This window comes from Falco rusticolus, chromosome 8 (genome assembly GCF_015220075.1).
Source record: "Falco rusticolus isolate bFalRus1 chromosome 8, bFalRus1.pri, whole genome shotgun sequence".
Lineage (NCBI taxonomy): Eukaryota > Metazoa > Chordata > Aves > Falconiformes > Falconidae > Falco > Falco rusticolus.
The window spans coordinates 54,551,744-54,695,922 of NC_051194.1; the positions used below are offsets into that span (position 1 = coordinate 54,551,744).

A 144,179-nucleotide genomic window follows, 5' to 3' on the forward strand; every position below is an offset into this window, starting at 1 on the left:
TGCTGTCCTACTCTGATGGAGTTACAATACCAGCTGTTCTAACATCTACCTAATTCTGTGCTTGTAAAGCTAAAAAGTGGTTGCTTAAAACCAACGACACCAATGCTGAAGGCAAGGAGAATGGATACCTGTTAAGAAAGCAATGCCAAGAGAAACCATTGGGAGCTATTTTAACCTCAGTCCTAACAATTGCAAAGACACCCGAGGTGGGTCAGAATGAATTTATTTCTGTTTCAAGGTGTATGACAGGATCTATTGCAGGGCAGCCAAGAACTACTGTGCACCTGAATGCTGAGTCTGGCGGAGCATTTGTACCGGCACTGTGACTGGCTGGCTCACCACAAGGTGTGGGGCTAGCCAGCCAGCCCCAGAGAAGTGTCTTTCTGATATATATTATGTGACATCTTCTGCCTTGGCATTGACAATGTTTTTTTCCTTATTAGACTTGATTATTTGAGTTTTAGCTGTCAGAGTGGATACTTGAACTCATGGAGAGTAAGAAGGCTGATATATGGTGTATTTTAAGAGCCTGTGGTCCTGAGATCTCAGGTCAGATGTTTAATGCCACCTTTGCCAGAAGCCATGTGATTCTGTTTGAATTCAGAATCTGAGATACAAAAACTTGAACCTTTCCTGGCCTGGGGCTTTTACTTTAAGAAAGTGACAGGCTTATACACCTTTTTCCATGAGACATACAGAAGCAGAAGAGACTCTCTACTACGCATATGCAAGCAGTAAAGCAGCAGGCCTGAGGGAAAATTTAAGGATAAGTGGTCCTAAAAAAGCCAGCCTATTGCATACTTCATGTCAGCGTGTGGAAGTTAACTGTAGTTCTGGGACAAGTGACCAAGTAGTGACTTATGGCTGGGTTTGGTGTTCCAGCCATCATTAGAGGTAATAGATATTTGTAAGAAGTCCAGAGAAAGAGTGAAATGCAAAGTAATTAAGTTGTGTGGGCTAATGGCAGTATAGGTAATGATCCCATTCTCCCATTATTGCAGGCTTAAATGAGCATTTAGTTGCCTTTTATTGCTTTTTCTCAGTGGGCTATTTTAGGGACCATAACAAAATACAATGAAAACATGTTTCTAACCTATGTATAAGCTAAGTAAAGTATTAGAGAGCATGAGGGAGAGGTGGCAGTTTTAGTAGAGTGCCTAATAATTCTTCTGCCAGGTCTGCTTTGTGCTCAGTTAAACTCAGCCTGTGTCGGGAAACACCATTGTAGGTGAGCAGTGAGAAATGTGGGGACTCAGAGGTCCATATTTCCCTAGTGCATCCCTTCCATTCTGAAAGAGAGATGGAGCATCCGCGAGTGAAAGAGGGGCACGGAGACCAGATCAGAGACTCCTGTGGGGTCTCTGTAGGGGTGCTTAGCATCACTCTTTTTGAGGTAATCAAGCTTCTTTATAATTCAGGAATGGGCAGAGAGACTGCAGCTCAAAGCTCGTATCGTTTAGTGCTCATCTGAGGCCAATGTAGTTAAATGGGGATGTAAAGAGTAGTATGAGCAATAAATAGATGGCTTGTAACAGTATAGCTGGCTCAGTAAGGAGAGGATTGGGAGAGCTACAAAAACCACTAGGAGCAAGCTAAAAATATAGGTAGAAATGAGATGGAGAGAAGGAAAATTTTTGAGCACTGGCTTTAGAAACTATTTCAGATTACTGTTAAAAGGCTTTTCAAATATATTTTGAGGCAGGTGGAAAGTAACTGAGAAAATGACTGCATGAGAAGCAGAGGGATGGGTGCGGTGAAAGATCAGTCACAAGCTACTCCGCTTCTCTCCCTCTGGAGATGAAAGTGAAGGGGAGGTAAAACGGGGCCTGTTCCCTTAGAGACGAGGGGAACTTAATGAGCTTCTGCTGTAGGGGAGAGAAGGGCTGCTCATTTCCTTGGGTGCTCAGTGACTTCTACTAGGTGCCTCACCTGCCTCAGTTCCCCCATCCCCCTTTGATTTTTGTCCCAAACAAATATTTGTGGCATTGTCAACAGCCTTAAGAAGAGTTCAGGTTGTAGGAGCTGTGACTTTTCTACTATGGTACCTGTGTTGCGTTTCTGGCTTTGCTTTGTCTTTGGCTTGGATGGTAAAAGAACTAATCCAAAGCTTCTCCCTAAAGTTAGCCTGAGTGTGAATCTTTGGTGTATCCCAAGACACTGACCTGGCTTCTGATTCATTCATTATTCTTGCCCTATCTTATCTTAATTTTAGCCAGAAGCAAATGTACCAAAATAGAATTATACATATATATATTTTATATATATATATAGGGTTGGCAAAGAAAGTCTTGACTGTTAGCCACGTCCAATAGTTTTCCAGCCTGTGATGGCATAGTACTCACAAGAAGAGACATTTTTCTATCAAAGAGAAAACTCCTCTGTTGTTGCTGGTTATTTGGTCTTGACAGAATGGATGTAGCCCATTCCTTGCACCAGCTTTCTTCTGTAGAAGTCTGGTGGCTTTTGGTTTCTTCTGCACTTCTGGTATGTTGGCTGTTACTTAGCTAGCCAGATTTGTGTGCCAAGAAATGCGGCAGAGGCTGTTGTGCTGTGTGAAATCACGATGTGCCTTAGAAAAGAGATGTTTTATCATCATCTTACTGGACGGAAATGAACTGGTCTGCACTGAAATTAAGTCCCATCCGTGTCTCTGCCATACATCAGTGCCCGTCCTGGCTTCAGTATTTGGCATACTCATAGTCCTCCAGCAGCCCAGTGTTCAGAGTTCAGCTTGGCCTTGCCAAATAAACTGAGGCATTTCTTTGGAGGGAAAAAAATTGACTTCTTTGACTAATTACTCCGTGAAGCAAGTAGAAAAGAGGAAAAATTACCTGTTCACTTGCCAGTACAGGAGTTTATATCAGACCCACTGAAAAAAGCAAATTGTGCTGCAGATCTTTACTACTTTACTACTACTCCTACTACTACTACATCCTGTAGATGGGAAGGGCTGCTAAAGTAGGGAACTAGAGTGGAACTAAATTAATCTCGGTTTTTACCTTTTTTTTTTTTTTTAACTGCTACAATGCTTTGTTTACTTCATGTGTGAAGTGCTTAGTGAAGTGGGACCTAACTAGTTAACTCTTCAAGTTGCTTTGACAAAATGCACAAAATCTAGCAGTACCACAGCAGCAGCATGACTCTTTCTGATAGCTATCTCGGTCCTCAAAGCTCTTCAAGAGCCCTGCAGCCTCTCTGGAACACAAGGAACTCTGCTAAAGGTAAAGCTACTGGCATGTAGGAGGGAGAAATCAGATTGCAAATGATGTGTTTCACATTGGAGGTGTGTTTCTAAGAAGCATTTTAGCTGAGACTACAACAGATGCTTATCCAAGACTACATGGGGATGCTTCTGAGAGGAGTGGAGACAAAAGGAGCTCATGGAAGCTCTGGGGTTTTTGTTTATTTCTTGCTTATTGTTTTTTTTTGAAAGTGAAAACCTCTCCTAACTAATCCCTGATTGAGCCAACTAGCCTTCTCTATAGCCTGTAAATCATTTTTCACATTAAAAGCAAAACTGAAAGACAAGGTAGGCTGGCAGCTTAGGGATATGGCAACACCTCCGCTGGAAATGTAAGCAAGAATAATTGCTTCTAGAATGCTCAATAAACAAACCAACCACTTAATTAAGAATAATAAATCAAGTAGGGGAAGGAAACATTTTTACATCTATGCCTTGGTATAGCTGAACTTGCAGGCAGGTTATGATTGCTCAGGGACATTCTTCTGTGTTACCTGAACACTGTATAGGGGCTCTAATAGTACAACAGGGGCTTCTGTTCAACAGAAATTATTTCTGTGCTGTTCTGGTGTATAGAAGGGCAGGTGATCAGTGGTGGAGGAAGACATGCAGATTCCTGTCAGGTACTATAGTGAGGGTGAGGATCTAAAGGTCACAGTGATTACTCTGGATTTTGGCCCTCAGGAGTCAGATGGATCTTAACTTTTCTGGTCATTCCACTGTTGCGGACTTTGCTTCCTGAAGGTTTCTTCCAGGCTATGTTTGCAGTTGGGGCTGCAATTCAGGTGATTACCCCAACTTGTACCAACCGGTGGTAGGACTGTCTTGAACTGGAGTTGATATTTGGGTGGACTCAAATACATGGCCTGCTGGTGGAAGGGGATCTATCTCTTGAAACCAAAGCTGAGAGAAACCAGTTTTTACAGTCAGTCTCCCATGTCAGCAGTGTGGGCTGGGTTTTCAGCAGGCATCACAAAGGGCAGAGGTCCTGTCCAAGGCCCAGTCTGAGGCACCCAGGCGACCTCTGTGTTTTGTAATGCTTTGACTGTGTGGCAGCTATCTGTAATGAGAGGCTTAGTAAGATTAGGGAGCTGACCAAACTAATTTTTATTTGGGCTAAATTATGGTGTTTAGCCACAAAACCTGTATTTATATCTGGGGAAGGGGGGGGGGGGGGGGCGGGATTTTGGTGTTGCTGACTATCCCACCCAATGGTGTAGGAAGGTTTCAGAAATGATGGCTAAACCTTTTGAGAATGACTGGATGTTTGACATTAATGAGGAAAAAATGCAAAGCTAAAAGCATCTGAGATGCACAGAATTCAATTACTTGGCAGTGCAGTTTGATTTTTAGTGTGTTTTGCAGTACATTAGTAATTGATCTGTGCAGTATTTGTAACTGCAGAGGAGCTCTAGATGAGTGTTTGCCATGATTGTTACAAAATGTTCAATGCTGGGAATAAAATTTCTCCTTGCTGTGATTGTTCATCTGATTTATGGCTAATGGAAAGTAGCTGTCTTGCTCCTTTCTACAGCAAATCGATCTTGATTCTTCTTTGAAAAAATCCCAGTAAGAAGAATTGTTCTGTAAAAAAAAAAACCCAATATGAAGTTAAATCATGGTGAGAGCTGCTGCCTGGTGGACACACTTGGCACACCTCCTGTGGCGCAGACCATTGGGGTTCTTGCACTGGTTGTCACTCTGACTGCAGCTCTGTGCCCAGGAGGCACTAGTGTTCCAGAAGTGGAGGATTCTCAGGGCCCAAAAGGTTCATTGTTCAAACTCTTTAAAGCCCAGAAATTCATTGGCAAATCTATTTCCAGCTCTACCTACACTGTCTTCCCCTGCGTGACATTAGAGATCCTGCTGTCTAAAGGAATCTCCCAACTCATTCTGTTATTTCTGTTGTGCTTATACTCCTTTTTTTTTGATAGAAGCTGGAGTTCCCAGGTGGTTTCCCATCCAATGCCCAGATAGGCTAAGAAAGGTTTAGTTTCCAAATGAGGCAAAAGAGGGTGGGTTTAGTCTGGTGTGTTCAATAACCCAGGCCACTGAATCTCTTAATGACTTTTGTAAAAGTCACTCTCTGTGTCCCATTTTCCTCAGCTGTAAAATAGTGATGAAGCCTGTAAGGGATCCCACAGTTAGTGTGGGACACAGTTCTGCTAAACACTCTCTGAAAAAGGTGCAGTTTTATGGGAAGTTTTCCTCTAGGCTGCTTATTCCTTATCTACCTCTTCCAGGACAATTTGTGCCTACCCCTGAGGTAACTGAGACTACAAGTGTGTCTGATCCAGAAGTTCCTCTCTTCTTGAGTACTAAAGCACAATGGACTAACATTTTGAATTTTGCTGCCTGACATCAGTCCAGCTAAGCATACATTTATTTTTAGCAGCTTAGCTGTACAGTTGCAACAGAAGTTAAGCACCTATCAAAGGTCACGGCTGGATGAGAGCCAGCATAGTCAGCAGCCAGCCTTGAGCAAACATTGAGGAGAGAGGTGATCCTTTCCCTACGGAGTTATGATATTGGTTAACTGCAAGATATAATGGGTGGAAGAAATGAACCAAGTGATATAGAAGGGTGATCCCACAGTAAGAGCAGCACATGCTCTGCTTGCGGTGGGTTTTGCCAGCTGCCTTGGCCTCATTAGGAGCACAGTGTTTCCTAACTGAAGGAAGAAGAGCATCAGGAGACTAGTAAAAGGGACAGTGTCTTGGCAGCTGGGAATGGGAGAGGAGTAGGAATACTTACGACGTGAGGCATGAAAGGCAGGTGTCCCAAGTGTTACTTGTATAAACATCAAACCTTTTCCTCCTGTGTCTGAGTTTCTTCATGTGCCTTTCTCTAGGCTCAGACAGCGAACTTGGTGCTGGAAGATGGGACGAAGATGAAGGGCTATTCTTTTGGCTATCCATCCTCCACAGCAGGGGAAGTCGTGTTCAACACTGGTCTTTCTGGGTAAGGCAAAAGCAAATGAGATATAAGCACCACAACTTCTATGGGACCCTGTTAAAGTGTGAAAGCTGCTTTTTGCAAGCTTGTAGGGGCCTGATCCAAGCATGCAGTGTTCTGTATAAGAAAACACTGTGGTCCAGGGGTACACAGAGCAAGATAGTTAATGAAGAGACTTCAGGCAGTCCTCTTGTGTCATAGCATTTGTGGTGATGAGCAGCTTTAAAGGCAGATATAAGTAACCACGGTAGTGAGGTATCCATGTAGGGACCTGATCGCTTCCCAGTGAAATGCAGCCACTGCTGAGTCAGAGCAGAGGAGCTGTCTTTGTGCTCCCTTCAGTGCCCTTATAAAATATAGAGGTTTGAAACATCTGCAGCCTTCTAGGTAATGGAACTTGGTTCCAAGTGCAAAATTTTAAAATCCCAAGGTTCACCTATATGACCCATCTCTTATGACATTTGTTGGCTCTTACCACACTTAAGGATTCATTTAAACTCTGTGCCCTTTCCAGCTAAAGGGTAGGATGAGATTTGTGCCTAACCTAGCATGACTTTCTGTCCTCTTGAGTGGTGGAAGCCAGTGGCTGACATAGGATAGCAGCCAAACACTGCTGGTGCTTTTGTTGAACTGCTTGAGCAGAGGAAATCTGCCCAGAAGAATGAGGCTTTTGGTCAGGAGAGTGACGTGCCCCTGGGGAGGTGAGACAGCTCTGAGGTCATTGGTATTTGAGCTTTTCCTGCAGTCATTCATAGCTGTCTTCACCCAGCTGCCTTGAATTCCCCAAATTCTGGTCTCCTTTGGAGAAACCAGTACTCACAGGATGAGTTTTCAAATGAACTCATTGGTGAGAATGTTAAATTGCTGCAGAGGGGAATCTGTTTGCAAAGTTTTGCATTAGGAGGCGATTATTTAAGTATTTTGACAGCACTAATTACTGGCTGTGTTAATATACCTGCCAACAAGCAACTGTTTAATATAGATCAGAATGATGGAGGGCACCAGAGTTCTCTTCTCAGTGATACATTATGGGCAATAAATCTTGTCACATCACAAAAGTCAAGGAGGACCTGATGGATTAATTTTCTCTCCACATGTTACTGTGGCAGCAGAAGCTGTGTTTGCTCATTTTCTAGTGATATGGAGAGAATGCCCCTGAAAGAGATCTCTTCTGTGCTGGAGAGCATATGGGCATGGAGGGAACATTGAAAATGTAAGCTTGTATCTTCAGAGCACTCCCCAGGAACATAACCTTGATTGATTTGGAGAAGAGGAAGTTAAGAGTTTGCAGCATTGTTGCAGATCATAAAAGTGACAGATCTGCTACTAGTCCAGGGATTGTTGTCCAGTGAAAGAAACCCTGTAGCTTTGCCTAGTGCTCCTGATCACAAAGATCAAGACCTTATGTATCCATAGGAACCCAGCTACCTCTTTTGATTGATGCAGTAAGAAGCTAGGTGCCTGCATAAAGGAGGTGCCAAGATTTGGGGTCTTTTACAGACTGTCTGGGCACATGGCAGTTTGTCAGTACAGGGAGCAAGAGGCTAGTTCAGGGGTGATTTTGCTGTGGCCACTGTTAAGCCTCAGACCACTGCTTTATGTAAACTGGGTGTTTCTAGATGGTGAGCAAGGTCAGCATGGGCTCTGTACTGGGACGATTAATATGCCGTTCTGTAGAGGACTGAAGGCAGTGGGCTGATTAGCATTGATAATGTGCAGCTGTGGCCTTGCCTCAGCGGCAGTGGGTTGATTGACATGGACGATGTGCAGATGTAGCTCGTTCCCACAAAGTGGTTAAATAGCCCTGAGGATGGTGGGAGAGGGGGTTGGATGGAAGAGGAGCAGTGTGGTCTGGCCTCTGGAGGAAGGAGATAGAGCACAGACAGCAGAAGCTGACCAATGGTAAAGCCTTGTTGTAGCCTACTGGTTTGTTTGTACTTTGACACTGTTCTGCACTTCATCTCCTCATCTGGACTCCCACCTGCTGACTCATGTCATAGAACTAGGAGGCAAATCAGTTTATGTGCATACAGCTTTCAGGCTTGAAGTAGCTAAAGCTGGTTGAAGTGTTGTCATATTACCCTGGAATAGAGGGCAGAGAGCACTCTTCTAGGGATGGAATGTTGCCTTTTCATTAGAAAAGCATAAGGATGAACTTTTCAGAAACATTCACTCAAAAAAATAAAAAGAAAAAAACTTGGTGTTGCAGCCATCTGTTTCGTGTAAGAACAAAAAGGAAGATAGATTTCCAATTAAGAAAGAAGAATTACAACCCATAAAAAGTTCCCAAGTTTGAAACAACTCAGTAAATGCATTTGCCTCTGATAAGTCTGTGTGTGTTTCCCATGATATTCCAGAAAGAGAACTGATTGACAGGAATTTACTGAAATCAGGCAGGTCTTTGGGCAGGCACAGCAAGGATTAGATCTTGCAGCATCTTTGGAACTCATGTTCCCATCTGCTCCTCTGTGCTTCATAAGGCATTGTGCCTGTTTAAAGGGCATTGAGTCTCAGTGCAGAGCTGTGCCTTCATACCCCAGCCAAACCCAATGGCTCTCTGTCCTTGTTTGCTGGTTACAAATAACATGCAAAGGTTAATTACATTAGCTTTGTCATTAACAAAGAGTCTTTTGGAAGCATAAGTAATTGACTTGGAAGGAGACAGTAACGCCAAATGTGCACGTGCCATGCACTTACTGCAATTCTGTGATCACACTGCACTTTGTGTGGTTGTTTACCTGCAGCAGGAAGGATAGATTTGAACAACAGGGGAGGCTTACCTGAAAATATTTCATGGCCGTTGTTCATTTGACATGTCATTTCTCAGAGCTGGCTGGTGTGCTGCGTTGTCTGTATCTGCTTGCAACCATTCTAGGTCTATTGAAGGATTTCCCAATGCTTGACAATTAATCTTCTGGCAGTAAGTCCAATGTTCCATAAAAATGTCCCTTGTGACTTGCTGATATCTGGTAGATGGCTGGAGTTGCCAATTATGTATTGTTTAAACAATAATGACAATAATAAATTATATTTTTTATAGGGCAGATTCATCCTGAAGTGTCTTTATGCATTTGGCTAAACATTTTTGTGGATAACTTAATCTGTTTGTAAATTACAGCTGCTTTTGGGTTGAAAGACAGCAATTGTTTAATGGATTGCTGGAACAGTATAAGGGAGAAAGTGAATGACTGTGTTAATTTGAAGCTGAAGAATAGGAGCATGGACATGTAGTACAGGTTTACCCTGTCCCCCTCTTCAGGGTTGAAAGTGAGACTGGATCTGCTGGATGCAGAGCTGATACTTTGCAAAATCCTAGGTTTGACCCTCCATTGCAGAAGAATACTCCACCACACTTTTAGATCTGTCCTTGCTGAGAAGGGTATTCAGGCTGGTGCTTGAACAAAATTGCTGTTTCTGGGGCTTCTGCCTTGGGTAAAGATATAAGGACAGGCTTTGGGGACTTGTAGCCAGGGTGGACTGCTGAATCCCAAAACACTACCTTCAACTTGCCTTCATCAGAGGTACACAAGCTAAATTCCAAGAACTTAGGAGTCTTCTCAGGTGAAATGTATGGTGTCCCGTGGGTGGGAACCTGGAGATTGCCTAGAAGAGAGGCCAGGCCTCCGCTGGAAGAAGCTGCAGAAGTGGTACCATGGCAGGGTTTGTTGACAGAGCAAGTATGAGGGAAGAACCTGGCCAGAGTAGTTGTGAGGAATCACAAGGGTGATTCATAGCTGCTTCCCTGATCCCCAGACAAAAAGGTAGGCATAGATTTGTCTACCTGCTCCCCCACAGAAAGAGCAGTTACAGCCTTTAACATCTCAAGACCTGCAAGCTCCAGACTGGGGAAGGGACCAAGTCTGGGCACACAGCTCTGTTGTCTCTTCAGTTTGAGCTGTTGCCTCTGGTAGGGGCAAGTTCTCACGCTGCATGGAGGGAAGGACACAGTGATGACAAAGTAATGCCTGCATGGTGTGCCCAAAGAATGACCAAGCCCAAGCTGTTATCTGTGGGTCAAGTGATATGCCATGCACTTACTGCAGTTCTGTGGTCACTCTGCGCTTCATGTAGTTGTTTACCTTATGTGAAATCTCAAGGAATATGAGTTTGTTAATAGCTCCTGTGCTTTTCTTAAATGAAACATGAGAAGCCAAAGACTTTCCTTGTTCTCAGTGTCAAATGTTTAATCACAGATGGCAAAGTCAGGGCAGATTCACAGATGTGTTTGCTTTTATACTGAGAATGCTTTCACATGAATACCATTTCTGTCAGTCATATGGGCATTCAGACCTGACTTGTTTTCACTGGCTGTTTTGTTTCTCTTTCAACTCCAGACTAACATACTTTGCTTCTATTGCTTCATCATCTAGATATCCTGAGGCCTTGACAGATCCCAGCTACAAAGGACAGATTCTTACACTGGCTAACCCCATAGTTGGGAATGGTGGAGTACCTGACACGGCTGCTTTGGACAAAATGGGCCTCAGGAGGTTTCTGGAGTCTGATGGGATCAAGGTAACAGGGTGATGCAGAGCTGATCAAAGGGTAGTGCTAATAGCCTGAGAATGTGTGTCTGTGTGTGTTTGTGTGTGCACAAGAGTTTAATGGTACCCTCATAGAAGTTGGAAGGAATCAATAATACTCAGCCTTTCTTTTTCTTCTTCTGGATATTGTCCTTTGGAGGAATGGTGGCAAAAGATTATCCATCCTGCTTTCTGTACCAGGCCATGTGTTGTCTGAAAGTGGTGTATTTCCCATCAGTGATAGACATGCTGCATTTTTTTGTGAACTGCTGTCCTGGATGACTTTTTTCCCCACATTTCCTTCATTCCTTTCTGCCTCATATGGATCTGTGTTTGCCCAGGACTGGTTGCCACAGAGAGATCAAATGCCAGGAAGAATGAGAAGTTTCTATATGCTGAGACTTTTCTCTATATGCTTGTACTACCGCAAACAGGGAGGTGACAGTTATGTGGAGAGGGCCTTATGTACTAGTGCAGGAACCAGTATTTACACTGTGGTGACAGGGGATATTGGCTAGGAGCAGGGCTGTGTCTATGCAGTGGTGGCAGTACTGAAAAATGAAACAAAACCACATACTTGCAGAACCAGTGAAATATTTATCTGTCCTGAGGTGAAATGTCTTCTTTATAAGCTATCTAACTGCACTGGAAAATGGAGCTGACTTCTGAAATGAAATGTCACTTAAAAGGGAAAAGCTTTCTTAAACAAAAAATGAATCAAGACAAAACATTTTGTCTTGTCTTAAATTTCCATTTTCTTTCTAATGAGAAGTGCTTTTTTCAGTTCAATGCAATTTGCAGCTTTGGTTACCTGGAAGTCACATTATTTTATGAATTTCCTAAATAAAAAGGCCCTGGTACAATCATGACAGTGCATGGAGTCTTTACCCCTTTGCCAAGTACCTGTTTTGTGCACTGCCCCTGTGAAAACTCAGATTTGCTGTCTTTTTGTTATGTAAGAGCAGCCATATCATGTCTACCTAGCCTCGTGTCTTGTCCATGCAATGGTTTGCAGCAGATGAATAGTGAAAGCTTGGAAAGTGCAGGGCAAGTACAGAGTGATCTTTCAGTGCAAAATGCCATTTCTTCTCTCTGCAGGTTTCAGGTTTGCTGGTGCTGGATTACAGCAATGAGTACAGTCACCGGCAGGCTGCTAGGAGCCTGGGAGAGTGGTTGCAAGAAGAACAGGTGAGCGATCATTATGAGAACAGACCTGTATGTATGGGACAGGAGAAAGAGCTGGTGGCTTGAGCTGGTAACTTTTCTCCTCGGATGTCTTCACCAGTCTGTACTGGGCTCATTCAGTGTTCCATAGTTCTCTGATTCTTTATCCATTTCTCTTTTTCAGGGTGGAATGGTATTTCCAAGATTTCCAAGGTCCAGAAGGAATGTTAATTAAATGGGAATGTTTTGTTCTCCATAGATATGATACAGATTATATTCTATTCCCTCATCAAATGTTTCTCTAGTGCTGCTCCTAGAGGTTGCCATGGTTGTAATCTCAAGAGATGTTAGCTGCCAGAACCCTACTGATTTGAAGCTGTGGGAGTGAAGGATGTGTCAGTAGATTGCCACTGACTTGTGACAGCTGGGAAGATTGGGTGCTCATAAGTAAGGCAAAATGGGGCTCAGAAATGAGACAGATATTTGCCATGTGAGCTTTTTAATTTGTGCTTTTTAGTGCAGAAGCCAGATTTCAAGAACTAAGCTATTTATGAGTACGAATAGGGAGGAGAAGTGAAGAACTAGAAGTGAGGCAACTTTGTAGTAGTGCTGCTAAAAACCAGAGCTCCTTAAAGCAGGACATGTTCTTATCACCAAAGTGATCTGGCTGCTGTCTTCCTCTGTCTGAGCGCTTGTTCTCTAACTTTTCCTTTTCTTGTGTTTTCTTAGGTGCCTGCACTTTATGGGATTGACACTAGAGCGCTGTCCAAATTAATTCGTGACAAGGTATGATCTGCTTCCCTTGATCCAGTTGCATTAATCTTGCTGTTGCTGGGCCCTTTCTCTAACAGTGCAGCAAACTTGGGGTAGCAATGCTACTGCTGGGCTGCCTTTACATCAGATGCTGCTCAGATCCCTGTGCTTTTCCAAAGGCTCTGTGTCTTCTGTACAGCTGAGGCAATGCTCTGATCCAAGGGAGTCCCCTCTCCTTGGCTCTGCTCTGGTTCCTCTTCTACATAATTGAACCAGCACAAGCTGATGTAAATGAAAGGCCTCAGTTAGCTGTGTCAGACACAACAGGTAGTAGTGTCAACTACATGTTGCCTCAGAGAGTAACAGTCAGGCAGAGCAACAACTCTGTCAGATACTGTGGATATTAGTTCACAGGCAGCACCCCCTTTGGTCAGTCGAAGTTGTCCTGCTCCTGAGAGACAAAAGAATGCCTACAATAACCTAAACTGGATTTCTAATTCAGGCTGGTTTTCTTTGGCTGAAGCCTGTTATTATTTTTAGTAGTCATTACTTTGCTCTGCTCTCCAAGAGCTGACAATTGAAGGACATGAGTAGGTTTATTTTACCAAGTGGAGGTTAATGTTAAGGTACACTTCATGCTGGCTAAATATGTGATCAAAGCCAGTCTGAATGTAAACGTGCCTTGGAGGCTATTCCTTTGTAGTGGATTATTTGAAGCTGCTCTTTTCTTTAGGTGATCAATTTGCAGTCTGCAATCCCAGCCCATGCCCCCTTTCATTCCACAGAGCAAAATATGAACGACCCAGCTTGAATAGAAGATATTTGTAGAAATGAATTCTTATGGGAAGATAGGACATTGTCCTGTTCTTATAGATAGCAGATAACTGCAGTTTAATACAGTAGAAAATGGCAAAATGTCTTCTACTTTCTGAGATGTACTGTTTAATGGATCAGCATCCCTCTTATCCAAAGTAAATATACTTTCAATGTTTATCCTGTAACTTATCAGGGTATGGTAGTAATGCCCATTATACTGGGACTCTGAGTGGTATTGGTTTATGGCTTTTAAAATAGTGCATAATGTCACCTTTTCTCCCAGTCCTCTCAGGCTGAAACAAACAGCTTAGTATTTCACTCCATGTCTGTTTATAAATCAGGGGTGAGAACAGGGCTTCACTGTGATGAATGCAGAAATGAGCAGTGACTTGTTGAATTGTACTCAAAAAGTAAATGCAGGGACCGTTTGGCTGAATAGTCTGGGGGCAAGGTAAGACACAGGGTTCCTGTTTGAGAGCGAGGGCTTTAGAGCTTTGTCATCAGCGTTTATGGGACTTACTGCATGGTGGCACTCAGCAGTTTCTGTGGTTCCCAAGAAACTGACTTCTTTAAGATGATGCTGACCTTTCCAGCTCTGCTCCGTGCAAAGCAGCCCAGAGCAGCTTTTGGTGTAAGGTGCTACTCGAGATAGGATGTCAGCCACTGTTAAGAGCAAAATTCTGTCTTTAAAACTTACCCTTAGTAGTATGCATGGCAGTGCAAGATGCTGGCTCTTTCTTACCCCAGGAAAATGGCAAGGATACTTCAGGTATGGACAACCATGGAAGTATCTCATGGAAGCATCACTAAACCCAATGAGCTATTCTGGTGTGCATGCTAGAGTTTAACATGTTTTATTATGAAAGTGTTATGCATTAAAAGTTACAACAAAACATTTTACTTCCTCTGTTTTACGTCTGTCTTTGAAAAGTTCTGTGTTGCACACTCTGTCCCCATGCTGAGAAGAGGTTAACCCTAGCTTAATCCCACTTATTCCAGGAGTGGGCCAAAGCCAAACCAGGGATTTTTTAACCAAAAACTTTAATGAGTAGAAGGTGGAGAAGGATATGCTGCTGGCAGAGCAAGAGTGTCCTAGCTTCTGCAATGTGGTAACAGCAATAAAGAGTAGAGCTTTCTGGAGGTGATTTTTTTTTTTTTTTTTTTAACAGCTTATTCAGAAAACAGCTGTACTGACCTGCCTCCTACACAGCTTTGCCTTGCACCAGCTCTGCTGCCTTGTGGCTATCCACAGGAGGTGGCTGAAGACCTCACAGTGGGTTTCCAAAACCAAGAAGCTTCCCACTGCTTTGTGGATTACTCCCACATCTATGTAACAGTTATTCTGGGATCTGAATTCTGATCCTCTTGGAAGGCAACCCATTTTACTGTCACTAGACACCTTGCCAAAAAACTGCCTATTGACAAATTTTATTGCTGACAATGCCTCTCCCTTGAATGAAGGATTTTAAACAGATTTTTGATACCAAGGAAAGCTCATAAACTTCTGAAGATGCTAGAAATGGTTATAACTCACCAAGAAACTATCCGTAAACATCTGTTCCAGTTGCTGTGCCTGTCAGCACCTTGTCCCAGTGTTCACAGCTTCTCCTTTGCTCATGGTTTTTGTTTACTGGTGTATTTCCACAGGGCACAGTACTTGGGAAGATTGAATTTGAAGGTCAACCCATGGAGTTTACAGACCCAAATAAGCAAAACTTAATTGCAGAAGTTTCAACAAAGGTGAGAAGTTCTTCTGTAGTCCCAGGGCTGTATACTCCAGGTTGTAACTGCTCCCCGTTTGCTTTGGGGATCATCCAGTCTTTCTAAACAAACAATCTGGGGACTTTTCCATACTTTTGCAGGACTGTCCTCTCAACATCATCCTTGTAGAGTCCCCATGGCTTCTCAGGTGCAGTGCTGAAGATGTAAAATGAGCTGTGTTGAACTGAATGTGGCCTGAACAGTGCTTTGTTCAGAGGATTATGTGTTAAAAGACAGGATTGAGAAGTATTGAGAATACAGTTAGACCTATTATATGGTGGACATTTTCAAACACAAGAAGAATTAATAACAAGAATGGTTGCTTTCCTTGTATAAATTTCAGGAAAGGTCACAATAATATTTGATAATCTGTGTTCAGGCATAATTTTGTTGAGGTGATTCCAGAAGATATTTCTAAAAGAGACCAAGTTAAGAATCCCCTGAATCTAGTATTACTAGTATTAGCTGCTTTGTCTATAGACATGTACAAAACAGCAGTTAATTTTGTACTTTGTTAGCTGGGCATGCAAACTTGCTCAACCACAAGCTGAGAAAAACATTATAAATCATGAGGTTGTAGGAAACCAGACCCATACTAAGAACAGTAACTGTTCTTGTACCAACACAGGGGCTAATGTCTTAAACTGTGGACCCTATGGGGATTTAGTTGTGGGATTAAGAATGCCTTGGGTACTCAATCCCACTGGTTGAAGTGAGAACTGAGAGAATGAGTCCCTTTTACAAATTCCGTGCTTACTGTGGTGTTTGCAGCTCCAAGATCAGTGAGGCTCTGGAATAGTTCTGCAAATAGTTCTACACATAAGCTGGTGTGCTAGTGGTGTGAGTGAGAAGCAGTCCAGAACTAACTGGTCAGTGAACAGCTGGGAATTTGAAGTGCGGTCTCCATCCAGGTGTGGATTTACCTGGGATGCCATTGAAATATATAGGCTGTCTTGCAAATCTCACCTTTGGTGACCTCACCAATTCATGCCAATACCTCCACTGTATTTTGAGTCAGGGCCTTGTTGCTACACAGAAGGATGGCAATTGCTTATTGAGGTTGTGATCTATGATTGCAAGACGCAGGTGGAGCCACTTCGAGCAATAACTCAGAAATAGGTAAGGTTGCTGATGCTAAGCTCTGCAATTACTAAGACAGAATTACTGTAAAGAGGCTGAAAATAGCTTCTAAAAGGGAGATATAATAAGATTAACGGAGCTTTGGTGGTCTCATTATGTTTATAACTTCATTTTATAGGCTTAAAAAGCAACATCGCAAATAAAGCTGAAAATGAAGTAAGCTGTTCAGTGTTGGTAATTGCTGGACATGATAGTCTATCTGTTGCCAAACAGCTATTTTCATGTAAATAGAGATATAGTATGATCCGAAATCTACTTATCAATTGTACATTAGGACTGATTGATTTTTTTATTATTATTATTTTTTACCCCACATCTTTTAGATGCTAGTGGTATAGACTTCATTTGCTAACATTGCCTATACAGGGCAGGGAATATAGAAAAGTGCCAGTATTTTGCAGAAACTTTTGTTGTTTTCTTTTGATGCATGTGATGGTCAGGGTCCCCGAGCAGAGAGGTATTTCACCACTTGAAGCTAAAAGTAATTTCTAGTCGCACATACAGCCCCACGTACTCGTTTTGTTCTCAGCACTATTGCCAGCAGGAGTTTGACTCTTCCTGACTGCTGGCTCACAGCCTTTCCACATCATCCTTTCAGACCGGGACAGTTTCTTATAGGCTGTGCAGTGAACAGATAAGGGAAATCCTCTGACTTTAGAAGCAATATATTTTAACAGTTCCCTGATCCAGTTCCCAGTTTGGTTTCTGTCTAGACATACTTTCGGCCAGATGCAAGGGTCAGTGCTCTGCAGTACAGAGGAACTGGAAGTGTGAGAAGTGGGGGAGAAGGATGTGAAGACAGCAACACCTAAAATTAGTCTCTCTGCTGAAGGACAGGTTGTAACAAATCATAGCCTAATTAACTGGACAGGGAAGAGTTTTGAGAGTGAGGTAATTAAGTTACCTCAGAGCAGTTTTGCCCCACAACTCCCTCTGACCATTAGAACAGCCAAGGAGAAAATTTGAGGGAGATGTTTGCTTCATAATGTTTTACAGCTTTTTAAGGATGGATGTTATCAAAAACTGATGGGTGTCCAAAAACCTTTTTAAAAAGGAGGGTGAATTTTTCTGAAGGGACTCTGGCACATGACACTAAGTTAGCTTCTGTGAGAACTGAACGCCTTGATTTTCTTGAGATTTTTGAAATCCATCTCCCAGAAGCCAGAAGGACAGCCAGTAGAAGACCCATACAATTCCTGTGCAGTAATACAGTTCTACCATGGACTCTGGAAGTAGAATCCACTTGCGTATTGGTGACTGTGAAGATATTGTTGTATTTGATGTCAGGCACAGATTCATATCAGAAACCTTAGGTGATCTAACAAGACCCAGTTTCAATGTGATTTCCGTTCTATTAATTATCAAAAAGGGATTGTGAGGTACTTTGCCATCTGATTATGTAGCTTGAACTACAAAGTACGTTCTGATACAAAAAATCTGCATTATACAGCAGGAGTCGCTACATCAGTGGTGACACTACTGGCTCTGTGTTATGTCCTCAGAGGTGGATTATTGGTGGTTCACATGTTGCAGCTTGAAGCCTTGTAGTGAAGGGAGGTGGCTCCTTGCACCCCATCTCTTCCATCCTTGTGCCTGACATGGCAGTAAGTCACTCCCAGTGATAATCAGAGCTGTCCTCACATAGGAAGTGCTCTTGCATCCCCAAAATCTCTTCATCACAATCTTTGGAAAGATAACATTTCAAACAAGGACAGAGTTAGGCTAACACAGAGGCAGGAGTTGTAATATTCTGCTAATAAACTTAATCTGGAGTTCCCTGTAGAGAGGATATCTTTCCTTCTGGCTGGTCATAATCTGCCTATGAAAAGATTCAGTTTGTCACCCCACACCAGGCATATTGAGCATGGATTTCAGCATATTTTCATAAAGAGGACCAGCTGTGGAATATGAATGCCAGGGAAGCTGATTAAAAGGGAGTTACTTTGTTTAAAAAACAAACAACCCAAACCAAAAAAAAAAGACCTTTTTTTCCCAGTGGTGTGTTGCACAAGAGAAAAGCCACTTTGGGTCAAGTGCACCTATCAGTATCAGCTTTCAGAAGCTGAGCATAAATGAAGGTAGGAATAGTTTGATTTTAGAAGAAAGAAGGCTGCCTTATGCACTTATTGATGAATAACATCCCAGCCTGGTGCTAACTGCGGTCATGTAACAAGCAAAAAACTATCCAGCAAGCTTCAGAAAGAAGCTGTCCACAAACAGCCTTCCATCAGTGCTACAGCTGTCTGTCAGCATGTCTGCATGTTGCAGTGTCAAGGCCCATACAGCTTATGGTGGTTTGACTTTATTCTCTTCCATGCTGGTTGTGGCCAGTGGACAAGTGGGTGCACAAAGCATAATAGTCCAGATTTGGGACTGGTGACAATTTACTTTGTGGGATGGGTGAAGGAACAGCAGCTGGAAAAAAAAAGTGTTGTCTGATATGTAAAACTGTCAGGTCCACATGAACACAGGTCATGCTCAGTGACATGCTTGGCCTGGTCTATACTGTTGTGATGCATTGGAGGTCACTCATAGGGTATCTCCAGCTGTGCTATGCTTTGGTCTTACTGTGACTGAAGGGTCAGTCATGTTAATGTGATGGATCTGTAGCTGGTGTGAAGTAGCCTTGCACCACTGGCATCAGCAGGATGACTTAACTTCAGCTGAAAATCTCTCACTGTGTATCTCATGTTTCTCTTGGACTCAATAATCTGTGAGAACTGGCTTGCTGCTTCACTGCCAGTGAGGTGAAACACAGAAAGAAAGCTTATTAGCTATGGAAACAAGTGATTTCTTAGGAATTGCTATTACTGCTGTAATCAAAAGTATATAAAAGAGCATTATAACTTCTACTTTCACAGAAAAATGAAGGAAGCGCTAATGTCTGAAGTACTTCTGGAGATTTCCATGTAAACTGATTGTTAAGTACCGGTTGCTACATGTTGGTGAAAAGTTTTTCTGCTACCCATCTTCCCTGTGTTTTGAGGACAGAATAATTTACAAGTAATTTACAGCATGGTCTGCCTTCTTATAGGAAGTCAAGGTTTATGGAAGAGGGAATCCAATTAAAGTTGTAGCTGTTGACTGTGGGTTGAAGCACAACGTTATCCGTCTGCTAGTAAAGGTAGGTCAGTGCTTTATGTCCTTCACCTCTTGTTTTGCTTTGGTAAGAGCCTCGTCTGTACTCACTAGCCTTCCCTCTGCCTGGACACATCCATTCTAGTAGCAGTTGCCCTCCTAAAATGAGGTAGAATTTTTAGGATGATTCTGTATGGACGGGGAGGTGTTTTCTGAACTTGGTACACTGTATTGAGGGGATAAGGAAGACGATCTGTGCAGCAGCAGCCTCTCAGCCATGAGAAGAATTCCTAAAAGGCAAGTTTTAAAAAGCCAAGACACAGCTTCTGTAAAGGACAATGAAGGAAGGTCAACCCAACATTGTAACAAAAAAATAAATTGGGTGGAAAATTTTGCAGTGAGGATGGTGAATGGATGAAACAGGCCCAAAGAAATTGTGGAATGTCTGCCCTGGAAGATATTAAAAATTCAACTGATCAATGCCTTCAGCAACCTGCCCTAAAGTTGAAATTACCCCTGCTTTGAGCAGGGATTAGACCAGATGACCTCCTGAGTTATTCTTTAACATTATGATTCTGTGAAAAATTTTTCCTGTTGTTAGTGCAGTGATGTAGCAGTCCTCACTTCTTTAGCCATGCAGGAGGAATGAAGGCGGTGTCCTCTCATTCTTTAGATGTACAGGGTTTCCCTGTTTCCCTTTTTTAGTTTATGTGGATGTTTGTGCCATTTTTGATGTGCAGGACTATTTCTGGCATGTTACAGAATGAAACTGTGAAGCTCTAATTTAGCAGTTAGGATGAATGCACCGTGTAAACGTGAACATATTTTACATGTGTGCATACACACTTATTTTACATTCCATTAGTAAGTTTTGATCTCCCTAGCAAATTTCAAACTTGAACAACACTGAGGTGACTCAAAGATACTAACTCTACCAGTTTTGTGAAAATAATCTGGTCAGATAGTGGAGAGAAGCCCCATTATTTTCCTGACAAAGTGATGACTGAAATCCAAACTCAATCTCTGAGACAGAGCATATGTACAGCCTCTTGACACAAATTCATTTGTTCCCCTCCTCCCCTCATTTCTTGTTCCCTTGGTTTTTTTCCTAGCGAGGTGCAGAAGTGCATTTGGTTCCATGGGATCATGATTTCACCAGCATGGAGTATGATGGTCTCATAATTTCTGGAGGTCCAGGGGATCCTATGAAGGCCCAGGAGGTGATTCAGAATGTCAGAAAGGTACAGTGTAATAGCCGTAGGCCGATTTATTTTTGTTTATTTGCCTTTTTTTTTTTTTTTTTTTTTTAAAGTGCTTGGAATCTAAACAGTTGGTTGTACTAACATGTTATGGAATAAATGTCATTCCGTCATTTCAGCTGCCTGGATATTCCTCATTTTAGCCCACTGGGAGCCCTCTCCAGACTAGTAGTTACAATGAAGCTGTACAGACCTTGGTGAATGATGCATAGTAAACATGATTACCATGATTGCCTTACCAGTGTCTTGGAAGTACCCTGTGCTCTTTCAGGACCTCTGTGACCTTACAAAAGAACTGATTTCACAGTGCTCTGATTTGAAATAGTGTTGCACGCTAAATGGCTGTGTGCAGAGTATCATTGCTTGTTCCCCTTGAGTGGACAGAGACATCAAGTGGTGCTCTAAGCCTTGCCTGTGAAGCAAAGGAGAGGAGGAAACTTCCCTTTATAGGCTGATGCTGCCCTTGTATTCAGCTTTTTTCTACATCTGTGTGGCTGCTGTGAGTGAACTAGCATGATTTATGGTGGAATTGCTGAACACCTCAGTATCTCTTGAATACCTATTCATTTTAGGTCCTGGAGAGCAATCGGCCAGAGCCCTTGTTTGGAATTAGCATGGGGAATCTAATCACTGGAATAGCAGCTGGAGCTACTTCCTACAAGATGCAGATGGCCAACAGGTGCGGTAGCTCTTCAGCTTCCCAGGGCCCATATAGACCAGCTCAGCATTGCCGAGCAGCAGTGCTTTGCTTCTGAACTGCCTTAATGGGAGCTAGCATGTCAGTAGCATTACTTCTTCATTTCAGCCATCCTTCTTGCCTTTAATTTAAATTGTCATGTCATGCATTACTTTTTTTGAGGGTGTTTTAAAAGTATTTGATGTAATTGAACCCATTCAAACTGAAAGATAGCAGAATTTCTCCTAGGATTTATCATTTTGAGGTTGGCTGCCAGGATTGAACAGCTACTATTGAACTGCTGTGTATAGTCCCCCAGTTATCAGCTCTTCCTAATTGTGGCATTTGGATGCATCTGGCGCTTCCATCCTCTGTTCTCTGATCCTTTCTCTTTCAGAGGACAGAACCAGCCTGTCCTGAATGCAGTGAATGGACAGGCTGTCATCACTGCTCAGAACCATGGTTATGCCATTGACAGCTCTACCCTCCCAGCTGGCTGGAAACCTCTCTTTGTGAATGCCAACGATCAAACAAATGAGGTGAGCTCATGCTTTCCAGCTACCTGCATGTAGCAGCTGCTAGTGAGTGAAGACTTTCTCACTTTATTTCACCTCCTTGAAGCTTGCTATCAGATTACAATTAGTTATCAGAACTAAACTTGATGATCTGACCATGTGCTTTACTTGAGGTCCTGCCTTACGGGCCAAAAAGGGGTGAGCCACTACCATGATTTCCATACTAGCCCAGAGTGTAGGATTGCAACAGTGACATGATTTCCCTTGAACAGCTGTCTGTCTTCTGTGATTTCCCTACCATTAGTGGTGCTCACTCAGTTACTGTTGTCTTAGGGCTTGTGCCACAGGTGTGCTACCCTGTGTCACTGTTTTGTTGTGTTGGTTCAGCGTTGCCCAGCACAGAAAAGGAATATTATTAATTTGGTATGTTACTGTAAATAGAATTCCAGGAACTAAAGTCATGAGGGAAAGAGTCAGTTGCCTCAGGAGAGCAACTTGCAGGATCTAGGGTAGAAGTCCAATGTCAAGTGATGTCCATGTAGGGGAAAAAAAAATCAATAATGCCTGACTTGTGAAGATTCACAGCTGAACAGGGAGAAGCGTAGGAAGGAAAACAATACCCCACAGCTCAGTTTTGACAAAGTCAGGCAAATATTGAGACAGATAGCAGGCTTTGTAATTGCCTATTTCAAATCTTGTCCATTAGGCCCAGTGTTGTGCAAGTCAGTAAAGTCTTGTTATTTATTAGAAAATCATTGAAAAAAAGGTATTTTCAAATGAAATTTACTCCACGGAAATATGCTTCTCTGTTGTTTTGTATAAATGCCCCACATCAAGTCTGGCAAATTGAATAGTCCTGTTCTGGCATATCCTGACTATACTTCACGGGATCAAGGAACAATACTTTCCAGCTAATGATTTTAGAATAAGTTTTCTTTGTCAGTTGCTGTTTTCTTTATCTTTGCACACATACCTAAAAAGAGACAAATATTACCAAAGAAAATATTAATGCAAAAAAATTACAGCTGTTTTGTTCAATTTTTGAAATGACTTTGTGTTAGCTGTGTTGACAAACAGAACCCTCTCATCCCCAGGCCTTTCATGTTTGCTTTAGCTAAAGATTGGAGGCAAGAGTGATGGTGCTTTTGCATAAAGTAGGTGATAATTCTGGACACGAGCCTTCTGGATCTAGAAGCATGACATTCTTCTATGTGAACTAAAGGATCATTTCTGTGAGGCTGAAAGCAGCATCAGTCTCCTAAACCTTCACAGGCAGAGAGACAAGGAGACATGTTGTTCTAGCATGGTACGCACAAACAGGAACAGGGCTGGATGGGCTCTTGTGCAGTCTATTGCATTCCTCTGTTTGAAAAAGAAAAAACAATTTCTTTTGGCTGACCTGAGCCATCACAGCTGGACAGAGCCAACACAGGTTTCCAAATACTGACGAGCCATGGAGTGAATATTTTTAGAAGATATATGTATGTAACTAGAAGTAACATGAGCATTCAGGGAAAATGTGACAAACTGATGACATTCTTTACTGTGAGGGGAGAAACTCATGCCATAATGGATCAACTGTGGCCAGTAGCTCATCTCTCATCCCTGTCTTATCCCAGCATCCTACGCTGGGCACTGGCAGAGATGGCACTTTTGCTCTATGTTAGCTGTTGGGACTCCTTTGTCCATTCCTAAGGGAAGCAGGTTGTATCAGAACCAGTTTTTCCTGGATTCCCTCTTGATGGAGTTCTCTACCTCCATCTGGAATTGGGGGCTGTGAGCAATGACAGCTATAGGGTAGTCTTCCATTGGACCACGCTGCTTGGTGCTATTAGGCCATGCAAATGAGAAGTCTGTTTTTCCTGGCTCCAACTGAAACTACAAGCACTGTCTCCAAACTCAGTTTAGGTCCTTCGTAGCTATTGTTTGTCCAGAGCAGTGGTCCCACTTCATCACAGCCCTGAAAACAATCCACCCAGGGCAGAGATTGTGTGCAAAGCCCTGTGTCAGTATTTGAAGCAAGTTATGGAAATCAAGAGCACAACCAAAATCCATTTTTCCTGTGACAGAACCAACCAGATCAGGATGGTAAAACTATTCATGCTGTAACAGCCTTGTCCAAGGTGATCTGTTCTTGCTATGCATGTTTTTCTTCTCTGCCTGGTCCCTCCTCGGGAGGGAGACTAGCATATCTGCTCTGTGAAGTGCTTACAACTTGGTAGTGTTTGCTGTTGTAGTGAAGGTGATATCTCCACTATGCTTCTCATCCATGCACAGCTCAGTGGGTTACACAAGCGCTGGAGCATTAGCAGAAGAGGAAGAGGCTCAGTGAGTCTTTGGATAAGACATTGTTTGAAGACTGGGAATGAAATGGATGTCAGTTTGGTTGCCCAAAGAAACGTGCCAGTTCTTTGGCCTTCAGTGCTTACAGGGATAAGGCGTGGCTTTCTATTCGCTTGCTTGCTTGCAAGGAGGTGTCTAAGAAAATAATTTTCATTCCTGCAGGGAATTATGCATGAGACCAGACCGATTTTCACAGCGCAGTTCTACCCAGAGGCAAATCCTGGGCCAAGGGACACAGAGGTATTGTATGAGAGCTGATCTGGGCTTGCTTTCAAGTGGCCTAGGGAGTGTAGATACGTACCAGCTACAGTGGCAAGTCTTTATGTTGAAGATGGTCCTACATCTTGGGTTTGGAAATGTCGGGATCCTAACAGAGGGCCCAGTCATGCGTAGGCTTGTGTCTGCTTAGCTTGATCCGCAGCTAATTACAATCAGCAGCAAGGTGTCTATTGACTTCTGTATGCTCTGGATCAATGATTCCATTCATATGATGTGTATGCTTTGAGTCCTGGTGGGATTATCTGTGTGTTGGCAGTTACTGAAGTGTGTAAGCCTTTGCAGGATCAGGCTCAAATCTCTTGTACCTGGGGTGATTGCAAAAGGAAAAGGATTTATTTTAACAGAAAAAATACTAGCCAGATGCTTTGTAATAAAATAATTAACTTTCTAATACATTTTAGTTCCACTTTCAAATTTTATAATTACTGTAGAGTTATGTAAATGAATTCACACTTTCTCACTCTGGTTCTCCTAAGTGAAATGAAATTTTAATCCCCCATCTGTGACTTCGCACAAATTCTGTAACAACTGGTTGCGTAGTCACAGAGTATGACTAAGCAGCAACAGGGGATATGGAAGGCAGAGGAGGCATGTCTGAACATAAATAAACTATTTAGCATTTCTTGAGAGAGGAAGATGGAAGAATACGTAGAAGTGTTTATTTAATCTTAATTTGGTGATGTTGATTAAACCTGCAAGTAAATCTCTTGATATCAAGAAGTTTCATAGCAATCTGATTGACTAGTGAATCTTGGAGAACTCAAAACATCCCTCAGCTGTGTCTTTTCCATGTCTGTGTACTCCCACTGCTGGGATGGGTTTGATAACGCGGTGCCTATCTTGATAGGCTTGCAGGACCTGTCCGTACTCCTTCTGTAGGTAATTTCCAGCAGCCAGCTTCAGGGGCTGTGTGGGCAGAAGCTCTGCAAGTGTGGTGTCAGGTGGGAAGCCTGTCCCGCTGCATGTATCTGCCTGCATGCCGATGATGGTCATGCTGCCTCCCCTGCCTGGCCTGGCTGGAGAACACTTTTCTCAAAGCTGCTCTGGCATTTCCACTGGAAGGATGACGCTGATTTAACACAACTCATATTTAGATATACCTGTTCATATCCCAGCTCTGTAGCAGGCTCTATTCCGGATGGTTCCCTTGAGCTAGTTAAGTGTATGCTCTTCTGTATTTTAGTATTTAATGCATCTTTATTAATTACACTGCCAGCTATACACAAGCAGAGCATACAGACATGATCGATATGTGTTTTCTTCCTGATATGACCTCACTTTCTTGAACGCAGCTTTGTCAGATATGTCAAAATTGTTAAATAAATTTCAAACAATAATAATCTCTTCCCTGAGTCTACCTTCTGAAGGCAGCAGAGCAGAGTTGATAGCTTGAGCCCACAAATTACCTGTTTTTACCTTCTTTGCTTGGTATTTATTTAGTTCCAATTTGGTGATTCAATACATGTGGTTATTTTTCCTAGTTCCTGTTTGATTCATTTATTTCACTGGTTAAGAAAGGGAAAGGTGCTACCATTTCCTCAGTCCTGCCCAAGGCTGGAGAGACAACTTGCAGAGTGCAGGTCAGTGTACAAGATACTAATTATTCATGCCTGTCAGTGAGGCTGGGATTGTGTTAACTCCTACTGAACCCATGGTTCAAAATGGCACAAAAAGCAACCATGGAAGTCAAAGGAGGCTTCCCTTTTACAAAAGGCCTGTCAGCTGCCTGTCTCAGTCATCAGGCATCTCTTGTGTTATTAACTCCCTTTTCTTTGAGAAAGTTTTAAGATCAGATGTTTCATGTATTTTTCTTTGTAGTTCTTCCAAGAAAGGTATTCTCATAGCAGTATATGAAGTGCCCTGGGATAATCTGACCATGAGATTTTGTGCCAGCAGCATAATGTTGATGCTCTGTTGCTTAGCAAATAACCGAAATTCCTAGTGTGAGCTGAATTTCATACAGTTTTGCTATCTTAGAAGGCAGCTGGGCTTTGCAGGCAGCCAAAGTGAACCATGGTTGTCTGTAAGCACATGATATAATTAGCACATTTGTTGTATGCCCTTTGCACGTCATGTGTTTCTCTAACCAGAGATACGTAGAAGTCCAGTAGAAACTTTCTTAGAAGTAAACCAGTGGTTTTGGAGGTGAATTTTCTTCTCTTTTTAGAACATATATTTTGTAATTTGAGACTTCAGTGATGCACAGTCTCTGTTCATTTCAACATCCACTACAATAGGACTGACTTTTTTTCCTGCTCTTTGACACTTCTAGGTCTCCAAAGTACTCATTCTAGGATCCGGGGGCCTGTCGATCGGTCAGGCAGGGGAATTTGATTACTCTGGATCCCAGGCTGTGAAAGCCATGAAGGTGAGAGGATACTCTGAAAATATTAACTTAATGTAATTTACTTTCCCTTCTCACAGATCCTCCAGTTGTGGTATCACTGGGGCAAGGAAGCTGGTGAGAACAGATGACTGTAAGGAAACTTAGCCATTTTCTGTTTATGAACTTGTTTGTTGGGTGATGTGAGTTAACCACTCAGAATTATCTTCCAGAGACATTCTTGAGGTTTCCATTGCAGTCTTCAAGCAGTTTGTTATTTGTGATGTGTGACAGGTCACTCCAGGCTTGTCAAACTGAATGGAAATGAAGGAGAGGAATGGTCAGCTACACCTAAATTGAAATTACTGAAACTTTTGTGGTATGCCAACATACTGCAAAGTAGATAAACAACAACAGCTGAATGGTTGGTTGCTGTCAAGACTGTTATGCAAAAGATTTTTGAACCTTTTATCAAGGCAGACTTTCTAAATGGTATTTATTTTAAATGAGATGAACTTTTTAAAGGTCACGTATGCCAAGTTTTGTTTCCAGAATAGATTCGTAGTCTTGAAAGGAATGAATGAAGTCCTTCCTTTGGATGAATTTTGTCTAGCAAACTTACTAGCTGGTTTCTGGTGTTCCCTTTCTGAAGATCGGAGAGCTGTATTATTCTGCAGCAAACAAAAATGCATGTGTACTTCTGCATATGCCTGAGAAATGCTTGCATTTGAAATGGTGCTTGTGCCTGTTTCCCTGAAGCATCCTGCATAGTCCACTCACATGGTCAGTTTTGAGATTTTATTTGCTCTGGCTGTTTTATGCTGCAAAAGTGCAAAGCATGTAGAAGGGTGCTAGGAGAAAAGCTCACGCTAGAAGATGTAGAAGGGTAGCAGTATTTGTGTGATGGGGTTATTGCTGGTACCCCTAGTTCATGTCTAACCTCATGTGAAGGAGGAGAGCTCATAGAGGTCGGTCTGACAGATTCAGAGCAGATGTAGCAGCTGCCTTCAGATGAGGTGATGAGTGATTCTGAGGCTGCTCTGACGTCAGGGCCATTCTATTCCTGTGCTAACCCTGGAGTCAAGGAAGGAAAAAAATCAATTATAGTAATCCTAAATATAGTCAGGGGCTGCTTTGGGTTGGTCTCATTTTTACAACACGTCTTGTATTGTACATGCTTTGTTTGCATCCTGTGTTGCTATTGCTGTCTACTAGTTCAAAGTGGCTGCGTCATCAAGAGAACAAGAACAAGTTAGGAGTGGAGGATCCCAGAGTTGATGAGTGCAGACCTGAATTGGAAAGGAGGCATCTCTCTCCTTTTCTTTTCTTTTTTTTTTTTTTTTTTCTTCTTCCCTTCTCTTTTGTCCTTCACTCTCAGCTCTGGTTTGTGGGAGTGGTTTTTTTTTAAATGATAAATCTCCCTAGCTTGACCTCCCACAGTGCCCTGTCCATTCCTGTAGCCACCAGCCAGCTGCTCTGATCTGCAGGCTAACCAGCCATTCCAGCGGCAGTGCTTGCACCTCCTCACCTTGCCTCTGGCAGTGATTTACAGTTGCATGTGAGAGAGAAGACAGCTGGTCAGTGGCTGCCAGGGGACAGCTGTAGAGCATGGGTGGGAGAGAACAGGAGATGAGAGATTTCTTTCCCCTTAGACTTTTCTGTTGTTGTTGTTAACCAACATTCATTCTCACTTCTGGATGTTCTGATTCATTCTGCTATGTACTGCTGTTCTTCCTAGTCTCTTGGATGTCGGATCATTTTAAGAAGGTGCTGTTAATATCCAGTCCTATACAGTTAAATGGGTGCCTCTTTTAAAGAGTAAAATTCTGTGGAGCTGGGACATCCATCCCCAGTCAGTGAACTTGTATTTGCAAGAATGTTCATCGAAGGCAGGAACATCCTCTGAAAAAAAGGCTTGGTAGCATCTGTGAAGAACAGAGACTGGCTTGTGGTCACCTGAAAAACCTTCTGGATTACTTGCTGTAGGGATTCTCCCAGCTGGTCTGAGCATATTACACATACACAAAAAGAGGAATGGAGCCCTTATGGAGTATTATTAATTCACAATTTTAATTAAGTTGTAATAAAGGTCTCTGATCAGGGTGGGTGGCCATTGTGCAGAGTACTACATGCTTACAAAAAATTAAAAAGGCAGAAGATGAAGAAAAGGGTTCCAAGGGCAAACAGCAAGTGGATTAAAATCCAGCATCCTGATCAACTGGGACAGAGGATGTGATATTAGTAAAATGTGTCTCTCTCAGCACAGTGAGCATTAATTGTCTCAATTAATTATCTTCCTCATCACTGCTAGCTGGTCCTTAAGACACCTTGCCCCAGATAAGTAGGGAAGAAAGGGCTGAGATGTACACATACTCCAGCTTGTTGGAAAGCGATATACCTCTCCCTCCTCCATTCATTACAACAGAATTATAGCCATGAATTTCTGAATACATTTATTAGAGAAGAATGTTTTGGTCAGAGATCTACCCTTTTCCCTCAGCACCACCATGAAAACTACCCAGTCTGGGGTTGTTTGTCTAAATCTGAAATATTTTCCATTAGGATTTTATCTCTTCTTTCCCTTCCCTGTTTCACATATTTCTAAGGAAAGTGTTCTTCAGTGAAAAAAATTCTAACTTTTCATGGGGGTAGAAGGTCAGCAGAAATTTACAGCCAGTCTTTAAGGCAGTATTTTAAGTTACCAAAGGAAAGAGAAGAAATGTTATCCAATACCCGAACTGAGAAGTCTGAGCTCTGATCGAGAATCCCAGCGCTCCAGGTGAGCTATGTATTTGTTCCCCAAAACCAGTGGGTCAAGCAATCACAAATTTTAAACAAACACAGGAAAACCTTATGGCATTTTCATGCTTATTGTGATCAGGGGAATAATGTCAATTTCTATACTGGTCTGTTGTGAAAGGAGTGGTTAGGTCAGGTTGCTTTGAGAATTACTACCAAAGAGTTTAAGTGACTACACAAGAATTGATGGCAAGGTTCACTCTATTACTTATTACATGGAGTAAATTCACAGAGATAAATCACGTTGAAATCAAGTCAGAACAGAACTGGAAACAGTTTTTAAAGATCAAAGGTATAAAAGGGGTAAAGGAGATTCTACTGTTGAGTCATGAGGTTCAGAGTAGACCCCCTTGCTTTCTAAACTCTCGCAGAGTTTGGTGCGACTGGTTCTATTCTGAGCCTCAGACTTGGACAATAGATTAGCTCTAAAAGGCAGAGAGAGAGAAAAAGAGAAAGTTTATTCACAGATCATAAGATTTTAACAGCAAATCAATTTGGTTTAAATCACAAAATTACATGACTCCCCCGTGTAACTCCTAAATGTGTTAAATAATTTCAACTAATTTTCTGAATCAGGTGGGAATCTCCATTCCCACAGACAGACAGAGGCCCAAAAGTAGAGAACTGGCTTTAGCTCAGCCTGGTACAAGATACCAGCAATCCCTTATGGGAGTGTACGTAAGGAACCAGGCTTTTTAAATTCTGCTGTTGGTAAATTGCTGGTTGAACCTCATCTCTCTTTGCTGCTGCTGCTGTTAGCTCTTTTCCCACATATGCCTAGTTTTGATGCAGATTTTAATTTTTCAGGAGGAAAATGTGAAAACTGTCCTCATGAATCCCAATATTGCTTCAGTGCAGACCAATGAGACCGGGTTAAAGCAGGCTGATGCTGTCTACTTCCTCCCCATCACTCCACAGTTTGTCCTAGAGGTCATCAAGGCAGAACGTCCCGATGGACTAATTCTGGGCATGGGTGGCCAGACGGCTCTCAACTGTGGTAAGTACGATACAGGTGCCTTGGCACTCCTTGCAGGCAAACCTGGTTTTTACCATGTGTTCAGCAGATTTTATTTGTGCAGACGTGCAAGACCCATGTGCCTGGTACATTGCCCAGGTTACTAAGGGATATAGGCAGAGATACAGACTGTTGGAGATTAATTGCTAAGCTGTGAACATAAGATCTAATTGCAGGGTTTAATACTTAAAAGTAATTAATATATCCTGCTTTTCAGTGTAAGTCTTAGTTACCGTAGTTGGATATTCAGACCACCTTGAGGCAAAGATCAAAAGCAAAAGTTAGTTTCATTTAGCTTCCTGCAACAGGATCCAACCGCACTGCTTTGTTTTGTATTGGAGGTGATGGCCAAGCAGTAACTTTACTAATATTTCAGTTTTCATACATTTCAGGACAGAAAGTGCCAAGTTATGGTTCTGAGTCCTAATACTGCCAAAGGATAATAAAATTAGCTGTTGATCAGGCCAGACAAGTTGTCAGATATCTTTTGAATACTTTTTTCTTCATACACCATCACCCTCAAAACTGTGGCTTTGTTTACTCTGCAGGAGTGGAACTCTTCAAGCAAGGAGTCCTGCAGGAGTATGGTGTGAAGGTCCTAGGTACATCAGTTGAATCCATCATGGCTACAGAGGATAGAAAACTTTTTTCCGATAAACTGACTGAGCTAAATGAAAAGATTGCTCCTAGCTTTGCAGTGGAATCGGTAAATCAGATAATTTTGAAGATGTGATTACTTTTACTGTTGCCCATTTGAGTTACTAAAAATATATATCTAGTTTTCTTGAGTAAAAGCTGAATACAACTGTGGATATTGTAGTTTGTACGCTTTCATCAGTGCTCCACAGTGATTGATGCTGTTTCCCCATGATTTAAAATGAGTGAAAATGCAATTAAGCACTTGGAAGGCCTAAACTAATTTACCCACTGACAAAAAAGGTAAATTAGGTTGGGGTGACTTCTGTGCTGCAGCACAAAAATATGACCTGTCAGTGGCTATTTTTTTTTTTTGTTTTAAATCATTTAGACCTTAAGATTTCAGGTCCTTAAAATCAGCAATACTGAAATCCTTCTTGAGGACAGGGGTGTGAAAACAAATAATTGGTTTAGTGGGAAGGCCTGTTTGAGTCTGGAGGAAACCAAAGAGGTCTTAAACTAGGATGTCTGTTGGAGGGGTTATTTCATGCTAAAATCAGTCAAGACAGGCCAGGTAAGGACATTGTCCGTGGGAAGTTAGCAAGGAAGTCCACACATAACTAAGGACAGAAGTCACCTCCTTGAGTCCACGTTCCAGTGTTCTGCTGTTTGGAACAACAAGGCAATGTTACAAAACCAACTTTTATTCTTTTCCTTTTATCTTCAGACAGCTTACTGTCTTACTGATGGGATTTCCAGTTAACTGTGTAACCAGAGTTGAAGACTTTGTTCATCTTAATTGTTATCATATCTCTGAAATGTATTCCGCTCTCCTTTAAGATTGAAGATGCTCTGAAGGCAGCTGAAAAGATTAGCTATCCAGTCATGATCCGTTCTGCTTATGCCCTTGGTGGTCTGGGGTCAGGCATATGTCCTGATAAGGAGACTTTGCTGGACCTTGGTACAAAGGTACGTCTGCAAAATAGCAAGCTCTGGGAATAGAGCTGAACATCTAATTTTCTTGGATATTCTTCTAATAGTCACAGACACTGGAACTGTACATACCCTACCTTCCATCTTATCTGTAAAATGTTACCCTGATTCCTTCTAATGCCCTCTTTTTATAATTCCTACTGACTTGGATAATGAAAATGGTTAGATGACAGATCTATTAAATTCATGAGGAACAAGTCATATTCTGAGCAAGTGGTTCAGCAATTTTGGTCTGAAAAGAAACATAGTGGGCTATATTCACCTACTTTTAGGAGTAAATGACACATGAAAGATGTCAAAGAGGTTGAAATATTTTAAGTGCTGACTGATAATGTAGTATAAGGGACAAAAAGCAAAAGACCTGGGAAGCTTGGGCCTCTGCTGTTTTTCTGTTTAAAGACAGTGGTTTTGCTAGGTCAAAACTCATGTAGAGATTTAATTGGATGTCACTTCATAATTCGACATCCATCAGCTGTCTCTGGCTATGAAGGGGCAGCTCTTTTTCTGTAGGAAATCTGGGATTTTTTTTTATAAATTTGCATTGAAAAGTAAACAGGTAATTGGGGAAAACAAAGCAAAAGCTTTTTCCTTGGCAAAAATGCAGAATTTTAGGAAATAAAACTCTATCAGTTGGCCTCTAAAATTCTTGATTCTGTCTTTTCCTGATCCTCTTAATCTTTCCCGTACCTCTAGAAAGAAACACTACTGATGCCAATAAGCGCTGTATGTGAAAATGGCATTTTTGTATTCCTCCACACTGCTGTCATGTAAATAGACTTTGGGTGTAGTGTGCTTAGTGCGGAACAAACGTCTGCTCAGGCAGTGCCAGCTGCAGGGAGGCTCAGTGGACAGGACTGACAGACGCAGGACGAGGCAGTGGGTGAAGTAACCCCATCTTACAGATGGATGGCTGAGGTTGGAAACACTTCACTTGCCTAAGCTCATGCATGGTCTGTGTATAGAGAAAACAGAAATTCACCCAGAAACCCTGGTAGTTCAGCTGTATGAAAGGTTTATAGGAAAACATTATTCAGTAGGAAAATCTGGCTTTCATCAGCATTTCTTGGTGTTTTTTTAAAAAAGTGGTTTTGAATATCTCAGTTTTCCTCTGAAATCAGTAAAACAGCTGCTTTTTATAAATATCATCTGTAACATTAGGAGTGGGACAGTTCATATTTTTAGTAAATTTTTCATGTTTCTGAAACTTTTATTTTTTTAATACCAAAAGTCTGATTCTGTTTTACTTTCCAAGTATAAATGTTTTCATTTTCTCAAAAATTACACTAGAAGAGCTTCAGCTTTCTGAATGAATATAGTAAAATAGAACAGACTGTTTCAGTTGGAATGGACCTACAATGATCATCCAATCCAACTGCCTAACCACTTTAGGGCCGACCAAAACATAAAGCTCAGTCTTAAGTGCATTGTCCAAATATCTCTTAAACACTGACAGGCATGGGGCATCGACCATGTCTCTAGGAAGCCTGTTCCAGCGTTTGACCACCCTCCTGAAAAAGAAATGCTTCCTAATGTCCAGTCTAAACCTCCCCTGGTGCAGCTTTGAACCATTCCCATGCATCCTATCACTGGATACCGGGGAGAAGAGATCAGCACCTCCCTCTCTGCTTTCCCTCCTCAGGAAGCTGTAGAGAGCAATGAGGTCGCCCTTCAGCCTCCTCTTCTCCAAATGAGACAAGCCCAAAGTCCTTAGCCACTCCTCACAGAATGTTCCTTCCAGCCCTTTCACCAGCTTTGTAGCCCTCCTCTGGACGCATTTAAGGACCTTCGCACTCTTCTCAAATTGAGGGTCCCAGCACTGAGCACAGTACTAAAGGTGAGGCTGCACCAACGCTGAATACAGCAGGATAATCACCTCTATTGACCGGCTGGTTATGCTCTCGTGGATCCTGGCTGCATCCAACAGGATTTGCCCTCGTGGCTGCCAGGGCACCCTGCTGACTCATGCTGAGGGTGCTGTCAACCAGCACCCCGGATCCCTTTTCACAGGGCTGCTTTCCAGGCACTACTCTCCTAGCTCTTATACTTGTGCCTGGCACTATTCCATCCTTGGTGCAGGATCCAGTATTTTGACTTGTTAAATTTCATCCCATTAATTGTAGCCCAATGGTCCAATCCGTCTATATCCCACTGCAAGGTCTCCTGTCCCACGAGAGTCAACAGTGTTTCCCAGTTTGATATCAATGTTGCAAAATTTACAGTGAAACCCAATTTGGGTCTTGTTGAATTAGCTCAGCTTTGGACACTCATTTCCACAGCCCAGCAGAAACTCCATTCTTTTCAGTGACAAAGATGATCACAGTAATTCCGTGAACTGGATTTTCAGACACTGGACTCTGAATTGTATGTAATTCAGATAAGTGAACACCTACGGAGGTTTCATAGCACAGCTAGTTCAAGCCATCTGGCCTTGGGTTCACGTCTCTTGGGTCTGCTCATTTTGAGTAAGAGAAGGCGATACAGGAGCAATGTAGGTTGTTTTACAAGTGTGGTTAGGTGTTCCTACTACATCACCACAAATTCAATGCCTCAGTGCCTGCTTAGGCCAGGTGTGAAGTATCACTCATCAAACTATATATATCTCTCTATATATTTACTATTTTTTGTGAGCGTGTGCAAGTCTGGCAACAGAGCTAAGGGCGCTATTTGAATAACAGCTTGAGCTAACTACAGAGAGAACCAGGCTGAAGACTGATTCATGGGCAGCATTAAAACAAGAAGCTTTGCTAAAGGATGCATTGATAATGTGCCCATTACTTTCTAGGATTTTAAGCTGGAATTGATGAATGTTTTTTTTATCTGCTAATATTAAGGCCATTTATTTAGTTAGATTATGCTCATTTACCAACAAACTATATTTCTCATTTTTGTCTCTTGCACTGAGGAATGCTTTCAAGATTAGTTTAAGAATAAATCATGAATCTTGCTTCAGGTTGGTGTGGCATTGATAAGCAGTGTTATTAGTACTATTAATTATGTAGTGTTTGCTGGCACCCCCACTCCCCTTCACTTAGTCATGTAGCTTTCTGCAGAGTTCTCATACATGCACAAACAAAAGCTGCCCACATACACAACCAAAAGCATGTGTCTGTTGCATGATTGAAGTTGTAGATGCTTTTATATTTCTATTTGTTATTTATATGTCATTGCAAGCTCACATGCCTTGCCTTTTTTTCCTGTCAGATCACATAAATATTTTCTGTGCCTTTCAAATGAAGCTAATGCAAATTTTTTTTTTGAAAAAAGAGAAATATAAAGTGCTTGTCATCAGTGCTATGAAATTTGCTTCATCTTTCAATTTTCGTGTTGGTCTGGGATGTCTGGAGATAAGCCACAGAAGTCTTAAATATGGGCCATGTTGTAATAAAGTTTTCTTTTTTACTATTCATTTTCCCTAACGTATTCCCAGGCATTTGCAATGACTAACCAAATCCTGGTGGAAAAGTCAGTTGTTGGCTGGAAGGAGATAGAGTATGAAGTTGTGAGAGATGCTGCTGATAACTGTATTGCTGTCTGCAATATGGAAAACATTGATGCTATGGGAGTCCACACAGGTAGGCTTGGGCACAGGGTAGCTCACTGGAAATGGCTTGTTAACTTTTTTTATGCAGTGCCCTTCTCCCTGCTGTTATTGACATAGTTTTGCTCTAGAAATACTCCTTAGGTCTTGGATACAGCCAGCTAGGGTGTGAAACAGATACTGTTACACTAAACCTACCCCTATGATCCCGTTTTCTGTAAGATTGCCTGGCCTTTCCAACTCTCAGCTTCTAGCTATCTGTTTTTTTCATCAACTGTGCACCCACAGGTTTGAATCTCTGTGGTAACTTCATTACTAGCAATGGGTTAGCAAGGAAAGTGACCTATGTGGCTAGAATTTACTGCCACTGAGCTGCTTCTCATTTTCCTTCTCTGCTACCTTGTGACAAACAGGAGATTCTGTTGTGGTGGCTCCAAGCCAGACACTCACTAATGAGGAGTTTCAGATGCTGAGGGATCGTGCGATCAAAGTTGTCCGACATTTGGGCATCGTGGGAGAGTGCAATATCCAGTTTGCTCTGCATCCAACTTCCCTGGAGTACTATGTCATTGAAGTTAATGCCAGACTCTCGAGGAGTTCAGCCTTGGCCTCCAAGGCGACAGGGTAAGAGTATTTAAAAAACTCAAAATACTAAAGAACAAACAAATGAATAAACAAAAACGGAGGGGAGAAGAACAGAAAGAGAATTACCAACAGGGACTTGGATCAGGGTATTATTTAAATACGTAAGTGACAGCTGCAAGGAAAAAGAGTTCTTGCACCTGCTTTCCATGCAGTTAAGACAAGGAAGCACAAGCTTAATTTGCAGCAAGGAAGGCTGAAATTGGCTGTTAGGGAGAACTCTGGAGCGATCAGGTCAGTAGAGGTGCAGGTTTCTGCACGGGATGCTTCTAAGAACAGTTCTTGTCAGCATCAGCTAGGATTGACCCTTGGAGAGTCTGTTCTGCTGGGAGACAGAGGAATAGGTTAGTGAGCCCTCCAGGTCCATTCCAGCCTGCTGATGCTGTTACTACAAATGAAAAATCCCCCAGGAGGTGTGTGTGTGGGAGCCTAATAGCTGTCCTTACAAAGCATATCCACTGTATCCATATGTTGGCTGCAAATCATCTCTGGGACCCAGAGGACACAGTTATTAATGAGCTGTCTGTCAGATTGATGCAAATAGTATTGCTAGCTGCCTTTGTTTTGTTGGCTAATCATAAACTAATCAAGATAAGGATGGTCAGAGCAGGCTGTTTAAAAATTGGCTTCTTAATTGCACTTTGCAGATGCTGTTGAGAGGCACAAATTAATCTCTAGCTTGCAGTTCTCAACAGCTCTTGTGGTTGTTGCAGTGCCATAGCAGACTGGAGATAAGCCATGATGTTGGACAGTGGGCGTTTGATTGTTTTCTTTTTGGATGACAGACCTGCAACAAAACGTATCTGTTTGTGATCTCACTGTGGGTGTGAGGCATACTTACAATGGCGGCTTTGCAGATCATAAAGCAAGTCTCAGATCTAGGTAGGTAGCTCTACAACGTGTAAGAGTAGGAAGCTGGATGAGTCCTGCTGTGCTTGAGCATGGTAACATTCTGTTGTGTTGAGGAGGGGAAAAATCACCTCACATCTGTTTAATTTGATCCACTCCTGGAATTTGTAAAAGCGAAGTACTTCCCACTCTACTCTTCTCTGCGTCTCCTCTATGGCAGGTATCCATTAGCATTCATTGCTGCCAAAATTGCCCTGGGGATTCCCTTGCCAGAAATCAAGAACGTGGTGACAGGAAAAACCTCTGCCTGCTTTGAGCCCAGCCTGGATTACATTGTTACCAAAATACCCCGCTGGGATTTGGACCGTTTTCAGCATACATCCAGCCGGATTGGAAGCTCCATGAAGAGTGTGGGAGAGGTGAGTGCAAGACTCTCCCCTTCCCTTCCACCACTTGGGAAAGTAATTTCTCTTTCTTGGAAGCCCTCAAAGTATCTATCTGAAGGGACCTAATGGCTTTTGAAGATATTTATTCATCTCGAATAATCTTTATCCAGTACTATAATTAATTGAAAAGAGTTAGGACTGTGCAATCTTGGATATCACAGTCTGGATCCATAAATAGCTTGACTGCTAAGTGAAAAGACCACTTTGGATCACCTGAGGCTGATTTCATTCTTAAAACTCACTATAGGATTCTCAGTTCTTTTTTGTTTAGGGTTCTGTAGTGGAGGTAATTAGAGTATAACTTCAAAAGTTGTAGTCTGTTTTCAATAGATTTTTCAGGGATGCCAATGAGCCACAGATCTCAGTTGTTCCCATATTTATTTGTCCTCTCTCTTAAAACCACCTGCCAAATCTCAGCCTACTTCTGCTCTTGAAATCCAAAGACAGCCTGTAATCTCGGTATGAAGTTTTGACTTCTCTTAGTGATTAAGTCTCTTATATCTGCAACATGACATGTGACTCTTAAACCCTGATTTTAAGGTGTCTGGGACAATAACAGCATTTTCAGACCATGTTTTAAGAGGAGATAAATGAAGCAAAATGCGTAAATTACCCACTTAATTTGTTAATTACATATCAACTACCAAAGCAAAATAATTAATTGTGTATATTTTCAGCCTTTTTTTCCTAATGCTTTTCAAGTAGCTGTTTTATTAAATTATTTTGACACATGAGGCCTTCCTAACATCAATTCTACCTTGCTCAGACAACAAACCTTCATCACAGCCAGAAGGATTAATTAGAACTTGATTTTCCAATAGCAGATTTGGCTTTTAATGGCAATGAGTTTTCTGGGTTGTGGTTTTTTTCAGTGAGTTGGTGCTTACTCATATTAACCCTCCCTGCTTAGGGGTTTTTAGACTGTTCTGTAGAGCTGGGGCTCATAAATACAGTTGCCTTGTGCACCATCAGCTGTAAACACTTCCTGGCCACACACATTTGCAGGAGGGAGTATTGAGTCCTTCCAGTGGTCATATATTACAAAAGTAGAACTGCATGAACCTTTTTAAGGCAGGATGTTGGGTAAAGGGAGGGGGGAGATATAGGAAAGGTCAGTGCTCCAATTGTGCAGGTCTGTAACTGCGGGGGGGGGTGAACTGAAACAGGGATGGAGAGGGTTAAGAGATGCAGTTTGCAGCTGGTGGATGTACTCTGGGAAAAGGTTAGTCTCCAGAACCTGTGAGTAGGAGAGGGTGTCTTTGAAGCAAAAAGCTTCTTCCATCACTGTGTCTCTATTAGTATGGCACAGTTGCCTCACTAGGCCTGAACTTCAAGCCAGATTGCAGCACCTACTGCATTTTTATTAATTGAACTGCCTGGCCTGTTTTTTCCTGATCTCTGTTGTGCTGGGCAGTGCGCCTGGAGCTGTGAGAAAAAACAATGTTATTTTTTTCTTTTGACATTTTTCAACATTGTGTTTGAGAAGATTTTTATGCTGTTAGGGTTTTCACTGCACTGGGAAATAAAAATGTAGAAATTTGAGAAACAGTTCTGTTCCCTCGCAGATTTCCACAGAGAAAGGCTTGTTTTCCTATTAGATGATATGTCAGGATTGAACGAGGGAAACCCCAGTGCTGCTACGCCAAGGAGTAGTAATCCTTTAAGAGAGGCCTCACAGGGGACAGTCACTGTTAAATGTAATTTAAAGGAAGAAGAGCAGATTTCTTCTGAACCTTAAAATTCCCACTGTGAATTTCTATCTCTAACAAGTTGTTGAACAGAAATATCCTTCTATATTACTACATCCATACTGCTGCATAATGCTTCCCTCTACTGAAGTGCTTCCAAGCAGTTTACAGAGGAGACCAGCAGCTTCCTATATTCTACAGATAGGGAGATGAAAGCAGAAGGGAGTCACTTGTCTGAAACTCCCTGTTGATAATATTGGCAGTCAGGCCTGGAACTGGGACTCCAAGGCTCAGTCAGCTGCACCTGTCTTAAAGTCAGCAGGACCATCTTAGAGAGGAGGTCCAAAGGCTGTGATCTTTCTGCATGTCTATGTTCATGGTTTAAATTTGCACTCCTCTGTTATTCAGGGGATAGCTTGGCAGCAGCTCACCATAGCTAATATGGAAGTGCTCTCTGTTACAGGTCATGGCTATTGGACGCACTTTTGAAGAGAGCTTCCAAAAGGCCTTGAGAATGTGCCATCCTTCTGTAGATGGCTTCACTTCACATCTGCCTATGAATAAAGCCTGGCCAGCTGTTGTAGATCTCCAGAAGGAACTCTCTGAACCATCCAGCACTCGTGTATATGCAATAGCCAAGGTAACAGAAGTGAGAAAGCCCTTGACCTATGTGCCTTGAATTATAGCTACCAGATTGGGTCAACTGAGGTGACAGAGGTTGAGTATTCTTCACCCCCTTGCTTCCATCTGTGAAGCGCACTGGGACCACCATGTATAGCATCTTTGCTGTTGAAGTGCAGATACTCTCTATCACATGTAATTTCCTCTGCAGAATATAATAGCTGGGTGAGTATATCACTTTAGTTTTTCTTGCTGACATCTGTATTTTCCTGCATCTTCTATATTCAGGTCATGTGTTTGCCTTTTGGTACAATCTTAGCCAACGTTCATTGCGTTCAGCAGCAGGTGCATTCCTGTGTCCTGGCACTTCTGTTTGGAGCTGAGCATTGGTGGAGACCTGGATCACTTACCTTTGCTTGTTCCTAAAATATGATTGTTTGCTAATGTTCAGCCCTGTTTTATGCTAGTGTAAATGTCAAAGTTGGCCAGTTTTGCAATTATCATTAATTTATAGGAAGGGAGGAAAGAAAAAATGAAGATCCTTTAGAGAACTGAAACAAAGGATGATAAACAATGCAAGCTGCAGTCTGTGGGAGTACTGTCTTTTAGCAATTGTTTCACTGGTACGAGCTTGAAACTAAAAACATTTTAAACTCTATGTTAAATTTAGCATATGGGAAATCCCCTGTTCTTTGAAAAGGGCTCAACTTTCCTTAGCTTTCTTGTAACGCCTCTCTTGTCACTGGGCAAACCACTTCCATCTTTCGAGGTGTCTGGGTAACAGGGGGTGTTATTCTAAGGGGAGGCAGCGTGTGAAATCATTTCTTTCTTCAGGTCCACAGGGTTTGCCTGTGTATATCGCATGGTAAATGTCGGATTAGTTACTTTAGAAGGCAGGTGCAATTTCATGTTTTGGTTTTACTGTAGCTAACTTGCCCATCTGTCCATAGCCTCTGTGAAGAGGAGAGGACAGATGTCATTTATAGCTCATACTTAACTGTTGCTCTGTTGCTTGCTTTTTTTTTTTTTTGTTTTAAGATTGCAAACCTTCCTGGCAGGGAATGCCCAGTTACTATTTTTTGTGCCCCTAACTTTGTGTGGTGGAGTCTTTAAGCCCTTTGTGCTTATGTGTAGATTCATCTCATTACGTCCTCCACATGAGGTTGTGCTGTATTTGTTAAAAGGTTTTCACGTAGCTGTTTCTCTTATAAATGGCCTGAAAGAAAAGCACAAGATGCTCTATAGGTGTGTGGCTTGTCCAGCTGTTAACTCTTACTTTTCAAGCTGGGGAAATGCATGTCTTTCTAAGTGTAGAACACCCTTCAGCAGCTGTGATTGGTCTTTATTATAGCTTTTTCTTGTGACTGAGAGAAAAATGTTGTTTCTTGTCCAAGTGGCTCAGAGAGCTTTTATGAAAGGTTAATCTTAGCCCCATGTTAACACAGGGGATCTGGGGAGATGAATGTGAGTTTGTGTCCCACTGAACACTCTGGGTGTTCCCAGCTGGTGGCATTTTCACTGGGAGTAGTCGAAAAAACCAAGATCAAAGTCTTAATCCCTCCCTATAAAGAGCTGCCTCTGCCTGACACAGTGCACTAATTCTACCCATTAATAACTGATGCAAGCAATATCAGTAAGAGGTGCTTCTGGCAGCTGGGACTGCCTGCCTGGAAATCTCTTTCCAGATTGTTGACATTTTAAAGCCAACAGTTAGTCCCCATTAGCTGTCAGCTTCGTTTGGAACAGCACGGAGCTTTTGTTGTATGTCTTCTCCTCCCCTTGAAGCCCCACCAGTCAGCTCTCCAAGGCTTTTTGCTTTTTCTTTTTCCTTTGTATGTTGGATCATGAAAACAGTAACTGTTCAGGTGAAAGGGAAGGGAGTTCAGCTGCCATTCAGAGCTATTGTTGTAATGGAACTCCCTGTGGTAATGTCAAAAAAGGCACTAGGAGAGAGGCTGAAATAGATAAGACTTGTTCCTTGGCCAGAGTGGCCAAGTGCTGCAAGGATGTAACTGCCTGATCAGCAGGGCGGCTCAGGTTATATCAGATCTTTCCCAGGCCCTTTTAAGGCTGTAGACAAAGTGGCCTCAGGAGACTTAGGATTTGATCCACTCTGTATTTCATTACCAGAGCCTTAGTTTCCTAGTTGTCCATGCTACAAACTTGTTAGTTTGTACTTGTACTCCTGCCTACAGGCAGCTAAGTACTTCCTTTGGTGAGGAGCAAGGATGGGACTGAAGGAACAAGTGTGTAGCCCTAGAGACAGCATTGGTAGCAAAGCTACCCTCCACTGCTTGGCATGGAGACCAGGCTTGCTCCCTGACTCACAGTGTAAAGGCAGTCCTATAAACCCTTTGGCTTCCCAGTGTGGGGCCACAGTGTCTACTGGATGGGATGCTCTTGAAGGTGAGCAGGGCTCTGAAGTCATGCTGTCCTGGTGTGGCTCCCTCCCCCTTCTTCCACAGTTGGGTTTAGGCTGTACTCCTTCATATAGGTTTGAGTAAAGTCATTGGAGTGTAGTCCAGGGCCCCTGACCAAATCCTACAGGGATTTTCTGCCTGGAAACCTGATTTGCCTGTGTAGTGTGGTGATTTAGAAACACCAACTGTCTGCAAACTCGTTTTTCTCTCCCAGTCTCCAGATTTATGCCACAGGGTGAAGATGGTTTATTTCTTCAGCCCCTTCTATGATTAAGGAGAGGAAGGCATTTGTGTGGTGGGGTTTTTTTGTTTGTTTGTGGGGTTTTTTGGTGTGTGTTTGTTTTTTTGTGTTTTTTTTTTTTATTATTATTATTTTTTATTTCCCTTGAAGATCCCTAGGACTTTTAAATAAAGTGCCCTAAGCACAGATTAAGTGTATGGGGTCATGCTACCTGTGTGTGTATGTGTGGCTCAGAGACCATTGACTGACGGCTGGAGATCCTCAAGACAAGCAAGTCTGCCCATGTTTTGTGAAATAAATGGGCAGAAGAAAGACCTGCTGGTGTCTCCCATGCAGTGTGACATCACCCTCCAAGCACTAAGGAATCAGGATGGGAGGGACACCTTACCAGTTGCTTCATATCACTATTGTACCCAGAAATGTGTGAGAAGCACAGCCTTGTTATTGCTGGTGCTCAGGAACTGCTGTGATGGCCCCAGGCTTCTTTTCACAGGAAGAGCAGTGGCTGTTGGGTGCCAAGTGCTAGCTGAAGGTTCAGTGTGTGACTGGTTACTCTAAAAGAGGAAAATGTGCATTAGAGATTTGTACTGCTGCTTGTGAGCAAGCAGGATATTCAAATCAGCAGCTTATTACCTCTCAGGACAAGAGAATAATTGTGAGAGGGAGACCCAGGCAAGCTGCCTGGAAATCCTTTAGAAAAGGTAAAAGGTGGTGTTAGTGTTTTGCAGTGCCTGACGAGAGCTGTCACCCATTCCTTGTCCTGGACCCTGTCTCAGGGTGGTGCCTTCTTGGAGCACAGCACTGAGGTGACCTGCGCATTTCTTTCAGCTGGCATAAAATCTCCACGTCCCAGTGCTGAAGCATGCAGTGACAGTAGACTGTTGTGTGCACAGCTTGATAACTTGGAGGGATAATGCTGGGGTGCAGCAAGCTAAGCTCATTCCCGATTAATGCTAGAGTCTTCTTCAGCGGCATTGCTCTGGCTTTGTTCCAGGGATGCTGCCCTGCAAGAAAACAATTAAGCATGGTAACAAATTAATGAGCCTGATTACTTCAGCTTAGCAAAGCTACTGTGCTGGTATTATCATTATGGTTGATTATAGTTGTTCTGTCAGGAGAGTTGTAACTGTACACCACTGGTGAGACCCAGGAGATATCACTGATAGAAGATACATTTTTGGGGGGTCTCTAGCTTATTCCTCTGAGATCATATTTTTGTCAAACTACCATGTCTTGTAATCCATTGTTTTGTGAATTACATTATGAATACCTCTGTGGGGTTCCTTTTTACCCCATGGTTGCAAATAGTTTGCTTAAAAAAAAATAAAAATAGACCCAGCAAGAGAATGCAGGGGAATTTGAATCATCCTGACGTTAACTTGAGATACAGCAAGAGAAGCTAAAGTTATGCTGTAGCTGCAAAGTATCACCCAGGACTGGACTTTCCCTTGCTTCAGACGTCTTTTGAGGCCACGTGCTTTGATTCAGCCTTGTATTTCAAGGGTAAATCAAGATTTATGCTCCAGAGGAAAGAGTTCCTTCACAGCTGAGAATCTGGACCGTCCTGTTTAAAGTTTGCAGCTAGGAGGGTAGGCAGTAGGTCCGAGATTTAGGCAACCTGAGTGATAAGAGGTGCAGATGGAGGAGCTGGCACTGCAGGCTGTGTGTGCCTCCCTCTAGTAAGCAAAGGCACATACTCAGTTGCTGTCGAGACTTGTTGCCGTTAGTTTACGTTTGGCCGCTGGCTCAGTAAAAAGCAAATTACCTCTCGCTTAAACAGAAGCCAGCTTTTAGTACCAAAGCATGTACAGAAGTAGCTGGTGCCTCCCTACACTGCTTGAGGGGCACATTTTCTGTTCCTGCAGGAGACAGGATCCTGGGATAGATGAACCTTTGATTTGTCCAGCTTAGCCTACAGTACTTTTTATGTCTTTATGCTATGTAGTTGCTGCTACCTATTTGCAGACTAAATCTGTATTTGTGAAGCAGGTATTCAAGGGGCTGTTTTGTGCTGTCCTCTTTTTGACAGGCCTTGGATAACGAAGTCCCTGTGGATGTTATTCACAAACTCACAGCCATTGATAAGTGGTTCCTGTACAAGATGCGCAGCATTGTGAACATGGAGAAGATCCTGAATGAGGTGAACAGGTAAGAAAAACCCCAACAGCCCTGTCCAAGGATACAACAGTCCTCCTGGTGATCCTTCTACTGGGAACATGTGGCCCTTAGCCCAGGTGCAGTAAGTGCTGAGAAGTTTATTTTAGTGCTTGGAGTAAGCAGTGTTGTCTTAAAACCCAGGTCACTGCCTCACCCAGACAGAGGAAATTTCTGAGAACACTTTTTTTTTTTTTTTTAAATAGTTTCTTTGAGTACTTAGGCATCTTGGCTGTTCTCAGGGGTTATGGAAGTTCTGGTTTATTTCAGAAAATCCCCACTGTATCTCTGAGGCTAAGGCTGAGAATGAAGATGGCCTGCAATGGATAACAGCAGTCTGCACTCATGTACCTAGGACAGAGACAGCCTTCAAACACAGGACTTGTCCTGACTTACTACACTTGAGGGTCAAATACACCGCATTTTTTTCTGGCCTGGCCATTTGATTTTTAAGCTTTTTTGCCTTGCTGTGGTCATGCAGTATGTGTTGCTTTTGTACTGCACTTTCAAACATCTATAATTCCGGACATATTTAAATATAAATCTTCTTCTTTCTTCAAGAAAAATGACCATATAAAACTAAGCAGAAAAGATAGCAGTAAATTAAAGTCCTGGGCTGTATTTCAGTTCCAGCCTCTTGCTGACTTGAGCTTTCCCTTCATGGTTTACGAGGTTGGGAGAACCTCCTTGCTGAGTTATTGGCAGTATGTTGGCTGGCTTTTCTGCTTTGGGTACCCGTTGTGTTAGCCACATTTCACCGCATGATGGCACTGGGAGCGCACCGTAGCCAGTACATCACTAGGATGCTAGCTAGTTCATCTGTTGTTGATTTCTGCTGCTTTGACCAGCTGCAAGGTTTTAATTGAGCAGCTCTTGCTCTCCCTTGTCCCCTAGAACAAGCTGGATCTGGAGCTAAACAAAAATAAATACGGAGGGAGACGCTGAAGAGAAGGAGTAGCTTGATTATTTACAGAAATCTATTGTTTGGCTGCACAAGTTTTTGCCCTCTAACATCTGTGTCATGTTGTATTTGTCTCAAGTGCCTTAAATATATGTATCTGTGCAGCTCCTGAGGAAGAAAAACAATATATCCAGAATCAGTTTGATTTCCTTGCTGTTGGAGTTGCATGCTCTGAAGGATGCACTTGGGACCCCAGAGGTTGGTCCCATTCTCAGCTGGTATAAATCCAGCATCAATCCACAGAGGCTAATCATGCTGAACTGTCCTGTATCACTGAGGTGCCTTTCCCTTTCTCTGAGGTCAGGTGCAGGTGATACTACTACTGGTAATGTGATCAGTAGCTGGTACCGTCCCACATAGTTTTTCATCTTTCTAATGACTAGGCAGCAGACTCTGTAGGTGGCCTGCTACAGAAAGCCCGTTTGCAGTATCCAACCCTGCATTTGTGTCATACACAACCAGTGACTGTTGTGTCCCTTGTAAGTGGATTCATGCGACTCAGATTGCTGGTGGTATAAATTAACGTGGTCTCATTCACATATCAGTGCAGATTTTCACTCCCCTATCCTTATTCAGACCTTCCCAAGGAAACTGTTTTACCTCACAACCTGCGTTGGAAGGAGGGGATGGACTGTCCGGCTGTGTTATGTTGAATGCATGTTGGCGCAAACACAAAGAGCTAAGGAAAAAAAAACTTCTGACCTGAACTAAGAGACTAGTCCAGTGAGCCATGTCAGGAAACACATCTCTGTGATAGCTGAGGGAAAGCTAATTGAGTGATGCAAATGAGACTTGGCACACATGTGCTCTTCTTGCAGCCAGCTGTTTCCAGTCCCTGGCATGCCTGGTATGAGTTTTACCTGTGCTACAGGATTATTTCCAATTGAAAAGAATGAGCTGTGACGCTGTCATTGCTTTAAATGTTTCTGTTGTTGAAACGCAGCTACCAGAACCAGAAGCAGTTGCCCTGTTCCCAGGCAGTGCTGCTGGTTACAAGCTCGCTTGCTCTGTTCAGTCAAATCCAGCTCTTCCTTTCTGCCCTGGATTGGTTTGGGGGTCCTTTGCAGTGAGGTTTTGCATGCAGTTGGAGTAGCATCTCTGCCAAGAGCCTTGATTTGGGTCCTGCAGAGCTGTTGTAGAGACTGGTAACAAGGAGATGGTCTCTGCCAAGAGGAAATTTAGAGCTAGAGCAAGTGGATATGACAGAGATGGGGAAGAGGAGGGTCAGAGGCAGGTGGAGGCTTTTGTGAGCAGTTCAGCAAGCAGCATTCACACACTGCCTTGCATCCTCACCATGTGGAGCAATTCAGAGTTGAGAAGAAGGCCTCACCAATTTACGCAGGGAATCTGTTTCCCTATGTGAAAGGTTGTATGGGATAATGTTATGGGGAAAAAAAATCTTTCTAACCTATAAGTGTTTGTCCATTCTCAGTGGTGTATAGGCAAGGAAAGGCCAGCAATTTGCAGAGACAGCAGAGACTGGGAAGGGTGCCCTCTGCCCCTTTTATGTTTGCCCCAGTGAACTTATTTCCCAAGAAAATTGGACCTGCTGCTGGTGAGACTGTATAGCTTTTGTCATGCACCAATGTTTCCATTTGACTCTGCCTCTGGGCCTTCTAAGATGGAGAAACCGTTGTTTCAGGTTAGGTGATTTGGCTGCAGGAAAGCGAATGGCCTGAGTTGAATTGGGAAAAGAAAGCCATATTGAGAGTATGTGCAAGAATATCCAGTAATATCACACATGTCAAACATGTGCCTCTCCTGTCTCTCTTGTGACCTACATATTTTTATTTTAAGTGGAAAATTACATTGTGCTTTTTTGTTGGTTTTTGACTGATTACCTTCATACTTTCTGTAATGTATTTAACTATAACCTTCCCACCATGCACACACACGCAAACAAAACACATACAGAAGGAGCAAGCACCATCCCATGCTGTCAGTCCATGAACAGGTGATGGTGTATGAAGCAGTGGCAGTGCAACAGGATGTGCTGTTATCAGGAAATTCTTTCCCTAGATTTGGCCTCACCTGTCCCATAAAAGTGGAAGAGAAGAGCCCTGGAGTGACCCCACTGGCTGTTCATCAGACTGACAGCTTGTGAAGGAGATGGAAATTTGAACAGACCATGTCTAGCGGTCTGAGGCAGAGAGGAGTGAGATGTGACTTTAAAGCCACGATTACGGGACCCAGTCCAGAGTGAGTCAGATTTGCAGTAGGGTCCAGTAACACCATCATCCCCAAGAGCACAGCCAAAGCCCAGTCTCGGAAGTAAGATCTGGGATGTGTTCCACTCAAAACACTGGTGTCCTGGGTGCAAGGCAAAGCCTCTTCTGGTATTTGCTTCTATTCTTTGACTGTCTGCAATGGGGATTTGCTTGTGCATGGTCATGTTTATTTTTATCTGGTTTTGTGATCCCTGAAAACTGTGGCTATATGCAAGGAGAATGTATGATAAATACCACTAAAACAAGTAAAGAGGTAGGCAGCTGTAGTGAAATCATCACTTATGCGCAAGTGATGCGGGGACAAAAGCCTTGTTGAAAATCAGTAGGACTTGTGCTCCTAAGTCACTTAGGCATCTCTGTAGAAATTGGACCTGCAAGTGATTGTATTTGCCATTACTTGGGAGCTCATTAGGATGGGGGAAAAGGAGAGGTAATGGGGTCAAGTTCACTGCTGGGGAAAATCTGAGTAAGACCCAGGGAAGATTGGCCATCTTGCAACAGACAGAAGTGTGAGTATATTGCCCAAAAAGGAACACTTCAATATTGATAAAAGGCTGTAAAGTCGAATTCAAGTGAGAAAAGAGGAGAATGATAAACCCCAATTTTGCAGTTGAGGAGCAAAGTGTAGAGATGGTAAACTTGCCTGAAGTCTCAAAAACAGTCTCGCAGAGCAGTGACCTGAACTCTGCTTTCTTAAACCTCAACTTTTAAAATTAACCTTAATGAAAATAGCAGATTTTCCTTTTGGTGGATACCCAACTAGCCAGCCTACTAGCAGCGGGCAATGATGGCATCAATCACATTTTGATAGCTATATACTTTGGAGCTTTGTTTTGGAGGAGAACGTGTCCTTGCTCTGTGGACATTGAGTGAAAACACCTCCTGGCATGTGGTTTGCTTGAAAGGGGTAAGAGCAGTCCTAAGTATCATTCTTGTCGTTCCTAAAGAGATATAGGTTAATAGAGGGGAAAGCAGAAAAAAGTGGGAAGGCGCAGACCCACCTCAGCCCAGCATTTGTTGCCAGGTGCTGTGCTTAGTGGCCCATGGAAGAAATTGTTTATTGGAAATTCCTTTTTGAAGCTCATGTCCTTGGGTCTGTGAATGGTGTGCTTTGAAAGCTGCTTGCTGGAAGCATGACTGGATTTTGAAACATGGTTGTGGTGGAGTAGCCCAGAAATACAGGTGCTGGAATTAAAACCCAGTTCCAGCAGGTGACCTGGGAAACAATGCAGGGAGGAAAGATCAGACAGACCATCAATAACCTGTGCTCTTTCACAGTTGCTCTTGCACACCCGCTCTTCTCAAAAGCAGTGTTTCCGCTGACTTGCGTGCTTTTCAGACAGGTCAGAGAGCATAAGTCAGATCTTGTGTGGGTATAAAGCAGAGCAGGTCTAGTGACACTAAATGAGGCTGCATTGATTTATACTGTTTGAGAAGCTGTCACCGACATATTTGTAGTACTCACTTTTGACTAACTGGGGAGGTTACTTTTGTCATCTTTGTGAACTGTGGGGCAGGGGAGACTCGGGAACAAGTTAGGAGTTCAGTGCATGAGAGGAATATGATATAAGCAGCTATTCAGCACTGCTGTTTGTGCTTTGCGTGGATCTGACATACGATGCTATTTGTCTTACAGAGCCACCAGTAATAAGCTCATGGATGCATTTTCTTTCAAAGCATCTGTACGATTGTAAAAACAATATGCATTTTTTTCCTAGATACAGAGGATACACAGACATTGCCCCTTAAAAACCATCGAGGAATCTCTGTAGCTGGTGTATGCGCTACCAGAAGCAGGGGGGTCTGTGCCATGGTATCCCAGCAAAGACAGGAAAGCTGTCTTCTAAGAAAATATGCTTTGAGGAAGCATCTATGACTCATTTTTTGTCTGTGTTTTGGTGTGAGCTGCTGCTTCAGTGTGTCACTTCATCCTAGGTGTGAGTCATTTAGATCTTAGGGCACAGCGTGGGGTTCATGTTACTTAAATCAAGATGTCCACAATGAGATTTATTAGCCCAGGGACCTGAATGTTGAAGATGCAGAGTGCTGGAATGATGGTTGTTGAGTGAACGAGATTTGTTGGTTTACAGCTTCTGTTTCCCTAAACACTCCTTTGACAGCTTTTTGTCAGTCATCACATGAGTTTCTCAGGAGTGGAAAAATGGTAACAATCTGTCTCCTTGAAAAGAGAAGCAGGGAGGGAATTTATACCCCAATCTCATTATTTTAATTGTAGCATGTTCAAAATCTTGTAAAACAATAGGAGCATCAAGGAAGCCTTGGAGTAGAGCAGGACAATGAGGAAAAGAGGAAGAATATGTCTTTGTACATAATCCAGCCTAAAATCAAGTAAGCTTTTGAAACCCTCCAGGTCTATGAGTACTGAGAAGGGATGAGCTCTCTTAGAACTGGGCATTAGGCTTATCGGTCCCAGTGCCTCTTGCTTTTGGTCCACTTTGCTTGCCATAGCGAAACTGTAGTCTGGGCTTAAATCCACCCCTTCCAGATTTAGGAGGAGCTGAGTTCAAGACTGATGGGCTGAGACTGAATGTGCTCATCTTTGCAGCTCCTATGTGCATGTCCAAGCCACATGAATAGCTACTGAGGTACACCAGAGGTGACCTACAGGGGTGAGCCTGTGGGCTTACAGGGCAGAAGTTAAATGAAGACTCAGTATCTTGTCCCAAATGCTCCCAGCCACAGCTTTGGCCCTCAGTTCACAAAATATTCCTGATCTTTTTGATCAAGACCCATTAACATGTCCCTAAGTTGTATGTGGATGGGCATAAACTTGACAACATACCTAAAATGAAGCAGAGCCTGATTTGGGAGACAAGAAAAAGAGTGCTTCTTCCCATATTGAGCTGGGACTTTCTACTGGCATGTTTATTTAGCGTTACTCCTAAACTGGTGGATCAGATGAAAGCCAGTCAAGTGGAAGAGAGGGCCGTGCTGAAGTGAGCAGGCTCTCCTGATAATTGCAATGCTGCTAGCGTTCCTCCAGTCAGTTAATAGATTTCCCCAGGTCCTCTGTGCCAGGTTAAAATTTCCTCATTAAGGGGAATTTATTCCATTTCCTTTTATCATTTATTATTGAAGAAGTGAGTGGATGGAGTTCCAAAGATGACAGGGTGGAATTTTAAACAAAAAGCAACAACAAATCAACACTGGAAGCTGAAACAGAGGCACAAGCAAGGTTTAGGAAAGGCTTGTATTGTTTATGAACTGCAAAATGTGCAGGGAACTTTAGTTTTCCAAGGAAGTGAACAGCCACTTAATGATCATGACAGTGTGCAAAAGTCTAATCATCTGGCTTTGAAGCTCTAAAACTTCTGCCATTTTGCAAAGGTGAAGGTTAAGGAAAAGGAGCATTATAGAAGTCTGGAATCATGGCCACTTCATCTTCCCTTGGTTTTGAATTGATTATAAACCAGTGAGGGAGTTTAATCTTTGGAAGACTTTTTGCTCTGTGTTTGAAAAGTAAGCAATGCTCCAGGGGAAAGCGGGAGGCAGTGATGTAGGACTGGGTCATGTGGTTGGGAATAGCCAGAACTGAGAATTTTTTTCTTCTCTTTTTAGTGCTGGATTTCTGGCGAGCTCTTGGAAGATTATTTGCACTCAAGTGTTCAAAGGGATCAGTCTGATTCTGCGTTGCTAGCTTTAGTGTCTCCAGCAAGTCTAAAGGGCTGTCTTTGAGCAAAGGCGGTGGGAATGCTGGATCTTAAAAGCCGTCACCCTTTAACCTCTTCGTGCCTCAGTTTAGCTATCTGTAAGATAAGCGTCACCCTACCATGCTGTTTGATTCTTTCTTTATATTATTTCCATGAAAGTTGAGACATGGATGCTAAAAATTACACTTAGTAGTAAATGGAAATTATTCAGGTATGAAGATCTATGTCCTGTACATGCAGCGGCAGCCTGATTTCCATACCAGTGCTGAGGATTTGAAGTCTTACTTTGCCTGCCCCTTCTTCTGGTTGTGCCTCCAAATCCCTGGAGCTGCCTCAGAGGCTTTTGGCAATTTCTTGTCTCGCGACATTTTCTGGTTTCAAGTGCTTTGAAAGCAGCACTTCTGGGTGTTTGACTGTTGCCAATTTTCTGTTACAATATTAAATAGCAAAATGGTTAGATCCCCAGGGTTGGGTTGTCAGTTCTAACTTCTCCTGCTTCATGGTGAGCTGAGTGCATTTCCTCCATGTTATGCTGCTTCCACAGCAGAGAGAAATGAGAAAACCCTTCCTATCTCAGTGCTGCTTGAATAGAAGTTCCCACCACATCTTTCTTATTAGCCACATTGAAAACTACATCTCTTATCTTTTCTTTATCATGCGTTGGGAGTAGCAGAGGAAAAATTGCACCGTTTCATTTCCCCTTTAGGTACTCAGCTTTCTCTTGCACACTGGTTGTCCAGTACAAAACTGGTTACCTTTTTGCATGGATTAGTAAGTGTCCTAACCTAATTTAAGCTGCTAGCCCAAGGCAAATGAATCATGTCTCCAAATAATCACTGCTTCTATTCTACCCACCCTGCTGGGGGGGGGCGTGGTGTTGGAAATGACAATGAATGATACTGTTATAATAAGATACAAAAAACTCTACTGAAACAAGCTGCAAATGAAGGCAATTTTCTTTCCCTGTCAGTAATCAAATGACAGCTAGCTGTGTGTGTTTCTGAGGCAGAAGGGAGGGAGAGCAAGGGAGTAAACTGCGCTGAAACAGGCTCATTTTCTTGGGGTCATCAGGTCTGCTCACTTGTACTTAAGAAATGCTGAAATCTAGGAGAGAAATCTAATGTGGCTGTGTTCTTCTTAATAGCTGGCATGGCTAGCATCTGTTTTGCCAGGGAATTGGCAGATTTTGCTTTGTTTCCTCCGGTAAAACACCCATCCATGCCTTCAGTTCTGGCATTCATGGTTTATGCAAGAGGTCCTGCTTCTGAGTTGCTATCAGCAAGCAGAAAGGGTTGAGGAGAAGCAGAGGAGTTTTGTGGTGGAGGCGTTGGTGCTTGGGAACCGCAGGGTTTAACATACTGCAGTGCTGCAAAATAGGGAAGTCTTGCTGCACCCAGAACTAAATCCAAAACCGGGGAGGCTCAACCTGCTGGATTAGGCAGAACTGTCTCCTTCTGACCCTAGCAAAGAGCAGGATCTGCTGGAGTAAGAAGGGTGATGTGGTGGAGGTTTGTGGAGATGAAGGGTGGACTCCTGCCTGGAGTCCCTGAGGGCAGAGCAGGCTGGCTGTGGGAGCCGGGCTGGGACACAGAGCACCGGACAGCAGTTGCAGTGTTTCCCTTCTGCAAATCCTCGCTAGCTGGCTGCTATGCTATTGTAGGCAGGTGGAGCACTCTGTTCTCATATTGCAGAGGAAGGAGACGGGGCATTGAGGAATACATAGAGGAAAACCCATCTACCCAGGGATCTGAACCCAAAAGTTTCTGGTCCCCAGTTCTGCTCTCAGAACAGCTGGTTTGGCACTTGTGTGACTCTCACCTGTTTTACGCTAGCCTGACTTCACAGAGGGCAGCAGAGCTGCTTTGTGCCTAAGCCAGGGCGGAAAATCCAACCCAATGACTCTCTTTCATGCTTCAGCTTCCTGACACATTCCAATAAAGTGGCCTTACCCCTCTCCTCACACTCAAATAACATAATGCTATTTATTTAAAAATACCATCAAGCAAAGGACATCATTCAAAAGCTCTGATTTAGGAAAATTGCTTGTTTGTTAATCATTTCCTTTTTCCTGATTCAGAGCTTGCTTGCTCATAAAATATTGATTTATTGGGCAGGCAAGGATGCTCTTGGCAATGAAGATGAAAAGCAGAAGTGCTGATAAAAATACATAGGCCTTTATATGTTTTTGCAAAAGCTAAGCTTAGGAAAGGTAGCTTAGAAACAGAGACAGGCAGAAACTATAAGGGCTATAGGTGGAGTCAAAAGAAACTGGAACAAAGATAATGTGGGACAGAAGAAAGTAGAGGGAATAAAGGAGGAATGGAGAAGATTTAAAAAATCAAAAGCAAAATGGGCAAGAAAACTGCTGATCTTCAGAGATGGCTGGGTAAAGAAATGCATTTGAAATAAACAGCAAAAACTAGGAGTACTGAAAAGCAAAACCAGGAGAACAAGAACACAGGGAAGCATTGACAGACCCTAACTGCAAATATGAAATCAAAAACGGTGCCTTTGCTTTACCCTGTCTATCCCCGCCCCCTCATTTTCATAATGCAAGAAGTAGCACAAATTATAGGGAAAAAAGTATACTTTATACTTGAGACTGTCAGAAGGAAAAAAACTACCTTGCCTATGAGCATCTAAAGGTCATGTCTGCTATGTACCTCTGAGGTCAGATGCTTTTTCAAAAGACTGGCCATTTTTGAAGGTAGACAGAGTATCCTTGTCAACAGAAAGAAGGGCTTGTCTGGGACAAATTGTGGTGTTTTGAGGCAAGTTTTTCCCCAGTTCAGCAGGGTCAGGGGACAGTTATGCCTCTGAATGTCTTGTCCCAGAGCTTCAGGAATTTCATGCCTTTGTGTGGAGTGGGGCAGCTGCAATGAGAGGCAGGAGATGTGAGTACATACATAATTATTGATCCAGCCCAGTCTGGTGAGGAATACATTTTGAAATTTAGACTGGGAGGAAGTATGTAAGGGAGAGACTGAGTTAAAGCTTGGACATGGAGGTGTCGGAATACTGAACCCAAGAAAGGAGTCACTTCAGGTCCTCTGTGGAGGCTGTAGTGGTAAACAACCATACAGTTGTTGTGGCTACAGTGACCTTATACTAGCGTGGTGGAGAATGCTGCCTGGGAATTGATGGACCTTATCATGAGTCACTCAGTCCTATCTCAAAAATGTAAGGAAAGAAAGTGTTTCACATCTTAGCATCAAGCAGTCTGCCTTTAGACTTGACTTATAGGTGTTTGTGTGGGGCATCCAGTACAATAAAGATCTTTTGTGTGTGAGGACTGCATAGCTTAGCTATGTCTTAGCTTAGTCTTCTTCCTTTTCTTGCCTTCATGTGCAGTATGGAAGACACAAGCACTGGTGTGCCTTCTGAGTATTCCTTAAAGCTTCATGCAGATGTGTTTTTTGTATTTAATCCTAGTGAAACAGTTCCAGAAGAGACACTGAGGAGAGCCAAACAGATTGGGTTCTCCGACAAACAGATTGGGAAGTGCCTGAAGCTGACTGAAGTCCAGTGCCGTCAGCTGAGACTGAGGAAGAATATCGTACCCTGGGTGAAACAGGTATGTGAGAAACCTCGTTGCTCATGGTGGGGGCTTCCGAGAGTGCAAGGAGCAGGAGACTTCCATGTCTTTGGAAACAGCTGAGGTAAACAAAGTGGAACGTCTGGCTCTGTTAACATAACTCCATGGGAGTTCTGACACTGACATTAGAGGAGAACAAATTTCACCCATGTAGCTGTTACTTCTGCACTGCAGGCTTCCATGTAATGACATGAATATCCCCAAAGCAAGACTCAGAATATTCTTGTTCCTATTCTGTGTGGCTGAGGGAGAAACACAGCTATCTGGCTTCAGGAAAAGGCAGAGAATGCTGGCCCACTGTGGTGTGTCTATGAAAAGTGTAATATGTCTTTTCTCTTGGTAGTAACTTTTTACGGGCTAATACTTTATTTGAAGTATGCTATTGTTATGGGTTCATTTGCTATTCATTGTGATAGCAGGAGCATAATGAGCTCATCTAGTATTCATGGCAGTGTCACTAGTGCTTTGCTAGGTGTTCTGCTGCTGCATTTAAGGTATGTTGGTATTAAACTGCCACCAGCTGGTTTTTTTGCCCTTAAAGGGGGGGGGGGGGGGAGGGGGAAACAACCAACCCAAGCTACTGAATGTTTCTGAAAGAGCCCATCTGTATCCTCAGGCCCAATTCCAGGTGCCAAATCTCCGTCTGTTCCCCAGCTGCTGTTTTCCTTCTATGTCCTCACCTGGCCCACAGAAATGTGCCTGGTCTTGCACTGTGTTCTTTCAGCTGCATATGGCACTGCAGTGCCAGATTGATTTGTGTGCCAAGGTACCCTTAATAAGGTCATTCTACTTACGCCTGCATTTGTGGCTTCAAAGCATATGTTTCTTCTTGAGCCATGAAGTGTAAGTCACAGTATTAGCAACAGTAATGAGCAGCAGACGCTTACATAGTGCTAATGACGTAAGGTGACATTCTTCGTTATTCACAAGGATTTGGACATCCAGTGGGGATTCCCGAAAATACTTGAAGAAAGGACAGATTTTTAAATGGCATAGCATGTAAAACTTCATGTCAGAACTGCTTTAATATTGTTCCCTGGTCAGTAGAATACACAGAATGTGTAGGAAATGTTTCAGCTGTTCATTCAGGGAACTTCAGCAATTGCTGGTGACCTAGAAGGACTAGTTACCATGTATGACATGCAATAAGTAGTTGACACAAATAGTTTGTGAACGGCCTAGTAGGCAAATTATTCTTCTTGGCTCTCTGGTGACTAGTTACATAAGAAATTGTTGAAAACTACATATAGGGGGTGGTTGAAAATCACTCTTGCTTTGTATACCATTTAATTATCAAAGCATGAGTTATATTGTAACATAAATATGTAGTACTTACACTATTGGCTGCTACTTGGCATGACCTCAAAGCGGTATTCTGTGCATGTTTGTATTCAGTGTGGGAGGAAGATGGGGTCAAGAGTATAGTGTGAAGATCCCAGAGAGCGCAGCTAAAGAAGACAGGAGACCTGGCGGAATGGAGATCTGTGTAACTAATTCTGCCAAACTAATTGAAGAATGAGGGCCTCTGCAAGAAGGGATGAATGGGGAAAGTTCCTGGGCTGTAAAGGTGTTTGACCAAAGAGGTGTAGGCTAAAACTGTAACTTAGAAAGGGATGGTACACTGTCCCACTGAGTGAACTGTAAGGCCTGGGGGGAAGGCCAGGCACGTGCTGTGTTGCCAGTTCACATCACCTCCTTTTGAGGAAAGACATGATGGGAAATAATAGGACAGAAATATAGGTAGAAAAGGAAAGAGGGAAAAGAAAACCCCCCAAACACCTGCATCTAATAAAGATCTAGCACTGGCCAAGTCACAATGCCTCCTCTTCTTCCCTGTACAGATTGACACGCTGGCAGCAGAATACCCAGCAGTAACTAATTACCTATACATCACGTACAACGGGCAGGTAGGCACATTTGGAAACAACAGTCTCATTGCTGTCTGATTTGATCTCTTTCCCCTGTGCTGCATTATTTCTGGAGATCTTGCAGACGTCTCAGTCTCTAGCAATTATTTTGGATAGTGTTACATGTAATCCCCTTACAGCAGGCCTGGAACTTTTTCTTGCTGAAATACTGATCCAATGCACTTAGTGCTAATGCCCCTGTGCTGTTATGATCCTGTCCTATGTCACCTGTACTTGCACCCTCTGTGCACAGGTCAAGTGCTGGGAATGCAGAACTCATGCCTTACTCATCTCATCCTAGCATTTATTTTCACGTGAAACTTAGCAGCTCCTTAGGCTGCTTGAATAGCCAAATCAGAGATGCTGTGTCTCCTTTGGTTTGGGTGCAGCACTGCTAATTCTAGTAGAGTTGCACTTGATTTACACTGCAATAAACGAAATCAGACTTGAGCCCTGAAGGATGAGGCTGTTGGATATGGGCTGAGCACCAGAAACTGTTTATTCTGAAAAGCATGGAGTTAGGTGCTGTGGAGTGCAGATCCTAATGACTTTTCTCCCTCCCTTCTCAGGAACATGATGTAAAATTTGATGACTGTGGAGTGATGGTGTTGGGCTGTGGACCGTATCACATCGGTAAATCTTTCTTACAACTCCCCTGTTCTCCTTGCACCCTTGAGCCTTCTTTGGATATTCTTGTGGTTCATTTGTTCACCTTCTCATATGGTGACAAAACCCTCCAGAGCACAGTGCACAGGACATCAATTCCTAACACAAGATTTGCCTTTTACACTTCCTTGGAGACTTCATTTCACGCCCTGGAAAAAACAGGAGAACTTTATTACTTTTCACTTTTCACTTAGTTGTGATTTCCACAAAGTTTTAGGGAATTTTTAAAAATCTTACTTTTTGCATATTTTAAGGTCTTGAGAACCTGATACCTTGTATAGAAGTTTGTTGCTCCCACACCTATCTTATATGTTTACTGCCAGCTTATGACTGTGTTGTTATATACAATGTACTTTATACGTTTTATTGCAGTAGGTATAGGTGACTATGAAAATATTTTGGTATCTTCAGCTGCTTTTGTATAAGCAATTCTCTGTATGCTGTTTTTTCAGCTGACTCAGATGATTATGCAGTGCAAGAGTTTCCTCATGTCTATGAGGAATGGGTAGACAGACTGCTAAATTCTGTATATGATGACTTTCACTTTTTCTTTTCATGGATCCTTCCAAATAGCTTGCAATTATTCCCAAGGAAAAAAATTGCTTGTTATTCAGAAATATTTTTGCTCTGCATCTCACAAGTAGTGGTGACGGGTTTTGAAAGCTGAGATTTAAAACTGCATCCATTTGTTGTGCTTGGATGGATAGGTCACGTGCTACACTCCTGTTGCTGTTTGTCTTTTTGAACTCAGTTTCCAGTATGAATATTAGGATGAGTGAAATCAGGAGGAACACTCCATGATTATGCTTATTTTTTGCGAATGCTTCTGCCAGTCAACATGCTTTGTAATGTGGTTACAAAAATGAACATAAAAAGGATGGCAGTGTTGTTTAATAATTTGATTGAATGTATGTGAATACATTTTACACTGTTCATCCAAAACTCCTGATTGCTTAGATTAGCCGTATAGGTTTGATATTAGTCTTACCTGTTCTGTAGCTTTGATTAGATCAAGACAACCTCTGGAAGAGGTTGCAACTAAATAGAAGCTGCTAAAAGAAACCGTTACTTGCAACTCTAAAAGATTTTTTTTCTAGGTGCAATAGACTGGTTGATAATTTTTTCTTTTGTTATCCTTGGAAGGCAAGTAACGAGTGTTCTTTTCCTCTGTGCTTTTAGAATTGTAATCATAATACAGTAGGATCAACTTGGTGTTCCCTGTGGATTTACATTTACAAAACATGAACAGGTCAGAAAGGGCTAAAAGATTTAGATTTGGATAGAATTTAAACATGTGACGCTACTTTTTTAAAAAACAAGATTCTCATTTCCTTTGTGAAAACTGAGGTTTAGATTAAAAAAAGACCCCACCTTTGAATTTTATTTGAAAATATTTTGAAATATATTACAGGAAAATCTTGAATATGTTGACACTTTTGAGAAGAAATTAAATTATTTGGGGGAAGTGTGAGGTCATTTCAAAAGTCAGGCTATATTCTGTATTTAAAAAGAAAAATATCCAAAGAGAAGAGTCTCGTTTTGAAGTTTTCTTGTTATTGTGAACTAGTATGTACCGATTCACATCACAGTTCTATTTGGCAGCTGCACACTCTTGAACTTCAGAGCTTGCTTTGACGCACCTTGCATGCACATGTAAAGGCTCGCTGAGGGCCTGAGGTGTAGTGTGTGACCTGTGCTCTGTGGGGGTATTGCTCAGATATTCAAGGTGGCGGTTGTTCTTCGCTTGCTGCTAGGAGCGTATCTCCTATCCTGGCAGGGGGCTTTGTTTGTGTGAAAGTCGGCCCTGAAAGCAGTATAAATAAGCTATCCCACCAACTGTGTGGACCAACGGAATGCTCTGTGAATTTTAAGGTGTGCACGTAGATTTAACGTGATTGAAACCTGAAAGTGAGTTCAAAAACATGACTGTATTAAGGTATTAATTATCTTCTGAGGAGCAGTGTCTGGTTATCTTACAAAAGCCATTACTAGTATTACTAATCATTTGCTGTCTTGCCTTTTCCCACTGTTTGGACATGGCTGTTACTGGAAGTGGCTTGAATATACTTACAAGTGGTCAGGTTGTATCTAAAGCAGCCAGATGGGGACTCCAGGTGACCACTGTGTCCCGAGGCTGAGGTTTTGTATTGTGTAAGAATATCTGAATAACAGAAGTGGAATACAAAAAGTGAACGGACATCTGGTGATTCTTCTGGGAAACATCCAGTTTAAGATTTGATTTCCCTCTCTTTTCTGTGGGGTTTTAGCTGAGGCCTAGGCATGTTTTGAGGTTCCTGTTTGACAGAAGTAGAGAAATAAATTGTGTGCCTGTCAGTGAGTAACCTGTGACAGCCATCTGTTTGTGACTAGGTGGTGGAGGCAGCAATTAAGTATAGCCTGAATTTCCAATGTATCTTGTCACACAATTATATACAAAAATAATGATATCAGTGGTTAATTATCATGTAATGACTGTGAATGCATCATGATGAGGCCAAGGTTTTCTTGTAGACTGTAAGCATGACCATTTAATGATGGTTTTTAATCTGCATAATTCTCTGTTTATGGTACCCCACTTAGATGTTTGAGCATAAAAAATTATAGGACAGTAGCTGTTAGCGCGGGTCTGGACTCCAGCATCACCCGAAGCCTGCAGTGTTACCCAAGTCCCAAATCTTGTAGGTTGCCCAACGCTGAGCATCAAGTCCTGGTGCTCACTGAGGCACCAAGTGACTTCCTCCGTGCCTCTTTCCTTTAGAGGTGGCCCCAGTGCTTACTCAGGGTTCAGGACGTTAGGATGTGCTTGCATCACAGTGCTGCCATAGTCACTGTGGCCTTTAAACTGAGGTAAAAGCATCACAGCGTGGCTCTAAAAGTGTTGTTCTACCTATTTGCCTTATCTGGAGTCAATGCACAGGAAAGTCAAACCCACAGAGCTGTAATTTTTCTGTTGTTAGGTTAGCCATACTCTGCTCTTCCGGAAAGTAAAATACCACTTCAGTCTTCTGTATTTTAAACCCATCTGTACAAATGCTTCATGTTTCCTGGAGTAAACAATGCTGTCTTATAATAATGGGCACTCAATTTGGTCACCTGTAAGCTTCTGTCTCTTAAGTTTATCTCAAAGCATGTTGGTTGGCAGGCAGTAGTAACTGGATGGGCAGCAAGAGCAGACACGAGTGTTTATGAGTGCAGGATGACAGACGTGTTACGGAGGCCTGTCACTCCTGAGCAGCTGAGCCAACTTACCTGTTGTGCTTGGAGGCTTACGTTTGTGGATGATTAGTTTCCGTGGGAGGACAATTAGATTTCTTGCTCTGAGCTGACAGGAGGCAATGCTGGTGGGTTTTTTGTTTTTCCTTTTTTAAGCTTGAGTGCTGGAACGTCTGTTTATGTTTTCTTCTCTGCATCCCTCCTTTCCTTGCCCACTTTTCTGTCTCCTGGCAGGCAGCAGTGTGGAGTTTGATTGGTGTGCTGTCTCCAGTATCCGCACGCTGCGTCAGCTTGGCAACAAGAGCGTCGTAGTGAATTGCAACCCAGAGACGGTGAGCACAGATTTTGATGAGTGTGACAGATTGTACTTTGAGGAGCTGTCATTGGAAAGGATCCTGGACATCTACCAGTATGAGGTAAAGAAAAGCAGAAGCACAATAAAAAGCCATGAAGCAAATGAAACTTTTCAAAATTCATGTCACTAGCTTGCTTTGGCGGAGCAGCTGGGGGTGAGGGGGGAGAGCTTGCTAGCAAAAGCTGTTTGGTTTGGATCCCGATGTTGCATTTTACACATCGTTGATGTTCCTAGCAGACTGCTCAATAATGAATGCCAAATAAATATTAAATTATTTTGCAAGATGCCATATTGTGCAATATTTACAAGCCGATTTAATTTGCTGCACAGTCATTTATCGCACAAATTGTTCTGCCCTTGCGGTGCTGAGCTTTAGCATAAGCATATCCTTGGCTTTAAGCACAAGCATTCCCTCTGAAGAAGTAAAACAACTTATGTGCATAACGGTAACGTGTGCTCAAGAACAGGTTGCAGTCATGGCCTTGTTGGCCATGCAGTGGCAAGACAGTGGCAACGTGAAGAATGTGGTCCAGCACGCAGTCAGGAAGATCGGGAAGGGGCATTGGAATGGCCATCAGACCAAAACGTGTTCCAGCTCCCGATCCAGACATTGCAGTTGTTTGTTAGGAGGTTTCAAGTGGTCAGAAGTGCTGATACTAAGAGATGGAGATGGGTCCCAGTCAGATTTGGTGATGGGTGATACATAATCTAATCAATCGGTCCCACAATGGAAAATGTTGCTTTCTAAGTGGTGACACACTCATCTTGGATTTGTGGCTGAAGCTTTCGAAGGTGCTTACCGGAACTTCATCTCCCTTGAAATTCAGTGCAAGCTGGATGTGTAACTTGCTGAAGCGACTTTGCAGAACCCGGGCCATGTTAAACATATGATTCCTCTAGGCTCTTTTTCCCAGTACATGACAATTTCATCTCATCTCCTTTGTGATTGGGTGCCAGTTTCTAAAATGGCTTTATAACCTGGCCATACTTTGATCATTCCCAAATTTGGAGCCAAACCAAAGCACATCAGAACTCAAGTCCTAGTCTCTAGGCTCTGTTCTTAAACCATTTGTAAAATACTGTCTAGGAGCATTTTTAGATTGCATGTTGATACTTTCCTATTCGTTCATGTTGGTTTACCTCTTCAAATTTTCATAAAAACAGGGACTGTTACTGGAAAGCATAGATTTAGGATGGACCAAAAGACTGGTGGCTCTCTGGAGTCTTAAAGGCTAGTCTTTGACTGCTTTATAATTATCCATAAGACTAAGCTCTATAAGCATTGAACTCTTGTTTACTTAAGCAAAACTGAACTTCTGAACTTGGGTTGTGAAGGAAACTGGTGTGACAGTTTGTCAGATAAATAACACTAATGAAACACAGCATCTAATTACTGCAGGATCAAAGAGAAGGTAGAGATAGGTGATGAGGGAGCAACTACTCATTAAAACACGTAGTGCTAGTAATTAGCAAGTTGGGTAAGAAAAACATGTGAAAGGAATAATGCATACATACTGAAACTTGCATTATCGGGCTTGTCACAGCAGGGGTCGGTGAGTTTGATGGGAGGCATTGCAGATCTTAAGGTCTAATAGCAGCACCCTGTGGTACCCAGAGGTGAAGGGGAGGGCCGCTGTTGGCAGTTCTCTAGCTCAGCCAGCTATGCTCATCAGGTGGGCTATGCTTATGCTTCCGGGCATGTTTTTAGCCTGTCCTGCCTGTGAAGTAAACAAAAAAATGATTGTTAGAGGAGAGAGGGTAGGGAGGGGACAGCAGGAGCTGAGGTGGTGGGAATAAAAAGGGCGAGAAGAGAGTTGGGAGTCTGCAGAAAATTCTGCTACTCCGACTTGGATATGAAAACAACCAATTTGGTGTTTGCTCTGGAGCTGTTAGAGACATCAGGGCCTGAGCCTAAGCATCCAAAGCTAAGGTTGTGCAGTCTAATGAATCCCAAGATGAGTTATAAATACTCAGATGTTTTACAACACTTTTCTTAAGTGGTGACAAAAGGGAATGGTATCATTATGCCCCATTTACAAGTAGGGAAACTGAGTCTCTGAGGGGTAAAAAGACTACAGAGTCATGCAAAAAGATGTAGGCAGACCTGGGGACAACCTCCAGATCTCCAGCAGAGTGTAGTCTGAAACATAGTATTTGCTATATTTCCTTCTTTCTTTTTTTTTTTTAAAAAAAAGAGTGAGCCAAATGCTAATAACCCGTTAACAGAATACTTCCTCAGGCAAATGCAGTTGGAAGTTGGTCCCTAAGGAAACAATCAAGTTAAAAATTCAGGATCTGATTCTGAGATCTCTCACCAAGCTTGCAGATAACTCTCTCTCCCAACTTCACATACAAACCATGAATAATGCCATGATTTCAGATTGATCTTTTAAACTCTTTAGCTCATTAACCTCCTCTAGTGTTCCAATGTACAATGAACAGTGGCAAATACTCGGAAGTCCTAAATGGTTAGCAAACCACAGGGAAAACTATCAGCAAACAATGGACACAACCCTTTGCCCTCATTAGAGATGATACATCAACTCCCTAAATGTTGTTAGGATTAGTAGAAAACCTTGGGTAACTATTAAGCTTAAATCAGTAGGTGCACTGATTGTCCCAGTTTTTCTGATTAGAAAAATTAGGCTGCATGGAGGAGCAAGATTACCAACAAGACTGGGGGGGCTGGAACTTGCCTACCAAGAGCTGCTCACAGCTTTGCACAGTCCTATCCCAGGGTCATACTCAGCTGTCCCTCCTCAGAAAAAGAAGCTCTCCCACGTGTCCCCTTTTACTTCTTCCCCTCCAGCCGACATTCACAGCTGCTCTGACTCACCGGAGACTGAGGTCTGCACATCAGTGCTGTGCTTTGGAGGGAAGTTTAATTTACTGTGAATATGTAAAGTTAGCTGGTAGTCTATGAGGACAATAATTTTTAAAAAAGTAAAATTCCTTCCCTCAGATTTATTGCCTTTTTGTTTCCAGAGAAGATGTTCCCTTTTTATTTTAATATCTATCTGCTTGAGGGCCTCTTCTGATTCTTCTTCCGTTTCTAGGATCATTCTGAACCAATTCATAAAACTAAAGGAGGCTCTTAGGTACAATTTTAATGGTCTAATTTGTTTTCAAACTCGGGTAAAAAGAAAACCCAACTCTATTACTAATGACATAAAAGCAAGATAGTAATAAAAGGAATGATTTTTGTTATAAAGGGAGGAATAATTCTCTCTATGCTTTTTCACTAGATTTTTTGTAGCATATCTTTTAAAGATATGTAATGGAAGGATGTTATTAATTTTCTTTAGAATTAAAATATGGGTGATGACAAAGTGATAGGCAGTGGAGTCCGTTTCTGTCTGCCCGCATTTCTCAGTGGAGCAGTCCTATTCACTAGCAGGTCAGTGGGCTGCTCTTTGGGCAAGAGTATGCTTTGGGAATTAAGAGCAGGATTTTAAAGGAAGAAGTGTGCAGCAGCTGAGTCTCAATTTATCATAGAATCATAGGATGGTTTGGGTTAGAAGGCACCTTACAAACATCTAGTTCCAATCCCCCTGCCATGAAGGGACCTTAAAAATCATCTACCATGGGCAGGTATGCCTTCCACTAGACCAGGTTGCTCAAAGCTCTATCCAGCCTGGCCTTGAACATTTCCAGGGACTTGGCAACCCATTCCAGTGTCTTGCCACCCTCACAGTAAAGAATTTATTCCTTATATCTAAGTCTAACCTCTTTCAGTCTAAAACCATTACCTCTTGTCCTGTCACTACATGCCCTTGTATAGAGTCCCTCTCCAGCTTTCTTGTAGGCCCCCTTTGGGTACCAGAAGGCTGTGACAAGGTGTCCCTGGAGCCTTCTCTTCTCCACGCTGAACAACCCCAACTGTCTCAGCCTGTCTTCATAGGAGCGGTCCTCCAGCCCTCTGAGCATCTTCCTGGCCCTCCTCTGGACCTGCTCCAACAGGTCCATGTCCTTCTTCTGTTGGGGGCCCCAGGGCTGAACACAGTGCTCCAGGTGGGGTCTGATGAGGGTGGAGTAGAGGGGGAGAATCACCTCCCTTGGCCGGCTGGCCACGGTTCTTTTGATGCAACCCAGGATTTTGTTGGCTTTCTGGGCTACAAGCACACATTGCTTGGCCATGTTGAGCTTCTCATGCACCAGCACCCCCAAATCTTTCTCCTCATGGCTGCTCAAAATCCATTCTCTGCCCAACTTGTATTTGTGCTTGGGATTGCCCTGACCCATGTGCAGGACCTTGCGCTTGGCCTTGTTGAACTTCATGAGGTTCACATGGGCCCACCTTTCAAGCCTGTCAAGGTCCCTCTGGATGACATCCCTTCCCTCCAGCATGTCAACTGCACCACACAGCTTGGTGTCACCAGCAAACTTGCTGAGGGTGCACCCAATTCTAGTGTCCATGTCACTGACAAAGATATTTAACAGCACTGGTCCCAGTAATGATCCCTGAGGAATGGCACTCATAACTGGTCTCCACCTGGACACTGAGCCATTGAATGCAACTCTTTGACTGCAAACATCCAGGCAGTTCCTTACCCACCGAGTAGTCTGTCCATCAAATCCATGTCTCTCCAGTTTAGAAACAAGGTTGTCATGTGGGACAATGTCAGATGCTTTGCACGAGTCCAGATAGATGACATCAGTTGTTCTTTCCTCATCCATCAACACTGTAACCTCATTGTAGAGGGCCACCAAATCAGTCAGGCACAATTTGCCCTTAGTGAAACCAGGCTGGCTGTCACCAATCATACCCTTTATTTTCATGTGCCTTAGCATAGCTTCCAGGAGGATCTGCTTGATGATCTTCCCAGGCACAGAGGTGAGACTGGCCAGCCTGTAGTTGTCTGCATCTTCCTTATTCCCTTTTTAAAAATGGGGGTTAAATTTCGCCTTTTCTAGTCAGCAGGAGCTTCACTGGATTACCACAGCTTCTCAAATATGATGGACGGTGCCTTAGCCACTTCATCCACCAGTTCTCTCAGGACCTGTGGATGCATCTCATCAGGTCCCATTGACTTATGCACCTTCGGGTTCCTTAGATGGTCTCAGACCTGATCTTCTCCTACAGCAGGTGGTTCTTCATTCTCCCAGTCCCTGCCTTTGCCTCCTGCGACTTGGGCTGTACGGCTGGAGCACTTGGTGAAGACTGAGGCAAAAAAGCCATTGAGTACCTCAGCCTCTTCCATGTTCCAGGTAGTCAGGTCTCCCGTTTCCTTCTGGAAAGTGCCCATGTTTTTTTCTAGCTTGCCTTTTAGCACTGAGATACCTGTAGGTTTTCTTGTTGCCCTTCGCATCCTTGGCCAGCTTTAACTCTATCAGGGCTTTTGTTTTCCTAACGTAGTTCCTGGCTGCTCAGGCAATTTCTGTATTCCTCCTGGGCTGCCTGTCCTTGCTTCTGCCCTCTGTAGGCTTCCTTTTTGTGTTTGGGTTTGTCCAGGAGCCCCTTGTTCATCCAAGGAGCCTCCTGGCGTTTTTGCTCAACTTCCTCTTTGTTGGGATGCATTGCTTCCTCTGTGTTGGGACACATTGCTTCTGAGCTTGGAGGAGGCGATCCTTGAATATTAACCAGCTTTCTTGGGTGCCTCTTCCCTCTGGGGTTTTATTCTATGGTACCCTATCAAGCAGATCCTTGAAGATGCCAAAGTCAGCTCTCCTGAAGTCCAGGGTAGTGTTCTTGCTACTGCATGCTCCTCACTGATCTAAGGGTCTTGAACTCCACACTTTCATGGTCACTGCAGCCATGGCTGCCCTTGAGCTTCACATTCACCACCAGCTCCTCCTTGTTGGCGCAAACAATGCCCAGCATAGCCCCTCTCCTCATCGGCTTCCCCTATCACTTGGAGAAGGAAGTTATTTTCAACACATTCCAGGAACCTCCTGGATTGCTTGTGCCCTGCTGTGTTTTCCTTCCAACAGATATCAGGATGGTTGAAGTCCCCCATGAGGACCAGGGCTTCTGAATGTAAGGTTGCTTCTGCCTGTCTATAAAGGGCCTCATCCACTTGGTCTTCCTGATTTGGCAGCCTGCAGCAGACCCCCACTGTAATGTCATCTGTCCCTGTCTTCCCTTTAATCCTGACCCATAAGCTCTTGGTCGGCTCCTCCTTCTTCCCCAGGCAGAGCTCCCTGCACTCCAGCTGGTCACTGACATAGACAGTGACACCCCCTCCGTGTCTTCCCTGCCTATTCTTCCTAAAGAGCCTGGTGAAAAGGGAAAAAAAAATATCTCCTGAACTGTATATTAGCATGTTCAGCAAATAATAATCTTGAAGACCTTGGGATAATAAATGCTGCTTAAATGTCATACGTTTTAGTGGATTTTTATTATGGTAGGAAATTAACCATATTATTGTTGAGCAGGGTTTGCAGTAGCATTTATCATCTGTTTTTTCTCGGTCACTTCTAGCCCATCCTGCCCTCAGCTTGCAAATTGTCCACTCTAAATCCCTTTAAATCCCTCATTAAGAAGTCCCTCTTCCAGAAGGCCAGTGGGGCTAACTTTCTTCAGGAAAAACACACTTGTTAATTAAAAGAACATTGATAGTCTAAAAGTTAGATCCAAACTGTGGATCTCTTTATTTATGTTTCTCGTTTGTTAGGGATGGGTAAAAGTGTGTAAACCATATTTGTTTCAAAAGAGCTCTTCACTGCAGCTGTACTGTGGGCCTGATTCTCCTTTGGGCAAAGTTTCACGAGCTTTAATTTGGAAGTAAAGTACCCTTAATTTAATTACCCTCAATTATTACATAATCTAAAAGTAACTCATATCCTCATAATTGTTGTGGATCCTCTAAGGCCTTTTTTTACTATTGAAAATTTTCAAACCAGACTACATTGTACTTGAAAGCATTAGGCATTCTTATGTAAAAAAAATGCCCATATTTGCACCTGAAGAAGGATGTGTATTTGCAAGCAAGCTCACCTGTCTCTTGTTATTTGCCATTTATTATTTCCTCACTTAAAATGTTGTTGTTGCCCAGTGAAAGACATGAAATTTGCCATTGTGGCTGGGGGATGCTGTGCCACCTGTCCTGCCTCATCCATGTCTGGAATTGAAGTGCTTGCAAATAGCCTGTGAAGAAATGAGCATGTATAACAGTTTGGCTGAAATACTTGTTACTATTTTGTGCACTACCAGAAATGAGGAGCTAGTCAGGAATAATGAGGATGAATTAAAATAAAGGGCTAAGTGTATCCAGAGTAATTGACTATCACAGGCTGTCTGATAGATTTGGCTCTGTTGAACAAAGACTCTGCTTTGCTTTGTAGAGGCCAACAAGGGGTCAGCAGTGGGCACTCCTCGAAGATAGGCTTCTGAGGCTAGGAAAGGTTATTTGCTTAGCAAATAGCAGTGCTGGCAGGAAAAAAAAATCCAGTTGTTTCCCATTGCCTTTCTGCTGGAGGTTACTGCCTTGCAACTCTAGTAAAAAAGAATTTGCATGAATGTCTGCTACTCTGGAAGTCTCTGACCATGAGCATGGGAAAGGGTGTTTTCTCAGAAGAGCTAGACTGAGAAAGGGGTCTTCTTTTCCCTTACTGGGGAAAAGGGGGATTGAAACATCTTGTTTGTTCATGCTACCAAAGGCTGCAGCAGAGGACAGGAGTGGGCTCAGTTGAAGTGGTGGTCCTGTGTTCACACGTGTAGGAGAACAGGGGAGGGAGACCTGACCATGCCGAGTAGAGTTTTGAATTTCACTGCGAGGCATCGCATTTTCATAGCACAGTGCCCTTCCTCTGCAAAGCAAGGGAGCCTGTGTCAGCTCAGTGCTTATCCTCACTGGGAAAGCAGAAGCACCTAAACATGACATGCAAACAAAGCAACAGTCTGTGGTTCTAGCAGAATTTATGAAATCTTGGCTTGATGTCAAAAGGCATGTGAATGCTGCAAATTTCTTTGGTTTCCTGGGGAATTTAGCCTCAGGTTACTGGTGGGTTTTGAGTGGCATCAATAAGGATATCATTGCTTGGGAGGCTACACATAATCACAGTGCGCAGCCTGGATGCCTCTAGATCAGCACAATTATGATCTATCTTTGCTCGTAGCAACCTGAAAAATTATATAATCTAAATACTGGATTCCGAGTTTTAACAGCCCTTAACGTTAAGCTAACTGGACATGACTGTGCTCCTTTCTGTCTGCCAACAGGGATGCAGTGGTTGCATTATTTCTGTCGGTGGGCAGATTCCCAACAACTTGGCAGTGCCACTGCACCAGAGTGGAGTAAATATCCTTGGCACAAATGCTCTGCAGATTAACCAGGCAGAAGATCGCTCCATATTCTCAGCTGTTCTGGATAAGTTGCATGTGGCTCAGGCTCCCTGGAAGGCAGTCAGTACACTGGTAAGCTGGGATATGCATCTGGGAAATGATGAAGTAGATACTGGTTATTGGGAGCATCTGCTCAGAGGGACCAACTTAGTGACACATTTCAAGGTTCCAAAAAGATTTGACAGCTTTTTACTGCTGATGTTGAGGAACACTCTGATCCCTGTAAAGTGATGCTATAGGATCACTAGGAGTGGGATCGAAAATGGAAGGGAAGTAGCTTTAAATCACCTTTACATAACATGGGGTATATGCCCAGCAGAAGTTAGCATCACTGTCAGGCTACCCTAGTTTATCCTTCTGGCCTTGGAAACTATTCTAGCAGGTGACGTGTTGCCACTGCTCTTTCTTTCCTGGTGAAGCTCTATGGACAGGGAAGGTCTGAAGATGGCAACTCTGGAACCAAGGAGTCATGTATTGCATTCAGCCCAGGCTGTAGTCCCCAACTTCTCTCCATAGTCCTAATGGCTAGTGAAGTGCAAATGCTGTTAAAGCTGAAATTTTGGTATGACTTTAAAATATTTCCCTGTTCACAGCATGTTTTTCCTCCCTTTCTTTAGAGAGATGCAGTTGAATTTGCAGGCTCTGTGAGTTACCCATGTTTGCTGAGGCCTTCCTATGTTCTGAGGTAAGGCTCAGCCATCAGAGCTCGAGTCGTGGGTATGAACTGCAAAAACCTCTTGGAGACAAGGGAGAGTAATTTCATGGGACGTGTGGAAAACGCTGTGCTAGGTGCATGTGGCATAAAGCTGCCCATCTTAACAGGTGGGACAACTGCTCAAACCAATAAAGGAAGCCAATGGATCCCTTATGTCCATCAGGCACAGATCAAAGGTGGAACATAATCATAAGAATTCTGTTTAGCTGCATTACCTTTTTCATATCTCAAGGCCAAAACTACAAACCATCTGGGATATTCTTTAAGGTTTGTGAGACTACTACCTGTGCAATTAAGCCAGAAAATTGTTTGCCACCAGGAAAAACAGAAGGAAACATGCTGAAGCCATTTATTGGGGTTGGCATCTGTTTTCAGAAAATGACAGTGCATCTTTTGAATTCAGCTTCTTATTTGCTAAGCTTCTCTGCTTACAGGCATGGTTTATGTTCCTGCACTGTGGCAGCTGCTTCTCTTCAAATAGACATTGTACAGGGCCACACGTTTCCAACAGCTAGAATTTTTGAAGAAGTTACACCAGTGAGTACACACAGCAAACTCACACGTTCTGAATGATCACTCTGCGAGGAGTTTCTTCATAGCCGGATGACTAGGCAGAGAGAGACAGCTTGCTGGTGAAAATAAATCAGAGACAGGATGCTTTTCGTATGAGAGAGAGACACATATCAAAATGATGAGGCACAATATATCTTTTCAGGGGAGAAAAAAACCCAAAACATTTTATTTGAAAAGAAGAAAAGTATGTTCAGCCCTCAAGGAAATATCCTTTAGAAGAGACTGCTGAATGACTTTTCTATCCAGTTTCTGAAGCTTGCAGTGGGGTTGAGAAGCAAAGTTAAAAAACAGCACTTGGATCAGGAGGATAAGCTAGAAACTGCTCCTGATGTAATTCCCCAGATTTTTAGGGAACACTTCTTTTAGCCTGTTGTTTCCATCCATATTAAATTTAGTATAGGCCCTTTCCGTGTAAGTATTTGCTAAAGGGTATTTGTGCAGGTTAGGGGGACTTCAGGGAGAAAGATGAAACTGGAGGATGTAAAACTTGAGGAAACAGAAAGCAAAAAGCCCTAGCACAGCATGCTCTCTGGCCTCTATTTGCAGAACAGCAGCAAGTCTGCAGCTAGACTTCTTTGTCCTTTGAACAAATACGGCCAGTTGCCTTAGAAAACTAAATGCGTTTCCCCACCAATTACATACTGGATGCACCAGCTCACATCCTCAGTGGTGCTACTGACATAGGTCCATGGATTTAATTGACCTCTATTGATTTACATCAGCTGAAGAGGTAGTTGGATAAGTATAATTACCTAGGTACTTGTGTCTATTTATCTGAGGCTAAAGTGACTGATTTTGTGGGATGGATCCTTTCTCCACTTTTTCCCACTGCCTCTGTGAGCTTGCCCATTGAAGCAAAGGGCACACTGAGCATCAGTAGTAGAAGTGATCAATGTACCATCCTTTTTAAAAGATGCTTGTCCTTAAAAGGGACCTGAATCACTCTCAACCTCCGTTCTCCCAGATCCCTCTCTCTGGTATTACTGACAGCTCAGTTTCAAAGTAGTTTTCAGATAGAATATCTGTATCTGCTGTGCCTCTCCCTTATAGGCTAAGACTTTAGGGGAGGAACGTAGTGAAGTGACCAGGGAGCAGCTCATTTTCATCTGCATTTACATTGTCACAACCATCACCAGTGGCCTGTGCATTCCTGGCTTCATCTGTCACTGATGAGCAATTGGGCTAAAGTGAGCAAAGCATCTGTTCTGTCCTAGGCTGGCAGCTAACCTGCCCTTATGGTGAAGGTCTGGGTCCTCAGTGGGGCCATCTGGCTGACGAGCCATCTCCTCCGGCTTAGGGGGAGCTTTAAAGACTTGGGTCAGAAAGGGGATTTGGCAGCAGTGCTAACGCTACATAACCGCAGGTCTTTATTTGATTCTTTGTTACGGTTCTGGAGGTCACCCGTCTTCCCTGGGAAGTGTAATGGAAGCATTAGGTACCATCTGCCTTTCTTTCAGTCAAGAGTCGAACAAGTGGCTGGAGTCAGGAGCTTGCTTGGCTAGTCTGTGGTGTGGTGTCTAACAGTGCTGTCTCCCTTGAAGTCAAGAGGGAAGCTGACCTGTCTTCTTTTCTTTGCCATTCTCACAGTGGGGCTGCAATGAATGTAGTCTTCAGTGAAGAGGAAATGAAGAAGTTCTTAGCAGAAGCCACCAGAGTCTCTCAGGTACCAGTCTTCGTGCTGCTACTGCTTTTTCTTCTTGTTTTTGCTGTATTTGTTTCACTGCTACTGTGTTTTCCATCTCTTTGTTTCTGCATTGTGTTTTGCTCACTCTCTCCCTTCCTTGTTTGGGGAGGACCCAGTGAAATTAGAGTTTGGACCAACATAGAACTGATAGCATCTTTCACTCATTTCTGACCTGTTTTGCCCAGCTTCTTTGAACTCAAAATTTTGTCATGGTATCTTCTCTCTTAGCAATTACATTTATGTATTTATTTAATTAATTTACTCATTTAAATGCAGGAAAAATTGCATGGTTTTTCTATGACATGTAACTCTCCAAACCATGTATCGAGTTCTATTTTCCTCTGTCACAAAAGCAGGACTGCTGCCTGCTTACTGTTAATCCAGTGAGATTATTGATCTGCAGAGTATGTAATGCAGAAGATTAAAGCTCTGATTTCTGTTCTAAATTTTTTTCAAAAGTTAAGTTTGGTGGTGTTTTTAAGTGTCTTTTTTTCTAGCAAAGAGAAAGGGATTTGGTCTAGTATGTTGAAATGTAGGGCAATTTCCCAAATATATGAATGTTTCAGAACACAGAAAACAACTCAGCGCCTGAATTTCTTCTATTGTTACCGTCAGTGTTATTGTACAAGGGATGTCTGAAGAGATGAAAATATGGAAGGAAGAAAAAATTAAATGATCGAGGCTGAATAAAGAACATAAAGAATTCACAGTCTAACCTTTCAACAGTCTCTGAATTTGGACTCACCTTCTGGTCTGTTTTCTTCTGAGGTTTTTTTCCCCTGTTTTTTTGGTGGATTTGGTTTATTTTTTTTTTTGAATGGTCGCTATTCAGAACAGTACTATAGCACCATAAACACTACAGTCACAGGGATCTTGGAGGTAAAAATAAGTAAGTCAAAGAGGAGCTCTCTGAAAACACAACTGGCTGTGGAAGCCAGACACGTTACTGCTTACTTGGATTTCTTAGGTGGTTAAAGCTTGAACGAGACCAAAACCATGTGGTTTTCAGGTATATGAGGCAAATGATGGAAGTTTAGCATTTTAGGAAGAAAAGGTGGAATGGAAGGGAGATGTCTTACAAAGTAATAATATTGTGAAGGATAGGTTAGTGTGGAAGCAATCAGACCACTTATTATCATCTTTGAACAACTTCAAAGGCATTTTTGAAAGCAGGAGAGTACCACTGTTAGTTCCATCAGAAAGAATTACGTAACTAATTCTCAAAAGACTACAGAGGCAACCTGTGGTAGAAACCAGACTCAGCAGTGCTAGGCCTCCCAAAACACTTAGCTTCTCTCTGTATTTTATTTTAAGTACTCTGCTTAGTGTTTCCCCACACACTCAGAGAAGCAGACCAGGCAGCATCTTTAAGCCACATTCAGTGGGACAGGTTACTTTCTCATGCTGGTGGATGACTTTGGATGACTTTGTGATGGCAGTGGGTACCCTACAGGAGGCTGAAGCCCAGGAAAGTGATCCTTGGTCAGCTTAACTTGTCACAGCTTGATTGACTCGAATTGGGCAGTGTTGCTCTTTGTTGCTGAGAGGTCTTGTTTCTGGTACAGGAGGTCCTGCTGGGAGTTGAAGTTGTAGAGTCTTGGCAGCACATGATGTATTCCTAGGGGAAAAAGTGGGTTTTCCGTAGGATCCTTATGATGTCCAATTCTGTACACAAACAAGGCACTTACTTTTGCTGCAAATGTGACCAGTTGTGTACCATGAGTCTTTTCCTCTCTTAGTGCACCAGATCAGGGTGCTCTGGCCCTGATCCTGCAGAGACTTAGACTAATTTACATGCTAATTTTTTGCTAGTGTGGTCAGACTACTGAAGGAAGGAAGACTTCTTTCTTCCATCTGGTACTTTATATTGACAAAACCTATAGCATAGATGAAGCTAAGCTAGCAAAAATCAAACCTGAACAAAAGTACTGTATTCTGCTTTTAAGTTAGGGAGGGTTTTTTTTCAGTCTTGCCAAGGCTTTGTAGCCTGTGAGTGGTTCCTCAGAAGCTAGCAGTATTAGTTCAGAGCATACAATGAATGTGAGCATCTTTGTGGGACACAAGCTTTAGTTTTCTGGTTACAAAGCCTTACCTAGTTCTGCTTCATCCAAAAGAATGGCTCCAGATAAAGTGCCTGACCAGTGTTGTTCTGTTGTTCAACTAGTTTGCTGTTACGATGTTGTGTCATTATGGCATTTATGTTGTCAACAATGTTCAAAACTTCTCGTGCGAGTTGAGACAGATTAGAGTAAACAAGGTTCTGTGCACGTATAAAATCTTCTGGTGAAAAACTGCAGCAAGACAAAGTTATAGGACACAAGCCACTAAATTTATGAAACAGTGTAGGCTGTGGCATTGTCCTTGCCTGTGAATTTACCCTTGCACTGATAAATGTAAGGAATTGTGTCTTGTAACTTTCGGAGTTGCTTTATATTTTTTCAAGAGGAGCCTTGTGAGCATGCACTGACTGTCATTTATTCCATTTTATTCTCTAATAAATAACAGGCAGTTAATAGTGGATGGGACAAGTAAAATGTTGAGACATAAAGCTGGCCAGAAAGAATGTGGATTAGATTTTTAACTGTCTGTTGGAGCCGGCAGCTGGAAGGAGAAAGCACTAAAGGAGAAGGAAGTGTGTGCTGGCATCCCAGAGATAGGCAGGAGAGGAGAAAGGAAAACAATGTATACCAGGGAACTAATTGAGAGTCAAGGACAGGTCATTCCTGGCCAGCTATAATTGGTGGCAACCTCTTCTTGGGACACTTAGGAAACCAAGCAGAGAAATGAGAAAGGAATGATCAGTTGCCTAAAATATATGACTCTAAAACAGCAAACGGCCACTATACAAAGTCATTAAGTATGCCAAGAATCAATTACTTTGTGAAGCAGTATGTCCAGTGAGATGGCTGGGAGGCTCAGAGGGAGGAGGAATTGAAGATCTTGGAGGTACGGACTGTTTTTGGGAGACAGGATCAGAGGTCACTGGATCCATGCACATGTCCCACTGTCATCTTTTTGCTGCTATCTCACTTAAAAGCTCTTTGTGGCTTTGCCACAGATTTCCCTGTCATGGTGACATGGAGGGCTCAAATTTACGTATCAGAGACTTCGGGGAAATCATGCCAAGTTTCACCCCATTATGTCTTTGTAAAGGTCACTTATCTGTGCAAATAAGAATATTAATAGATTGGTCTTGTGAGATTCTGCTTCCAAAGGTTTTTCAGTGATGAATAGCAGAGCACTTGGATGGTCCCCAAATACTCTCAAATAAAAACTTTCTTCTTTTATCTTATCTTGATGACAGGATCATCCTGTGGTACTCACTAAATTTATTGAAGGTGCCCGTGAGGTGGAAATGGATGCTGTAGCCAAGGCAGGAAGTGTAAGAACTTTGCCTTTTTTTTTTTTTTTTTTTTTTTTTTTTGTATTAAACTTGTTTTTCAGGATTGGAGATTTGCAAAAATGTGTGGTTTGAACGACTTGCTATACAGCCATGGATTTGTGCAGAGAACAGTAAAGAAGAAAACATGAATTCATGTTGGGTTCAAAAACATCATGCTTGAAAAGCTCAGCGTGCCTTATTGTATACATCTAAATATTTATTTTTTTAAGCATTGCTTAACCATGTTAATGAATCCTTTAGAATATAATTTTTGCTGGATTTACAGATTACTGGCTTCACAAATTACTTTCATTAGAATTGTATCAGCATGTGTTATGGTATTACCAAAGTTGTTACACCTTCACCTTGCAATTCATTACTAATCAAAGACTTCTCACAAAAAAAAAAAATCACAAACTTTTCATTTAACAGACATATTCTGGTTTCAGTCTTCATTTTTAACCAGCAGACAAGATCAATTTTTTTGGTACTGAGGTAGTGCACCCTGATGCAATTCATTCAACTTGATACCTTAGGCCTGAATTTCCTCTGCTTGTTTTTCCTCATGAGTAAAACACCACAAAAGATTGTGTGTGTGTGGGAAAGCATAAAAATTGTGTTAGTTCGTACTTGTTTCTGTTGGGGAATGACAACTTTTTTGTGTTCATGGCAAACAGAACTTAAAGAGCTGGTTTAAAGCCTAATTAGCTTTTACCTTCTGACCTTCTGTCAGAACGTGTGTTAGAGGAAGAAAGCCTTAGGATGACCAGACTGTGGTAGGCTTTATCATGTGTGCAGTTTGCTTAACCATGGTATGAAAGACACTAACATGATCCTCTTGTTTGTATGCCTTGTGTCTGCCTCAGTCCTATTCTCCCCAAAACCTTGGGAAATTCACTTCCCCCCCCCCCCCCCCCCCCCCCCCCCCCCCCATCCCCCATCTGTATCCTTGTTTGGATACAGCTCTGCTCAGGAGACTGTGCTGGGCTGGAAATGGGGGAACAGTTCATGAGAGAGGGTGAGGTGACTAACTGCTCTGGTGTTACTGTGTGCAGGTTATTTCACATGCTATTTCAGAGCATGTGGAAGATGCAGGCGTTCACTCTGGAGATGCCACCCTCATGTTACCCACACAGACTATTAGCCAGGGAGCCTTGGAGAAGGTAGGTGTTGCACTAGCAAAGAAAAGAGAAAAGAAAGGAAGAGTTTGAATCTGCTTTCCCCCTCTGCTTAGAAGAACTCAGTCACCAATGGAGAAACCAAATCACCAATGTTTTTTTTTTAAAGGCCAGTGTGATATGTGCAAGTGTAGGATGTCAGTGTGCACTCTGTGATTGGCTGTCCTGTACATAGGATCATCTGAACTGTATCCCATTGATTTAAGTAGTAGATGTGTACACTTTCAGGCCCATTGGACTTTTTTTGTTTCATTGGTTTAGAACCAGCTTCCATAGCAGTAGAAGATTGCCTAATCCATACATATATGCCATGGTTCACTTTCTGCTTTCTTTTCTTCCACAATCCTTAAATGATCAGATCAGGTGTATGACTTTCTAGCTGCCTGCTTTTCCAGAAAGGATATCAGGATGAATTAACCTCACCTAACCTTGACTTTTCCCACTTTTGAGAATAAAACTGGTAATAGAGTTAGTTGTTAAAATGCATTTTCTCAGTAAAATGTGCCATCCCTCACGATGTCATCCTTTTAAGGGTCTGCTTGGAAGCTAGCAAGAGCTGTAATGCAGTGGTCTGTGCTACAACTCTGTTTACAAGAATGTCGAAAGCCTTGTTTATGAAATAGTCATCTCCTGAAGCAGAGCCATTCAAATGGTTTTACTGAAATGGCATGTGATTTCTTGACAAACCTAGAAAATCAGACCATAGTGTTTTATCCATTTGTTCCAGAGTATATCTGGTGAGATGCATCCCACTGATTTGTGATGGGACAGGCATGTCGGTGAAATACTTTTTGGACACTTGTAAAGCGAAGTAGTTAATCTCAAAGGGCAAAACATCATTATTTATTATTTAACCAAGAAAGGTATAAAGGCTCCAGTATGCAGTGTAGGAATTGCTACAGACAGGGCAGGCTTTTATTCTCTCTCTTTCTCCTCCTTTCTCACACACACACAGATGAAGCTGATTTTTACTTCTGCCTTCAAATGGCTCTTTGAGCTCTAGGTTACCAGGCAAATTAAACATGTTTGCTTCTGAAAGATAATGCTATTATACCAAAATGAAGGTACAGAGAAAAAATATGCTAGGGCAGAGAGATACATTTCAAGGAATCCACATGTGAGGTGATTTATTACCATGACACTGTTTTGTGGGATTTATTTATTTGTTATACATACGCACATTTTTACTTTATTTATTTTTATAGGTAAAAGCTGCTACAAAAAAGATTGCAAATGCCTTTGCCATCTCTGGTCCATTCAACATTCAGTTCTTGGTGCAAGGCAACAATGTGCTGGTAAGAGCTCTTGTGACTGTTGAAGGAAACCAGGCTCTGCTATGGATAGTTAGGTGCATGTTTCCTGCACTCCCTGCCATAGCAACTCCGTAGCAATAACAGCTGTGGGTTTCTAACCTGCATTGTCTGACGATGTGAGGCTCACCTGTGCCACCCCTAGTCACACAGCTCTCCCTGTCTGTGTGGGAGAGAGCATCCTTCCCTGCCTTCACACCGAGGGTGAAGCGAGTCTGGCTGCGTTATCTGCCAGCACTAGCTATCTTTCACTGTGGGCTGCTGTCCTTCCCAAAATGTTGTTTTGAATATGATGGACGGCACTGGGACCCGTGCCTCATCCTATGAACTGAATGTCATTGCTTCTAGATGTTAGATGTCCTCTCTCATCTTTAGCTATTTTGATCATTAAAATAAGCCTTCCAAGGCACTGGAAAGAAAGCAAGACAATTTAAGTGTTTAAGCCTTTAATATAAGCCATTAAGGTGGCTATCTAAATAGCGTGGTCTTAGTAGCTAAGGGTAACAGAAGTACAGCAGATGTCTGACCCTTTACGGGTAGCGGCTGGCTTTCTGTGGCTAATGGAAGAAGGTCAGAGCAATGTGAGCAGAGTATGACTGAGGAAGCAGTGAATGGAAAGAAAAGCCCGGTGTGGTATAGAAGAGATACATTATTGGTGAAAGATCCTGTTTGGGCTATTAGTTGAGGAAAATGTACTTACCATTCTTCACTTTTCTTATATTTCACACATCGTTATTTAGCATCTCCACAGAGGGTCAGAATGGAGTTTTTCCTTTCTTGCTTTCCCTCAGCTGTGCTTGCCTTTTTTTCTGGCTAAATTCCCCTTTTCCATTCTGTCTTAATTTACCTATTTTCACCCTCATTCACTCCCCCCTCATTCTTACTTACAGCAATTCCTCTGTTGCTAATGAACTCCACGGTGCACTTCTCAGAAGGATGCAGCACTTTTTTCTTGCTTGGGTCACTGAATGACTTCTGCATGTGGATGAGGAAAGTTGGTAAGGGTAGCCCAGTCATTCATGAAGTGCCATTACCATGGGAAAAGAACAAGGTGGGCTTCTAAAGGTTGTACCTAATGCCTGTGTGTAAGTTTCCATGCCTCTTGCACATTAACTTAGGGTATGGTACAAGACGTTTTCCAAAGTGAACTCTGGATAACACCCAGTTCTAATTTTCAGACGGTAGAGATGAAACTCATTTGCAGGACATCAGGCTCCTTGTAACTCAAGCTGGCCACTACCCTCCCTCCTTGCTGTTTGTAATATTGAACACAATTTCTGTGCCTTGTATTTGGTGATCTGAAGAGCATCTCTTCCAAGAGGAATAAGGAGTGATTTCCAGAAATGTGAATGAATCTATTTCTTCACTGCACAGTCCCTGACCCTGGTACTTCTTTTTAATCCCATCAGGTGATAGAGTGCAACTTGCGAGCTTCACGCTCCTTCCCTTTTGTATCAAAGACTCTGGGTGTGGACTTCATCGATGTGGCCACAAAAGTGATGATTGGAAAAGAGGTTAATGAGTCATGCCTCCCCACACTGGAACATCCCATTATTCCATCCAGATATGTTGGGATTAAGGTATGGTTTCCAAAAGAACACCAAAATCCCCCCCAACAGAGCCAGCACCTAACACATTAATAGGCAATTAGTACTTTAATGTACAGAGAGAATAATTTACTCATTGGCCAAAGGTCAAATTGACCTTTTGTAGTTTCTGTCAAGATAATGTATCTTGGGAATTACAGAGAAAAATCAAAGGAAAATTATCTAGTGATTGTTAATAAAATCAATCTTCTTTTATTTCGTCTAACCTACTCTGAATCATGTTTATGGGCAGCATAATAAATATGCATTTGCAGAATTGAACACTGAGGTACATCTAGTATATGTGTGGACATGTACAAATTTTGTGTTCTGAGTGCCCCCTAGATTTCACTTTCAGGATTTAGGACATGGGCTGTGAATGCATGGAATCCCCTTTATATGCACCACCAGTTAAAATGGGAGTGAAAGTCTTGGATCCTTTGATTTCAGCGGGGCCAAGATTTTACTTTTCATAGTTACTAAGCTTATGTACCACCCAAGATAGCAAAGTGTACTGTAGGTATTTCTGAATGCTTAGTGGAATAAAAAAAAATAATTTAAGTTCCTAATCATAAAACTCCAGAACAGCAGTGCAGAAAATACAATGCATAATGAGAATTGTTTATACAGAAACGTTCAAGCTTTAATAGCTTCCATATCAAGTGAAAACTGAGGAAACAGAAAACACCTAACATGTTTCTACTAATAAAATGTTCAGACCTATTAAAATACAAATAAAAAGCCAAATCTGCGGCCCAAGCGAGCTCAGCTTATTGTCAAGCCAGCCAGTCTAGAAGTAGCGTCATATTTTGTTTTGATGCTACAGGTAGGCATTATCTGAAATTCTAATCTAAGAATATTTTTCTGGGTGTTATTTATTTTTATTAATTTCAGTTATTTAGACCTGGGTCTTCTACTCTGTTGTTAGCTAAACCACCAAGTTTTCTCTCTTTCCCAGGAATGCTGGCTACAGAGCGGAAAACCCAACTACATTCTTGAAAACTTGGCTACAAAGCCTTTTATACTGGTTGTGTTCTGTGTGGATTTGTCAAATATAAAAATCTGCTAATATCTTTAGAAAGGCTAGACTGAAAAATATTCCAGTTAAATCTGGTTCTTGTTATTCATGCATCATATTTTCTGTCCTCTCACATTTTTATGATAGGAACATTTGCGTCGAAATGGGATTGTGTTTCTCCAGCAGTTCTTAAATGCTCTAAAAAGAGAATACGAAACTCTTTTCTTCTTTCTCAACATAGCTGCTCCTTTGTGGATTTGAAGTTCCACTGTTTTAGCCTTAGTGACTGGAATATTCTCTTGCCATGTTTGCTTGCAGTGTGATGCAAGTATCATGGCCTGGCCAAGATTAAATCCTGGATAAAGCATGACTGAATAAGTTTTAAATAGGATTTATTTGCAGTACCACAGCCTGCTTCTGCTGATGCATTTTCATGCTCACAGCAGACAAAAGTTAGGGAGCTGGAGGAAAGCTTTGTTGCTTGTTACCTTTCAAGACAATATATGCATAAAAAATAATCCACCTTTACTACCATATTTCAGCTTGAGACTGTAGAGTTGGCCACTGTAAATTTTTTTTCTTTATGTGTAGAAGAAGCAAAACCGATCTAAAAGTCTGGAAGACACATGATATTTTTTTAAGAAACCTTTCGCAATGAATTTCTGCTGTCACATTTTAGTTGATAATTGTTAGGTGTCATGAAACAGCAGCTGACTTGTCTGCAGTGTTACCTTCAGAGACTTCCAAGAACAGAATTATGTCTTTGAATGTAAAGCTAGATTCTTGGTTAATCAGCAATGATGGTGTCTTTATGCAAATGCCATTAGTAGTTCAAGGTGTAGAGAAGCCCTATAGAAAATTATTCCTTAGTAGAAAATTTACTCTGTTAGCCACATGTAGTCATTGGCTCTTTAACAGAGTGTTTCTTTCTCTCTCTCTTTTTTTTTTAAGGTCAAATTAGACAAGAGAACTCACAGACTGTAGTGACCTAAGCCCTCAGATAATGATAATGATCAGGGATTTTAATATTTTCAATCAAAAGATTAAAAAAAAATATACAGGTCTGTATTTTGGGGAGGGAGAGGGAAAATACAAAAATCATAGTGTGTTCTTGTGGAATTGTTTGATTCCTGTGAGTGAAAAATTTCTGTTGGAGAACAGTTTTCTAAGAAAAACAGAGGGCCCTCAGATAGTGTATCTCCTTGTGTCATGAATTAGATGCTTCACAGCTTTTCTGTTTTAAAATGTGTCCTAAAGATGATAGTCATAGTGGACTACCACAGATTAGAAATCTGCCATCAGAATATGAGCAGAACTGCAAGAGTTAGAAGGATGATTTACTGGTGAGATACAAGTTTATTTGTTCCAGTCCATCATCAGGATGCTGGGGGAGCTCACTTGCCAAGTAGTCCTTTGTTTATCAGCCTTGACCAGTGCTTTTTTTTGATTCATTCATGTCTGTCTCTTTCTGTCACTTCCAAGTGTAGCTGGATGGCTTTTGTTTTGTTTTTGTTTTGGTTTTGTGGTTGTTGTGGTTTGTTTGGTTTTTTAAACTATGCATTAGATTTTCATTCTCTTACTATCTCCTACCTCTTTCTTTCACCAGGCCCCAATGTTTTCTTGGTCCCGGCTGAGAGATGCTGACCCTGTTCTCCGATGTGAAATGGCCTCTACTGGGGAGGTATCTTCTAGATTTGCCTTTTTTCTTTGTTGTTGTTGTTGTTGTTGTTGAAACCAAGTTGACTTTAAACATCATGAATCTTTGAAACTGATCTTGTTACTGCCTGTATCGTGATGGCATCTGTAGCTTCTTCAGAAGATTTATAACATCTTTTTTAGCTGTAAAAACACACTGTCCTGGAAATCCCAGTTTATTCAGCCACTGGATGTCCCTCTTTACCTGCATGTCAGCTCCCTGAGTTGGACCTGGTTGGTGTGACAGCCTGAAATGAGTTTATCTGAGAGCTGTTGGGTTCTGGGAGGTTCTTGATGTGTCAGTCTGTTTTATGAATCACCTGCTTCTAGACAGACAAGTGCTTACAGCTTTCAACCCCCCCCCTTGACACATACCAGAATAGCAATATTGAGTCTCCAGGTCATGAGCGTTTGGTCTTGGAACATGCTGGTTTCTTGAAAGCAACAAATATGTGTGGTGATATTTTTCTTGTTGCCAGGTAACATTGAGGCATGTCCCAAGGTGTGAAAGGAAAGAAAGGGTGAATAAAATGCGATGGCTGTAGTATGGACTGTCAGTATGATGAGGGGGAAGCTGAACTACTTCACCTACTCTTTCTACTGTGAAGTGCTTCCAAAATGTCTGTGGTGTATGCATGGCACACTCTAAAGGCAGAAAGCTGTTTGTCTTCCTTTGTAGGCTCAGCACTGACGGGAGCCCTCACTCCTCAAGGTGTACAGGTTTCTGTCAACATCATTTGAAGGGATATTAATTCATCTAGAACAAAGAGTTTTGTTTAAGAGTTATTGCTGAGCTGTCAACAGCTTCTGTAGATATACCTAAACCATCTTTAAACTTGCTTGCTCTGTTGCTTCTAGGAAAGTTGTGGTAGCAATAAACTTATTCTGGGCTAGAAAGCCCACTTGGGAAGTGATTAAATACTGAAGGTAATTAGACTGGCCTAACTCTGTTCTACCATAGCTAGGCAGGTGGCAGAGCCTGGGCTGCTCCATTTGATATGAGCTTGGGTATGTCTACATGAGCTTTTTTCATTAAGAAAGCCTTATATTTTAGTATGAAAAAGCACTATACCCAGATACAAGGTAAGAACAGCCTTAGGTCTCCTACATCTCTCCAGAATTACTTTATTTTGCTCTTCATAATGTGAGGGAAATCAATATTGCAGAAGATTTCCTTTCAGTGTAGTTAATGGGCAGAAAAAAGCCAAGTGACTTCCTTATTTTCAGAACAAAATTGATTACACAGACACCCACCCCCCACAAACACCCCCCAATGAAAAAAAGGAATAAAAATGTAACTAAGGGCAAGAATTATTTTTCTGCTCTTTATATGGAGTTAGAGATTACCTTGGTCATAAAGGAGGGATTATTAACTTTTATGAGTTGGAAAGATCCATATTCACAAATGCCATAAAATGTGACAGTTATGAAAGTCTTTCTTATGAGTGAAGTAAGGATAATAACTTGCTTTGGGTAAAATGCTCAATTATTCCTCAAAGACATTTTTCACACACATGGCTTGATTTGGGCTTGAATTTGTTGCATCTATCTGGCAGAGATGTATTTTGTGGAAGCTGTGGTTCCCACAACAGTAGAAGACACAGTGCTGGGGGATCCCTTTGAGTTCTGTGGCTATTCTGACCACGCCACAATGATAAACCTCTCCTGCAGGCTGGAAACCCCCGGTCCGAGCGTGCCTGGCAGGGAGCTGGCTGCCACCCTAGAAAGCCCAGGACATACGTAATCCCTCAGCCACTTACGCTGAAGAACAGACTGAACACTCAAGGATGAGTGTTTAGAGAAAAGCTGAGTTATTAGTTGTCATGATTTTTTTTTTATCCCTTCCCTTGTGGGATTTTTTTGTTGTTGTTGTTTGTTCTTTTTTTTACTTCAGAAGATCTGGCAAATCATCATTTGTTCTTCTTACATAGGAAATATTGGCACCATGGTAACGGTGGGACCATGAATATGAGGGCTCCCTCTGTGATGGGAGGGACCATAGCAGGAAAATGGGAGAGCAATTCTCAATCAGCCCCTTTATCCCATCTGTGTATGTGTGCAGATTTGTTATTTCAAAGAGAAAAATCTGTGACAGTTTCTGCTTCTCACTGTTTTTCAACAAGTGTGGAGTTAGCCAGAAAAAAAAGCGAAAAGGTGAGGGGTTTGTTGTGGTTTTTTGTTTGGTTTTGTTTTTTAAAAAAAACTTTCACAAAAGCTCGTGTGTTCCTCCTTTCATCATCAGAATTCCAAATTTTGGTAAGGAACATAGTTTAGTTCTTTCAGAAGATCATTACCGCATGACAGTCTGTGAACATCTGAGCTCCACAGGCAGTTCTGAATGATGGAGAACTGCTGAATGATTTTTATTGATTTCTTTATCAAGTCTTTGTTTACATAAAATAAATTATTATGAATTGTCATGATTTTTTTGTTCTTTTCCTAAGTGCATACTTGAATTTTGTACATCTATGGACTTTTAATGGAAAAACAACTTTATAGTCCATGGTTTATCTTCAGAGGAAATGCCAGAAATACATGACGGCGCAAGTGCTGTCTTACCCTAGTTGGCAGCATACATGCAGAGAAACATGCCTGCATACAGAATACTCACTAATATTTAAGCATTATATAATGTTAAACAATTCGCAGTGCACTCACAAACATTGGAGCAGAGGCTGTATACAGCATTCCCATAACTCAGCAGAATCAATTGTTGTTACTCCTTGGTGTGCTGTTTGAAACTAAAGCGTTGCTTATTCCTTTGTTATTGCTTCATTAAAATGATGAGATTTGTCTGCAATGATTTTCTGATTTATTTTTTTCTACCCCTGCCTGCAGGCTCCATGCAAAAGCACTCTGATTCTGCGCAAAAAAGTCAAAAGAGCCTAATTAAAAATTTAATTCCTGTTTCTTTTTAAAACAATGATTAGGGGTTGTTTTTGGTTTTTCTCCTCATGCTTCCTTCTCTGTGCCTTTTCCCAGGTCGCATGCTTCGGGGAGGATGTATACTCTGCCTTCCAGAAGGCTATGCTTGCCACAGGGTTTAGGTTTCCTAAGGAAGGAATTTTGATTGGAATCCAGGTGAGTCCTAAGAATCAAAGCTGAGAAAGGACTGACACAGAGGAACTCAGTAACTGTTGCTTTGGTTTCATTCATGTGTCTTTTTGGCTTAAATGTGTGTCTCTGTGATGCAGCTTGAAGTGCAGTAAGACAATGAGGAATAAACACCATGGAGAGGTCTTTACTGAATTCTCTGGGGCTGGCCTATTGTTGGGTTTTTTTTCCCTCTGGCTCCTGATGGTTTCTACTGGGAGCTGCAGAATTTTGCTGGGAGCCAACCCCCGGGATTGCTGAAAGCAGAGGTCTGGGATCAGAGTTAGAAGCCACCTTCCTGTGGGGAGCAAAGCCTATAGACAACTGGTTCAGAGAAGTGTCCCAGCTAGAACTCAGAGCCTGCTCCTTGCTCCCTCCCAGATGGGAGCCCTGGGGATGCTACTTTCCAGTCCTGACATATGAACTCCATCTGTACATTGCCTCTTGCCTTTTTGCAACTAGTTCCCCTCCACCCCCTCAAAACAGTGAGAGAGTTTCCATACTGCAAAGCTGGACCTGCTAATCTTTCCCCATAGGTGCATGTATTTCATTCCAGGTAGAGCTGTCACATCATCCAACAGTGTAGGAAACATGATGTTGTTAGGTTGTTGTGGGGCTAGTTATTGGTGTAACAGTGTCAGGCAATGAGACCTCTACCAGGTCTGGCACTGTCACATTCCTCTCCTCATTGGAGTCACGATGGGAATGTACTTGAGTACAGTCTGGCAAGGGATTAAAGGACAACAGTCTTCACCCTGCTGCATGCTTTCCTGGCTGCCTTGAGGCATAGCTGCCATTACTTCTTTCCCTGTTTGATGACAGTGTGTGGCCAGTATTGTTCCCTACCATGCATCTCCTATCAGCCAGCAGTAAGTAGCTCAAAAAGGAAGAACCAACACTACATTTCTGTAGCAATGTTTTTTCTTCCTGTATCTTGTCAGAGCTCTCTCTTCTTAGGGACTGCCTCTCAGACACATATTCTGCAGGTCCCATGATTCCATGCTAGACTGGAGCTTGGACTTTAGTTTCATCTTTTGCTGTCAGCAACCCTCAATGTTGCTGTATGTGTCAAAAAGTTTAAACAGTGTCATCATGGGAATGTCCTCCAGTGCAATGGCTTCTGCAAACAGCCTTTATGTGGAGAAGTTCCTGATGTTTTTTTCTTAGAAAGAGCCCTGCACCTCCTTTTGTAAGGAGGATGTGCATTTCAGCATGAAAAGGTTGCTAGGCAGAAAAGCAAAAAGTGTTTGTTCTTTGTCACAGAATGGTTACCAACTGCAGGAGGTGCTGAAGTCAGAAACACTTGCAAACTTTGAGACCTGTGTATGTTCTTCAAAAATATTCAGATGTTTCCACTGCAACTAGAACATTCTTGGGCCCCATAAAGACAACTGATTGCCTCCTGCCATTTCCCCATTGTGCTTGTAATAACCTTATGCCCTACATTATTGCATAAAGCCAATAAAAAACCAAAATAGAATAGATGAATTTTCCTGTCAGACAACTGGGGTGTGAAAAATATGTTGGGCTGTCTCTGCCAGCAGAGGATGTGAAGGAAGTGTGTGAAAAATGGCCAGAAAGGAACATGACTTCTGCTAACACAGATTACTGCTTAGTCCTTAAATATACACATATGTACACACGTCTATGGATTGAAACTGTTGCTCTAAGTTACCTCAAATTAGCAGAAAAGTCTTTGCTTGCTACCTAGATAAAATGTAAAAGTTCAGTATGAAACTTAGTTAGGGCAGTTAGTAGTGTGCCTACTGTATACCTAATCACTGCAGATTTTGAAACAGCATCTAAAAAAGGGGGGAAAAAAGCAGAAGAAAAAATTGGAGCCCAGTGTTTAAAATTTAAGCCTATTTTCCTGATAGCAGCTGAAGGGTAACAGGCAGCAAAGAGTAATTTTAGCTGTAGAAAGCATTTATGTAGGTTCTGTGTCAATATCTGTTAAACTGAGCCAAATGTTCTATGTACGCAGGTCTTAAGAAAAAAAAGGTGAAAAAAAAATAACACTACCCCAAAAGCTCAGCCCCCCCAACCTTTTAAAAGTAACAAGATTCTGTCCTTTTTAATGAGTAATTTACAGTTTATTTTCTTGCCAAAGAAACTTGAAGACAACCGATCAATCGTTTAAAGGTCTCTCTTCATCTCAGCATATTTTGATTTATAATTAAACTGCAAAAGAAGAAGTATAATGTTAATGCTGGGAACGACGTATTGCTCCCTCACCACTCTGGAATTTGTCACCTACCTACTTTTCAATGGTCCATTTTGAAACAGGGGAGATGAAGCCTTGTAGGAAGGGGAGGCTGAAATGCTGACCTAGACCTGATGTGCAGACTGTGAGTGGTCTTCCCTGAGTATTCCAGGCTGGAGGGGAGGGGAGCCCCTCACTGCAGAAACAAGAGGCACAAGGAACGAGGCATAAAGCAGGCTGTGAACACCAGTAGTGGTGCTCTCATTTGAATCACAAACATGAGGTCATCTGCCTCAAACTGGCAGAAGCTGTCAGTATATCCTCAGAGGGGGAAATACAGGCTCAGAAGGACAGGTATCAGGTTGCCCCTCTCCACCGTCACTTCATGTTTAAATGTCATTGCTGTGAGGGGGTGATGGGCTGGAGGTCCCTGCCTGGGCAGAGGCCCCTGCCTTTCAAACTGCAGAGTGGTTTCTGCAAGCTGTTCTGCTGCACTCAGGGCTGATTCTTGTCAGGAGCACGTAAGTCAGCCCACTTGGGTTTCTCTGAGGAAGGTGCCGTGCTTCACCTGTAGAGGATGCTGAGTGCAAAACATATCCCGCTTTCAGAGGCTTCGTTGCTTCATGACTAATGGCTTGCTCTGATTTTTAGACTGGACTTTTAGCTCTTGCAGAGACCAAGAGGCCAAATGGTCTTGAATTCAGCTTCCCTCAAAAGTATCTAGGCTCAACATATTTAGGTTATTCAGTATACTGAATAGGTTATACAGTATACCTTTATGCCATTGCTATTAGTTATGTTGAGGTGGGAGGAGGCTGCCTTCTGGAAGGTGAAGTCAAATAGATGTAGTTAACAACAGCAGGCAGGGAGATCTTAGTTTCCTTGCATATGTTTCATTCTGGGGTATTTTGCAAATCGGGAGTCAAATGGCTGTGCTGCGACCTGCAGTCCAAACAGGTCCCCATACACCCAGGTAACGAACTCAGCCTGGCTGAGGGGCGTCCATGGTGGTGTGCTTACGGGTTGCAGTTCCAGTGGTAACCCTGCTAGGGCCGTACGGAAATGCTGGTAACAAAGGAATCGTTCTCCAGATCCAACAGGCAAGCACTCCTTGACATCTGTGGGACAGCATCAGGCAGGCTGGGCAGCCAGCCGGGGCCGCAAGCCCCCTGGGTGGTCCCTGAGTTGTGAGCACGCTCTGACATTGCACTGGGCGAGGTTGCCCGGCATCTTAGGGGCCCGATGCTTTTTCAGGGTAAACGGAGTATGACTTTCTTGTTAGACAAATGAATTTCTACTACTTTATTCAAACTGATAATCTGACCTGTTTTCCTTTCACAATTTGGAGAAATCTATGATGCTGAAACCCTGAGTCTGCAATTAAATAATTTATATTTTATGCAAGCGGAGTTGAAAAGCTCATTTTATTTTCTTTCCTGATTGGGCTATTCAGTGATATCTCTGGGATGGAGTGCATCTGTCTTACATCTGTGCTGGTGACCATGAGATGCGGAAAGCATTGATGGAGTATTTTATTTTTAAATCCCAGCACTCCAAGTCTGTTGTTTCAAGGTAACCTTCTGCCTTGGTTCCTTACAAACCAGAATTTTTGCATGCTCCACAATGGGTTTTGATAGAGAATTCAAGATTAGCACAGGAGATGAGCTGGCTCCATTTTGAGCTGGATCTTAGGGAGAACTTGTGTAGCTGTATTGAATTAACTGAGGATATAGCCCTTTACAAATGGCAATGCATGCTAGCAAACATGAGAGAGAGGTTATGAGAAATAGAACTTTTCCGATAAAGGAAAAAGAATACAATTCTCCTACAATAAATATCTTCCACTAAATAAATCTTGTAACTTCTCACCTTTAGTAACTAATGGTTTCTTACACAGGTTCTTTCAGCCAGCTTGTAAATCTGAGGCTGCTCCGATGCAAGCTGACAGCTGTAATTTCTTTTCATGGAGAGGCTGTTTTATGTGTCACAAGTGTTCAGTACATGTTTGATAGAAGTTTATAATACTGTTTGAAAGCCAAACCCCCTGACCAGAAGGCAGAACGATTCTCTCTGACTGGGAAGCTGCCAGCCCTGTCACACTGTATATTTATATTTTCCAGTTAGTGTACAGAATGAGATGGCTTTCAGAATGAGGTTCTTTCCAGTGTGCTTGAAAAAAACCTGTTGATTCCTTTGCTTCATAGGAAATTGTTCACCCTTCAGAATGTTGCATTCTCACCTGTATAGGTTAACCTATTAGTAGCTCCAGCAAGGACAAGGGAGCTAGCAATAATCTCACTTGCAAATGGTCAGACCAGGCTAAAGTTAAAAGCAAGGTCTGGCCTGCCTTGGCAGTGAGAAGGGCATGTGTTGCATCTGAGCTTTGCATTGCTGTACCTTCAGCGTCCTGAAGAAAGTTATGCTGGGATCAAATTTTTACTCACCTGTTGTAAAATGGCTTGTTCAAGTGCAGATGTCTACAGAAGGTCATCTTATCTGTACTTCTATATTCTGTTGGATCTGGGTATGCATTATGAGAGTTTCTTTCAAAAACGCCCTAAGTACTTGGTCATTCAGGTCCTCCTGGGAATAGGGTGTCCCAATTTCCTGAGTGGTTTTCTATTTCCATAGACCCATGGGAGTTAGAAATGAACTCATGTGTATGCAGGCTTTTCTTCATGTGAATTTGCAAACAGAGCATCCAAAGGGAGCCCAAAGCCTGTCCATACATTATCTGCCAGATTAAAAGGCCGAATGTTTGAGCAGTGATTGAAAAGATACTCAGTTAAGAGCAGAGGAGACTTTAGTTGGTGTATTTGAGAAGACAGTTGCCCAGATATTTAACATGCAGTAGTAAATCTGTGGTTGCAGTCAAATTTGGAGTGGGAACGCTTACCCTGGTGTTGTAACAAAATACGTCTCAGCTGGGGGTGACTTGGGCTTCAGGATCCAGACAGGTTTATTGGAATGACACCGTACACACAAATTCAGGCATTTCTGTATGTGTGCATGCACGCACACACACACACACACTTAGCACAGAAAGGTGTGTTTGCCTCAGCACAGTCTGGAGGAGCTTTGTGTTGCTCAACAAAACACTGTTTCTAAATCCTAGCTTTGATGCTGTATCTAACAAATTTCCTTCTTCAGAAGTCCTTCCGCTCCAGATTCCTCAGCGTAGCAGAACTACTGCATGAAGAAGGTTTTAAGGTAGGTGGTTTCAGTTATTTAAAGCTAGTGTGTTCAAAATCTGAAACGTACTCACCCCTCTACAGGAATGTAAAACGTCAGAGTTTATTTGGAGGTAGAGGAAAAAAAGGACATTTTTGATGTAAAACAGTGGTTTTTAGCTAAGGGACCCATAAAGTCAGCAGGTATCACCCAAATGAAAGTTTTTGTGATTGTTTAATTGAATATGTGGGACTGTTATAAGGCTAAAACCAACCCTGGCTCTGCTATCAGCCTGCAGCCAGGATGTCACGTTATAACTCATCTGAGTTCTCCAAGAAACAAAAATGCCAACAAGATGCCATGTATGACAGAAGGGGAGGAAGGAGAAGCCTTTTTTATGGAAAAGGTCTTTACAGTGCTTCATCTTCAGTGATGTTCACAAGCTGCAGACATGAAATCTGTGGTGTTTACATCCCTCTTGTAATTCTTCTGCATGATTTTGCATCCATATCCCTACTGAAAGGTAACTAACAACATAGCCACAGAAGATGGGCGAGAGCTTTTTAGTGTTAAGTATTATTTTCCTCAGTGGCATTAGTGTAACTACTTGATTTACAGTCCTGCCCTTCAAAACATAATGCTAGGCAAAAAGAAAAGGGGAGTGGGGGTGGGTGGGTGGGCTGCAAAAAATTTTTTTAAGTGATTGAACTTAACCCCATTGAAAGTCAGAGGGATTTAGGTTTTCCTAAGACACCTAACTCTTTCTGGATGTGTTACCACCATTCATTGACAGTCATGCATCAGCACATCACAGATAACAGAAAGTTGGGAAAGTCATGCTGTTCTCTGTGTGCCTCTCTCTGTATGGAGAAACACCTTTGTGATGAAAAATGCCCTCCAAAATCCGCTCTGACAACCAAGCTGTGTGTTGGGTCTGACCCTTGTGAGTTAAATGAAAAGTTTCGGTATTATGAAGCACATAATAAGTAACCTTTTTTTTTTTTTTTTCTCTTAACAGCTTTATGCCACAGAAGGAACTTCAGACTGGCTCAATGCTAATGGCATCCCAGCAAATCCTGTGGCATGGCCATCCCAGGAAGGCCAGAATCTGATCCTCCCCTCAGTCAGGAGGTAAGAGTAATACCTTGTCAAATTTGTGTTAACATAGAATCATAGAATGGGTTGGGTTAGAAAGGACCTTACAAACATCTAGTTCCAACACCTCTGCCAAGAGCAGGGACACCTTCCACTAGACCAAAGCCCCATCCAGCCTGGCCTTGAACACTTCCAGGGACGGGGCATCCACAGATTCTCTAGGCAGCCTGTGCCAGTGCCTCACCACTCTCGTAGTAAAGAATTTCTTCATTATATCTAATCTAAGTCCACTCTTTTTCAGCTTAAAGCCATTCCCCTTGTCCTATCACTACATGCCCTTGTATAGAGTCCCTCTCCAGCTTTCTTGTAGGCCCCCTTTGGGTACCAGAAGGCCGTGACAAGGTGTCCCTGGAGCCTTCTCTTCTCCACGCTGAACAACCCCAACTGTCTCAGCCTGTCTTCATAGGAGAGGTGCTCCAGCCCTCTGAGCATCTTCCTGGCCCTCCTCTGGACCCGCTCCAACAGGTCCATGTCCTTCTTCTGTTGGGGGCCCCAGGGCTGAACGCAGTGCTCCAGGTGGGGTCTGATGAGCGTGGAGTAGAGGGGGAGAATCACCTCCCTTGGCCGGCTGGCCACAGTTCTTTTGATGCAACCCAGGATTTTGTTGGCTTTCTGGGCTACAAGCACACATTGCTTGGCCATGTTGAGCTTCTCATGCACCAGCACCCCCAAATCTTCCTCCTCATGGCTGCTTTCAGTGCATTCTCTGGCCAGTCTGTGCTTGGGATTGCATCCCAAGCATCAAACATTGAGGACAGCAAATACAAGGGGCAAACTGCTGACCCTGTTCAGATAGATGATAGTGATTTAATGGGACTTCGGATTCAATCCAAAGGTTTTGTTTTATCTGATTCTGCCTGGAATTGCCACAGCAGGTTTTGGGTTAATTAATGAACATCTCATTGAACAGTCCTATCTAAATGGCTTGGATGTATTGCTCCATGTGACATATTCATGCAAGGCTATGTGGGATCTGAATATTTAGTTTTTAATAACAGTCAGTCATGCCTTTAACAGAGCTGTATGAACACTGAATATTGCTTTGCATCACTGAATAAAACAGAAATAAAGCCCAAACTCCTGAGTTGCAACTTAGTGCCTTAACCCTTTAACCCTTCTTTCTTGGCGTGTACAACTAAACTCAAATGAAAATCTTCAGTGTTGCTTACCTGCATGCCTCTGCTATTCATCATAGATTTTCATTAATCAAGACACACTGTGATACTGTCTTGTGCATTGTCTCTTTAGGCTGATAAGGGATGGGAAAATAGATCTGGTGATTAACCTGCCTAACAGCAACAGCAAGTTTGTTCATGATAATTACGTGATCCGGAGGATGGCTATCGACAGCGGGATTGCTCTGCTCACTAATTTCCAGGTACTTCCCATGTTGTTCTTTCCTCTCTTAGCCGTAAGAGCCTTCCAAGCTTTCAAGCACTTTTGACCTTAGATTCTACTGCGTTTGGACCCTTGTTATGTCTGACACATAATAATGTGCCAGAAAATCTTGGCAACACAATTGTTTGAATGTATTTTCTTTTTGCTACTATAGAAAATAACAATGCTCAAGGTAAAACAAAAAAAAAAAAAAAAAGAACGAGGAAAATTTTGAGTCTTGCACTGCAGCTGAAGTTGTTGCTGTTTCGTTTTCACTTCAGAGCAAACTTCTTGCACAAGATTGCCTGTAACATGTTTAAATTACACATGGGAACAGTTTTTTTAGTGGGATGTTTTTCCAGTACAGTCCTTAAACCTTAAAGCAGGATATAGCTGGGCTTTCTTGAATGATGCTTGGGGTAATCCCGTTTCAAAGTGCCATCCAAGTGGAATTGCTGCCTGTCCTGTTGTGGTCCCCAGTTGCAGGTCATTATGTGTTTGTAGCTAATGACAAACCCTTTTCACACACTGATAGGGGAAGAGGTATTTGGTAATGCAAAGTGGACTCCTGCTGCCAGCAGTACCTTGACTTCCTTTGCAAGTGGCTTCAACTGCCACAAAAGAGCCTCATCTGGCTCTCATTAAGCACAGCAACCAAATTCCTCTTGATTTCAGTGGGCACTGACACGGAACCCAGTGACTTACACTGGTGTCCAGCTGTGCAAAATCTTCTGCTGTGATTGGAGTGACTGGAGAGCAGGGAGAATGCCAAACTGTAAGTTCATAGACAGGATAATGCCAAACATGATTAGTAGGAATGGGAAATTGCAGACACATCTTTTGCCTACTAACTAAACACACACTGATGACCAGAGCAGGAGTCCCCATCCAAAATTTATTACCACACCCGCTGATGCATTTCATTGAACTCTTTTGATTGCAGTGTTTTAATCTTTGAGTTTGAGAGAGGAAAAGACCCCTGCGTTCTCATAAAGGTTTGGGCTATAGGAGGAGACGGCTGTTCTCCTGGGACAGAGCTGTTTTGCCAAAGAAGCCTCTAGTGTCTCCAGCTAAATAGGCAGGCTCCAGGGGGCTGGAGCCAACCCCCATGCACAGTCACCTTGAAATTGGTATTGATTTGGATGGACTCAAGGACTGGAACTGCACAGGGTAGTTTCAGGGTGACAGTGTAGGAGTGTGGAGCCTGCTCTATTACTCAGCCTTCTCCAGAAGGCTTTGCAATGCTCAGTCCTCCTCTGCTTTATATTGACAGGTGACAAAGCTTTTTGCTGAAGCTGTCAAATACTCTGGGAAATTGGACTCCAGGAGTCTCTTCCACTACAAACAGTTTGACAACGGAAACACTGCATAGAAGACCTATCTCCAACCTGCAATGCTTCTGGCACCACAAAAGAGAGGGGGCCTCAGATCATACACCTAACCATCTTTCCATGGATTTTATAGCATCTGCACTGATTGTTTTACCAACTCCAACTAATTCCTAGCCAATACTTTCAATGGCTCATTGGAAAGCTGTCCTCTTCCCAGCCTCTACCCTCTCCCCATTTCCACAAAGGATCAAATATTAGTTACTTATTAGATAGGTAGATCCTGACACCACCATAGCAGAGGAGATGATAGGAGATACAAGTGATTATACATGGGGCTGGTTCTTTTCATAACCAAGCCTGCTCCTCCTTCGAAATGCCTTCCTTGCGTCCATATTCCCAGCTATTCTCATGCTGGATTACACAAATTCCCATAGAAAGCCATGTAGCTTTCTCTTTCCATTGCTGATTATTGAGGATTTTACAACTTTACGTAACAATTGAACATCCTCCTTCTTGATTCACCCAAAGATACCATGGATACCTGCCAAGGTGATGAGTGTAATAGGAACTCTTTAAAGACATATGAACACGAATTCCTCATGGTTTCCTGCAGCAGCTGACAGGAATGATGCAGCTACTTTTTGTCGTGTTTTTAACCTTGGCCAAGAATCTTCTTCAGCCTGTAGATTTGATGGGAGAGGAAGGCTGTATGTGTGTGTCCTGGAATTGCTTCCAAATCCTTCTCAGTCCTTCAAGCTATTATTTTTAAAATTCTGGCTCAACATTCTGAATTCAGGCTGCTGTCCCTGTGTCATAAAGGCTTTCTCTCAGCTTTGTGTCTGGCTTCAAAAGTGGAGGACTCCCCAAAGACTTCTGTGTGTTGCTGTCCAATGTTTTGTGCCATGATTGTGGGCATTAAAATTGAATCCTTTCAAAATGAGGTGGAAGTGTTGCAGTGCTTTACCCCTCCAAATTAAGTAACCCCTTCACTTTCGCTCCAGTCTTCTCTGCTGCTTTTTCATCTCTGGCAACACCCGCAAATGCTGTCCATGGAGCACACCCACTGTGCCACATGATGTGTGTTAGCACTTTCTGTCTTCACGGCTAAAGATTTCAGCAGCTCTATGGGCAATAGCACTGCATCCTACAGTATATACAGTACCTGTCTCTAAACATATAGCAGCTAAGGAACTTATGCGTCTGTCTTTTTTCCCCCCATGTTGCAGTATATACAGAGCACACCCTGGAGTCAGGATGATTCAAGATGATTCAAAGTTGGATGACTTCTCTGATGCTTGCTAATCTAAAGTGGAGCATTGTCCTCCAGCCACACTCTTGTCTGCCTGAGACACCAGCTCCAGGGCACTGCTAGTTTGTAGTGACTTACCTCTTGTGTATCTCCAATACCTGCAGACCCTGGCAAGAAATACTGCTGCCAGCTAGTGCTAGATATGTGGTGGTGGAGCTGTGTACCACCCTTTCTCGAAGCTATCAACACTGAAAGTAGTGCACTTTGGACTGTGTTGTGGAGATGAACAAACCTAGGCTGCTGCTTACATGTGCTCTCAAGTTCCCTTGGGTCCCAAAAATCTTTGAATGTAGAAAGAGAATAAGGGTGGATAAGCAGTCTGGGTTTTTTTAAATTAATACTAAAACACTTCAGGAAGAATATAAAATCTGAGGAGAGCTGTTATTGACAAGTGCAAAGGAGCGATGCCTTTGAGTACCACGGGACTCTCTGACCAGTTGGTACTAAGCACCAAGACCAAATTTTGGACCAAATGTGGACTTTATTTCTCATCTGGTTGGCATCTTAAGCTCTCTTGTAATGGACATTTCTTCAGTACTGCTGTGATAAACGCAACCCTGCCTGCTGTGCATAGGGAGAGCTTTGCACTTTTAGAGTACAGATGTTATTAAAAGAAACAACAAAACCCCACCAAAATTCCAGAAGAGCCCAAAGTCATTGAGAGCTCACCCATTTAGTTGTGAAATGGATGACTAATGGTGGTTAATGAAGTAGCAGTCTATATGCATCCTGCACTTTTGTTTTCCACTGCAAAAATCTCATTAACAACTGGTGTCATCTCACATCCTCCCACCCTGCTTTTACTTCTAGTAGTGAACAAAGCAACATCTTAAAACATCTGTATTCTCTTGTTCCTTCTCTTCTATTTTGCCACTTCTCTCATGAGCTGAAAATGAAATAAATGCCCCGTATTATGATAGCTATCCATTCTTAAATTGTGTGGCCTGGATTCTGCCCTCCTTTATTTCAAATTTATTTGGTTCAGGGGTTTTGTTTGTGTTTTTTAAAACATTGATGAGCAGTAGTCCATTATGAAGTCATCATTCTTATTGATGATGAATGCATCATTTAATGTGGAGCTGCTGTATGACTCAGAGTTGAGGAGGTGGTAGGAAAAGGGCAGCAGGACACAGCAAAAACTCTTGTCTTCAGCTGCACATATACAAGAAAAAGGAGATGCCGTGATCCCCCAGGAGGGTTGTGTGAAATGTAAGTGAGGAGCCAGATGATAGGGCAGCAGGCTCAGAAACATCAAAGAGACGGGAACTTTAAAACAGGTTGTCAGTTTTGGAAAATAGGGAAAACTTTATTGCTTTTAATTCAACTTTCTTAAACAATGCTCCTGCTAATTAGCTAACAGTGTGAGTGTATATGTATCTACGTCTACATGTGTCTACACATTCCTGGTGTACTTGTTGCAGCAGCTGCAGGTACTTAAACCACAGCTTCTTTTGTGTCCACAGACTCTCATATAATTAGAGTAGAATTTAGCAGAAAAATATACCCAAGATTAATATATTCTGAGTACTCTAGAATTATTCAGTAGCGTTAAAGTTTTGCTGCTGGTACTGAACACTGGTCCCTTCCCCACTCCTCTGAAGCCGGTGACACTAATGTCCTTCCACACTTAACCAGACCCATCTATACATACACACCATCCCCTGAGCTGTCTCTTCCTCCATCTCCTTTTGTTGTCTCCTCCCCTTCCCCTGTCGGAGGAAAAAAATATATTCTTTTTGTTCTGATGGATGCAAGATGAAACAATAACTCTTATCATGGTCAGAAGGACCCAAGAAATCATCCCCCGGTTTACCTTGCGCAAACACTGAATGCTGGCTGAATTTGTTTCTTGATATGCTTTTCTTCTTTGTGTAATGAAGGTGCAGACACTATAGGAAAAGATTTTTAAGTATCTGCAGCTGTTGGGATCAATGCAGATCTAAAAAGAAAAAGTTACAGTTAGTATCCTTTGTAACAAGCTCATCTCTGCTTTCAATAGATTCTGCCTTATAAAGTCTTTTTCTTATTAATCTTGGGGAGGATGACAATGACAGATGAAAGGGGATGCCGTTCAGAGCAAGAAATTTGCTGATCTATGAACAGTCAATTTTATTCTTTTTTACTGTCTTAAAAGGAGGTTGATAAAGAGACACATGAAGGTATAAGAGACGGTACAAAGCACAACTTTTGAGATAAGCACAAGAAAAGGTGGCAAGAGCCATGATGAAATATGATGAAGGCACTTAATTTTTAGTAACAGAGATGTTTTTTTTTCTCAGTGGTCAGTCTGCTGAGCTGCTCTCTGGAGCCATAGCTGTCCAAGTGTGCCAAGAGCTGGGAAGCTCTGGCACCGCTGAACATTAAGGTCAGGCTCTATACCCAGTTTTGGTCACCTTCCTGGATTTATTCTTCTGCAGTTAGCACCATTTAAATCACTTGAAGATTGCTGGGGCAGCCCCTGCAGAGGTTAGTAGTAAAGCAGTAATAGTTAGGCACGTTGAAAGCAAGAAGAAAAGAATGGAAAAGCGTGAAGACAACTTATTGCTACTACTTTCTGCTTTCCTGGTAGAGGATTTAAAACACAGTGAGATGAAAGCACATGCTTTATATAATTGAAAAGAAATAGTGAAAAGCTTTAAGATGCCTCTTTACTTTGAGACCATTTGAAACCGTCAAAATCAGGTTTCTGAAAGTCCTAAGAAACAGCTAAGTAGGAAAGACTCCATGATCTGAAAGAGCTCTCGGCAGGCAGTGAGCAGAGAAATAAGTATTATTTGCCTTGCAGGTCGCTGGGTTTTCCTGGACTGGGTGTTGCCACCAGCCTGTAAGGCGCTTTTTTTTCCTTTCTCCACATACCAAGTGTATTTTGCACTCTCCTCAAAGTTAGAAAGCCTATTTGTGCTTTGGTACTCTGTGCTTGCATCAGAGGCATCTATGAGTCTGGCTGGGAGCTTAGCAGCTCTATATCTTTATAATGAAGTGATCCATAAAAGTAGGGAGGGCGTTGGAAGTTAGCACTATACTAAACCCCACAAGTGCAATGTGTGTGCAATACCAGTGGCTCAATGCGTGCCTGCTGCCTGTATCCCAGTCAGATGCAAACAACCACTAGGCAGGGGGGTGGGTTCATGCAACGATCAGGATAGGCGGTAAAAGGAGAGAGCACCGCTGGCTTCTTCTGTTTATAATGTTTGTAATGTCAAATCATAGTCAGAGCAGCCCTGGACCTTGGAAAGCTTTCAGCAGACATAATTAGTGCTGTTGTCATCTCTGCAAGGACAGGAGGTGCTGCCATGCCGTATGAAGCATATGAATGCCACTGCTGTAGCCATCTGCAGGACATAGAAGTCTGCTATGCTGCAACAGTAAACTGCCAAATAGTACCCAAAGCCTCTTTTTTTCTTCCTTCTGCATCTCAATCTCAAACTGTATAATGTCATTTATAGGGAATAATCTAGTTATGCTGTAACATTTGTTTCACCCTTACATTGAAGAGAATTTAAATCTGAACCTTCTAATGTGTCATAATTAAATGAAGAACACAATATTTTGTCATTAACTAGGTAGGCTGAACTCTCATTCATTGTTATAATTAAAACAAACTGAATTCTGCAAACTGATAATACCAGTTAGGATAAATTCTTTTAATTCAGAGAAGTTTGTAAAGACAAGACAGAGAGAGAAGCGTTTGTTACAAAATTTGTGCAAGCTTCACAATAATGCACTTTGGGGAAAAGATGAATAATGGCTAGGGAGTAATAGTAATGCTTTGGGATTACCATAATCTTGGATGAATGCTCTGGATTGTCTAAGATGGTATCCAAGAACAGCAAGTGCAGGGAGCTGCAAGGAGTGCAAAGAGTTTGTAGTTCTGGCACAATTCATTCTCCCAGGGAAAGTTCTGTGTTATTAAAGATCAATTTTTTAACTCCTATAGCATGAAGTTTCTTAGACTCTATGGATACAGGAGTTTTGTCAGTCTGTATAGAGTTGCTTACACCAGTGCAAAACCAGCATAATGTTGCTGTGCTGATTTGACACTGCTTTTAGCCTCTGGTGCAAATGATCACCCAAGATATCCATCATAGAGAATCAGGGGCCTTTTCAGGAAAAACATTTGCTCCTCCAGCTCTAGACAATCTCGTTCTTTTTTCTGACTTCCTGAGCATCACCAAATGCTGCCAAGCTCTTGTCCTTCAAGATCTCTTGTAGTAATGAGACCTCATTATAGCTTAAAATGGCCCTCTGCTATTCACTGTCTTCGGGAGGCTTTATAATCCATCCCCTTATGACAGAAGCACTTAGAATAACTCTTAGAAAAGTGGGTTATGTTCTGACTAAGCATCATGGGGCATGGGCTGAAGTGTTTGCTGCTTTTCAAGACTCATGGGAGACAGAATGGTGGAGGTAAAGAAGCAAAAATGTGACCTTTGCTGAGGGTCAGACCTGAGCCTTTCGTCAAATTTTGAATGCACTGATATGGCCAGCTGAAAGCAAATAAATAGTGTGTTCTTACTGCTAGCCAGTCTGAGTTCTTAGTATATCCTAAACTGAGCATTGAAATCTTTTGTAGTGCTCTTCCAACAGCTATAAAGGTACCAGTATTTATCTGTTTTGCAGCTTAGCCTGAGCTGTTGATCCTGAAATGAAGGTCTCAGCAATGCAGTATCATTTATATCTCATTCAGATGCCCAAGCACATGGTGCCTCAGCATTAGTCCCTTGTGGGGAGTCTCTCCTATGCAGTTTTCACATGGACAACAAAATATGCCTGTTGGAGCTTGGCACAGGTAAGTAAAGAAGTCCTGCAATGGTGTTGAGGAGGAGGAGGAGGTATATGACCATGTCATTATGAACAACAGTAAGATATAGTATAGTAACATCGTTCACCATCTGAATACTGTGCAAACCAGTCAGGGAAAATACAGACTTCTAAGGGCGCTTAGGCACAGACCCCAAAGGGCACAGTCACGAGTACAGGGGAAGAAGGACTGACATGTAAGTCACTGGGCAAATTCTAGATTTCTCAGTTTATTTTGTTAGTAAATGCTTTTAAGTAATTTCTGGTAGATATGATAGCCTCAGAGGTTGTTATACTTTCAAAGGCCTGGAAGATATTTTGAGTGTAAGAAATGTCATGCTCTGTAGCTAGCTGGGAGAGAAACCGATGAGTGTAGCATCAAAATGAGAAATACTAGAACTTAACTGATGGTCCTTCTCTATCCTCATTCTCTCCTCATGCAGTTCAGGCTGGGTGAGATAAGCTGCTAGAGTGGAGGGGAAGCAGTTCATTTTCTGTTTGACACTGCAGCAGCATCTGGTGCAGGAAGAGAGTGAATGTGGGATGCAGCCACATCAACGCAAGAGTCACCTGGCTGTGCTGTGGCCTGGGTTATCACTACTGTTACTCTCCAACTAGGTTCTCATGCAACACCTGAATGAGTGCATGACAAAACAACCACTTGCAATTTCTGTTCTTACTAGCATGAATGAAGCAGGAGACATCCAGCTGTCCTAGATTAAAGTATCTCTGAATAGATAAAGATCTGAGACCTCAGCAGAGAGGAGAATGCCGATTGTATAAAAGCATATCCTGGAGTTCCTCAAAGACGTAGTTTCTGTCCTGTGAGATCCAAACAGTGCAATAGCACTGTTTTGTACATTAGTGTAAGCCTAGGCATCCTTAAATAAAAGCTGATTTTTTAATTTTTTTTTAAATGAACTGCAGGAAAAACAGCCTCAACAAATTATGTTCACTATCTGCCATCAAGAAAAGTCTATTAATAATAATAGTTGGGGGTTTAGTTTTCAAAAAACCCACAATTAAATTTTATTGTGTCATAAGTGATTAGAATGAATTGCTTCCACACTAGCTCTGGTGCTCATTACCTGCTTTAAATTGGGAGTGGCTTTTCTGCAGAATTCCTTCATTTACCACAATCCCTTTCTGTTATGTTCCTTGCCAGAGAAAATCCATCGCAAAGGCTGTTCACTCTAAGGAATGACTAAAAAGGGACAGGTGTTGACTTAATATATCTTCTTCAAGAGATGAGGATTAACTAAACAGAATGGCTTCTCCCAGTGTTTAAACAGAAATGTTGTGTGTGTCGGAGGAGAGAATGGAGAAAGCCACTTCCACATTGGGTAGATTTTCAATCTCATGCATTAAGATTGAGTGCTCTATATGAATTCTTTTAAAATGGTTCTCTGGTGCTAATTGAGAATTAATCCAGTGTGGAGGGGAGAATGTGTTTACTCATCTGTTACAATAAATGATGGTAGTTGTCTTTAGCTGCTGCTTTGCTGAAATAAGAACCTTTTGTCACTAATTTGCTGGGCTTGAGTCTGACCTTCCAATCATTAGAGTTGTGACTTTTATTAAGCTTGATTTGGAGACTGGGTAGGACTTTCAAGTCCTACAGACTTCCTAAAGAGCCAGAGTAGCTTGTTGGAGACCAGCCACATCTCATTCGTTGTCCATAGACATCCCTTGCCAGTTGGGATTTACCCAAGCAAAACCTCCTGGCCGTTGGGCTAGCAGTATCATACCACTTTAAGAACTGTCTTCTCCAAGGACCTTTCTAGCCAGCAGAAAGGGATCAGCGTGTAACCCCTGGTGTTCACCTGTTACAGGACCTTCCTTTCACTGCTCAGGGTTTGAGAATTTCCATTCTCACATAGTAACCATTTGCATCAGAAGCTGTTTGGAAAAGAAGCTTGCTTTAATCCTACGTTAGTTCTGTCAGATACTATCTGGCTGGGCCAAGGTCTCAAGCCTTATATCCAAATGTCTCTAAGCCATCGTAACAGCTTCCAAAAACTGCACATTAAGGGCTGTACTCAGCAGCAGTGCGCCTGGGGCTCAGCTGAAGAGTAGGGCTCTTCTACTCATGATTTTGTTGGGGGTTGCTCTTTGAAACACAAATCCTGCAGCCTTTTCGTGCCATGCACAATGGAGGTGTTCAGCCTTCCCACCTCAGATACTAACCTGTAGCAACAGATGGCTGTATAAACTCCAGTTATGCAGAGAACCTAATCCAAATCCACCCCCAATTCCACTCACGTGTTGTTCTCCACTGGCGAGGGGATGACTTAAAGGATGCCTGAATCCTTAGAGGGCACTGTGTAAGGCATCTGATGGGTGAGGTTGCATAAGATCTGTAGAAAATAGAATACTACAGTGCTTTGTACAGCATAACTTCACTCTTAGGCTGTATTTTTAGAGGGTTAGAGTGCTTCAGATGATGCATTTAGGATAAGATGTTTTCTCTCAATGCAGGATGCTACTCTTATGGAAAAATCCTATAGAATTTTCATACACTTGTCATTATAAAAATTGTATAGAGTATTAGGCCCTTTGTTACAAACCTTGAAAATTTAGCAGAAAAAGACTTGCTCCCTCTGAATTGTGATAACTTCTGGAATTGAATGGATTTAATTTAATTATCTGTCCCATGGAAAGTTATCACTGTCTATTCAGCTCCAGGACATAGCAGAAGGTAGGAGTGATTTGCTTTGCAGAAATGGGACAATTAGAGTGTAAGTAGCGTAGTCAGAGAGAATTTATGTGGACTGTTTCCAGTCCAGCTGAATTACTTTACATATGTGAAAATATTAATAAAAAGGGTTTCATTAAAATATGTTAATGGCAGCAAGGAATGCCCTCAATTGCTCGGTTCAGCAGCTGATCTGTCTGTAGGCGCTTGGGTAAGGACGAGCCTCAGGAAGGCCAAGAGGTTATGCTCTGTAGGGAGCCTTCAAAGGTTGTATGGTGGAATACGTATTTACAGCATTTTGTAATTAGCACCACACATCACTTTGATCCCAGCTGGAGGATACTACAACACTGAGCTCCTCCTCTAGGATGCCATGATTTATATTACTCTCCTCTGAAGGGGAACACTTGGGGGAAGCTGGATGACCAGCTCATCTGGTCTGTCTTATCAGAGCTACTGCTCTGTGGTTTTCTTGTGTGCCCTCTAAGTGCTGTGGGTTGCTCTATAGCTTGAGGAAGGGTAATTATTTTTTTTTTTCCAGGTATGTAAATTGTGCCACTAATAGCGATTCACCTTCCCTGCAAACTGTGCTCTGGGCAAATGACTGCCCAGCATTATCTGAAGTTTTCTGCTGTTCCCAGGGATATACACCCAGTAGTAAGTGTAACCTAGCAGCTTGGGTGCTAATGAGGGGTAATCCCTTTGATGACTTTGCTGCCTTAAGTAGGTCAATATTCTACATTTGCACCTGGGGTTGCAAGGGTTTTTTTTTTTTGTCTGGATGACGATCCCAGACTGAAGCTGCTGAGGTTTTTAGCTGGCTGGTTCCCAGGTGCCCTGGACACATCTCTTTATCTGTGGTACCTCCTCCAGGCTGCTGTGCTGGCATGTCACATGGGGACCTGATGGGGAAAGGTATTCACACCAAGAAATCTTACACCTTTCCATGGGTTTATTTAGGTGTTTTTTTTTTTTAAAGGAAACAAGAAAAGAGGGAAAATATTTAAGTCATCTTTCAGCATCATATTTGTTTATGCTCGTGTTAAAAAGCATAAAGCAAGAAGCTCCTAAAACCAGACTCTTTTCACAGTAAAATGGGTAGCAAATAGTGCCACTTTGGTAAATGTTACCGTTCATTTTTCAATAAATTACCAATTTATAGTTCTGAATGTGGTAATAAAAAGAGATAAAAGGACAGAAGAAGGAGGAAAACTTGGGAGGTTTATGTTTACTGCCAAGCATTTGGTTTTATGTTTATCTCATGAAAAGTAACTCTATATATCATGATAATTGACTTCACCAAGTACCTTTGGGAAAAAAAAAAAGGCTTCACTACAAAACAGCATCTTGTGCTGGAAAAGACTATGCGTGTTTTTTCCACTAAATAAAACATTCCTTTTGAATTAGAGGTTTAAGCTTTTTACAGTGTGCTTATTTTGTGGTGTATATGCCCAGTTGGTGGCTGAGAACAAACAGGGTCACGGTATAAAAAAAAAGCAAAATGTTCATAGTTCTCTTAAATCCCCCCAAAATAATCACTTATCTGCCATCACTCCAGACTAATTGATTCCCGAGAACTTTACGGAGTGAAGGCTTCCCCCCACCCCAAGTAGTTCCAGCTATTTGCTTGTTACCATTTTCACTGCAATGATTCACAGGCAGCTCTTCAAACTCCTGGGAAGTGGATTTTGATTCACCATTTCTGAGGGGCCACCAGATTTTTCCTTGGCACCCTGGGACAGGAGACAAGGACTATCAAGCAGCTGTGACTGATTTTTACATCATTTAATACAACAAAAGTGAGTTTCATTGCTGATCTTGTTTGGAAACAACATTCGTTGTAGTTCCTAAGTCAGTCAGAAGAGCAGAGGATGGGATTGTGGCAGGCAATAAAAACCCCTGCTACTCCTATAAGGACTTTAATTACTCACATCGTTACAGGTGAGACCAAGGGAGGCTGGCAGCAATACCAGCTCCAGCACAGCTGTGAAGGATTTATTTTTCTCAATGATGAGTGGAAAAGGCTGTAAAAATACTGTACAAGGTTGGCTAATAAACTGTATTTTATTAGCCATACTTATTATGAGTGTTTACAAGCTAGTGTGCTGATAGGCATTTTAATGAGATAGTATTCCTTAATTGCAATCATTCCGGGATTACAAAACAAAGGATAGAAAGCCAGAAAGCTGGAAAAGATAGCATATGCATATGTCAGGTCAAGATTTATAGCCAGATAGTGAGTAGCTAGCTTGGCAGCAGGTACTCTAAATTGTTACAGTGCTGGCCTCGTCAAGTCATCTGTGGCTTGTTCAAAGCAGATTGATAGCACTGATTTGCAGATGTTTGTGATTGCGAGGAAAATGCATGTGCTTTACCCATGGATCTCCTTGGAGCATCTCAGGCCTGAGGTATGATAGTAGACCAGGAACCGATGGTGTCCCCTTCTTCTACCCCTGTGGTGGACATAGGGAAAAAGGATAAAACAGCCTGGACAGCCTCTCCATGCTGTCCCATGCAACAATCCACTTGCAAAGCTGAGACATAAACTTGGGGGTTTTAACTCCCAGTCTAATACCACCAATCTCTACCATGGTTTGTGTGGAGTTACGGTTCCATTTTCCCTTTCCCTTTTCCCTAATGCCTGCTAGCAAACTGGCGTCCTGCAGGTTGGAACCATTTTCTAGAGTGCTTCCAGCCAGTACAGCGGTGCGCTTCCTAGAAATGCCACTTCATTAGGGGTTGTGATGTACTCGTGTGTTGGCAGCATTACATCTCAGGCTATGATACACTAATAGTAACAGTCCTATAATCAAAGTAATGACAAACTAGTGGGAAATTAAGTTTAATCTGAGAAGAGGCTCTGTGAAAATGCCTTTGTGCTTATTGTCTTTGGCTCTCTTTATTGCCTTTCAGTCACACAACTGAAAATCTGCTCTGCTTGCAAGCAAAAAGGTTTTACTGATATTTTTATTTTTTTTTTCTTCGTTGTACTACCTTCTTGCCCTCCCCCTTTGCTGGTAGTCCTGCAAATCCAACCTGAGTTGCCAGGGTCATGCTGGTTTCTTTACTTTTTATGCCTAATCTCCAGTAGCAAACTTTCTGCAGGCAAGCCACACCTTCAGCGGTAACTCTGCAAGGCTGTTGTGGGCTGCTGGTTTGCCCCAGTGCAGCCCTGTGGTGCTTAGGTACAAGCCGTGAGCGATGCATGCAAAGGAGCAGCTCCGTGCTGCTGCCTTAGCCATGGTGGTCCTGCAGGTCTGACAGCTAAACCAGGAAAAGGGCTGCAAAAAGCAGGTAGCACTCAGAGCAGCAGTCACCCAGGACCAAATTTTTCAGGAAATTAGATATGTAAAGGTGCAGATCAAAGGAAGTTTCATAGCTGTGTACTTTTGTAAGTCATACTTTGTACCAATGGCCATTTCAGGAGTCTGAATCCCATTCAGACCTTGCCTTTTATCTCAGTCCCTCCCTGATAGAGAGGATAAAGCAGGCATGCCCTGTTCTGTTAGAGCACTGTAAGAATGCATCTATGAATATCCATGACGGGGATGGAGTTTCTAACTTGAGGCCCGGTGAATCCTCTTGGGAGACTTCCCCTTAATTTCTTTGGGGTTCTAGAGATCCCAGAGAATTATTTCCTCAGATATGAAAGGATCAAATAGATTTGTAGCTTCTCTTCTTCTCTCCCTGAGCTGACACTCTTTCCATGTTCACATCCAGGAAAAGAAGCAAGAATACATATATCCTAATATTTTAGGATGTAAGCAATGGCTACCAGTCATAGGAATGTAATGGATTCATTAATGGCATAGTAGATTTCTGTGTATTTTGCTATGAAACAAGTGGCACCAATGAAGTAGTCCTTGAGTTAAAGATGCGGTCCATGCTACCAGACATCTCTTTGCTAAGACAGGATTAACAGCATCCAATTTCTGGTTGAGCTGGTGGGGAAGTTTGCATAGAGGGTAATTATGCTAAGCAGACTTTTACCAAAACACTTGTGCAGCATTTAAATGGCTGATCGATATGTTCTATGTTGTGAGGGCTTTTTTTATCTAGTTTTGGCAACATCTTAGATATTGCATGTGAGCACTCTTTCATTTTGAAAAGAAATTGCCATTCTCATTAAACTTCAAAAAATGGCCTTAAAAATGGTTTTGGTTTTACAAATGCAACAGAAGAGCCTTCAAATCTTTTAGTATGTGTGCTGTAAACATGTTGTAAAAAGAGGGACTATTTTGAAAGCTGATAAATTAAAACCAATTTCAAACAGCCTTATAAAAATAATTTATTTTGTGCCCAGTGGTTTAGCATCAGTTCTTCAAACAGTGTAACTAGGCAGAACAGCTGGACCATCTCACTGTCACCTTACCAAAACCAATCTCCATCCAACTGCAGAACTGGATATTGCTCAACATTAACTCTTAGAGGAAAGGAGATACTTTATTGAATCATTGATATCCCATCTTTTCCTTAAAACTCACATATCTAAATACTGAGTAAGTACAACCTTATGTAATTGCAGGGCAGCTGGAAGACTTGGGTTGTTGGGGGTTTGGGTTTTTTTGTTTTGTTTTTTTGAGAGAACAATGAATAAAAAGAAATCCAGCAAAACTGCATTTCTCACAGATCAGACGGGTACTCATTTCCTAATGAACAATATTTGTGCTTCTCTCTTCAGATCAGGGAGTAGAATGTTCATTTGTGTAGCTGAACACAGAAGGAAAATAACAGGCAGTGAAATTAGGGTTAGGTCTGTAAGTACTCTAAAGCATCAAGTTAGGAACAAGTTGGTCTTGCTCGTTTCATGAGCATGATGAGGATAGTGGCCATATGTGTTAACATCTGCACTGGAAGATCTAGGACTAATCATGCTGAATGAATGAGACACTCACAAATACAACTCTATCTCCCTCCATATGCTGTGTGTAAAATTGCAGGTGGTCATTATGATATGGGAAGTGGACATATGGCTATTGATCTACAGAGAATAAATTTGCCAGACCTTAAATTTAAGATTTAAATGTAAGAGCAGGAAAAGATTGAGACTAAGCCCCTAGAAGGTATATACTTTTGGTTCAGAAGTGGAAGTTCCATAGTCACTGGGCTGGTGTCAGGTAAACAGCTGTGTCTGCAGGCTATACTGTACTGCGTCTTGTACAACACTCTTGACAAGGGAGGAGAAGGGAAAATCTATAGAGATAAGGACTGAAACTTGTGCTTTTTGAATCCGACTCCAGTATTAATTCTAATACATACCTTGTTCTGCCAGGAATTGCAGACCCACTTTTCTGTCTGGTCATATAGAGGTGCTTGAGATCACAGGAGATTTCTTATTGCCACCTTCAAGAACTCAGGGATTAGAGCTCCACAGTGGCTTTCATCCTGCTTAATTTTTGTTGTCTAAAAATTACATAACTTGTGGAGAGAAATAAATTCTTCCACATCTTGCTTATCTGAGGTGCCTGTCTTGGGAAGATACAAACCTCTCTTTGGAGGAGTCTGTCCCTATTCTGATAGTACAGAGTTATTCAGCATAGGGGATGAAGCCTGTGAACATCTTCATGAGACTTTGTGAATGGGCAGTAAAGTGTGAGCTAAAACACAACGTAACATAACACCTTTAATAAAAAAATAAACTTAACATCTTACGTAAAATGACTGGATTTGAGGTGGCCGTTACTGATGAAGAGATTGATGAGGGCTACAGTGGAAATTCTCATGAGAATTTCAGCCCAATGCTTAGCAGAAACCCCAAAATACTGGTGTCATGTTAAGGGTCTGACAAGTGGCCAGGGTGTGTGGGGGAAACAGCCCTCCTGTTGAGTCACGAGGTTCAGAGAGGAACCCTTTGCTTTCTGAACACCTTCTCAGAGAGGAGCCTAGGTATCGCTAGACCTGATCCTAGCCTCGGACTTGGTCAATGGTTTTAAGCCTAAAGGTTTATACGTATAGCCGCTCATCAGAGTTAACATTTGCCTGTCAGAGCCCAGTTAAGGACTTTTCCTGAAACAGTTTTGCAAAGTTGAAAAAAGAGATTGTTTATTAAGGCTACAGATATAACAAGTTTGGAACTGCTGCTGATAAATACACTTACTGCAAAAATTGAGCTTGAATTAAAGGTACAGCATTTTTGTTATATTGTCCCAGGTAACATCTGACGTAGTCAGAGGTGCAAATCTTACCAAGGAGGTGTCCCTGCCTGGGGAAGAGAGAGGTCCAGGCCCATCGATCCATCCCGTAGTTAGAGTTCTCATCCTCCAAATAAAGAAGATTCTGAAATGCCAGATTTTACCTTTTTAGTGAGGTGGGACTAAGTCAGTTATCGTGTGCCTGTTGGCCCTTAACAAGGTGTCAGTTCGGGAAGGTCAGTTGGGCCTGATGGCTCAGTGCAGAGTGGGGAGGATTCTTCACAGATACAGATTTACTGTTACAGACGTGCAGGAGTGTTCCTGGCCTTCGCTGAACGAACACTAAGGTGTCAGGCCCCCGCCTCACCCTGGGCATCACCCAGCTGGCTTCCTTGTTAGACTGCATCTGTTATCTGCTTTGCAAGATAGGCATGCTGCTCAAGTCAAACTCCCGAATCCACCTCATGCTGAATACAGTTGTTCCTTGCTAGGTCAGGATGGGGAGGGTTGAAGCACACTGTCACAGCTGGTGGGACTGGAAGAGCAGTAGGGGATGTCTTTCAGTGCTGCTGTACAAATCTGTAGCTGGCCCACGCCTTGAATCCTGTAGACAGTTCTGATCTTTGCATCTCACAAAGAATATGGTAGAATGCAAAGAGGATCAGGAAAAGGCAAGAAGTCTGATCAAGAGTTTAGTTTTCATAGGAGGAGTAAGTTGGAAAGCTCTGATTCCCTGTGGTGGAGTCTATAAAAACCTGCGTTGGAAAAAGAATGAGTGGGAATAGGGTGGTCACCACAAGCCAATACATGTTCAAGGGAACTTGGAACATGTTCATAAAAAAGAAATCCACTGCATTATATACAGCAATCACGTGCAATACTGGGAGGTGATGAACTGAAAACAGTTGGAGGTACAGCCATTTTATGTTGTTGCATTAATTACAAATTATGGCAAGAACTCCTAGGGAGCTGATTCTTTGGCTAGATAAGGTTGTGCTCTTGTATGAGAAACACGTCTGTGGTGGTTTGGCAGTTTATAGTTCATGAAGGATCTAGTAGCAGAAACCCAAGTATGTGCCTGACTCCACTGAGCTACCGAAGATCTCTACGGAGTTCTCCCTGTAAGGTCTCAAACCTGTCAAGCTAAATTAAGCTCCTCTGGTAGCCCAAGTTTTTTCTGTCCCACTCTATGCTTACAAATTCACAATGGTAATACTAAAACAATTAGACCTTTTTCTAGAAAGTGGTCTTGAGGAAAAAAAACTACTCAGTGCTGGGGTACGTGCAATGAAGGCAGGTGTTGGAGATAAAATTTCCTGTGTATACCTTGTAGTCATTCACAGAATGTTTTTTCACCAAGATGCGAAAGAGGGATTTGCCTGGGGCTGATCCAGTGCTTTGTGGCTGCAAGCATAGAAAAGATAGCGAGAGACTGAGCCTCGGGGTTGATACAAGTTATTACCAAGTTGTCACAATTGGCATTGGCTTAATGGCACAAACTGTGGTGTAATGGGACAGATTCCTTCTTTCAGATATGTATGAACTCCTCAATAGTGAAAGTTTGAGGACAGGACTTTGCCTCTGTGAAAAGGCTGCATACCAAAAGGCAGGCGATGTGCTATCAAAACACTGGATTTGCAGAAAGTATGTCGGGTCTGAACCTGGCTCGTGGGCTGCAACAGCTTTGTCGCTATCTGTTGTAACTTCAGACAAGATTTGGGACTAATAAGAAATTTTGAAACTTATGATCTGATTAGATTTGAAATCCCTCCCCTAGCACCGTCTCTGCTTAAAATTCGTAGCTATCAAACAGCTACTTCCTCGTAGATTATTGGCTTTTCATGTTGCTCAAGTGCAGCCTTTTCATCAGAACGCATATGTTCTGATCACTTTCTGGCAATTTTTCTTATTGTAAATAGAGCCCATTCAGCCATAGTTTATATAACCACTATCCAGATAATACCCTCATAATGACCACTTTCCCCGGAGAAACACAATTATATCTCTTTCCCCTTTTCTGCCAATTGCATTTGAGTTTGCCACAGGGCCAGACATGGCCCCGCTATTGTACTAGTGCAGATGGGTGGGAGCCACAAAAGCCTGAATTGGAAAATTCCCAATCTCTGGGCAAGAGCTTTGGTTTACTTCTTTCTGCTGTAGGGGTTCCCACTGAATAAGTTGGATAGAAGAACTTTTCTGAACTTTCAGACTTTTTCACAAGCTTGAAAGGACATGATTTAAAAGGATTTGTGGAAAATTAGAAGATTGGTGTTTAGACACGGTTGCAAAAAGGCAATGTACCCAAAGTCTTGCCTGATGGAGTGTTGTCTGCAAATAATTGCATGGGCCATTGGCTCACTTTTGCCATAGGTATACATTGTTCACTTTTAAGATGATTTGGGTCCATTTAAGCTCCTACAAATGCATGCAAGCTGGGGGTCCAGGGCAGATGAGTGCTGGAGGACAAGCAGGAGGTTATCACAAGGAATAGCCGATAGTTTTGTCACCAGCTGGTGAGCAGCAGCAAGTTGTGTAGCCAGACATACTGGCAGTGGGTTATGCTGGTTGGTTGCATTGCCAAAAATCTGCTAAAATTGGTGGTGTTTAAAAGTGCTGGGTTCTCAAAATGTACTTCTGACACAGGGCAGCTGGAATGAGGAGTGGTGCTGAGCATGGTGCACCTAGTGGCTACCTTCTACAGGTACTGACCCCCAAAGCTAATGTGTGTGCTGGGTAAAGCCTGCCTCCCTTTCTGAAGTTCTGTGTGTAATTTGGGTGACTGTGTGCATCTGATCCCTTGTCCTCAGCCTGGCAGGGAAAAGGGCAAGAATGTCCTTGTTACTACTTTCCTGCAGGCCTTCCTGAGCTCTGTGACATGGGGAGATCTTAGGGAAAGGGAATGAGGCCACAGATGCTGAATGAACTGTGCATCTCTGAGCCAGGAGATCAATATTACCTCTGTCCACCTCCCAAGCTTGGGGCCAGTCAAGAGTAGGGCTTTGACAAGATGACCGCTTGTGGAGAGCTGATAAACTGAACAGTTTGTGAAAACAGAGATTTCAGAAGGCTTTCATCAAGCACTGCATGTTCAGGCATCTGCCAGAAGGCTCAACACAGGGGCCATATTTTCATAGTGTTTTCTAAAAAATATTGCTCCTTTTCATACATTTGAATCTGAAACTGTTGGTAAGGCCGAATTGCCAGGCCGCAGATTTGGGTGCTGCAAAAGGGAGGTGGAATATTCCTGGGACTGCTGCTGCTGCAACCCAAATGATCTCATGTCACCCAGAAGACAGCAACAATTAGCCAAAATCAAAACAGGTGCAGCTATTTAATTCTGTAACTTTTAGACTTAGCTAGGAAAATTGAAGGAGGGACAGAAAAGTCCTGGTGTCTTCCCACAGCGGTGATAAGCATGGTAATACAGGTTTAATGTTATTTTTGAACAGGTAAATGGCATTTGGTTGGTTTTAGGATAGGCACGGTGGCCCTGTGTCTGCTTACAGAAGGTGATATTGATGTTTTTTGAGAATAACTGTGGCAATATGCACCTGTACACTTGTAGATACATGCAATTATGGACATTCAGAAAGTGAAATATCACTTAGAGGAATACTAACGAGTTTAGAATTTATTTTGATTTTAGGAAGGCAAGACAAATTACACATTTTTTTTCCCCTTCACAAATAACTATTATATCTTAGAAATATCCTAGTAAGGAAATGTGCTGGCAAAATGCAAAGACATGCTCTCAGAACAATCAGAAGAGAAAGAAATGTGGGGGGTAGGTTGGGGGTGCATTGGCCCACAATGTCATTCAAATGCCTTCATGTGAATCAGAGAGACAAAAAGCCAATTATCCTTCGGTCCTTTTCTGGTGGGTATAACATCATTTGTTGCCCTTTGTGGGGAAAACTGCAGACCCCTTGCAGACAATGCGTCTTGTCTGTGCTAGGAGAGCACAACTTGCTTCTTTAAGCTGGAAGCACACTGACAAGATGGAGCTCCTTGACTCAGACTGGATGGTTGACCCAAGGCTCCCTGTTTTGCCAGGGGACCATGTGTATGACGTGGACTGACAGCCTGGCTGGAAGTAATACATGGCAGAGGTTTCCCCTTAGGCAATGAGAGAGAGAAAGGGAATCAGTTCTTGATGCTTTCCGTAGCCTTTGTTCATCATGAGAGCCTATCCTTCCATTGCTCTTCCTCATGTTTCTTTCCCAGCAGTTCATTATCTGAATAATCTCAAGGATTGAGCCTAATGGGTAGGTTGTGGGCCAGAGGCGTATTACGCTGCATGCCATGCATGGGCCCCAAAGAAGGCCATTACTGCCCACAGCACAAGGACAATTTGGAAATTACACAACTAGATAAATGTACCCCAAAACTGTGGAAAATGAATCACTCATTGACTGCACTAGGCTACAGCAGGAAATTTGCAAACTGTTAGCAGTGAATTTTAATGTGAAATATTTATAAATTCTTTTATATTTTTAATATTCTGTGGAGATTTGGCTGATACTCCAAATCTGAAAATTGCACAGAAACATGATACATGGCATAGTCAGTGGTCCAGAATATATCGGTATGTGTCTCCAAATCACTGCCAGCATACTGGGGATGTTTTAAAGGTAAGTCTGTATGGGAAAATCACTGCTGGCTCAGTGATGTACGTGTCAATGCCAAGTCCTGTGACATTGGATCACAGCTTTCATTGCTTCCAAATGGCCTGAACCTGCTTTGTTACACTGCTAGTGATGCCCCTGTGAAGAGAAATCAAGCCTGTGGCTCCTTCTTGGGCCAGATGGCCTCTTAAACCTGGAGGTCAGGCTCCAATTTCACTGACATGAGGCTGGATCCACCACAGTGTCACATCACCCTTTATTGCTTGAGTCAGTCTGGGCTGATGTGGGTAGGTGACAGAGAGCCCTGGGTTTGGCTAAATGACCAATGAGGGAGGCCTTTGTGGTTTGCTGCAAAGCTTTAAATCCCTCTGTGGGTCTTGCAGTGAATAAAACCCTGGCAGAAATTAGCCCTGAATGACTAATAGCGGCTGGCTCGGACAAAGGAGTCAGCAGCACTCAGACTCTCAGAGAAAGCAGTAGCAGGTTTTTGGTCCAGGAAAAAAAAGAGGGAAAGCGAACCACAGTGCTCAAAGTAATGGTCTGGCAGAGAAAATGTATCCCAAACAGTAAAAGATTTAAACAGGCATGCTGATTTTGCTGCTTTCTTCTGTCCGTACCATCTATCTATTGCTTTATTTATTTGTAAGGAAGGGATTTGCAGGATAACAGCCAAGCTGTAGAAGCTCCCAAAGCCTGCAAAGGTTGCTCATGGCAGTGAGTCCCACCGGTTGAATCAGAGTTCAGCTGGGGAGCACTCAAATAATATGAGCAGGATCTGACCTCATGTTAGCTGGCTGCAGCAGTTCACTCTGTGGTCTACTTTATGCTGGGTAGAAGCTCATTCCTGTGTAGCAGATGACCTTGTGCATGCCTTGTGAAACCTTCATGCATTGTTCACAGGATCTGTCCCAAGTTTTGTTTATAAAATGATGTAATGAGAAATTCTGAGTCCTAATATTGGTAGACAGATACCCACTGGCCAGGGCTGTCCCTACCCAGGTGATTGGAGCTAGCCACAGGTTGGCGCAGTGACCCTCCAAGATGCCTTGGAGAGTTTTGTGATCAATTTGAGAGGTGTCAGAACCTCTTCTGTACACACACATCTCCATGGCAGAAGAGGTGTGCCTGGACTTTCCCTCCAGGCATCCCCAAGCCAGCTGTAAATTTCCAACTTTGAGTATTGCTACTGGTTAACACGACAGCCCTGGGACTGCCTGAATGAGGTTTAACCTTGATCTACCCTTTATTTTACAGACAATACCCTGAGTACAATACCTCCAATCCATCCTGTTTAAGATAGGAACCTCTTCTTAACCCAGCTCTGGCTATAAGAGAAATGGGTGATGACGAAGCCTTGCGTTTGTTCAACCCTGGTTGGAATTTACAGTGCTTTGTAAATGATTTATTGCAACTGTAATAATCGATGCCTCTGGAAATGGATTCCTGTCAACAATACATTCAGACCCAGGCCTTCCTTTCAGCCTCATGGTAGCTATATGCATTTAATGGGGAAATTGGCCCAGTTGCTTTAGATTCTTATTTATGTCTTGAAATATAGTGCTTCTGTACTTGGTGGTGGTTCTTGCTACTGCAAAAGCAAAATTGTGTGGAGGGTGCAGGCCCTTCAGCTGCAAGAGCTGTGGTACATGTCCCACCTGTGAACAGGCAATGCCCTGCTTTGCAGGGGACTGGCACGAGGAATTGCCGTGCGGCTTTCTCTTATGCTATTAGTCTGAAAAGTGGAGTGTTCCTAGGAAAACAGCATCCTCAGAAGGTCTTGACTGATGGGGGTAGATATAAACAGATGAAAACATTAAGGCAGATCTTTGCCTCTCATCCTTCACTTCTCCTCAGCTTGAGACAGAGACTCCTTTGCCTGTCGCTCCCCATCAAGAGTTCTCCAGGATACCATGTAGTTTTACATGTATTCCTTTCTGGTCCATATCTCATGGTAAGGAAACAGGAGAAATGTCTTTTACTGTGCAGATGTTTAGGGCTTTTCATTAGATTTTCACTTTATTTCTCACTGACACGCTGTGAAATCTTCTGGATGACAGTCCTTGTCTTGCAGGACCTGGGCTGTTGCCATTTCGCTAGATTTGGTTCCCATTTTCTTCCACCAGTGCCAACAGCTCTTCTGACGGGCACTAAGTGCTGTCTGCCTACATGAAACCAGGACACCTTGGGGTTGTGGAGAAACTGGTCGTTCCCTGTAGCTGTGGTGACAGTTGTTCCCATCAGGGAAAACATCAGTGTGGAAAACATTAGCATGGAAAATATGGGGATGTTACACTCGTTCAAAAGTGGGCATTTGTCTGTGAACTCACCACCACCGTGTGAACTGACTGCAAAGAAGGAATTCAAGGAAGAAAAGGACCCTTACCAGGAGGCACAGATCTCCAAGTAAGTTATCCATATCTGCATTCACAAGTCTGTCCACGCGTTGCCTTGGAGTTTTGATATCTACAGCTTCAGCCCCATTGACCTGTGATCTCAGCTGTGACAGTAAGTGTAGTTCTGTGAAGCACGTTGCTTATGTATTTTTGAAGTAAGGATAAAAAGGTTACATGCATTTGTGAATAATGCAATAGAAAAATAATTCAACTTGTCCTTTAGAGTCTGTAAACCCAAATAGCCAGAGGTTACGCATTCCACCTAGTGCCTAATTACTATTTTCAGTCATCTCATTAAGTGCCTGGTTTCGCAGTGACTGCAACATGTTAGCTCCAAAGGGATTAGTGCACCGAACACAGAGTAATTGAGACCTTGTGATCATTCTGTCACAAGTATCAACAGAAGGGAGGAAAAACTGTTATTTTTTTAAACAAGATACTTCAAGGGAAGGAATTGCCTTCCAAAAATAGAAGCCAATGCTTTCAGAAGCCGCTTGTGATTTTAAGGTGTCACTGTTGTTTTGGTACATGATTTGGTACATCTTAAAGGCTGCAGGTTTTAAAGAAGTGATGTCTGTCTTCGCTTTGCCATTTACTGAGTTGTGTATAGGGACCGAAGAACAGTGCAAAGGGAATATACTTCAGCTTCTTATTAGAAAGGTTGAGCTGGGAAGGGATGCAGTCTTTTCTAGGTATGACCCTCTAATGAGCCCATAGGTGACCTGGCCTGACTTGCTAAGATAGCCTTATATCCTGTCTGGAGTTGCCTGAAACAAGGTGGGACAGACTCAATGCTCCAGATGGCTTTTTTTGCTTTCCTCCTACATACTCCTAAAGTGAGGTATTTCTTTGAGTTCTTTTTGCAAAGTCCCTTTGAGTCCCCGGCATGAGTAGATTGGCTGGGATTTGTCTGCTGGGGACTCTTCTCCAAACCCTTAGCTCTCCTTTTTCTTTGGGTAATTTCCTGGCTGATCAAGATCCAGTTTTCACAATTTTCTGTCACATGTGCTGGTGGGTTTTGTCTTTATTGCAAGACAGTCTTCGCTCCCACTAGGAAGACTGAGATGTGCTAATGTGCTGCTAAAGTCTCAGGATGCATTCGTATGACTGGCAGAAGGAAACAGCCAGTGTTTTAGGGGCTAATAAAGATGACATGGCTGCAGGGCTTGCTGGAAACCCTTCAAAAGGCCAGAGAAGTCAAATGGAATTCAAGATGTTACTCCAAACCTAGCTGCAAATCACATGGGGTAAAATTGTTTCATTAATTCAAGCAGAAATGAAGCAGGACATTTGATGGCATCGGCATGCATGCAGCCTGCTTCTGTCAGCTTGCAGCCTCACCGTTCTGTTTCACTATTTGCTGTGGTGAGTTTTTTTGCTTCTGGAGATAGGTACGTAACCGTGAGCCCACGGGTCCCCTGGGTGTTAGGTGGTTGCACACGTGTGCTTCGCTCCCGTCTGCAGTGAAAAAACAACCATGCCCATGCCAACATATGGCTGTGCAAGTAGGGAGTGAACATTAAGCAAACCTGTGACTGAGGCTTCCCCGAGCAGTGCTGGTGGCACAGTGACAGCAGCTCAGAGCCACCTTGCTGATGATAGCTTAATGACAGTTTCACAGGCTGTCAGTGACCGTTGTGCCTGAGTGAGCCAGCTGAAGGGTAATGGGATTTAATTGCTCTTTGGAGCAGAGGGGGATGGGGGGGGGGGGGGTGTAGGGGAGTGGGCTGGGGTTTTTTTGACACTGTGGGATGCATTTAAAAAACACTTTGTGAGCTGAGGTTGTAAGGGAGCGGGAGTGGAAATGGATATGTGCCTTTATAGAGTGGGATGAAGCAGCTTTAGAAAGCAAAGGGGATTCTTTGATGCATTGGTAAGTGGTTCTGTGGTGGGTGGTCACGATAGGTGGTTAGCCGACACAAACGCCCTTGGACAGGGTAGAACAAAGTGGGTTTGCCCTGCTGAGACTCTGCCCTTCTTCTCCTTGTGTTCCCCATCTTTCCCGCTCCCCTGGGGCTGCTACAGGCACCGCATCACATTAAGGCTGCTCTATCTGTGCTGCCTTCAGGCTCCCAACCAGCTTGAGATATGGGGACTTCATGGAACTGTTTCACTGCTGTCCCCCAGACTGTCTGTGCAAGCCACAGAAATCACCCAGTAATTTAATTTTACTCCATCCTACATGGTTTGGCTCTGTCTCTGCAGGAAAGAAACACCAGGGGTACCTGGCACGGCAGCGCAGAAGTGAATCTGACCCAGGGTATCAGGAAGGCCCTGTCCACGTGGTGTCTGGCACCAGCACTGACTCTCAGGCTCCCCCTTAACTTCCTCCTTCCCAAGGAAATAAAAAGAGACATCTCTGTTCCTTTCTCTCCCAGCAAGCATCCTGGAAATGGATGAAGGTTAGTGATGGTTCTCCCTTCCCTTCTTCTTTCCTGTTGCTTTTGTCTGGCACGAGCAACCCTGGCAAATCCAATTTATTTTTTCATTTTTCATTCTTGGCTGTGCATTTGAAGCGCTAACTGGTGCCACGCGAAATGAGCTGTGGTAGAAGCCCTCAGGGACCTGGGGTTGCATAGGCACTGAAGGATTGTGCAAGTCAGGAGAGTAAAGGAGCTGATTTCTTCATATTTAAAGGTACCACAAAACACATTGCCCAGGATGAACAAACCTACTTCTTGTTGAGGACATGTTTGTCTGTACTACAAATATTCATAGCTCCTTATTTTGGAAAACTCTTGCAATTTTCCTTATTTAAAAGTGGGGTCAAGGAAATTCACTATCTGTATTTAAACATCTGTTCCAAAACCACCTTTTCCAACACAGGACTGAATTTGGCTTTATCCACTTGCTTCTAGGTCATGGTTGTATTGTGGTTTGTTTTCTGCTTTGTTTATTAATTTCTACCAAATTAACCTCTTCTTTTTCCATCTAGCCAGGAGATAATAAGCTTCTATGATAGTCTTTTATGGTGTCTGTTAAACACTACTTTTGAAGCAAGCTAAGCTAATGACATGGGTAATTAAACTCACACTTCAGGGTAAGATGATTGGTGGCAGACTCAGAATGGCTTTATTCCCTCCCCACCTCTGGTCTCACTGGCCAGTGTGGCTATGCACAGATGCCTAGGGCCAGCACGTGGGGTAATGTCACCTTTCTCTGGAGCAGGGAGCTTTATGAGAAAGACTAGTGTTAACAGGGGCTAATAGATACCCGCGGTCTGTCCCAGTATGCTAGGCTTCATGAATGAAGGTCTGCATGTCTCAGCAGACCTCAGTTTCCTGAAATCTCCGGCTGAGTCCTGGCAAGGGGATGCTTCTACCTTACATGGTTTACTGCCAAGAAGCATCTTGGACAGGCCTTGAAATTAAAGGGTGACTTCCTATGTGAACATTAAAAGTCATTATGGAACCTCTATTACTTGAAACAGTCATCTTGGCTAAAATTAATGTTCCTTCCAGATAGCTCTTCACCTTGCTATGCAGTCGGATATGCTCCTTCCTTTCGTGGTCCTGCACTTGCTTGGCTGCACAGACATAGACACTGACGTGCACCAGAAGCAGCCATGCATAGATTAGGGATCAGTTAGCACTTTACTACCAGCAGAGATGACAGTGATGAGAACTTGTGGACATACCTTACCCTGGAGCTTCTATTTTATATCTGCTTTGGCTCTGAAATGAGAAAGAGGAGCTCACATTTTTTAAATATTGTTCAGTAAGTGTGTAAAGATTAATTCCTATCCCACAAAAGATGTAACTTCAGCATAAGAAACAGCAAGCAGATTGTTAGCTGTTAGAGATATGCTAAGTTACTAGCTGGGGAAAGTGATAAATTTGTTTTCTTGCACATTGGCACACTTTCTCTCTTACCTCCTGCTCTCCTTCCCCAGATAGTCAGGACTTTTTAAGGACAATTTCTGCGACCCATGTATGTCACTGACCCATGCTGGCATGAACTGATGCGCACTCTATGGCATATAATGCAACAGCTTGTTTTTGCAGAGTTCAGACTAACACACTGCAGTTGTGGGGTACCTGTATCAAGCAGGCACTATCTATAGCATCATTTAATTGTTCAAAGCAAAGAGAAAAACAATGAAAAAAACCACCCAAGGGAAAAGATAAACTGTAGATAAGTTTATATTTTCAATTCTGAGCAATGGATCAGAGACCTGCTGTAACAACTACATCAGCATTTATTGTATCCAAAAGCTGTCTGATAAATTCTAGCTAATAATCCAGACTCGGTTTAGAATGAAGCAGCAATCTCTTCTGAACCTCTTTTATATGCCCATTTTTATTTTAAAGCTATAAAGTAATATTTTTTTTTATGACTTGCCTTTTAATGTCCTCCAGCGTTATGCCTTTGCTCATCTATTAACTACCAGCCTGGTCCAACACACTGCAGCCTAGCTCTGTTAACATTGGAAGGCAGTACCAGCCAGTGCTTTAAGAGTCATGAGCTTTGTTTCAGAGTTGATGTAAACTGTCACGCTTGCATGACAAAAAGTGAACAGCCCTGGTCAGCAGATCCTCTGCAGAACTGAACAGGCTTTGCTTGGCAAAGCCGTTCAGGATGCATCTTCAAAGGTATTGACTGGAGTGAGAATTTATATACCCTGAGGTGTAATGTGCATTCCTTCAGCTGAGACCTGCCCCGGCTGGAGCTGCTAGACACTGTCCTCATAAGAACTCAGTAATATTTTCTAATAAAAATAGCTGCAGTTTTATCTTGTCATTATTTCATTACAAGTACTTGCAGTATTTTTAGAACATATTCTGCTTCATTTTCAAGAGTTTGTTATTAATTTTGGGTATTAACCCTTGTAATGTATTTTCTTAAATTATTTTGCTTTTCACAGTTATATGCCCTCCAGCTTCGAATTATTACCGTGATTTCAGTCAACAATTCTTACCAAATGCTGTGTTTTTATTGTGGGTCTTGTGCATCAGTCCCCAGATTCAGGACTCAAGTGACTTTCAGTGTTGCAGCATAAGTGATAAAAATCCAAAGCTCCAGAAGTTTCCAGTTTGGAATCCCAGCCCCCTTTCTTCTGATTTTGTATAGGAAACCCCACCAGAAACCCCAGTCTGAGCAGAGACCAAAGGGGCACTTCCTTGGGAGCAGGAGTGCCACCTCACTGGGAACACTGACTTGCTCTGGTGAAAGGACAATGATTCGGTTGCCTAACAGTGCACTCAAGGGTGGGAAATCCAGAGACAAACATTAGTGTCCCTTGATATGGACCAGTGGATGATGGTCTTCCTAAGCACCAAGCCTGCAAGCTTCTTGTTGGCAGTGTTGTGTTAGCCAGCTCCAAACAGCTGCAGTCTAAACACAAGCAAAACAAGATGTTCTCCTTCCCCCTACTCCCACACAGTCACCGAATACTTTCACAGGGGATTCTTCAACACTGGGAAAAAATTTGAATAAAAAGAATGAACCCTTTCAAGGACTCCGTTAATGGCCCAGGGACTGAGTTATATCCCAGGAGATGGAGCTGTCTGTCTTATACAAGAGCTGCAAAGCCTGCTGGAAAGGCACATGTACTCACAAACACTTTCATTATGACTTCATTAAGCTCTGCATTGATATGCTGAAAGATAAGGACAGAGTCAGGCTACTCTTGATTTCTCTCCCTTTCTCTCCCTCCTACATTTCCGCACCGAAGCCTGGAGTTCCTGGTCTTTACCATCCCGGTGAACTTTTTTAAGGCAGGAAATGTGGCAGAGCAAGTGATCCTGTGTCCAAGAGAAAAATCACCTGCCTGCCCCCACAGTGGGAACTGCTGAGGATCTGGCGTAAATAAGCATGCTTTCACTGATACCAGATTACTTCAGTGAAGAAAATTTTGATAGATATTGAGATTTTGATAATATTTTGGGGGAGGGTGGCAACACCATTGATGACACATTGCTAAGGATACGTAACCTAATTAACCCTGCATCTCTCATGCAATCTGCTGAGCTGCAAATGCAATTAAATGTTTTTAATTCCCCCTTCATATTGGCTTTGCAGGGTTAATGTAACCTCTTGGATGTGTGCTCTGTGGTGCTGGGGGTTGGGAGTATATGTTGGCACAAGCCTCCACCTTATGGTTATAAGCCCTGGAAGAGATGTGTGATAGTTTTCTTCAGCTGTGTATGAAAGAGATAAGTTATATGTTAGAAAATCAGAGCACTGGATGTCATGAAGATGGTGTCACTTTGCATGAGATAAAGGAGTTGTGGGAGCCCTGGGCAGCCAGCTCTCGGAAAGCAAGGGCAGGATTTTTGAATGCTGAGCAAGAACATAATGTTTTATACTGATGGCTATTCAGAGAGCCGTGTTTGAGCTCCAGGCACCCTCTGCATGCAGGCCCCCATAGAATCCTGGAGAGAGTTGGATGTCTGTGGATTTGGAGTTGGAGAATAAAATCAGTGCAGGGTGCAGAGGCTGGAAAACAATAACTTTGCATAACCTGATGTTAATTTTGCCTGTGGTATTTTTTGCACAGAGCTTAATGTCAAGTTGATGATCTAGAAGTGGCACCATCTCAAGTTTAGCTTAGACAGAAGACCTGGACTCAGTAAAACCTATAAACATCCCTGACTCTCACTAATAAAGAGCAGACCCTCACTTTTCAATGTAGTTATGAACCATCTCTGATCAGATCAGTGGGTTCCTTTGAAAAACCTAATACAGCCTTGTATCCAGGTCTCTCAGAGAGAAGGTGTATCCCTAGAAAACACTTATCTTCCTCTCATTGTGCTGCTGGTCAATAATCATAGCAAATGGAGAAGCAATTTCAAATTATTTAGGCTCTTATGCCATCATCAGTGGTAGCTATTTTAGATTCGATATTAGGAAAAATTTCTCCACCAAAAGGGTGGTCAAGTATTGGAGCAGGCAGCCCAGGGATGTGGTTGAGTCACCATCCCTGGAGGTATTTGAAAGACCTGTAGATGCGGCACTTAGGGACAGGGTTTAGAAGTGGACTCGGCAGTGCTGGGTTAACAGTTGGAGTCAATGATCCTAAATGTCTTTTCCAACCCAAATTAATCTATGATTCTATGACAGTAAAAAGGCATGTGGTAGAGAACAGGAAAGTCTCTTTTGTAGCATGGTAGTTAGGTCCCAGTGCTGTGTGCCTAAGCTCAGGAGGATAAGGCCAACTCTTGAGACTCGCTCATCTCTGTGTCTCATGAATGTCTGTAAGTGAAATACTGGCGTGGCATTTCTGATGGAAGTCTTTGGCGTGTATAGCAAAGGGTGGGACAGGATGGGGGGTCAGGTTTTGGGGATGCAGTTTTGCTTCCAGTTGAAGTTCAGAAAGCAGAGTGTGTTCTCTGAAGCAGTTACTTATATAGATAACGACCAGGTCTCATCCAACCGAAACCTTCCCGTGCCTTAGCAACTGCCTTTCCCTCCTGGGAAGTGATGGATTAAGTAATCTGTGTTGCAGTGCTGCTCTCTGTAAGGTTGTAAATTACATGCATGTGCTTCCAGAAATATGAGATCCCACATTGTTTTTTAAAGAACTGCCGCAACAGTAATGCTGATAAAATCTCCCTTTTGCAGGGGGTATGCGCTGAACCAAAGTCTGCTCTCAGACAGGCCCATGCGTCAATGGGTGATGAGTACACATGTCTGACAGCAGATGCTTCCCTTTAAGGGCTGCTGAGTTGAGGGAAATATCTCTTCCGAGATGTTTTGTGGTAGCTTGGCATGTTACCGTATGTGAACTATTGCTGAAGCCGTTGCAGGCAAAAAGACCCATTTAGAAAAAATATGAGAATGAAACATCACAGAAACAAAGCCTTTCTATTTCAAAAGGATGCCTCTGTCGCTCAGCCCTGGGCATTGCTGTGGATCAGGTTGGTAGCTGGTATAGTCGTCCATCTTTCTTGTTGGCTTCAAGCAGATGATGCCAGTTTGTACCAGTTGAGACCCAAGGTCAGATATTCACATCAGCAAAGCAAGAAAAGTAGCAATGCAAGAGCAGCAAGCTCATTTTTTGCATCCTCAGCAGTGACTTAGTGGGACTTCAGCAACATCTGCCTGCCAAGGAATAAGCTGCAGCTCAGAATCCGTGCCTCGTGCTGACTGCTGGCTTTCTCTGGCAGTAAAAGCGATGTTTCCTCCCCCCACTTGCTGTCATCCAAGTAATTGTGGGGCCACACTCTTCAGTCGTAACAGTGCAGTGAGAAGGGTTTCAGTGACTTTCAAAGCTTGTTCTTTTCTGGTTTTTTTTGTTTTGTTTCAGAGTTCTGGCTAGTGCAAAACCTTGCAAGCTGTTGTACTGCTCTAACTGGAGAGGACATGTACCATGTCATCCACTGGCCTGATGCCAGGAAGAGAACAGATTACTGACCTGAGCCAAAAGTTAAAGCATGAAGTTTGTCTCACCCCGTAAGGCTGGCTTGTTGGGCGGGCTGTGCGCTGCCTTGCAGTAGCCTAGCCATCTCATGAAAATGTTGTCTATTTGAAATGAGCTCTTCTTCCAGAGCCTCCCGTTTGGGTTGCTTGGTTATGGCTAGTTCCTATTTTGTTCCTGTGTTTGACAGACAAAAACTTGTTCTTCATCTCCTGTGTGTTAAATGCTGCATATTTCCCACCTGCTCAGAGACCATGTTTTAGCCAGGGCCAAACTCATGTTTCAGAAGGAAGTGAGAAGCAGCAGAAATCCAAAAGTCCATTTACAAGGTGGGGTGTGATTTCACTCCTCTTGGGTTGATGGAACAACATCTGAGAGCTGCTCACCTCAAACAGAGCCAGTCTCCATTTTGGAGCCTGGCAGGACCCTCAACAATGATTTTGATTTTACTAGAGATGGTGTACCAGGCTGACAGCTCTAACACTGCACAGCTGTCTGATAGCAAGGGGAACACTGCCCTCCTGGCATTTGTTTCTGAAGAAAGTGCTGCAGGGCTCCTCAGGAATGGAAAATAAATCAGTAGCAAAGATAACAGGCCCCAGTCTATTTCACAGTCACCCCAAAGTTTTTTGTAGTCAAGCTGCAGCTTAGGGAAGGCAGTAGGACCTGGACTAATGGGAAAAGGGAGGTAATTTCATATACTGGGGACTGGGGACATTGTTGGGTTTTTTTGCTCAGGGCTTGAGGTTTGACCTCATCTCACCCCTTTGGGAACAGCTGTGCTGGGAAGCAACAGCTCCTGGTGTGAGCTTGAGTGAGGTCTCCTGCAGCTGGGAAAAAACCCCAAGGGGCTGCTCTACCCTGCCACCCAGTCTGGCTGCACTCCTCCTGCCACATCAGTCCCCTGCAGAAAAGCCAAGCAGCCTGTTTAAACGGTGATTTTGCAATACAGCCCAAAGGGGGGTTGAAGGGGTCCAACAACCCCCCGCGTCTGCATTCACGATGCAAGGTGGAGCATGGCAGCAGCAGGCAGTGGCCGTGCTGTCCAGTGCTCGCAGCTTCCCAAGAGCCCAAGCAGGCAGCAGCCTGTGCCTGGCTTTGCTCCGAAACCACTGCATGCTCTGCCCGACAGGTAGGGAAGCTGCCTTAGCGCTGCTAGAGGGAGAAGTGACAAAGCTGCAATCTAAATGTGGCTCTTTCAGGGTTTCTGAATGACAGAAAACACCTGACACACTGTGTTGGGGAAGGCTGGCTCTTTCTTTCCGCACATTGACAGGGGCATTAAAATGTATTTATAACAGCTGGGGATGGCTTGCCCTGAGGAGTGAACTTAATTCTTAGTCTGCCAGGCACCCCTTTGTGAGTGACAGTGATTTTTCCCCTGTGTGTTTCTTCTCCTTCTTGCCCTCTTGCATTCCCCTTGCATTTTATAGAGCTGTATTTGACAGTCTAATTTCAAATAACTAATAACATTATGTATTGAAATGAGCTCAAATGTCCATTTATCTCTCTGATACTGAACTACTTGGTAAACACTACTTCTCCCACCTCTCCTGCTGAGCCTCTGCCATGGTTCAGTTTTCCAATCTCCCTTTAAAACAAATATTTTGATGAGAGAAGTGCTCCAGCTTCTATCTTCCATGTGACTTAGCCAGGGAAATGATTTACACAGTCAAAAGAGGCCCTTTGGTGACAAGCTGCAAAAAGTAACTAAACAAAAAGCTAACCTGAAATTGGTTATTTTAATTTTTCAGGTAAAGATCTTGACGGCACATTTCAACCCTCCTCCTCATCTTGACTTCACAAAAAAAAAAAAGGAATGCTGAAATCCCAGCTCTGCTGAAATCCTGGAAAGTGCCGGTGCTGACTTTGACAGGCGTCAGGCTTTGTCCCTGCGGCTTCTGGTCTTTCCTGTTCTCCCTTCATCTGCAGCCACAGAGATCAAGATTGTTTTGTCCAGCTGAGAGAGACCTTTCAGGTAGAGGACTTGGGTGGGCACGTTACAGCCCCCCCTCAGTGGGGGTGATGGGGGGCAGGACTGTGGAAAAGCAGAACTACAAGTCAGTGCAGGATGCCTGAGACAACTGACAGTTCTGGTTGCCTAATTAGAGGGATTTTCTTAACAAGGCTCACCACAAGGTGAGTCTTATAGCTGAGGATATATATTGTACATAGGCTATGACTGTATACACTTGCCAGTCACCCAGAGAAATGACTAATGGGTATTGTAACAGCTTTTTAAAAAAGTTTTTGCTCTTGGCCACCAATATACCTTGGAGCAATCAGTTTCACTGAGTAAGTCTATGGGAGACATTTTCTTTTGGTAGCTCATCTTAATATAGCAGGCAGGTACATCTCCCTGGTATTGTGTGGAAAAGGTACAAACAAGACCATATGTGCTTTCATCAACTTCTTTATCCTGCACTTGATCTTTGAAACCTCTGTTACCCCTGTCCTCTTCAGACATCCCATGTGCATCCTCTGTTCCTGCAAGGAAGTATCAGAAGCTGGTCACTTTTGAGGAATCTGAATTTCCAGACCTGTTTCAAAGCTAATACTTTTAAAACTCTTTGTATTTTTATTTTTCCTGAATCTTTGTTTTTTCCATGAAATTACACCTAGGAATAATTTGGTTTGGTCAAATCTTCCAATTCTTTTTAGCCAGGTGCAAGAAAGCAGTCTGATTGAAATTTGCATCCTTTACAATGTAACCCTGGTCCCACACCTCATCTTTTCCCAGCTATGGCTCTGCCTTGGTTTCTGACGTTAGCATGGATTTTCCTGACAAAATAAATTATCAATAAAGAGAAGGGGAGGGGGGAGGCACAACTCAAAGCTGGCAGCTTCATAGACCTCATCCATTCAACAGAGCGGTGCAAATGACTCTGCTTATTGCCTGTTTTGCAGAATATCATAGCACATCCTCCAGAAATGGGAGAAACATTTCTACATTTTCTACTCATTACCTGTACTCCCACTTCCCATACGGGAACAGAATGTGAAGGCAACTCTGGTAACAGTGCAGCATACCTTGCCCGCTTTTCCTTTTTCAGCATATATATGTATCCATAGATTATTTGTATATATGCGGTAGGTTAGCCCTATGATTGTACACATCATGTGATAAAGCAAGTTAAAAGTATGAAGGCAGGCCCCCCAGGTAGTGGGGACCACCCCAGCAGCAAAACTGCTTGCTCTCTGTCTTGGATTTTTGCTCCTTGTTAACGTGGGCTGAGAGTCCTGCACCTGGTGATCGTCCTGGTTTCAGATGGGAGAGAGTTGTTTTTCTTCTCCATAGCTGGTACAATGCTGTGTTTGGGATTTAACATGAGAGTGATGTTGGTAACACGCTGATTCTTTTAGTTGTTGCCGAGTAATGTCCATCTAAGTCAAGGGCTGTTCAGTTTCTCAGGCCCTGCCAGCGAGAGGGCTGGAGGGGCACAAGAAATTGGGAGGGGACACGGCCAGGACAGCTGACCCGAACTGGCCAAAGGGATATTCCACACCACGGGACGTCATGCCAAGTATATGAACTGGGGGGAGCTGGCCAGGGGCTGCTGGTCACTGCTCGGGGACTGGCTGGGCATCGGTCAGCGGGTGGTGAGCAGTTGTGCTGTGCATCACTTGGCAGTTTTTCCCCATTTGGATTTTATTCTTCTCTCCCTCTCTCTCCTTCTTGTTACAATATTTGTTGTTATTATTATTGTATTATATTATGTTATATTCTATTTTTTATTTTAATTATTAAATTGTTCTCATCTCAGCCCTCAGGTTTTGCCTTTTTCCCGAATCTCCTCCCTATCCCTTGAGGAGTGTGGATGGGGAGTGAGTGAGCAGCTGCATGGTACTTAGTTGCTGGCTGGGGTTAAACCATGGCAGTGATTTATGACTAGCCCACGGATAGAAAGGAGAAGAAATTACCTCAGTTTGTGGTGAGGAAGCAGAATGCTTGAGAGAATAATGAGCACAGACAAAATAGTGGGTCAGTGATATATTTCGAGCCAGGCTTTGGAGCGCTGGATCTAGTGCTAAGATCCTTGTGGTCATGCTTTGCCGTTTCTGTTCCTTACCATGCTATGAAAACAAAAACCAACTAAGGAACAGCGATATCCCTTCAGGGGAGAGGAGGAGGGAAAACATCACATGGATAGCAAGTGTGCGCTCCTCATTCTCTCAGCCCATATGGAGTGCAAACTTAGTTCTGAAGAAGAAGCCAGAAAAGTATTTAATAATTTATTTTTAATAATAAATATGGCCATGTGGAGTAATTAGAAAGATGGCAAGTGCTAGGCCGTGAAGGGGTTGGTTTCTGATGTTTCCACTGACATTAGTTCTTTTGGCTGGCCTCAAAATCACAGTTGATATGGCCTGAATTAGCAGAATTGAGCTGCACAACTGAGAAGAGCTGCGGATCTTTTTTATTTTTTCCCATCCTAGAGTTCTCTATAAAGTTGGCTCAATGGGTTTTTTCCTCTCATATTCATTAATATACATTTTAACTGCTTAATTTAGGAACAACTGCAGGCCTTGATCACCTTCCTGTTTACATTTTGATGTTGCATTCGGAGCAAAGGGACCCCTCTTGTACTTCTTCTCCCTCCTCCACTCTCTGAGCTTTGTCACCCTCCTTCGGGATCTCTTTTCAAAAGATCAAGAGTAGAGAAAAGGTTTCAGATGCCATAAATATTGCAGGAAGCAGTGTTCATCAGAGAACGGCCTCCTTTAAGATCAATATGTCTTCCTGAGGGGGCATTCAGTCCTTCAAAGTAAACAAGCTGGGAACATTAATTCAAATGCTTTTATGCTAAATACATATACATGAATTAGCCCGTGTGGCTGTGATAAATAAGTGTTATGTAAGTGAGGTTTAAAGCAAACCACACATGCAAAAAAAAAGCAGACTCTGCAAATTTGCTCAGCACAAGCCAGTCCCTACTGCTGATCTTCTGATGATCAAGATAATTTTGTTAAAGGGCTAAAAGGAAGTTCTCTTCACCTTTGTGAATAGATTGATCTGGGCTATCAGAATCTTTTCCTGAGAGAAGGAAAACCATTATGCTGATGTTTAAGTCAAGATATTTTGCACAGTGTGCTGAATCTACATTTTGCAGTCTCTCAGTGCCTGGGTATGGAAATGTAGTCGTTTCTTGGGGTGGGTAGAGAGACGGAGATGGTGTTGCATCCATCTCAAAGAGCAAAGGTAGAAGCAATGTGTCTTTCTTTCCGTGTCAGACATTGAAAACTGGCTCAGACTGGTGTCAGGTATTTTGAGCAGGTTTGTAACCTGCCAGTCCTCCCCAAGGTGGGCAAAGTGCAGAGCTGTAACTGCCCTGCAGCAAGAGAGGAGCCTGGCAAAAAAATTGGCTTGAAATGGAGGTGGGTAATACTGTTTGTTTTTTTCATGATTCTGATATCAGCTTCCTTCCTTTCAGTGCCACAGGGTACCAGGACAAATGAAACTAACTGGAGAAGGGGACCATGGAAAGTCAGGAAAATTGAGATGGTCCTGAATGGACTGTTTGTGTCTGTTCATGTTCAGGACAGCACCTGTCCCTCAGTGAAACCAAGAGCCTTCTGCAACCCCGGAGGAGGTAAATGTGCTTAGGAACATTTGAGTCTCCAGGTTATTAACTCTGGCTAATGGTTTCAAGAAAATATTTCCCTGACAAAGTATAATGGGGGAGAGAAGACAGAAAAAAAAAAAAGAAAAAAGAAAAGAAAAAAAAAAGATAGGTATATAGGAGAGGTTGATCATAGAGAAAATGTTACTAATTATGATGAATTTGGAAAACATGTTAGAATCCAAGTAGAAGAAAAGGAAAGGAGTAAGAGGCTAAATGAGTATGGGAATTAACGAAAAATAGCCTTGTGATCATTAATTCATAGCTGGCACAGGTGGTAATTCAGGAGAATCACTTCACGTTAGAAAATGGGCTGCCTTGTAGCTAAAGCATGGGTCAAGGTGCGTGTTGGTTTGGTTTTTTACACTGCTGTGGTCTGTGCCTTTTTTGTGTTTGGACAACTGGAGGATTTTCTCTTCAACCTATGAGCTCTCTAATTCAGCAGGATGGAAAAAATCAAAGCCCTCAGTGTGACTTGGCCAAACTGATTATGCCAGGCATCAGCGCAGCAAAAACCTATCTCTGGGCCCACGCAGATGCAGGCTCAGAATGCCGCAGACATGATACAATACCAGTATCTTGATGTGAATGAGAGTACATGTGTTTTTATCCCTTAAGTCTTCTAGATAGTTGATCAACTAGCTTTTATGCACTACTTAATTCCTATTCTGCCAGGTGGTCATGTCCCAAGTCCCTGTTCTTGGGTGGCTGGTGAGCAAGCAGATTTATGAGTTATGTGTTGAGGGAGGATGTGCCTTCCATGCCCTGAGGCAGGCGGGGGTCTCCACCTATTTTCCTGAGCACAGTTTCCTACTGAATCACAGCCTCCATCCAGCAGCTTTGAGAGCTGTGACTAAGACTCATGAGGAGACCAGCACAAGGACTGTGCAGTGCACAAGGACAAGCTTGGCTGGGTCATTAGTAGAAGAGAGCTTTGTAAGGTGCGAAGCAGGGCAGGCAGCTAAAAGGTTATAGCTGTTCTCTGTGCTCTCTTGGTGTTGAAGGGTGGAGTCACATTTTTATTGCAGAAAGATAGAGTTGCTAGTAAATCTGGCAAATGCTATTGCCTCCCCAGAGGTCCTAAGACACCCCTAGGTTTCCCCAGCTAGCCACTGAAATGGTTTTTCCATTTATCTTACTCTTTACCTTTAAACTAATGGGCTGAAATCTCCAAGTAGCTTTCTTCTTGTCTTTCTAGTTTGAGGCCATAATTCTCTGAATAGAAGACATAAAAGAATGCAAAACTACCAGCCAGGAGGGTCAGTTTTCACGTGAGCATTCTGGTCCTGACATGCAACAAAAACAATTTACAGGAATTTCATACAGGAGGGATGGAGAAATAAATGGTAAATCCAGTAGGCTTTGTGAGTTACTACTTGACCTTGGGCAGCTCCTCAATATTTATGTGCATTTTGTTCATGGCCATCCATCTCACAGATCCATCTGTGCTGCTTACTGTAATGGGGATAATAAAGACTCCTGAGACATTTCCCAGGGTCTCTGATACAAAACCCACAAACTCCTCTCCATCAGCCTCAGTCAACACTGTTGGAATTGGTCTGTTTGTTTAAAACTCTGCTGTCTCTGTTCCTCTGAAAGTGTTTGACATTGATGTTCCTCTGAAGAGTGTAAAAACAGCCCTATGTGCAGAACATGTGAGGTATCAATTCAGACTAAAATCCGTATGATTATATATATTTTAATCAATATTTGAAGCATTGTAAATAACTGGGAGATGGTGTTTTGTCTAGCTTTTGTACTTACCAGATGGATATATTTTCCACACCTATAGCTGGGAAATCACTTTTATATCATTCTCCTGCAAATAAACTTTGACAGCAATCAAAATAAAGCAAAAGGATCCAAACAACCTGGAAGGGAGCTGCCTCCTGCAAAACACATTGTGCAGGATAAGTGTACATGTCTCCCTGAGCAGTGCATCATAATTTATCCTTTCATTAACTCTAGCTCTTGTGCATGAGTCATTGTTTCACTTCCTTGAAAGCTCTTGATAGCTGCAATTCTCCCCCTTCTTGGCAAATCAAATTCTGATCCAACACCTCCTGTAGGCAATGCAAAGAGTCTTGTTGACTTCAAGTTTTTTGAATCAGACCTTACTGGTTTGTTTTTAGACAGAGAGAAATGCAGTTAGAGCCTCTCCATCCCACGCTTCTCCTACTCTTTATCTTGGCATTTGTGGTTATGAGTCTGCAAGTTGTTTTTTGAAGTGAATTTTTCTTTTTAAATGAGGGATTCCCAGTGCTCCATACCACATGGACCATGTCCATATGGTCAGTATTGATATGGAAAACTAACTCTACCTGAGCAATGGGCTAACATAATATAAGCCACCTGTCTGGAAGCTGTGAAACAGGTTAGTATGCGCCTGTGCCCAAGAGATTTAATTTGCTGCTAAAAATCTGTTCCTCCAACTTAGCAGAGAAGTGGGGTATTGGTACCAGTCCAGCAGAGGACATATCAGGCTGCTGAAGTTGCACAAAATGAAGCTTTGGTGTACATGAGAGCTTGATGAGAATAAGGCAAATAGCTACCTGGATTAGCTCTGTGCAGTGCTTCCCTCAAAACATAGCTGAGTCTTTTACAGCTTGGGATTTTCAAACTATAGGGAGCTGTGCTCACTCAGCCCTTCAAGGCCATGTGAGGCAGGCTGCTGCTCAGCGTATGTGATCTGGGAAGTAAAAATGCAGCAAAGGATTTCCTGGAACTTCTCATTCTGTTGCCGTTCTGGCTTAATTTGGCTCCTGCTACATCTAAAGGTGGGGAAGACGCAACACAAACAGTCAGGCAGCAATAGAAAAGGTTAGCTTCAGAAAGAGTCCTGGGTGTATGAACAAGCAGAAGCTGACACTAAAAAAGGTCAGCTATTTAAATAGCCTGATTTAAATAAGGCACATGTCAGGCTGTACTGCCCCCAGAGGAGATTCCTTGTGTGGGTTTATGAACTCTGGGAAAGGGGCCAAGTTAGCCCTAATTATATTTTGTTTAATCAGCTATTTAAATAGCAAACTGTTTTCTTGGCTCTCTTCCCTGTCGAGATCACATCTTTATACTCTTGACCTTTTTATTTTATGCAAGAGGTCTGTTATTGGTTTGGACCATACTTCTGAACCTAGGTAAGCCAGCTGCACTTAGCTTGCTTTTACATCACCTCTCTTCCTGGAGGAGAGAAAGCCCAAGGTTATTTATTTCCCATGTTTTCAATATTAAGGAAATACAGAATTTCATTTTTTCCCTGTTTTGTGCAAACTCAAGAAGGCCTTCTGGAATAAAGGGAAGCATGTTTAAGGACATAACATAAGCAGATTTCCAGACAATACCCTACCAGTAACATCCTCTAGTTTTGCTTTGAATAATGTTTGGAGAAAAACAGCTCAGCTGTCTTCAACATATATATTACTCCTTTCTCCTCAAGCTTCATTTAGCTGCAAAGAGGATGGCAGAGGAATTAACTCTCTGAGATGTCCATGCAGTGTGTTCCAGAGGACTGTTCTCCATCATAAATACTGAGTTCCTTTGAAATTCAGCAGGATCAGGATGTATATTGGTTGAAGAACAGAAGACTGAAAAGATGCTCATGCCTTTCCCATCTCTTGGTTTGGGAAGAAGTGAGATCTGGGCCATATACAGCTTCCTTTATAAAGCTGATATCAGGTTCTAGCCTGGAACCCACCTGCTGGTGGATAGAGATCTGCATGTTACCTTTGGAAGATGGAGACAGTCATATCACAGTTATTGCTGTCATTTCCTTCAGAGCATTTCTAAGCATTACAGTTACTTCTCAAGAGCTTGGAAAAAAAATTAATTACAGTTGTGGAATTAACAAGAACAAGACACTATCAAATAGCAGCTAGGTGGATTTTGATGAGGATCATGCTGGCCCTCCAGTTTATCTTGTACCTAGACTCTTGCTTCCAAAGCTGACATGCAAGTTTTAGCAGCCTTTTACTCTTTTCACCTTGGCTGGGAGCAGCTCCTCTGGCTTTCCCTCTTTACAAGGAGCATCCTCACACTTTAGTCCCTGAATTAGCCCTCTCCAAGAGAGATCTCTGCCCTCTCACCTCCATTATAGCGTGTTTGTGGTTACAGAGATTTGGAAAATAGGTTTGTCAAAAAAAGTACCATGGATGCTGTGGAAACCTGCCTGACTGAACGCTGCTTCCTCTCTCCTTGCTGCTCTCTCTGCACAGTTCAGGGAGGTCAGGTTTGCCTCTGTGAAGACCACAGTTCAGGTTGCTGTGCCCCAGTTATGAGCTTCTCTCCGAACTCAGCAAGTCGTATGTGTTTAATCATCCCTTCTGCAGTGCTGGCAGGATGCTGAGGGGATGGTTTTGTCTTTGCTCTGGCAGCAGGGTTGGATTCTGCTTGCTCAGGAGTGGGAGGCCACAGGTCACTTGTGCACCAAGGTGATGTATGTCCTGAGAAATACCCAGGCTTTCAAAGAGGTATGAGCATCACCATTTTACTGTCGGGACACTGATGTGCTTCCAGTACAATACTGCTTTCTACTGTCATCTCTTTCTCCCTACTCCTCATCTTGTGCTGATGCACCCAGGGGTGGCATCTCACGGAAAGGTAATATTTTTTCTGCAGTGTTGGTAAATGCAGCTTTTCTAAGGGGGAGGCCTGTAATTCTTTGGCAGCGAGTGCATCTGTCCCCTTGCCCTTACACAGCTCATTTGCACTCTGGTCTTGAAGGGGACAAACAGACGGAACTTTATATGGCAAGTCAGCACCCATCTTTCCTTGGCACACCTGGACTTTAGGAGGAAATCTGAAAACAAAGGCAACTTGTCTCAAAGCGGTCCATGGGCAGGGGAGGGAAATATCAGTAAAAATCATCTGCTTTTGAGAACAGCAGAGTTCCCCCTCCACCACACATTCCCCTTCAACACCTCTGTCTCCCAGAGGGAAACCACTCCATGCATATAAGACTGCGAAAGCCTAAATGAGTCAGACCTCTCTTTCCTTCTTTGGTAAGGTAAGGCAGGCTCCAGGATTAGTTATGCATCTGATTGTGCCTCTAATAAACTAAATGTAATTAAAAAATAGAGTAGGACCATTGCATTTTAACAGCTTGGAGCTTTCCCTGTGGAAGGATCATCAAACAGTGAAAGAATATGAAGATTCAGCTCCCCGGCACCTGCTGGGCAGCCTCTGTCAAGATTAACAGCATCTCACCAGGTTATTAGAGTGAGCATGAATACTTTGGAGGCTCTGTGGGTAGTTATGGTATCACGTTTTATTATCTTCCACTGAAATGAAATTACTTACTGTAATTGCTTGTCAGTCACAGGCCAACAAATCTGACAAAGAAAAGCTTTTGTGCTGTGAACGGGGAGCAGGAGACAGAAGGGAGAAGATGGACTGAGCAAAATTCTGCTCTGATTTTTCTGGAGGGAAGGGGAGAGATTGAGAAAATATAACCAGGGGGAGGGAGAGGAAGGGCTTCTGCCTTTCATAGTGAGCCGAGATAAACAGTTCTGGCCAAATGACCTAAATTGAGCAAGCATCTTTTAAAAGCTGTGAAGGGAGTGAGTGAGCTAATCCAGGGTGGCACGTTAGGCTGGGTGGAAGTGAGGGCTTTGTGGGTAGTGTATCAGCCACAGCAGCTCAGCAGTTTCTTGATAACATCAAATATTATATCTCTCGGAGACACTGCTGAAATTTGATGCTGGGGACCACCAGTCAGCAGGAGGTGTAAGTTTTGCACACTGCAGAAATCTGAGTCAGATGAGAAAATGATCCATTTGGTTTGTTTGCTTTTGGATGGCTCAGTCTTTTCTGTTAGACTTGGACTTAAAGGAGGGAGAGCAGCGCCTGGGAACAAAGGTGCTGGGAGCAAAGGCGAGAGCGAGGGAGCCCTGCAGATATTTGGAAGTGAAGATTGCTGTACCAGCAGATAGACACGCTCTTTTAAGAAGAGCTAAGGGAGCCGAGATTACAGAAGTCCCATAATCACACATAATCTGTTATGGTGCAAGGGAGAGATGTGATCATTTTAGCTGCAGGCAATCAGCAGTTCCAGCCCTTCCAGGACAGCAGAGCTCGCTGCAGCTGTCGTGGCAGGGGTTGCCTTTTCCATCCAAAGAGCATCTCTCAGCTTTGCACCAGCAGAAGGCAAAGGGCTCAAGGTGTAATTAAGACAGAAGTGTGCCACTGACAAGGCAAATGGCCCCAGTGTTTGCCATTTGCCATGAAATATAAAAATCCAACAAGTAACCATGTTATTCCGCTGTTTGAAAGCATTATAGTGAACCCTACTGGGGTGTGACAAAAAAACCCCAAAACAACAAACAAACAAAAAACATAGGAAAAAGAAAAAAAGACAGGCCCACTCTCAAAACCTCCAGGTAAAAGGATGGCCTTGAAAGGACTCTTGTGTCTTGTGTGCAGCCATAGACAGCATCAGGCAACAAGAATAGGTAAGATCTCAGGAGCAAGGCAATCATTCCCTGCTTCCTCAGTCTTTATGCTGTTTTCTGGCATTTGCAGCTCCAACTTCCATCTCAGAGGTGTTATGTTTCATTTTGCATCTGTGATGCTGATATTTCATTACTTCTGCAATCTCTGTATATTGTAGTATCTGTAGCCTTCTGCAATATTTGAAGTATCTCCCTTCACGTATTCTGAGCTTGTTACTTCCTGACTTCATTTGATGCCTCCTCATTGCTGCTTCAGAAGGGACTGCGAGCAGCTGCTCCTTACGTTTTGGCTCATGCTACTCACAAAATGCTGACTCCGTGACCAGTTAAGTCAAACCAGTTATAAGAAAGTAGGGAAATTAACAGCTTCTAGCTTCATCATGGACATAGAAGCAAACCACAGCAGTGAACATTGCAGATCATGTTGGAAGTCCAACATTACATAGATCACCAGCCAAGATGGTGTGTCTGTGCCACACTTGGATACAATCCTGCATTTACACAAGCGTAAATGTACTACATGCTGTTCCAGAAGCAAATATGTTCAGCTCTTTAATTATTGTTTTGTCTACTGTATCTAATTTCCTAGTGCATGAATCCCTGTCTTGAGATAGTTTTTGTTATGTAATTGCTGTTAACGATTAGAGCTCAGCATTAATTAAACAGATTGGTTTTCATTCTCAGACATTTTAGTTAAGATGCCTTTAGGCTATTAGACTGGGAGGACATTTTTTTTTTTTTTTTAAGCGTGTCTTCATTAGAGCTTATGTCTCTTTTATCTGCAGATGAGGGTTCTCTACTTCCTTTGTACTATAACATCAACCAAAGCAGTATCAGCTTTTCCTCCTCAGCACAAACTAAACTCCATTACTTTATTAGAGACATAAAGGATGCCTAGCGATACAATTACAGCTCATACCTTTTGTTATTTTGGTTCCTGTTCTCCTGGCTGCTTTTTGAATCATGAATGATAGTACGATATTTACATACCAATTTTACAACTTAATCTTAAAACTAGCTATATGCCATGCAGTGTTTTTTTCAGCTGAGCTCTACAGTTTAACAATATCACTTCCTCATTTAGAGTTTATTCTATGATGAAGCATCTAAACACAGACTGCTTATAATAACAATTGCAAATTTTGTCAACAGTGAAGGCAGGAGAAGTCATTGCAATTGTTCAGACATCATGTATAACACAAAGTGAAAAACTCCTGTTTTGCTCCTGTCTTTATGTGTGAGCTACAACACCCTTAGGAAAGTCATTCTTCACTTACAGGAAAGGGGAACCCATCATATTCCTGTGTTCCTGTAATTAATTGTCTTCATCGCTGGACATGTGAATGTTATTTTGAATCTGAGCCTGTACAGTGTTAGGTTTTGGTCCCTGAATCTTGTAATTTCTCTGCCTGATATATGTGAAGTACCCTACCCTAATGGAAATCGTCACTTCCATAAAGATAATTATAGATGCTTGAGCGTTACCTCCAATTTGAATTTCAAAATGGAAGTGATTAAAACTCCTGTAATCATTAGCGTGGAGGTTTGAACTGTTCTACATTTTCATGATTTCAGAAAGTGGAATGCCTCTGTAATGAGTTGATATCCTTCCCTAGGAGATACGAGTTGGTTCTGTAGGTCTCTGACCAGAAGATCTAACTGAACAAGCAGGATTAGGTAGAGTTCATGCAGCATATGCTGGTTAGTGTGAAACAAGTGCCATTTGTTATTACTACTTGTTATCTTCATATCCTACTGGTCTTTGGCCTGTAGATGAGAAGGTTTGATGAATCATTTTGCACGGGATAAAGTATATAGCAATATGGAGATCTTGCAAACTACAGGTATTATCCTTTATAAGATACTTACCGGTCCCTTCCAAGCTGAGATATCCTATGATCTGATAGCCTCCGTGGTATTAACCTGTCAGTTGTTCTGTGTGTAGCTATTAGAGTCATGGCCTAAGTTTGCTTTGAAAAATTAGTAAGAGTTTGTCTGGGACTGAGAGTATAAACCAGAAAAAATATGAAAGCAGCAACAAAATATAACTGTGCCTTGGTTTTCTCAGTATCAGGTGACAGAAGCCACCAAGAAGAAAGAGCTGGTGAAACACTCCTGAATGCCACACTCTGGCCATTTGCAAAAATGAAGGGTTCTCCCTGGCATGACACATTTGTAAGTGCTTCATCTGCTCCTGGATGTCTGTAAATCCTTTAGCAAATTATTCCAGTTCCTTACTGATCAGTAAAGCATGCTACTTAACGCAAATCACAATTTACTTCTTTTTAGTCTCAGTCCTGCTATGACACATACAGCTTGGCTACATAGTGGGTTTCTTCTCCTAAACTCTCATAGCTACTTCTAGCTTTGTGTCATTTTTAACCTTTTCTTCAACATCTCCTCATGCTTCCAGTCCTGACCTCTTTGAGGAAACTGTATCAGAGTCATTAATTAAATGTTAATTTTGGTTTTGTTTACATGGGACAAATACCCAAATTACACGGCTGGGTTACAATTTCACCTCTCTCATTAATGTCAGTCTTTATGTTCACACCTTCTTCCATTAGCAAACAAACATAAAATACAGTAAAAAGGCAGAAGAGTGAGGCTGGGGTTCTGATACTTGCTTTGCCCAAATACTGTAACCAGGGCAGCCTTCGCCATCACAGTCTAGCCCTAGGGGCCTTTTCCAAGGCTCAGTCAAGTCAACTGGGACCATTGATTTAAAGCGATGAATTGGCTTTTCATTGCTCATGTGGGTAAGGTTATTCATCTGCTTTGCAAAATAAAGTCCTCTGGATGAAAGTAATGGCCAGGAGACATAATCCCATCCTGATTCCCCAGTATATCTTTCCTTATTTGAAAAGATTTATGTGATTTTTTTTTTAATATAATTTCCCTCAGAAATGAAATTGTAACCAAATACATTGTGATACAGATTTCAAGGCTCATTTCCTTGGTGGATAATCTTAAATCTCTATTGCTCTAATTCTTTAACACTTTCAGAGTCTGTATATTACAATTTGGTGACAGCAGTTTTTTGCTCAGACTTTTTTCCCAGATTCTATAAGCTGTCTTCATAACAAGGGGGCTGCAATAATATAATTGTGTGGTATTTTAAAATGATAGTTTAAATGTGCTTTACCTCATATTGAAGTAGGTTGATATAAACAGTGTTCTGTTTAAACACTGTTTAAAAGGACATATTTAAAGACCCTAGAAGCACAGCTGGGTTGTGGGGTTTTTTTTTCCCTACCTAATCAGATTAAGTGTAATATACAATGCCTTTCTGTAAAGGAAAGTAGAATGCACTTCTCATCAATTTAAGAGGAGCCTGTGGCAGTATTTAAAAAAATTAATTAAAGTTGTTCTGTTTAGAGGAGCCAGCCTGAAGCATAGATCCTCCTACATCCGTTTACATTTCTAGAGCCTGCCTGTGAGAGAAGCATGTACTTCTCCAAAACGCTCCAATCCAGCTCATTTACACCGACAGTTTATGGGGTTGGCAGAGCAGCCCAGGAGAGCAGTGGGGGACTGGCCTTAATTTGGAACACTCTAGAGTAACTGGTTTGGTATTTATTGTAAGGCTCTACTCTATTTTCCATCTTGGATCAGGAAATTTCTCCTGGGAAAGCTTGAGCATTTATAAATAAGCCTCTTTAATGCCATCTATCGCATGGGCTTTCAGGTGTTTGCTGTATCATTGAAACAAAATACACAGCAGACTAAGCAGAAGTAGAGAAGAAAAGGCCAGGCCACAGAAAAAGGCAAGCTGGACATACCTGAAAATCAAGTGGGACTTCAAAGACCTGTATTTCACGTCTCTGCTTTTGGACATGGGCAAAGCACTTGCTCCCACTGCTCTGAGCAGTGCTTGTCTCCCTGAAGGTAATGAGAAACCGTTGCTATCCTGTCAGCTGAGCATTTGGTGACCAGAAAAAAAGAGAAATAAAAGAAGCCATTCATAAGAATACCAAAGGAACTACTGCTCTTGCAAGCAGCAGTCAGTGATTAAGAAACACATCCTGCTATTTTGTAACATGTGATGCTTCTTACTTGACCAAACGTTTTTAATTCTTCTTTTTTTTAATTTATTTTTTATTTTTTTGTTTTGCAAAGTGAGATTGTATGGTTGAAAGTGACATCTTCTTGCTGAGCTCAAGGGGGTGAAAGCTGAGACCAGGCTACGTTTTTAAGCAGACAATGCAAAGAATGCATGAAATGAGAGAAATCAAATGCGTGCTTTGTCTAAATTCTGTAGGTCTGGTGCAGGATCCTCCTTGAGGAGCAGTCTGAAAGGGAACAAAATAAGACTCAAAGAAGTTGAGCAGCCTTGAAATTGCTCCATACTCCTCTTCCTGCTCCTGGGGCTGGGGACAGTACATTTACACTGAGTGGTGTTCTCTCCAAAAGGAAACTAAATGGGGCATGAACAGCAATTCAAGTCCCTGGGGAAATACAAGGAAACTAAATCAGATCAAGCATGTAGGAGAGAATTGTCAAAACCATCCCAGTTGATAGAGTTACGGGAAAACAAGGAAGGACGTAGACAAATGTGAGAAGGAGAAACAGATGCTGAGTGCTGTGAAGCCTCTTGCATTGATCCAGTTGAGACCAAGGGCATCCTGACCTTCCCAGGAAGGAAGGAAGCTGCTTGAGAAACTGATGGCTACATGTCCTCAGTGTCTTCAAATAACAAAGCTGAAAAAGACCATGCTAGTAAAAAATCAGGGATGAGTAATTCTGACTGTGTACTAAATGAAGCTTCTAGCCCAGGATTTGTTTGTGCCAGGTAAAGAAGTGAATCAGCATATTTTCTGGTTACTGAGGGAATGAGATATTACATGACGTTACACTGTCCATGATCATGTCCACTGTGAGACTGAGCCCTATCAGGTCAAGCAAACCCAGCCAAAAAATTGCTTGCCCCTCTGCAATCATTTCTGATTTATAAAAAAGACTATCTTGTGACATAGCCAGGAACCTCAGTTAAGGACTTCCTACTCATTAGCTGTCCACAGATCCAGAACTGAGATCAGTGCATCATTTGTAGGCATGACGGGAAGCAGATGGAACCGAACAAGAAATTAATTCATTGTCAGTGAAATGTGTCCCTTTTCACTGGAGTAGCTCAAGATCTATGTACCTTGTAAGTACTACCTCCTTTGTAGCCTTTGCCACTGGTGCAAATTTTCCAGCAAACACAGTTTTATGTAAATATTATAATTCAGAAAAAATATTTTCTGGGGAATGCCACACAAACCCAATACAGGGAATAAAAAATCCAGAAAATAGAATACTATAAATAATCTGTATTGGGAGAAGAGCATTCTAAGGTAATCCTAAGGTATCCCAAGGGATACCATTAATGGCATCTTTGGAAGAGAGGAACGCAGGGAAGAAAAAACAGCTAGCCTTTCCTTGTGAAGCTACTTAGAGATGACATGCTGAAGAAAACTGCCTATAATTGCGAGACACATGAGAGAAGGAGCACCCTGTAGGTGTAAACAAACAGGTGTAAAAATGAGAGTGGTAAATCCCTCTACCTCTCCTCAGGTTCCTCCATCTACATTAAGTTACACAATAAATTGTTTAGAAGCAAATAATGGACATGATGAATTATAGCTGAAGTAAGAAAGACTGGAAAAGCAATGCACAGGAAGGAAGAAAATGAAAAATACACCTGACTCCTGTTGTGTGAAGATCTAGATCTGTCATTTAATTATGCACTCTGTGATATGTATAAGGGATGTTCCTGATTCTTGTTCCTCACAGCACAGTGAAAAAGTTTTCATTAAATATTTACATTTGGAAAATAGGGGGGAAAAAAGGGGAAAAAAAAAAAAAAAGAAGAAGAAAAAAAGAAAAATCAAAGGAAGGCAGGGGGAGTTCTTCAGTTCCTGAGCAGCATTGGCTGTGGTGTGAAAGCAGGTATCTATTCAAACTTAGGGCAAGAAAAGCGCAAAATCTGGGAAGGAAATGATTGTTTTTCTCTGCTCAGGACACAGTATAAGAAAGTTACAAGAAAGGCAGAGAATATATATGATCCCTGCAGAATAAAGGTCTTGTCTCAGTCAACATTTACTCTCTGGATGAGGGAGATGGAATCATCCCAAATGTACATAGTGCTCTGTCTCTTCTTTATACCCTTTCCCAGAGGTGCTTCAACCTGCAATGGTGGTATTAAATTACAATATATGAGGATTTTCCTGTGTTTCCTTCCCCAGCAGAGAACAGTAGGCCATCAAGTAGATTGTTGTAGCATGGATAGGCTCCATAGTATCCCCACACAGTGCAGCTGAAAAGGGGCTTACCAGAGTGTGAATCCCTTTAGTTATGTTCCTTGTCCCAGATCATTGATTGATTTATGAACATAGAAAATCACAAGTCCACCAATGGCAGCCCAACAAGCAGTTTGTTTGGTTAAATGTAGAAGAGACTCAAAATTACCAGTCTTCATGTTTATAGGGATTTTTTTGTTAATATTAATGTCCTCCCCCAGAAAAAAAAAGTCAGCTGTCAGTGTGATGGAAAACAGCAGGGGAATTTTGCCTTTAACTATCAATTTGGTTAAGCAAATTTAG

The 144,179-nt window shown here is 42.6% G+C and overlaps 1 protein-coding gene across 1 annotated transcript; it reads left to right on the plus strand.

Moving 5' to 3' along the window:
* The first annotated feature begins 6,099 nt into the window (after positions 1–6,099).
* Positions 6,100–96,711, plus strand: CPS1 (carbamoyl-phosphate synthase 1). The gene is made up of 37 exons (XM_037398850.1): positions 6,100–6,202; positions 10,567–10,711; positions 11,818–11,907; positions 12,613–12,669; positions 15,100–15,192; positions 19,388–19,477; positions 20,544–20,672; positions 21,263–21,369; positions 21,764–21,905; positions 24,387–24,464; positions 25,985–26,083; positions 26,776–26,871; positions 30,433–30,622; positions 31,189–31,346; positions 32,117–32,245; positions 35,697–35,841; positions 36,221–36,431; positions 37,519–37,717; positions 39,896–40,072; positions 44,744–44,862; positions 55,161–55,302; positions 57,165–57,230; positions 57,800–57,863; positions 61,344–61,525; positions 69,626–69,820; positions 70,366–70,433; positions 72,624–72,699; positions 76,025–76,102; positions 77,158–77,265; positions 78,486–78,575; positions 80,000–80,170; positions 82,801–82,875; positions 85,872–85,970; positions 91,336–91,395; positions 92,375–92,487; positions 93,760–93,889; positions 95,162–96,711. The coding sequence occupies exons 1-37, from the start codon at positions 6,132–6,134 to the stop codon at positions 95,258–95,260; spliced, it is 4,341 nt and encodes a 1,446-aa protein (XP_037254747.1). The 5' UTR covers positions 6,100–6,131; the 3' UTR covers positions 95,261–96,711.
* Positions 96,712–144,179: the final 47,468 nt, after the last annotated feature.

Bases quoted from the DNA above. Each gene is read 5' to 3' on its own strand.
- CPS1 (XM_037398850.1), top strand. From the start codon at position 6,132: ATGAAGGGCTATTCTTTTGGCTATCCATCCTCCACAGCAGGGGAAGTC. The intron at 26,084-26,775 runs GTCAGTGTACAA...TGACACTTCTAG, and splicing joins AGACAACTTGCAGAGTGCAG to GTCTCCAAAGTACTCATTCT. The intron at 26,872-30,432 runs GTGAGAGGATAC...TTAATTTTTCAG, and splicing joins AGGCTGTGAAAGCCATGAAG to GAGGAAAATGTGAAAACTGT.